This window comes from Myxocyprinus asiaticus, chromosome 24 (genome assembly GCF_019703515.2).
Source record: "Myxocyprinus asiaticus isolate MX2 ecotype Aquarium Trade chromosome 24, UBuf_Myxa_2, whole genome shotgun sequence".
NCBI classification, from domain to species: domain Eukaryota; kingdom Metazoa; phylum Chordata; class Actinopteri; order Cypriniformes; family Catostomidae; genus Myxocyprinus; species Myxocyprinus asiaticus.
Window position 1 is genome coordinate 8137628 of NC_059367.1, and position 144179 is coordinate 8281806.

The 144179-nt window shown below is 37.8% G+C and overlaps 1 protein-coding gene and 1 long non-coding RNA gene across 2 annotated transcripts in view; both read left to right on the plus strand.

Moving 5' to 3' along the window:
- Nucleotides 1–35802: 35802 nt before the first annotated feature.
- LOC127415063 (chemokine-like protein TAFA-5) lies at nucleotides 35803–101650 on the plus strand. Its single transcript, XM_051653551.1, has 6 exons — nucleotides 35803–35943; nucleotides 36838–37493; nucleotides 62394–62543; nucleotides 72263–72390; nucleotides 94418–94465; nucleotides 99410–101650. The coding sequence occupies exons 2-5, from the start codon at nucleotides 37397–37399 to the stop codon at nucleotides 94439–94441; spliced, it is 399 nt and encodes a 132-aa protein (XP_051509511.1). The 5' UTR covers nucleotides 35803–35943; nucleotides 36838–37396; the 3' UTR covers nucleotides 94442–94465; nucleotides 99410–101650.
- A 36537-nt stretch (nucleotides 101651–138187) lies between these two features.
- LOC127415065 (uncharacterized) overlaps nucleotides 138188–144179 on the plus strand; it is a 6055-nt gene continuing 63 nt past the window's right edge. The window contains exons 1-12 of the long non-coding RNA XR_007892903.1: nucleotides 138188–138228; nucleotides 138374–138592; nucleotides 138702–138846; nucleotides 139037–139796; nucleotides 139998–140030; nucleotides 140487–140531; nucleotides 140672–140692; nucleotides 140850–140997; nucleotides 141271–141345; nucleotides 143249–143348; nucleotides 143901–144006; nucleotides 144142–144179. The exon at nucleotides 144142–144179 is cut by the window's right edge and continues 63 nt beyond it. This is a non-coding gene — a long non-coding RNA (uncharacterized LOC127415065). The remainder of the gene's footprint in view (nucleotides 138229–138373; nucleotides 138593–138701; nucleotides 138847–139036; nucleotides 139797–139997; nucleotides 140031–140486; nucleotides 140532–140671; nucleotides 140693–140849; nucleotides 140998–141270; nucleotides 141346–143248; nucleotides 143349–143900; nucleotides 144007–144141) is intronic.

Sequence of the window (144179 nt, forward strand, 5' to 3'; positions counted from 1 at the left end):
TTTTTTTTTTCTAAAAATAAATGGATTTATGCTTAGAGAAAAGAATGTTTCAAAATACATTCTCTGAAAACATGTCATATCACAGTTTTCCTTTAGTAAATGTATCTTGTTTTAAGGGTGTTTCGATATTTTTACTGTGATTATATGAAAATCATTATTGCAGTGTAAAGGCAAAATCACACTCAAGTGAATTATATTACATGGTTCCTCCTTACACTTATCTCTGCAGTTTTGAAATGACCAGTGAGTGGCACTAAAAGCAAGTAAAACTTTCTCCCAAACAGATGAGTTTTTTTCAAGATTAATCCTCTATCTGACCTCACACCGATAAAGTAGAGCCGTTTCCTGCGTTTACATGACCACAGATGTTGTTGGCTTATTAAGCATAATCGGTATAAGAACGCGCATGTAATTGCGTATTGTTGTTTTAGCGCCTTTAGTGTTCATTTCTCCAGGAAACTGCTGCAATAACGAGCCACGTAAAAATCATTTTGCAAAAATGTAGATGCATAAAAACGTGTTTCTATGAGAGGTAGGAATCACAGCAACGCTGATATTCAGTACAACATCACTCCTGCCCATGTCTGATTGCTAAAACATCTAGCTGCTTTGTGCTGGGTCAGGCAGTACACTGCCTGAATTTCTCAATACCTTGAGTCCAGTACCAGCTCAATGATCTGGGGTTTGTCTGAGATCTTGATTGATGCATTCAAGTCCACATTCACAGCAGTGATCTCACAGAACTTTTGCCACATTCTCCTGAAAATGATGATTGCTTCACTTTACCACTGAGGTAGAAGCCCTTGCTGGAATACCAAATTATATCTGTATGTTTCGTAGATTGTATTCACAGCTGATTATGTCTTATCTGCTTGTTCTCTTTCTCCCTGCCTCATCTAACCTCTCCCTCTCCTCTCACTAATCTAGTTCCTCTGCACTGTTTAAAGCAGTTAGATTCGTTCTACTGTTCTTGTCTTGTCTCATTATTTAGTGAGTGTCTGTGCTGAGGAGCTCGTGCCGTAATCTTGAGAGACGGGAGGGACACTTATTTAAGTCGGCCCTCATCTTACGTCTTTCTTAGCCTACTTGGCTCGTTCAAACTGTCCATTTGAACACTTTAGCCCTAACAGAAGATAGGGGAGGGAACTTTTTGGGTAATTAACAAATAAAGTTGTCAGAGGTGATTGAGAAATCTTTTAAAAATCTAGTTTAAAACACGCTTGTCAGGTTCATAAAAAAGTACTCTGCGTCCATGTTGGTTTCATACATTTTTGAAAAACATTTCTAGCATTTTCACAAATAAATTGACTTAATGATTTTAAAAATGCCATGTGGTGTAACTGTTAAGGAAAAGGTATTAAAATACTTTCCTGGCACCTTGAGTACTTTTTTTGAAAAAAATTCAAGGTAAAACATGTTTTTTTACTTGTATCATGAATTTCTAAATCAAGAATATCAAGATGTTTTTTCAGGGTTACTCCATATGACCTGAACAAAATAAGCTATTTCAGAAAAACTTTGTAAGTAGAGAAACAATAAAAAATCTTTTGGATGTTTGTTTTTTTGTCACATAAAAATAGTACAACAAAATAGTACCTGACATGTTGGTTACACCAACTGACTTTGATTGGGTGCCACTAAAGACACCAAATTGGTGGACAGAAGGTTAAGTATTAATCATATTTTAAAACAAAATTTTTTCACTGAATAAATGAACATATAAATAATAATCAAATAAAAATAACCTAAAAGATTATTCTGCAGTACCCATGCCAATTCTTTTTTTCAAGAATTTCAGCTTTTAACGAGACTTTTATAATGATTATTTATTTATTTTACCATTGGTTACTCCACATGACATTTTTTTACTTAAAAAAAAAGCACAAATTTACAATTACATCTATGCATTTGGCAGATGTTTTATCCAAAGCAACTTACAGTGCACTTATTACAGGGACAGTCCCTGTAAGCAGCCTGGAGTAACCTGGAGTTAAGTGCCTTGCTCAAGGACACAATGGTGGTGGCTGTAGCAACCTTCTCTTTACCAGTTCTTTAGCCCACTATGCCACCACCACTTACAAATACTGTCTGTAATGAGTAACCACTGTCAAGCCACTTTTCTATTCCCACAATTGTCATGAAAAGCACCGGTAACCATAGTAACAGTGCCTAAAGTAAATATAGTGACCTCCATAACACTGGAATGTCTCATCACAATTTACATAGTTATTTTCCAGGAACCTGAATTGGCTCTTTAAAATGCCAAAAGTGAGCCTGTCTACACCTTGTGTCTTAATATATGATGAATTGCTGAAGACATTATCGCTATACGTGCACAAACATCTCTTTTAAGCAAAATTCCTTTCCTGCAACGTAAAATGAGGCATGAGACTTTTGTGAATAAGGTGCAATCTACAATTAGCCTACTTTACATATAAAGGTGGCATGTTTGCGTTGAATAATGACAATTACTTAATTTAAATAATCATTGTGCCATACGCTGATAATGCCTGGTTAAACTAGACTACAGGTGGTTAGTGAATAAGATTTTTGCGCTGAAATACGTGCTAAAGTGGTGCCTGTGTTTAGTGAATTTGCCCCTTAAGTCTTGATTCATGGAGCTCATATGCAAAACAGAGGCATCATATCAGTATGCATGAGGTTGTCACATCTTTCTGAAAAATTTATCGGAGCAAATGGAGCTACAATTCAAATAGTTCTCCCACTCTGCAATGATTTCTGCTTCTTGCCAGGTGCCCTGTTCAAACAAATGTAAATGAAAAGAAAGCAAAGGTTCCATTATGGCGTGGAAAACAGTGATGCATGCTGGGGTCCGGCAGCTAGGCTTGATGTATAGTGCCCATGCGCATCAGGGAGGATAGTGGGACGTTTTCTATGGTGAAATTTCATTGCACATTTACATTTCATCCTTCACTGTCAAAAATATCTGAAATGGAATCCTGATGGGAAAATTATTTAAATTTTAAACAAAAACTGTCACCTAGAGCATTAGATGCATTCATAAATAGTCACAGGGAAAAAAAACAATGTTTTATTAACTTACTCTTTTCCTCCATAGCTCTCTCTGTGTTTTTCTCTTTTCTTTTCTCTAGGTTTTGCACAGAATTTGGAAGTCATCCAATGATCAAAAGGCTAATTTGTTTCTAAGACTGGATTGATCATATGAAGTGGACTAAATAGACAGAAAATTGTGTATTTTAAAGTATCCCTTAAATTAACCCAAAAATGAAAATTCTGTCAAAATGTATGCACCCCCATGTCATTCTAAAACTACATGACTATTTTAATGTGGAACACAGAAATACAAATGGTCTGTATTTTCAATGCAACGGCAGTTTAAAGATACTCTCTTTAAAGCTTAAAAGGAACTAAAAGTGTCAGGAAAATAGCCCATGCGAATTGTGCATCATATTCCAAGTCTTCCGAAGGCATACAATAGGTTTTGATGAGAAACAACCCAAAATGCAAGTTAAAGTGTCTTGATGTCCATTGTGTGTTCATGACTGGATGAGAGAATGTTGTTCATAGTGGCATACGTGTTCATGCAAGAACTTTAGCTTTTTAACACTTAAAAACAATGCAAGTTCTCGTATTAACACAAGTAACAATGTGAATGACGTCAAGATTTTTGCTAAAAAATATATAATTTTAATTTATAACTTTAATTTATATTTGATATAAATTCCGGGTTGTCTTATTACCTATCGTATGCCTTCAGAAGACTTAGAGTCTCATGGACTACTTTTATGGTAGTTTTTGGTACTTTTTAAAGGGGTAGTTCACCCACAATGAAAATTCTCTCATCATTTACTCACCCTCATGCAGTCCCAGATGTGTATGACTTTCTTCTGCAGAACACAAACTAAGATTTTTAGAAGATTATTTCAGTTCTGGAGGTCCAAACAATGCAAGTGAATGGTGACCAGAACTCCAAAAGCTCCAAAAAGGAGACTAAGTTAGCATAAAATAATCCATAAGGTGGTTTAATCTTCTGAAGCGATCTAAAAAGTAACTTGTTTTTCACTGTACATCTTGTCATTGCAGTCTCTAGGCACGATCACAATTTCCAGCTCGTTTACACTTACTAGTGCTTGATGCATGCACAGAGCTCTAGATGGAGCTATAGGAAGTGTAATCGAGGTTGAAATCATGATTGTCAAGGAGACTGTTGATGTCGAGATGCACAGTGAAAAATGAGTTATATTTTAGTATGTTCTCACCCAAAACATCTGGATCACTTCAGAAGATATTGATTAAACCACTGAAGTCATATGGATTACTTTTATGCTGACTTTATCTCCTTTTCGGAGCTTTGGAGTTCTGGTCACCATTCACTTGCATTGTATGGACCTACAGAGCTGAGATATTCTTCTAAAAACCTTAGTTTGTGCGTTAAAGTGAGGCACTTCACATTGCTGTGTATTGAAAAGGCGGAATGAGATATTTATTAATAGATTGACTTTTGTGTTTTGAAGTCATACAGGTTTGGAACGACTTGAGGGTCAGTACAGAATTTTCATTTTTGGGTGATGCATGTTTTCAAACAGCTAGACAGAGCACAGCTAAATGAAACGGAATGCAGCATCTTCAAAACTGAACTTCAGCTTAACACGCATATTTAAAACACGATGGTTATGGCGTCTCCTGTTAAGCCAACCGCGATTCAGACAGTCACTAAAAAAACTGGTGCGCACTTACTAGGATTACTACGGTAACCTGAAGGAATAACAGACATTCGCGTTGTGCACATTCTTTCACTGAGTTTGGCAGCGAACCTTCGCATAATGACAAAATATGATGCATTATATTTTGATTATGCAATCTTTTGTACATTTTGCAACAATTAATTTTATAATACTCTATAATAATGAATAGACGATACACTGGAACAACAAGACGAGATGCAGCTTGCAGCAGCCAAAGACGTTTGTCAGACATGTTATTATATATACAGTTATGTGCATGTCATTGCCCCTCGAGTACTCGACGACGATTAAACGAGTAATTAGAGTACTCGAGTAGAAAAAATGACAAAAATGCCCATCCCTACTATAGACCAGAGGGACCAGGGACCAGAATATCATCGAGACTTGGCTCTTTTGACTTAGTAAGTAACCACCTAGCAACCACCCAGACACCCTAGTAACCACATAACAAAGTTCTAACAAGCACTAAGAACACTTTAGCAATTTTCAGTTGCTAATATTTAGTAAAAAGCTAAAAATGTATTACAGTTTTTAATGGAATTACAATATACACTTACTAAGCACTTTATTGGGAACACTATGGTTGTACCGTTGTAGCCCATCCGCCTCAAGGTTCGACGTGTTCTGCTCACCACAATTGTACAGAGTGGTTATCTGAGTTACCATAGCCTTTTTGTCAGCTCGAACCAGTCTGGCAATTCTCTGTTGACCTCTCTCATCAACAAGGTTTTTCTGTCCGCAGAACTGCTGCTCACTGGATGTTTTTTGTTTTTGGCACCATTCTGAGTAAATTCTAGAGACTGTTGTGTGTGAAAATCCCAGGAGATCAGCAGTTACAGAACTACTCATACCAAATCATGCCACAGTTGAAATCACTGAGATCTAATTTTTTTCCCCATTCCGATGGATGATGTGAACATTAACTGAAGCTCCTGACCCGTATCTGAATGATTTTATGCATTGCACTGCTGCCACATGATTGGCGATATTTATCACGTGAATAAATATGTGTACAGGTGTTCCTAATAAAGTGCTCAGTGAGTGTAATATATTAAATATAATATATTAAGCTTTAATATAGGAAAGTAGAGTGAATTCAACAGAGAAGCACAGGTAGTGCATGTGGTCAGATATACTGTGCAGGTGGCCCGTGTTCAAATCCCTTTCAGTTCTTCTAGCACAACAAGACTAGAAGAAAAAGCATTCAAACTATTTATTTATTTTGAAAAGGCTTAATTTAATTGCATGGTTAACTTTTAATTAGGCTCATTGAATGTTTTTATTTTTTAATTGTACTTTCAAAACAATTCCAGTCAGACACACTCTCTTGTCCAGAGGTGGGTAGAGTAGCCAAAAACATTACTCAATTAAAAGTACAATTACTTAAAAAACAATAAATAAATAATAATAATAAAAAAAAATTGCTCAAGTAGAAGTAATAATGTTAAAAATTAAGTATCCAATAAAAAGAATACTCAAGTAGTAACTAGTTACTTTCACATATAACATAATGTATCTTTACTCTCCTATATTCCAGTACATGATACACATTTAACATGCGTTACAGTATGATTAATAATAATAATAATATTAATATTATTGTAAATAATGGAAATTGTCATCATTCACCACCATGTTGTTCCAAACCCATATGACTTCTTTCTTCCATGCATCAAATTAAAGGGTTATTTGTTCACCAAAAAATTTAAATGCTCTCATTTTCTCACCCTCATGCCATCCCAAATATGTATGAATTCCTTTCTTCCGCATAACTCAAATGAAGATTTTTAGAAGAATATCTCCACTCTGTTGGTCCATACAATGCAAGTGAATGGTGACCAGAACTTTGAAGCTCCAAAAAGCACATAGAGGCAGCATAAAAGTAATTCATATGACTCCAGTGATTTTTCAGAAGCAATATGATAGGTGTGGGTGAGAAACAGATAAATATCTATAATTTTATAATATATAAAGTCCTTTTTTTACTATTAATTCTCCTACCTGCCCAGTAGGTGGTGATATGCACAAAGAATTGAATCACCAAATACACAAGAAGAAGAAGAATGTGAAAATGGAGATTTATTAGTAAAAAAGGATTTAAATTTTGATTTGTTTCTCACCCACACTTATCCCTTTTGAAGACAGATTGAACCAGTGTCATTTGAATTCCTTTAATGCTGCCTTTATGTACTTTCTGAGCTTCAGTGTTTTGGTACCCATTCACTTGCATTCTAGAATAAACTAACAGAGCTGAGATTTTCTTCTAAAAATCTTTGTGTTCAGCAGAAATAAAAAAAAAACATCTGGGATGGCATGAGGGTCAAATCAAGTTATTTTTATTTGTATAGCGCCTTTCCCAACACACATAGTTTCAAAGCAGCTTTACAGAAGATCAGGCATTAACAGAAGATAAAACTGTAATATCTATAATGTCTTAGAGTCATCATTGTGTAATTTGATAAAATACGATTGTGAATTGTGTTTAAAAATAAGTAATTAAATAATAATTGTATTTATAACCCCGGTGAGCAAGCCGAAGGCGACTATGTCAAGGAACACAAAACTCCATAAGATGTTGGTTAATGGAGAAAAATAACCTTGGGGGAAACCAGATTCTCTGTGGGGGCTAGTTCCCCTCTTGCTAACATCATGAATATAATGCCAATATTACTTATGTATAGTGCAAGTCGTGGTTTAAAATTATGAAACTAAGTAAGTGTTAAGGGTCAGTGTTTAAAAAAATTGTTTTGTATGAACTAAGATTAATGACTAATGTCTTTGAAGTCCATCCTGGATTAACTGCAGAATTCACATAGATGCAATTGTCCTTGTTAGTTGGCTGATGAAGGGTTTGTTGGCAATTAATTGATAGTCTATGTATTCCATTATAAGAGTGTAGTCCATAATGAGACCGAGGTGATGCAGGCAGAGATCAGTTAGGTGCATCGCAGTTCAACCTGGCCAGTAATTTTGGTGAGGTCTATCCTAAATCCAAGGTTCAGGCAATGGCACATGAAGTATCCCATGTCTTATGGTTGGAGTTGTCATCAGTTCATCCTCTGAAGTCCATCACAATAGACTGAAGTGATGTTTGGCTGGCTGCTATTAGTCATCATCACACAGCGACATATAGCAGTGGAGTCTGGAATGGAGCTGGATCAGTAAGGGTGAGTAAATGATGCGAGAATTTTCAATTTTGGAAAAATTATTACTATAAGGGGATGTTAGACAGAATGCTAACCTTAATCATCATTTACTTTCACTGCATGTTTTTTTCCCCCTCTATATTTTGAAAGGGAATGGTTACTGAGACTGTCAGTCCCTAACATTCTGTCTAATGTCTTTTGGGTTCTACAAAATACAGAAAGTTTCATGGGGTTGGAAATACATGAGGGTGGGGAAATTATGATATAATATTAATTAAAGGCTGAACCATTACTTTAATGATGCTTCTCAGTTTTGGACGAATCTGTCAATTAGAGGAGAAGTTTGGAAACCTTTTTCTAGTAACTATTATGGTGAAAAAGGTGAACAATATCACACAGTCCCAAGTTATAGTATATAATGTTTAAATATACACTGAAGCAAGATCATGCATTATTCATGCCTTCTGTCGTTATTTCACAGCTTTTTACATCCTGCGTGAATTTAGTTCAGTGACGGTCCAGCATTGTCAGTGTCTAAATAATTTAGATAATTAGTTCTGTACACTAAGGGTAAATTGCACCTTATCTCTGTGTTTGGAAGCGTGTTGTCCATAAGACAAAGCCGTCCGTATCTTTTAAATGCTGTGCACGTGCCAAACGCTCACAATCGCTATAGGCAGGGCAAAACATTTGCACTTAACGCATATGTTTACAAGGATTTATACAGTAGGCACTGATATGTTGCAGCGCTGATATAAAAATGCAAATTTAGAAACTGAGGTCATAAGAGCCCACAGTTACAGATTCACGCTGAAAATGAATGAGTATCACTATGACACAGACAAGCCCACATTGTCACAATCTCTAAAATTTACCTAACCGTGTTTTCTTAAGTTGGAGCTGCAGTTTTAATCTTGGAAATATATCCTTGTCTTGGTGTAAAATTAAGGCATGTGTGGAGTGAAGAAATGTTCCTTTTGCACGCTTGCTGCTGTAGTGTTGAACGCGACTCGAGTGACAGCGTGCAGCTGTGAATTTCTGCTGTCGTAAGAGTCCCATTAAAAAATCTCAATAAATTATGCATTTATTAACACTTATTAAATTAAAACCAGTAATGCATCGACAGGAACACAACCCTTTGCAACAAAGCAAAAGTAAAACATTTTCATCAGAAATTTACTTAAGAGTGAAAATTACCAACCATAAAACATACTTATAAAAGTACATTTTTTCCAAAACGTTACTCAAGTAAATTTGACGTAGCGTAAATGTAGCGCGTTACTACCCACCTCTGCTCGTCACATTGAGCCATGAAGCTCATGTGGGTGAGAAACTTGAATCCAAATAGCAATGATCCCATTTCTCCTATGTTCTCCCAATCATTTCCTATCCCCTCTCTCACTGTACATATTCATAAAAGTGGCCAAAAATGAGATTAGCTCAGTTGCACATTCAAAACAGCTCTGACAAGTGACCTAACAGAGCATGAATTAAATTCTCCCACACAATGTTCCTGTGTGGTTTCTGCTCGACCTGTAATTTCCAACTGCTTTAAGTGGCCAATCAGTACGGCATCTACTGAGCAAATCCTTGCTGTAAACAGACACGTTCGACTGGTTAAAATCCCAGAATCCATCACATAGCTAATGTCAACATAATTTAGTAGTCAATCACAGTAATTCATGTGTTTGTGCTCGGTCAGAGTCATGTGATCAGACCAGGTTCTCTCTTTATGTTACAGTACGTGGTTATCGTCAGAATCTGCACGTTGCTTGGCAACCCCACACAGTTCATTTTGTGTGCTGGTATTCGCCCTGTCAGAGGATGATAATAGTGAGATTTGATCATCCACTTTGTCTGCAGACTGCACTTTCATTTTTCTATAACTTATGCAATCTGATAGTAGTTTTTAAAGAGTGTAAAGCTTTGAATATGTGAAAAGAAAAAGAAAACTTAATTTCAATGTATCAAACGGCATGCTATTGCTGAAAAAATAAAAACCGGCCTAATCTGGTTTAAGCTGGTCTAAGCTGCGCTTGCAGCCAGGTCAATGTGGTATTCACCTGGTCTAGCTTGTCTCCCAGCTTGGCCAGCTGGCAAATGCCAAAACCCCCTCTAAAACAATCAAACAGAGACCGGCATAACAGTTTAGGCTGCAGGGAGAAGAAAAAAAAAGTGTTAACCAACCTAAAATGGTTTTCTGGTATCAGCTGGTTAAGCTGATCTATCTGGTCTACCAGACTGATCAGTTGACAAGTGCCCCAAACCCTTTTAAAACCAGCAAACAGACTGGGCTGACCAGGCTGGGAGACTAACTAAAACCAGCCAAAGGTGACCTGACCAGGCTAGGAGACTAGCAAACTAGCCAAAGGTGATCTGACAAGGCTAGGAGATCAGCTAAGACTGGCAAACCAGCCAAAGGTGTCCTAACCAGGCTAGGAGACCAGCTAAGACAGGCAAACCAGCCAAAGGTTACCTGACCTGGCTAGAAGACCAGAAAACCAGCCAAAGTTTACCTGACCAGGCTAGGAGAACAGCTAAAACCAGAAAACTAGCCAAAGGTTACCTGACCAGGCTAGGAGACTAGCTAAGACCAGGAAACCATCAAAAGGTTACTTGATCAGGCTAGGCGACCAGCTAAGATCAGAAAACCAGCTAAAGGTGACCTGACCAGGCTAGGAGACCAGCTAAGACCAGAAAACCAGCCAAAGGTTACCTGACCAGGCTAGCAGACCAGCTAAGACCAGCAAAAGTTTACCTGAACAGTCTAGGAGACAAGCTAAGACCATCAAGCCAGCCAGAGGTAACCTGGCTGACCAGGCTAGGAGACCAGCTTAGACCAGCCTAAGGTTACCTGACCAGGCTAGAAGACCAGCTACAACCAGAATACCAGTCAAAGGTTGCCTGTCCAGGCTGGGAGACCACCTAAGATCAGCAAACAAGCCAAAGGTTACCTGACCAGGCTAGCAGACCAGCTAAGACCAGCAAAAGTTTACCTGAATAGTTTAGGAGTCATGCTAAAACCAGCAAACCAGCCAAAGGTAACCTGACCAGGCTAGGAGAACAGCTTAGACCAGCAAACCAGCCAAATAAGACCTGACCAGCAAAAGGTGACCAGCAAACCAGCCAAAGTTGACCTGACCAGGCTAGGAGACCAGCTAAGACCAGCAAACCATTATTTTAATTTTTTACCAGTGTAGGCCTAATCACCTAATAAGTGCACACACCCTCTAAAAGCAGCAGACAGACAAGGCTGACCAGACTGGGAGACCAGCTAAGACCAGAAACCCAGACTGGTTTGAGATTTAGATTAGGCTGAACAGCTGACAAGTGTCCAAATCCCCTCTAAAACCAGCAAACAGACCAGGCTGACCAGGCTGGGAGACCAGCTAAGACCAGCAACCTGCTCAGACTATTTAGTCACTAATCACTCCATGCTTTGGTCTGTAACTACCAAGAACACAGCAATGCTATCACTCACACTTGTGGTGCACAACCCAATATGAATGGAAGAACTTTCCAGAACAAAGGAAGCACAAGCCCAGAGCAGAAATAAAAGAGAAGAGTGTCTCGAACACAGGCACATTATAAAAGCAAGAGTGTCTCAAACACTATATAAAGCTGAAATCTTTGCAGGTTTAAAGTTAAATGAGTGAGCGGAAAAATGTGGAAAACCCATAGATTAGGGAGAGAAAGAGAGAGAGAGAGAGAGATTGTTAAATAGTTCTCCAAAGCTCTAGCATAGCCACCAGGGAGATATTCTGTTTTATACTAGGCTGGGATGTACAATATTTGATGGGGGTTTTGATGTGTGTGGTTTGGGCTTTGGGTTGTGTGCACTTGGATTGTTTGGAAGACCATGTGTGCAGAAAGTTTAGTGCACGTGTGCACAGCGGGATAGTGCTGAATCTGATGGTGTGTGTTCGGAGCCATTTTCTCAGAGGATGCAAGAGTGGCAGTAGCTCATTTCTCTAAAGCAAGGGTTGCTTTCTAACCTTTTTTGAAAGCCGAGTCCCTATGGCTATTCAGCTCAGGTCCTCGAGGGTCACTGACTTGCAGAGTTTAGTTCCAACCCTAATCAAACACACCTGCCTTAATTCTCAAGTAATCCTAAAGACCTTTGCTGTTTCTCAATGTCCATTCTTACAATCTATTAGACTCATTAAATGTCATCATCCACCACCAAAGAAAAAGAAAATAGATATGAGGTTGATGAATCCACATCTCGCCAGAGACTTTTTAGCCCGAGACAGATTTTTGCTATAAATCTTCACTTTCACTTTCACATTCTTTTTCTTTTGTTTTTGGCGATTCACATTCTTTGTGCACATCAGCACCTACTGGGCAGAGAGGAGAATTTATAGTAAAAAAAAAAAAGAACTTAAATATTCATCTGTTTCTCACCCACACCTATCATATTGCTTCTGAAGATATTAATTTAACTACTGGAGTCATATGGATTACTTTTATGATGCCTTTTATATGCTTTTTGAACCTTCAAAGTTCTGGCCACCATTTACTTGCATTGTGTGAACCTACAGAGCTGAGATATATATACACCAATCAGCCACAACATTAAAACTACCTGCCTAATATTGAGTAGGTCCCCCTCGTGCCACCAAATCAGCGCATTCTGAGATGCTATTCTTCTCACCACAATTGTACAGAGCGGTTATCTGAGTTACCCTGGGATGCTTTTTAAACAGTATTGAAGGAGTGGAATATCAATATCACTTATTGGCTGCTTTTCTTTATTATTTGGTCCAAGTCATCAATTTCAAAAACTTTTTTGTAATGGGCACAAACCCAACAAAATGTTGGTTGAGAAATTCTGCAAATTCTGCAAATTCTAGGCAAAGGGTGAATACTCTGAAGATGCTAAAATATGACACAGTTTTGATTTATTTAGGATTTTGTTTAGTCACAACATAATTCCAATAGTTCCATATATGTTATTCCATAGTTTTGATGACTTTACTATTATTCTAAAATGTGAAAAAAAATAAATAAATAAATAAAAATAAATAAAATAAAAAAAAATATATATATATATATATATATATATATATATATATATATATATATATAATAAAGATGTTTCAAAACTTTTGACCGGTAGTGTATATAATGTTTTTTAAAGCTTGTTTGTGTTCAGCAGAAGAAAGAAAGTCATACACACCTGGGGCGGCATGATGATGAGTAAAAGGTGAGAGAATTTTCATTTTAGGATGAACTTTAAAAAAAAGTATGCAATTCAATACGGCTTCAAAATTCACATTTGAGTATAAATGTGTGTAATTTATGTTGTAGAACAAAACATCCACATATCAAGTAATGTTTACCACAGACCTTATTTTACTGATAAGTTGAAAAAACCCATTCTCTTCTGGGTTTTTGGACTACAACTGGAACAGCTCTATTGGAACATACACTATTTTGCCAAAAGTATTCGCTCACCCATCCAAATAATTGAATTCAGGTGTTCCAATCACTTCCATGGCCACAGGTGTATAAAATGAAGCACCTAGGCATGCAGATTGCTTTTACAAACATTTGTGAAAGAATGGGCCGCTCTCAGGAGCTCAGTGAATTCCAGCGTGGTACTGTGATAGGATGCCACCTGTGCAACAAGTCCAGTCATGAAATTTCCTCGTTACTAAATATTCCACAGTCAACTGTCAGTGGTATTATAACAAAGTGGAAGCAATTGGGAATGACAGCAACTCAGCCACGAAGTGGTAGACCACGTAAAATGACAGAGCGGGGTCAGCAGATGCTGAGGCGCAGAGGTCGCCAACTTTCTGCAGAGTCAATCGCTACAGACCTCCAAAGTTCATGTGGCCTTCAGATTAGCTCAAGAACAGTGCATAGAGAGCTTCATGGAATGGGTTTCCATGGCCGAGCAGCTGCATCCAAGCCATACATCACCAAGTGCAAAGCAAAGCATCGGATGCAGAGGTGTAAAGCACGCCGCCACTGGACTCTAGAGCAGTGGAGACGCGTTCTCTGGAGTGACGAATCACGCTTCTCCATCTGGCAATCCGATGGACGAGTCTGGGTTTGGCGGTTGCCAGGAGAACGGTACTTGTCTGACTGCATTGTGCCAACTGTGAAGTTTGGTGGAGGAGGGATTATGGTGTGGGGTTGTTTTTCAGGAGCTGGGCTTGGCCCCTTAGTTCCAGTGAAAGGAACTCTGAATGCTTCAGCATACTAAGAGATTTTGGACAATTCCATGCTCCCAACTTTGTGGGAACAGTTTGGGGATGGCCCCTTCCTGTCCCAACATGACTGCACACCAGTGCACAAAGCAAGGTCCATAAAGACATGGATGAGCGAGTTTGGTGTGGAAGAACTTGACTGGCCTGCACAGAGTCCTGACCTCAACCCGATAGAGCACCTTTGGGATGAATTAGAGCGAAGACTGTGAGCCAGGCCTTCTCGTCCAACATCAGTGTCTGACCTCACAAATGCACTTCTGGAAGAATGGTCAAAAATTCCCATAAACACACTCCTAAACCTTGTGGAAAGCCTTCCCAGAAGAGTTGAAGCTGTTATAGCCACAAAGGGTGGGCCGACGTCATATTAAACCCTATGGATTGAGAATGGGATGTCACTTAAGTTCATATGCATCTAAAGGCAGATGAGCGAATACTTTTGGCAATATAGTGTATATTTACATTTGACAAAAAAAAAAAAAAAAATTCCAGAGAGGAAGTCCGCCACACACAACTGTGTATGTGTGTGTTTGTGTGTAAGATTCATCATTCACAGAGAGCTGCAAGATAGCCATCTCTTATCGGGGTCATTCTAACAGAGCCAAAGCTTTACTTAAAACAGAATCTCAATGACTGCTGTTGGAAAGCAGCAATGTATCACTCTACAGGAGCCTCCCAGGGGTGGTTGTTCGAGATCTGTGAGCTTGCGACAGCACACTTGCGCTCTAACCTTCACCATAAGTGTGTCTCAGTGTACAGGTCCCAGAAAAACAGCTGGTAACAACTTTAACCTATGTTTTAAATATGAGACGTCACATTTGAATGCTAGACTGTGAAAGTGCTTCCGTGTGCATATACAGTGACAGAAAATTTCTTTGAGACCGGACTTTGTGCCTCTTGACTTTTATCATGCTTTTATCTACCCTCAGAAATCCTGTCAATCCAAAAGAAAAAAGGAATCAATATGCATTCAACTTTTATTCTGTTTTCCCAAGCCACTCACAGAATGCACGATTCCCCAAAGGCAACGTTGGTAGGAGCAAGTTTTTAAAGACAGTATTTACGGCTCACAGGGAAAACCCAATAAAAAATGGATGTTTTGCTCTGTGCTACCTGCGCTTCGGGTTGGCTGCGAGCCGGAGAATGTTCCTGCCGCTGTCAGGGTGAAGCTGCATTAGTGAAAACGACAGAGACAGCCAAGCGGATCCTCTCTCGTTCGCCCCAATGCCTGACAATCTGACAATTCTACACAAGCTCTTCACTGCATCTTTTATACCTACCGCCTGCTCTCCAGTCCGATCTAAAATTTGTTTGTTTTTTCTGCAATGGTATGGATGTACTGACAAAACAGGCCACATTTTGAAACTGAAAACACTACAGTGGTACTAGTGGTACAGCTTAAATGATAATAATTGTAGAAGACATAGCATTTGTAAATCTATGTCCATCATGCTACACCTTGAGTCATTAGAATTCTCACTCAATGGAGAGTTCAACGGAAACAAAAACAAAAATTAATGCATGAGATTATTAGACTGCATTTTGCAAGATGCAACATGCCTAGTTTTTCTACAGTGTGTATTATTCCAAATTTGACCAAACAAGGCTTTGGAAAACAGTGAAAGTTAAAAACAGGCATCCATCAACACCCATATTATATTTTTAAACTCGTTAATTAGCATTTTCATAATTTTTTTTATTACATTTTACAGTAATTAACTTGGCAGATGCTTTTATCCAAAGCAATGTTCCCTGGGAATCGAACCCATGACCTTAACATTGCTATGGACATTGCTTAGGGTTAGGGGTTTTTCAAAATCCTTAAACCCCTAAGTATTAAACTTCGACGTATAACTCATCTCGTTTGAGTTATACATGAATGATGCCTCATGTTGTGCGGCTTGTTGTGCTATTACTTTTCAAAGCAATCTCACTTACGATGCTTAGCGGACGATAAAATGGTAAAATCCCATGACTTACACTGATGGAGGGACCCAAGCCATATCTAGGGACCAGAATAAAAAACAAAATAGACTTGGTGGGTGGGCACTTTTGCCAATAAATGTTTACCTAGCAATCAACCAAAACACCTTAGCAACCCCAAAGCAATGGCCCGGCAACCTCCCACAATGCCCTATTAATGTGTCCGCAATTTTTGCACGACCAAGCACAACTTTTCTTAATCATTATTTTGTCTTGTTTTCCAGAAAACAAATATCTGCAACAGATAAATTTACTTCAAGCAATATTATTCAGAGAGTTTTCAGAGAATGTATCTTTTTTATTTTTCAAGCCACATTGACAAAGTGTTGTTTTTTGTTTTAGGCATAAACCTCAGTAAATTTTGTTAGATTTATGCTTAAAACAAGAAAAATAGAATTTGCCTTTGGATGAATAAAGATAAACTCAATTCGATATATATATTCTTTAAAAAAAATGAATTTTTCACAATTTTGTTTCTCAAGTAAATGTTTCAAACTGGTCTAATTGAATCACTTTACTCTGCCTGCAATTTTGAAAAAATTTCTAGATTTTTACGTGCTTTGATGTGTGTTTTGTGGAAGTTTCCTGGTGAAATAAGGTGCTACAACAATGACTTTTATTCGCTCTCACAAATCACAAGTAAAAAAGCAGATTATCAGTTCATAAACACTTTTCACCCTGTTCCTTACACAATGCTATCTTATTACATCTAAACACTTTTACCATAGCTTTACTTGCAATGTGATACATTTTAACATTTGCATTATATAACCAACTACATTTACAAGATTGTTCAAACACGATCAAATTCTGCAGTAGCTCAACTTTTACAGCTTTGCACTTGCGATGCAAAGGACATGTGAGCTAAAATTGTCATAGATGCACCACTAAACAATAATTTAGCAAAAAGATTGCCACAGTCATGTAATGTGTCTGAAAGATGTTTTGATATTTTTGCTGGGAAAAAAAGACTAAAATACTTATTTACAAATTTTTATTTATTTATTTATTTATTTATTTATTTATTTTTAAGCAATTCCCTGGCTATGACTATCAGTGATGCTCCTTAAAGTGGACTTTACACCAGGATTAACATTTTCTTGATCTTTTGACATTGATAGTGGTTATTGTACTATAAAAACATACTGTAAGTTTCAGAACTCAAAACTTCTTCCTCACTGCAAAAAGAGTATTTGTTGAAATCAAGCTGCAAAAACGACTCATTATCTACTTCCTCCACATTGTGGTGCCACACGGTGGTAGATATTTGCATCTGATATTTGCAACCTCCACAACAGCACATCAATGCCTAATTTACCATATCACTTCCGTAGCCCACCCAGTGGCATTAAGCAGTTAGATGGCAAGGAAAGAGCAGTTCAGTCAAAATCAGAGAGCCAATCATAACAGTGGCCGTTTATAGTCAAGTCTTAAAGGAGAAGCAGCACCAAAACTGAGCGTTTCTGACAGATTTTCAGAACGAGGGTGGAAAATGATCATGTTTTACAAATAAATTATTATTTGTTTGTTTGTTTGTTTTTTGCAAAAAACTTTACTTATAAGTGAACCTCAAGGAACATTAAAATAAAAAAGGCAAGTCATGACCCCTTTAAGAAGTGAAACTAATTGAATGAAGTCATTTAAAGTTGCACTGAAGTGCCCTCATGAGCACTGTTCGATTTGCTGCTTTGACGTATTTATACGGAAACAGGAAATGAGGGCGGGACATGTCAAACGACTCACATTTAAAAAAAAAAGCCAATAGGCATTAGTTTACAGCCACAGACACACATGCACGCGCACACACACACACACACGCACACACACACACACACCTTTCCACTGTGCTGCTCATGTCAGAGTCACTTACCGGGAGAACTTGAGAAGCAACCTCAATACCAGCCAGCTTTTCAAAATTTTTGACAACTGACTAACTGTAAACATTACTAAATAACCAGCCCACAAACGCACACAGCACATCGCGGACTTTGCTGAAGATGAGGCGGGAGCCGTTGTGTCAATACAGATGAATGAGAAACAAGCAAGTATAAAAAAAACATCCATGTCTTCATCATAATACACCAAACATAATGAATGAAGAACACTTATTCAGACTGTACACCCCAAGAAATCTCCGGCTGCAATAAAAAACATAAATAAACTCCAGCCAGTTGTCCTCGCAACACAAACACGAATTCTCCGATATCCCTCCACCTTCAAAGTGTAAAATTCAAGCCAGCGGGTACGAAACCAGGGTAGTTTGGGTGTAGGGAAGAGGGTTTGGGGAGGGGAGCGACATAAAATACACTTTATCACCTTGTTGTTTGTTGACTGCTGCGATCATTTCATGTGAATGACAGGAGGCTGGATGGGAGGGGATGAAACTCGTCTGGCTATTGGTCAACCTTATTGCCCAGCCCTCACGCCGGTACATACATCAGCAGAAGTTGTCGCGGGGGGGGGCAAGTTATTGTTTTTTTTTATTTTTATTAAAGATTAAGAGGGAAAACCATAAAAAAAATAAATACAAAAAAACATGCACCCATAATTAGATTAGAATTAAAAAAAAGAATCCAACAAGAAAATAAAAAAAAGTCAATTTTAATTCATGGTGACTTTAAGAAGTAGTGGATGCCCTGTCCATAACCCGACCAAGCTCCCCCCTCTGCTATAACCTCTTTAGTGTTTCTAACACAAGCAATGTTTATTGATTTGGAAGTTTATATACATGGTTAACAAGTCTCTTTTATAATTTATGAGGCTTTGAGATTGTCCTCGTGTCTCTTTTTGAAATGTGAGCAAAAATCTCAGTGTAATAATAGCACACAGTGCCAAACATCAGGTGATCCCTCTACAGAGCTCCTCTGTTCCTCACTGTCAGCATCATGCATCCTGATCTGTAGATGAACTGAGGATAGTATATGTGCTTTTCTCTGTACATCAGTGCATGCTTGAACTGCTTCTGTGAGCAGCATTAAACAATTTTAAGGCTGTCTGTGCATGTTAGAGACTGAGACCAAACTGTTTACTTTGGAGGGGAATCCTCAGAGACCAGTGTGTGTGTGTGTGTGTGTGTGTGTGTGTGCATGTTTAAGAGAAAGAAACATAGACAGTTTGTGTCCTGTGGGATCAGTGCAAAGACCGCACTCGAGATGTTATGATGCTCAAATAAAATCAAATTGCATTTACTATATTCCTGTTGGATGGATGGATGGATGGATGGATGGATGGAGAGAGAGAGAGAGAGCATGGTTTGCATCAAAGTGACAGGACAAACATTTCGTTTTCTTTTTCGAAAGGAGTTCAGAAACAATAAACCTTGATTTGACAGCTTACCTTTTATCACAACCCAGTTTCCCCTCCCAACCTGTGAAAAAGGATCAGATATAATATTTATATTTGTGGAAAAGCATCAGTACAGATTAAAAGACGGCCATGGTGATATTTGAACAGTATGCTTGTAAAGACGAGTACTCTGGGATTATGTAAAGATATAATAAGAAGGTAGTTATAAAGGCTCCAAGTTATCTTGGTTGACAGTTTTTCCTGCTGTATTGAGTTTAAAAAGTTATTAAGTCATATATGATTAGCCATTGTTGCATTGAGTATCTTTAAGTAGGAATCGCCTTAGAGTGTCTCTTCAGCGGTTTAACTTTATAGCTTCCCTGTTTTGTTTTTTTCCCCATCTTTCGTTTGACAGCACCCACCGTCCGTTTAGTTGGGTTCACAGAAAGTTTAAAGTTAAAAACCCATTTTAATCTGTTCAAAAGAGATAGCCAAGTTTATTCAGTGACTTAGTTAAGAGTTTGATTGTTGTGTTGGATGAATAGCTTCAGCTCTTAAGAGTTAAGAGAGCCATAAAGCTTGTGAGACGTCTGCACTTGGTGCAACTAGATTATGTTTGATTTTTAGAGCTGTTTTAAGGACCCTATTATACATATTGTATCAAATTGAGTGTGACATTCTAAACCTGGCATATTCTAGATGCATGTATTACCATAATAATGCATTTACATTGCATTTACATTACATTTTAATTTTACTCAATACATTTTAATTTGGGAGGGACAATGTAATATTTAGCTGAACTTTAGCTTTGGTTGAAATTAACTTAAAACTGATATGACAATCTTTGAAAGAAAGCAGAGTTTGTGATGAGCTTTTAATATCCTGTCTCCTGGGGTCCTAGGTAGCTCAGCAAGTAAAGACGCTGACTACCACCCCTGGAGTCGCAAGCTCGAATCCAGGGCGTGCTGAGTGACTCCAGCCAGGTCTCCTAAGCAACCAAATTGAACAAGCCATGTGATAAGATTCGTGGGTTGATGATCTCAGACATGGAGGCAACTGAGATTCGTCCTCCACCACCCGGATTGAGGCAAGTCACTATGCTACCATGAGGACTTAGAGTGCATTGGGAATTGGGCATTCCAAATTGGGGAGAAAAAGGGAGAAAAAAATATATCCTGCCTGCTGCTTGATTGCTCAGGTATTTGAACATCTCTGTGCAAAGGCTCTTTCTTTGCTGCTTTGGTCTCTTTCTTTTACAAATGATTAGAGCATGTGCAAGCAGAGTCTCAAACCCTGTGCGGCTTTATTGTACCTGAAGAAAGAATTTCGCACAGGTTGAGTTGGCCAGTTGAGTGGTTTGACCTTGACTATGTGAAGAACAAAAGCAGTTTTGCTTTTGATTTTTTTTAACACAAAAAACACTTAAACCTTATTCAAGTCCAGTCAACAACTAGAGACATCTACAAACATTAAATCAAAGTAGGCTATTTTCACTTAGCCTTAAAATATGCAGATGTTTTTGTAATTCTTTTACATAACAGATATTAGCATAAATGTTTGGTTTTTTTATTGTTACTAGTCACAATCAAAGCCATTTTTTAAGCTTAGTTTTTCCATTAATAAAGATATGTCAGTCTATGTTATTAGATGTTAGTGATACAGTTTTTGTTTAGCATGTAAAGGGACTGGGGTTCAAATCCCAACCTAATAAATAATATAATTTTTGCTTTCATGGTGATCAGTGGCTGTCAAGTTCAAATGCAATTTTGTGTTTATAGATATAAACAAAACTTTATTTGAACGTGACAGCCTTTGATCACCATACATTTTTTAAAATTATTATTATTATTATTATTATTATTAAAAGATGCACATTTTGCATTTTTATAATATCCCCTTTTGGGGAAAAAAGGCATACGAGTTTTGAGTAACATGACAGTTAGTAGATGATGACATTTATCTTTCAGTATAGGCTAAAGTAAATGTGTATGGTGGGAAACGATTGGACGAACCAAAAGTTGATATTTGAATGCGTTATTTCTGCCACAGCATTTTAGACTAGCACTTTTTTTTACACTCAACTTAATATTCAAAGATTCTAACGTTTGTTTAACTGGTATCTTTTCCCACATAAAACCACTTTTTTGCCTAACCACAAATTAGGTGGAAAAGGTTCATAGCTGTAACAAGTTTAGTTTGAACTGCTTAAATTCCCAATTCCAGGAGCTGTTGTAGAAGAACCTTCATCTGAAATCTGTTGTTCCAGCAGATTACGGAAAGCAATGCAGTCAGTGTGTTGCCTCAGGCTTTAAAACCATTACTGCAAAGTAAACAAGAGGTGCCTCCAACCAGGTTCATTGATAACAATGATTCAATTTAAAAAAAAACAAAAAAAAAACAAAGACACTAAAACCTGGTTTTGTTCTCAAGGTGGCTGTAAAATCGACAGATGTATTTATCAGACACACACTGGTGAATTGGTGATTCTAGCACATGTACATTTGCTTACGCTTGCAAAGACAAACGTAGCATTCAAAATTGAAACTTTAGAGACCTACAAATATTTGCAAATCATTATTAAATCCATAAATATTGAATTCATGAAATTATGTAATTTTTTTGCATTTACTATCAATGAGATTATTTAATGTTCAATGCCATCACATTTAAGGCAGTTTACACATTTAACTTATTTGACATTATAACGGTTTCATTCTGTTCTGCGTGATTTCTGGTGCAACTGTCAACTTGTTTCAAAGGGTTTTATCACTTTAACCAAGACTAAAATGAAACACTTTAAAATAAATACAATCTTCTGTAATTGTTTAATCATTACTCAATCAGTACATTTTTATTTTGTTTGCTGTGACTTAAAAACATGACCATAAAATACACCACATAAGCACCATAAAACAATCATAAAAGTAACTTATTCTATGAGTGCGCTAAAATCCAAGCCTTCACAATTCATGTTATAACTTTTTGTGAGAAAAAGACCCAAATGTAAGTCTTTAATCAGCGATCATTGCACCCATTCGCCATAGAGGTCGTAACAGTCAAATGATTTAAACACTGATTTAAACATTCAAAATGACGCCTCAAGAAACATTATGACACAGGTTTTACCATCAGTCAGATGCTCATTGGCGCATGTCTTGGGTTAAGGGATCTAAAATATCTATAAAATAGTAAAAATAAAAACTATAAAAATACTGTGTATTTATAATATAAAGGAATTGTAAATATTTTTACATTTCTAAAGCTGTAAATACATAAATATGTTCACATTTTATATGCTGTCAAGAAAATTAATTTTACTTGTAGTTATGTATAGACTTTTCTATAACTTTCTTTTTAGTCGATGTGATCTCAAGAGTATTCATAGGTATTATAACGTAAAGTGTGATTCTAGTACACGTACATTTACTTGTGTACGAACAGGGTTGGGGAGTAACAGAATACATGTAACGGGATCACGTATTTAAAATACAAAATATAAGTAACTGTATTCCACAACAGTTACAATTTAAATAATTGGTAATTAGAAAACAGTTACATTCAAAAGGTATTTTGATTATTGAAGAGATTACTTTGCATTTTATTGTCATTTGTTTAATTTAATATTTAGTCCTTTCAGATGGAAAACATTTATACATATAAATGATGTGATCCAAAGTGCATTTGAACAGCGGTCAAACACTTTCTTATGATGTGTTACATTCATACGAGCAGACAGAGAAGTACGTTTGAAATAAGTTTGGAGCAGAAGAAATAGAAATAAACCTTGTGTAAACTGTCAGCTTTTTTTTCCCTTTCTAGCCATTTTACATGCACATGTTACCAGGCACGATCATATTTTTTTATCAAGAAAATTTACGTAAGATCATAATTTCTTTTTTTCTAGTAAGACCTTTGATATTAGGGCAAAAATCATATTCTTGATAATAATTTTTGAATTGTTTTCCTGTAAAAATCTCTAAAAATCCTTAAAACAAGATCAATTTGATTAATCTTGTTTTAGAAACAACACTGCATAAGATATTTAGGTTTTTCAGAGAATGTATTTTTAACATGTGTATTTTGTCTTACTGTACTGGCAGAGTGTTTATAGTCAAAACAAGTGAAAAAGTCTACCAGTGCTGAAGAAGTAATCAAAAGTATTTAGAATACGTTACTGACCTTGAGTAATCTAACGGAATACGTTAATAGTTACTACTATTAACTAACAAGAAACTGTGATTAATTAGTAAGTAATAGCACACAGATGAATGCAATAGTTCACCATTAGGTAATCAATATCGTCTATTTTTTTCATACCTCCTGGAGAATTACTAAGTAACTATACTGTTTCATAATTAATGCTAAACTAGTCAAGAACTAATGCAGGACAAATGATTAGTGCTACATTAACATCTTCACTACTGCTAACTAATACACAAGATTGTTTACCTAATCAGTAGGTAATAGCAGACTTATGATTGGGGTTATCTATTAATAACTAGTAAATGTTGTTACACCTCCTATAGAGAACTATGTACTCTATCAGGGGTCATTTTAGATAAATGGCCTTCTTAATGCAAGTTCAGGAGTTTACCTCACTCCTGTATCAATTCTTTCAGCATCCCTCCACTGAAGTCATCCGGGTCACGGCACCATTGTAACTGGTCTTACTCGACCCGCTCCAAGCGTGAATTGAACTGGCATCTCCAGCATGGGAGGTAGGCGCACTAACGAGGAGGCTAAAGGCTACAGCATCTAGTGCTCCTCTTGAGGCCAGGGGAGTGAAGTTTACACACACTGCACAGCACGTACCAGCTGGCTACTGTTACACTATTCTAAAGTGAAGATCATAGTAAACCCCTAGTAATGACTCGTGTTACCACATCCTTCTGAAGGAATTACTAACCATTTGGAACAATATTCTAAAGCGAAAACGCATTATAAACCATTTAAAGTAACTGAGATGTTACTTGTCAGTTAATACTGAATATTCAAGTATTTGGTTCACAATTTATTAATTTAATCAGATGCATAAATCAGTTGCATTAACATGTAAAAACATCCAAAACATCTTTCTATGACATTAAATTTATTGAACATAAAATTCATAATAAACAATTTACTGCTTTACAATATCTTTTGTCAAACCTAAAGCAGGATATAATGTTTTAATTGTTCTCACAGTTGCAGCCAGTTGCAGCCTAATACACTGGCTACTGGAGGCCTTCCACAAGTTTAGTATGTGAAGTTATTCAAAAATACATAAAACTGCTAAATATAAAAATGACTGGAATACACCTACTCCATGATAAACATACTCTATGACTCAAAAATTTATTGTAAAAATACTTTTTCCTTTAAAAGATTTTAAAAGAGACACTTCTTATGTTACATTCATAAGTTGATCCAGTCCTGTTCTGAAGAAAACAGAGGCAAAATCATACTTCTCTGAAGATGCATTTTCAATTTGACAATGAAAATAGAATTCTTCACATTTTAGACACTGTATTTAATGTGGTGATGAGTAATTAATTAGTAGTTATTTTAATTTAGCCATAGTTAATTATTAGCTCTCAAAGAGGCAAATAAAATTCAGTAATTATTGATTAGCTAATAGTAAACTACCACAGTCATCCGTTTGTAATTACTGATTAGTTAATCATGTTTCTATATTAGTTAATACTTGTGACTTAAGTGTTAATGTAGTACTATTCATTTGTCCTGCATTAATTCCTGCATAGTTACCTGTTAATGAAGGAACAGTATTCTAAAGTGTTACCGTACATTTTTCTACACAGCCCTCAGCTCTCCTTTTAAATTATATTAAAAAAACAGTATATTTCTCAATGTTTGGACACAATATTCAGACAAAAGCTGCTCTTTGGAGCCTGAGGATGGCGTAAAATAAATATGAGGCCTGATCGCTGAGGTGTGTCAAAAATAATGGCCCTCTGATCATTTCATTACCAACACAGAAACAAGATTTTTTTCCAGTGGTCACACATAGACTAGATTAAACAGCATTTCAACTCCAAAAGCACCAGTGTGACCTTGAGAGCAGATTGTGCAGTTCTTTTTATCACTTGTGATTTCAAGAAACTATAGGGGTATAATTTGTCCATGTATGTGTTATAACCGAAGACTGAATCGTTATATTTTAATGAGCAAGTCTCTCAGTTCAGAGCACATTCTGAAGCATCTGATGAGTATATTGTTGAGTGTTTTTTTCATTTGCGAAGAGCTATTTACTACTATTAATTCAGCTGCAATTATTCACGCATAGATTATTCACTTCCAATACTTTTCCACAATAACAAGCACGAAAAGATTAATGTTTGGAAGGCTATTGTCCGCAAAGTATATTCACTAATCACTGAAAGTGTAAGAAGAAGAAAAAAAGCTATTAAACAATGCAAATCAAACCACATTCCTCAAACCAGCTCGGTTCCACTGTTGGGGCTGATAGCAGAGAAATTGCAGATAACTCCATTAGGGGGAAGAATTGAAAATACGATAAAGCGGAGAGGCTGATGTATGATGCTTCCTCTGGCTGCAGGTTCCGATAAAGAGCTCATTTCCAATGAAGGAAGCACTTGACAGAGGCAATTTTGCTGTTTTAACGAACACTTTTAACAGGCGCAAGATAAGAAGCAGAAGTGATTACCCATAATGCCATCCTCAAAACACATGCTATTACGCTATGTCATTAACAAAATCTCATCTGCGTGATAAAGTTTATACAGATTAAATTTGTTATGCTCCAGCTAAAATATCATGCTACATTACGTTTGGTTCCAAGAATGGATGCTTGTAATCTATTTTATTGTTTGTTTGTTTGTTTGTTTATTCTGAACGTATGCTGCTTTATTTCTCCATTTATTGCTTGTTTCATTAAAATATAGATTTCTATTTGTATTTTTTATTTTTTTTTAGCAGTATTTGTGGTGAAGACGAGAAGTGTTCTGAAAAAGGTATGCGTGCAAACTTACTGTGTACAAAGTTTGTCTAAAATCAACAAATAGCCAACAAGTTGCTGTATTTTATACCACAAAAGATAATTTATTACTACAGTTTAATGCAAACTGTACAATTACATACTGTGTATATTTATACTGTACTGTAAAAAGTAGTTGTTTTGATGTTGTGTATTACATTACAGTGTGTTTACAGTACTGTAGAACTAACTCCAGTTAGCATAGTTACAGTATAACTATATATTGTACAATTTGATATAGGTTAAAAAAAGAGGCTGAATATATACTTGTACTGAGGCTGAATTTAGTCAATATTACTGAATTTACTAAAACAAGAAAAAAAAAATACTGTAATTCTTTTATGCTATATAATATTTTCAAGGAACACTTTTTTGGCAGCAACAAGACACCATTGAAAATACAGCAATAATTCAGTGAAAGCCATAAAAATCATTTACATTGTAATAAATGAGAAAATAACTGTGGTTAAACCTTTTTTCATTCAATGGGAGCTTGTACGCATCTAAATGTGTTGACAAATAGATTGATGTTGCCCAATAAAAAATATTATTGATGACTATTATAGCATCCCATCATTTGTGCTATATTTTACCATATTGATTTGACCTTGGAAGCATTATTCTGTGGTTTGTCAGCACTGACAGTCAGGATATTTTGTAATTATAGATGGGATGCTGTTGCCACATTATTATCCCCCTAATGAAAGTCATAATTATGTGCAAGTCAGAGCATTAATATAATACAATATAAATGCATTATAAAGTCTAAATGTTCATTCTTATAATTGCTAACACAGATGGCCAATGCAGAACCCTTTTAATCACAACCAAATTGCATCTCATACTATATTGTGTTCAGTGTTGATGACTTGAGTTTCATGCATATTTGAACCTAGTTTGTTTCTCATACTTAAATGGGATGTACATTTAACGTAAACACACAAATGTGTAAGCCATTGTCAGAAATGTTCTTTTTTTAAGGGGCAGTATTTGCCTAGAAAGTATTTTCAGAGGCCTTTTTTTTTCTTTCTTTTATAAGAGCATTATTAATGTTTTCAAACACAGTGGGGATCCATTTATATTAAACACTTCAATTGAATCACATTTAAAAAAATAAATAGCTTTTTGGCTGAACTTGATTCAATCGTGGACAGTGGTTCCACGTATTGGAAATGAGTTTTCTTAACTTAAAATTACTATGTAATCTCAACATTAACACTTTGTGTAGAATAAACCTAGTTGAATTGGGAAAACCAACAAAATTAGACATGTCAGTGTAACTCAAATAAATATTTTTTTATTTCTTTATTATCCCTGATGTTGTTTTAACCCAAATAATTCGAGAACAACAAGCATAAATCCTAACATATCACCAGTGTTGGGGAGTAATGGAATACATAACGGGATGACGTATTTAAAATACAAAATATAAGTAACTGTATTCCACTCCAATTACAATTTATATCATTGGTAATTAGAATACAGTTACATTCAAAAAGTATTTTGATTACTGAAGAGATTACTTTGCATTTTATTGTCATTTGTTTCATTTAATATTTAGTCCTTTCAGATGGAAAACATTTATACATACAAATGATGCGATCCAAAGTGCATTTGAACAGCGGTGAAACACTTTCTTATGATGTGTTACATTCATACGAGCAGACAGAGAAGTAAGTTTGAAGTAAGTTTGGAGCAGAAGAAATAGAAATAAACCTTGTGTAAATTGTCAGCTTTACGCTAAGCTAAAATGCTATTTCTAACCATTTCATATACACGTTACCAGGCACGATCATATTTTTTTCATAATTTCTTTTTTTCTAGTAAGACCTTTGATATTAGGGCAAAAATCGTATTCTTGATAATAATTTTTTTATTGTTTTCCTGTAAAAATATCTAAAAATCCTTAAAACAAGATCAATTTGATTGATCTTGTTTTAGAAACAACACTGTATAAGATATTTAGGTTTTTCAGAGAATGTATTTTTAACATGTGTATTTTGTCTTACTGTACTGACAGAGTTTTTACAGTCAAAACAAGTGAAAAAATCTACTAGTGCTGAAGAAGTAATCCAAAGTATTTAGAATACGTTACTGACCTTGAGTAATCTAATGGAATACGTTACAAATTACATTTTACAGCATGTATTCTGTAATCTGTAGTGGAATACATTTCAAAAGTAACTCTCCAAACCCCACATATTACTCCATTACTTTCTTTTGAGTAAGTTGGATGAATTTCATTATTTCTCTCATTCTAATGGAATTTTCGAGTTCAATCAATTTATCTAAGTTTGTTTAGTCTTTTGCCATCGGCAACAAAATAAACAAGATTTTTTATATTATGTTAAAGTCTTTTAAGTTTTCATCGTATCAATTTGTATTCTTGTGTTGTATACTGTGTGTTAAGCTGAATTAACACACATTTTTGTCAAATCTACATTACTTTTTAATGTACTTTTCATTAATTGTGTCATCTTTTGTCTCAAGACTTTTTATGTTAAAAAAATTATATTTATCTTATCAATATAACAAGTCAAAACTAAAGATAAACACAACTAAGTTAAGTTGTCAATGCGATTTTTTTACATCAGAAAAATTTACTTTTTTAGGGCAACAAGTTTCCTTAAAATGTAAAAGTTAAATTATCTTGTCCAGTCTTACAGTGTATTAACTATTGAAAGTGAATGTTTGCATGCTAAATACATGCTAGTTGGAACTTGGAGGCACCTTGTGTAATAGTTGTGTACAAGTCCCTCAATTGTCATAAGTGTCAAAAGCTTGATCTCATATTTAAATATTGCCTTGGTCTTTCTTTACGGATACTGGATGGCCCAGACACAGAGACTACAAGAGTGCAAATTGAAAGAAATTCCAGATGCAGTTTATTGTGCTACTCCAATCCCAATCAATAATTACCAGAAGAAGAAAAAAAGTGGTACACAATACGGGACTTTTAATTATAAAGAAGCCCGAAATACACTCGGGACTCTTATTTTGAAATGTCTGCAATCCCAGATGTGAGGACACTGACGGCTGATTCGCTGAGAAAGTGAATCTGATTCGAACTGCTAACCTGAGCTCCTAAGTTTAAAGCCCCCAGTTCTTTTTGGGTGATTCATGAAAAAGACCCAGTTCAAAAGAGTAATTTGTTCAAGACTCTCTTGCGCTGGGTTTGTTGTTGCGTGCGGTGCAGCAAGCTCGTCAGAAACAGAACGGGTGAAAAGCAACGCTAGACACTGGTGCATGCTGGTGTGATCAGAGGAACGTACATTCTATCAAGTCTTTCTGCTCTCCTGATCTGGAATTTCTCATGCTTCTGTGTCAACCATTCTGGCTACTGAGAGAATTCACAGTGGTCATTATCACTGCTGTGTACATCCAGCCACAAGCCGACACAGACCGGGCACTCAAGGAACTGTATGGGATGATAAGCAAACAGGAAACCGCGCACCCTGAGGCCGCATTCATTGTGACAGGGGACTTTAATAAAGCCAGTTTCAAATCAGTCGCACCAAAATACCACCAACACACCAGTTTCAACACACGAGGGGACCGGGTTTTGGACCATTGCTACTCTCCCTTCCAGGATGGCTACAAATCCCTCCCCAGCCCACCTTTTGGCAAATTGGACCACTCTTCCATTCTGCTTCTGCACGCTTACAGGCAGAAACTGAAACAGGAAGCACCCACCCTCAGAACGATCCAGTGCTGGTCGGACCAATCAGACTCTACTCTACAAGACTGTTTTGATCACGCAGACTGGGAGATGTTCCGGTCCGCCTCTGACGACCACATCGAGCTTTACGCTGATAGCGTAACGTGTTTCATCAGAAAGTGCGCAGAGGACATCGTTCCGACCAAAACAATACGGATCTATCCGAACCAGAAGCCATGGATATATAGCGATGTTTGCGCGGCACTTAATGTGCAGACCTCTGCTTTTAATTCCAGGAATGTGGAGGAGCATAAACAAGCCAGTTATGCCCCCCGAAAAACTATCAGAACAGCAAAACGTCAGTACAGGAACAAGATTGAAGGACAGTTTAACGCCACCAACTAACCACTAATATCATCACGGACTTTAAATGGAATAAAAACTCCGCCATGAATACTGATGCCTCTCTCCCGGATGAGCTAAATACTTTTTATGCCTGTTTTGAAGGAAATAACACCGCCCTCATGGAGAGAGCTCTCGCGGCCGAAGCTACAGAGGTTAGTTCACTCTCCGTCTCTGTAGCGGATGTAATCCGATCCTTCCGACGGGTGAATATCCGCAAAGCCGCAGGTCCAGATGGCATTCCGGGCCGCATCATTAGAGCATGCGTGAACCAACTGGCTGGTGTTTTTACGGACATTTTCAACCTTTCCCTCTCTTTGTCTGTAGTCCCCACATGCTTCAAAACATCCACCATTGTGCCTGTTCCAAAGCAATCCAAAATCACTTGCTTAAATGACTGGCATCCTGTTGCTCTGACCCCCATCATCAGCAAATGCTTTGAGAGACTAATCAGAGATTACATCTGCTCTGTGCTGCCTCTCTCACTAGACCCATTGCCGTTTGCTTACCGCAACAACCGCTCCACCAATGATGCCATTGCATCTACACTACACACTGCTCTCTCCCACCTGGAAAAAAAAGAACACTTATGTGAGAATGCTGTTTGTAGACTACAGCTCAGCATTCAACACCATAGTGCCCTCCAAGCTTGATGAGAAACTCCAGGCTCTGGGCTTAAACAGCTCGCTGTGCAGCTGGATCCTGGACTTCCTGTCAAGCAGACGCCAGGTGGTTAGAATAGGCAGCAACATCTTCTCACTGACCCTCAACACTGGAGCCCCACAGGGCTGTGTTCTCAACCCACTCTTGTATTCTCTGTACACACATGACTGTGTGGCAACACATAGCTCCAATGCCATCATTAAGTTTGCTGATGACATGACGGTGGTAGATCTGATCACTGACAATGATGAAACAGCCTACAGAGAGGAGGTGCACACTCTGACACACTGGTGTCAGGAGCACAACCTCTCCCTCAGCGTCAGTAAGACAAAAGAGCTTGTGGTGGACTTCAGAAGAAAAGACAGAGAACACAGTCCCATCACCATCAATGGAGCACCAGTGGAAAGAGTCAGCAGCTTCAAGTTCCTGGGTGTCCACATCACTGAGGAACTCACATGGTCCATCTACACTGAAGCCATTGTGAAGAAGGCTCATCAGCGCCTCTTCTTCCTGAGACAGCTGAGGAAGTTTGGAATGAACTGCCACATCCTCACACGGTTCTACACCTGCACTGTAGAGAGCATACTGACTGGCATCTCCGCCTAGTACGGTAATAGCACCACCCACAACCGTAAAGCACTGCAAAGGTTGGTGCGAACTGCCAGACACATCATCGGAGGTGAGCTTCCCTCCCTCCAGGACATATATACCAGGCGGTGTGTGAAAAATGCTCGTAGGATCATCAGAGACTCCAGCCCCCCGAGCCATGGGCTGTTCTCACTGCTACCATCAGGCAGGCGGTATCGCAGCATCAGGACCCGCACCAGCCGACTTCATGATAGCTTCTTCCCCCAAGCAATCAGACTTTTGAACTCTTGATCTCTCACAATCAAAATACATCAGCACTGCACTTTATTACTCTTATTCTTATATCTCACACTGGACTGTCATAAATTATATTATTATTATATTAGATTCTCTCTTAACAACTTACTATCAACCGACAGCCTGAATGTCAATACAGTACAATACAACCTACTGTACATTCTATATATACTATATATACTTTTTTATTGTATAATGTGTATTCTATATTGTGTGTATTGTATACTGTACAGTGTATGTTATTATTTGTATATTGTGTTGTGTGTAATTATGTGTATATCAGACTTTAATTGTGTTGTGTTAATCTGATGTTTATTGTAAATTGGTATATGTCTCATCACTGTCATGACTGCTATGTTGCTCGAAACTGCACCCAAGAATTTCACACACTATTGCACTTGTGTTTATGGTTGTGTGACAATAAAAGTGATTTGATTTGATTTGCTCTAAAAATGTATTTAATAACTCACAAGATGATATCTGACGAAACCGTATATGAACGCACACAACCCGACTGTCGCCACTGGCGACTAGATGTCCAATTATTGTCGCAATTAATTATTTTTGGTCGCATTTATGACCATTTTAGTCGCAGTCTGGAGCCCTGACAGTTGGTCCCTTTTTTAAGGTAGTTCATCTCTTGTCTACTCTCTCAGATCAGGAAACTTTTTGCCATATAATGGAAATTAACGGTGACCTTCTCCTTTTGTGTTCCTCAGAAGAAAGAAAGTCATTTGGGTTTGGAACGACATGAGGGTGAGTAAATAATTACAGAATTTTCATTCTTAGGTGAATTAACACTTTAATAATCATGTAACTGATATCAACATGTACTATATTCATATATACACAGTAGAAAAGACTAATGTCTTCCATTATGTGTCTCTACATAATTGTTTATACAGTAATTGGAGTGTATTTATTTCCAGTTCCTACAAATTGGCAGAAAATGCCAGCCTACAGATTGTGTGTTGCAGCAGCACGGTTCCAAGATAAATAAAAATGTAAGGAAAACAGTACCATATCTCTTACGAGGAACATTATGGATGAAAAGTGACAAAGTAGATGCAAAGGCAAGGCCACAGAAGTACATTTTTATTACTATACATCAAGGTGTTGTTTATTCACACTTGCAAGAATAATGAAGTTTCATAGACAGCCGGATTCTGATATTTCTCTCAAGACGCAAAGCTGAGGATAGTAATAAGGAGAAGCAAAGTAAACCACACAAATGGTAACCATATGCTGCCTCTGCATGGTTGAAATCCTTTGGTTGAAAGCAGGATGGGTCTCCAGACATCTGCTGAAGAAACACTGGATCTGTTCAATTTTCTGTGAGCGACAGACAGACAGAGCAGACCGAGCTAAAGAATGCACTTCAACTCTTGGACCATTAAAATGAAGGATGAACAGCCCAGGGGGCTATGACTGAGGGCCTTTTTAATAGACTTTGGAGGCAAAGGTCTTCCACTGCTGTCATGCTCGCTCACCCTGAAGTATAACCTGTGTCACCTTTCTCAAATCATTAGTAAAGCTTGTTTAGTGATCATCAGTATCAGATAATTAAGTCCATGTTCACCAGTATCCTTTTCCAAGAGACCCTGATGGCCTGAGACTGTAGAGAGCATCCCTCCAACCGCAAATAAAGGTGGATGGTTCTAGGGTCTGGCTCTGAATTATTTATCTGCTTTTGTATGAGTGGGGAGTTTTTAACGATGGTCATTTAGAAGATGGAGAGGCATCAGCAGGGTGCTAAATCTGACAGCATGCTCCACAAACAGCGAATTTATTGGTCACACAGATGGCCCATGTGTACGGCCTTCAGAGCTTCAGTTCATCACACACATATATATGTATACACACACAGGTATGGGATGAGTGGATCAGACCAGGCTTTTAAGCTGTAGGCTAGATTTGATTCAGATTTATTCGCAAGATATGTCTCCTGCAAAGTTTGAAATGATTTTGAGATTATAAGATTCTAAAGGCTGCAAGTCACGTTCCAAGATTCAGATGCTCTCTGAAATATAGCTTGCCTGTCATCTGTTGTTTACTGTTCTAGAGCCGGAAGTTTTAACTAAAAGCAGATTGTAGGAGAGGGCAAAACAATGTAGAAAACTGGTCAGCATTGCATTTAAAAAAATGCTTAATGTTCTCGAGGGTCTCTGTGTAAAGGAATAGATCACCTAAATATGAAAATTCAGTAAATACTCATGTCATTCTAAACCCATATTACTTTTTTGTTCCATGGACCACAAAAGGAGAATTTTAGTAGAATGTTTGAGCTACTTTCTGAAATATGCAACAGACCTCACTGAGGTGGTACCCTTGGGTTGGGTATGTTTGTACCCTTAAAGGAATATTTCAGGTTCAATTAAAGTTAAGCTCAATCGACATCTTTTATCAACATTATGCCACAAATGCTATCCATTGAGCTTAACTTGTATTAAACCCAGAAAGTTCATTTAAAGGGATAGTTCACCCAAAAATTTTCATTCTCTCATCATTTCCTCATCCTCATGCCATCCCAGACGTGTGTGACTTTATTTTTCCTGTGAAACACAAAATGAAGATTTTTAGAAGAATATCTCAGCTCTGTAGGTCCTCGAAATCCAAGTGAATGGGTGCCAAAAATTTAAAGCTTTAAAATGCACATAAAGTCAGAATAAAAGTAATCTATAATACTCTAGTGGTAAAATCCATATCTTCAGAAATGATATGGTAAGTTTGGGTGAGAAACAGATAAATATTTATGTCAGTTTTACCATAAAACCCCCTCCCTGCCCAGTAGGTGGCGATAAGCACGAAGAATGCAAATCGGCAAAAACAAAAGAAGAATTTGAAAGTGAAAGTTAAAGTGAAAGTGGAGATTGACAGTGAAAAAGGACTTAAATATTTATCTGTTTCTTACCCACACTGATCATATCACTTCTGAAGATATGGATTTGACAAATCGAGTCTTGTGGATTACTTTTGGTACCCATTCTCTTGCATTGTGAGGACCAACAGAGCTGAAATATTCTTCTATATATATATAAATGAACCTTTTAAAGGGTATGCACAATGCCGTTAGGGTATGCTTAAATACCCAAAACAAGTTATACATTTGAACTAGAAGTGCAAAAAAGGTCCCCTTGAGGGTACCACCCCAGTGACTATCCTTGTACCTTTAAAAGGTTTCAGTGACTAGGAGCCCAATGCCATACTGTAGCCCACAAATCTCATTCATGCATATGTGTATTCAAACATGGCGCTTGAAAATGCATCATTCCAACCAATTTTAAAGATGAGATTGAATGAGATTTGAGGTCTACATCAGAGAACTACTTAAAGCACAAAGCTATTGTCTGGCTTCAGAAGTATTGGAATAAGGTGCTCAAGCTGTATGGACTACTTTTATGATGCATTTCTGCTGCCTTTTTGGAATTTGACAGTCCCTTGTCGCATGCACTCAGTGAAAAGAAATGAGCAGTGTGAACATTTTTCAAGGTATCTCCTTTTGGGTTTTTAAAACAACATGATGGTGAGTAAATAATGACAGAAATATGGGGGTAAACTATTCCTTTTATTTTATTTATCCTTTTATAACAGATAAAACATCGGAAGTCCACATTGCTGGCTAAGGGTACATTTTGGGAATATTTTGTTATACCATTAGCAGAAGGGAGAGAAAAACAATGTATATCTAATGGTGGTGGTGTGCCATGAATGTTGAAAGTTGTTAATGGATTGTACATCAGCGCAGTGCAGCACAGAATACCAAAATATAGAGAGGGAGAACTGTACCTGGTGTCATCCCCCAGGGTATGACGTGTAGATTTTTGGAAGAGAGAGAGACAGAGTGAGAGAGATGCCTGCCATTTCGATAGAGCACTGAAGAATGTGCGAAGAAGTGTTATAAAAAGAACTTGACTCCATTTGACATTCTGAAGCTGACTCATGCAGCACTCCAACATGCAGAACGCGCCGCGCATCACTTGAGGTATGTGTCCGATCATTTCCCTTTATGACGTATGCTCCTCTCCTTATGATGAAATTTGATGGAATGTAGCGTGTTCTTTAAGCCGTTATTGCGGATACGATGTTCCTGTTGCGTTCTGTTAAGTTTGAAAGATCGCATCCCTGTTAATTTTGTCTGAGAAAATGTTGTGCATTTGTTGGCCAATGTAAGTTAAATAAAAAGAAATACGACGCAGCCTAGACACTGTAACATTTTTGTATAACTGATCTTTGTTTCTTGCAGCAGGCAACTTGGCAGGTGCGCTGGATATAATGAAGCCCGCACACATAATGTGGAACAGAACATATAGTCTCTGTCTCTCCAGTGCATTATATTGTCCGTTTTTATGCATATCGCATTGGAAGATGCTTTTGGCTGATACCTGATTAATATTTATTAATAACCATATAATAAGTAATAATAAATATTATTAGGCCTAGCCTACTAATACAATTTCTTTCCATTAATTTGTGGATCTAATCTGACTCATATTAGTGACTCTGCTTGCATTTGTAAATAAAAAAATAAAAAAATATCAGCCAAAGTTATGAGCGTGATTAATGATATTTTGACAGCTGTCAATCGTGTAGCCTAGTATTCATGTTAGACTCTCAATGAACTGCAATTACTGTCACAACCCCATAATTTATGTTGCATTTCGAGATTATGCAATTCTTCTCACATTTACGCATTAAAATAAAATATTGATGTCTTCATTTTTTATTCTTATCTCTCTTAATAGTGTGTGTGTGTGTGTGTGTGTGTGTGTGTGTGTGTGTGTGTGTGTGTGTGTGTGTGTGCGTGCTGAATGCAGCCACGCATCACGGAGAATGTGCGTCAAATGCTTCTTTTTCACTGTTCTGTGTAACTCCACAGGGCAGTTTCTATATGATATGGTACCGCTGGCTTTGGAAACGTCTGAGTGACATTGAAGAACACGCATTTTTGGAGATCCCGAACCGAACCTTCCTCTCCAGCCAGTACTAGCTCATCTACAGTCAGCATCCGTACATTCTGGACCTGTTACCATTGGACTGGCACCACTGACCATTTCACCCCGGTGTGGATACTTGTACTGACCGCAGTGGTTGTGCGCGATTTCCAGTGGACCCAAATCGTTTTACTTTGCTTGGATGAGTTTTCTATGTATTTTGTTTGCTTTGCTTTTTAATAATAGTTTCGCTGTGTCATTAGCTCTTGAATTCGGTAAGAACAGTTAAATAATGACTGTTTAATGTCCACTCGTCCTTAAAAAAAAAAATCTTTTTTATGTGTTTATGGGATGCGTAAAAAGGAAAAACACTGCGCGTCCTAAATTCACGTAGGATTTTCGCGTCCCGGCCACATTCCTGTGAAAATCTATGGAGTAATGCAGCTTGATTTGAACTTGCATTGAGGAGGGTGCCTGGATTATTATCTGCGGGACGGAGTGAGGATGCAGTCGGGGATGCGGGCGCTCTGTGCTGGCGGAGGCGCGTCTCTCTGCTGCCTGCTCATGCTGTGGATGATCTACACCCACCTCCTTAAAGAAGGTAAGTGTTCAGCAGCACTATATGACTTTCACTATTGTAACCGAGCCCAAATGAAACCCATCCTTGTAATGCATAGTGCTTACCTCTAATTTTGTTCTTATAAAGTTTTCAGCTGTCAGATTTGCCATGATGCCTTGCCTTGACACCCAGGGGACAAAACCATAGTGTGCAGGATAGATAGAACTCCTTTGAGAGACCCTGGCTAGCTTGTGATATATTATTATGCAAATTCAGATCATAATATGGAGGGCAGGCTTCACAATAGCTTTAAGGGGTCCATTGTGTCATGTCGGATTGGTTATAGTGTGTAACTCGGCAGTCCCAAAGTTCTTGGCTTTTGGTTTAGAGCTTTTGTATGCATTTGTGCATTTGTACAACAGTGCCTATTAACATGCATTACACACTAGGTTTTGTTGTTTGTGCATGTGTGCACATGTGTATCAGAATCAGAATTCATGTTAACTGGCCAGTTTGCACTTAAGAATTTGACTTGGTTGTTTTCTCCAACTGGCACAGTAAACATGCCATATCAAGTAATATTCATAATCAATATTCATACACACTATAATAAATATGAAATACACAATATACCTACAGCACTAAACATTAAATTTGCAATTACAGGTGCAACGTAGTATGTACACTCACTGAGCACTTTATTAGGAACACCTGTACACCTACTTATTCATGTGATTGTGTAATTAACCAATCGTGTGGCAGCAGTGCACTGCATAAAATCATGCAGATATGGGTCAGGAGCTTAAGTTAATTTTCACATCAACCATCAGAATGGGGGAAAAAAAATTGATATCAGTAATTTGGGCCATGGTATGATTGATGGTGCCAGATGGGCTGTTTGAGTATTTCTGTAACTGCTGATCTCCTGGGATTTTCATGCACAACAGTCTAGAGTTTACTCAGAATGGTGCCAAAAACAAAAAACATCCAGTTCTGTGCATAGAAATGCCTTGTTGATGAGAGAGGTCAACGGAGCATGGTCAGACTGGTTTGAGCTGACCGAAAGGCTACGGTAACTCAGATAACCACTCTGTAGAATTTTAGTGATCAGAACACATCGAACCTTGATGCAGATGGGCTACAACAGCAGAAGACCATGTTGGGCACTTTATCAGGACCGTAGTGTTCCTAATAAAGTGCTCAGTGAGTGTAACTGTACAGAACACCTGTACAAGGGTGATATGGTGTAGGTGGAGAGTGGAACTACTGTATAGTGAGTAGAATAAAAGAGAATTCTAGCAGTATGTGCTTATATTCAACATTTCTGTGTGTTCTAGAGGTAATGAAGAGAATAGTTATGCTTTGAGTCAGAAGGGGTAAGAATCTGACTCATATTTGATCAGCTAACTGCCCTAAGAAGGCACTCAGAGGCATGTCAGCAGTGGCACAGCGTTTGTGAGCTGATGTGGAAGTTTTGCAGATGGCTGTCAGTGGGGGGTGCGGGCCTTTAAAACAGAGTACAATAAGAGATCTTTTCCATATCAACACTTCATCTTGCAGTGGCTTCTTAGCATGGCAATACTGCAGATTTACAGGCACACTGCTGCCCAAATCCCCCACGTTAACGGATACATTCAGCACACAAAATATAAGTAGGTGTGAATTGGTGTCTTGTATTTAAGGGATCAAACATCCCTTCTAGACCCTCTAGATTAATGGCATACTGTATGCTGCATTGTCAATTTTTAGGGTTTGTGGCCAGTAGCTCAGATTAAGAAGGGAAACTTACTATAATACATTTTTTTTTTTTTGTTTAAATCACAATGATCATATCAGAGTGTAGTACATGAAAAATGCAAAGCCGCAAAAGCTGATAAATCAGTGGCCAAATATCGCAGAATTATTAAAAGTATGGGTAGTTGATACAGTGTGTACAGTAGCATGTCTATGAGCTTTTTTTTTTTTGTCTTTTTTTGTATCAACATCAAGATTTTCAGTTAAAATCTATATAATTATATAAGGGAAAGTATATATTTTAGTTGCTGGTCACAATTTCTTTTAAAGGAATAGTTCACTCAAAAAAGAAAATTCTCTCATTTACTCACCCTCATGCCATCCCAGATGTGTATGACTTTCTTCTGCTGAACAAAAACTAATATTTTTAAAATTATATTTCAACTCTGTAGGTCCATACAATGCAAGTGAATGGTGACCAAAATTGTAAAGCTCCACAAAGCACATAAAGGCTGCATAAAAGTAATCCATACGACTCCAGTGGGTTAATCCATATCTTCAGAAGCGGTAATGATAAGTGTGGGTGAGAAACAGATCAATATTTAAGTCCTTTTTTACTATAAATTCTCCACCCTGCCCAGTAGGTGGCAATATGCAGGAAGCATGTGAATCACCAAAGACAAAAGAAGAAGAATGTGAAAGTAAAAGTGGGGATTGAATGTAAAAAAGGACCTAAATATTGATCTGTTTCTCACCCACACCTATTATATCGTTTCGGATTTAACCATTGGAGTCGTATGGATTACTTTAACACTGCCTTTGTGTTTTTAGAACCTTTAAAATTTTAGTACCCATTCACTTGCATTTAAAGGACCTACAGAGCTGAAATATTCTTCCAAAAATCCTTTTTTGTGTTCAGCAGAAGAAAGAAAGTCATACACATCTGGGATGGCATGATGGTTAGCAAATGATGAGAATTTTCATTTTTGGGTGAACTGTCCCTTTAATCACCATTTTTGCCATCACTGGTTCATTTTAAGTGGCCTTGCACTGACAAATGTATTTTATAAAGTACAAATATTCCTTGTAGTTTCTCAATTATTATGAGGTCATAAAAAGCTGCATGCATAATAATTATTAAAATATTAGCAAAATGCAGTTTACAAAAGTTTAAGATAAAGTATAGCATTTCTCACTGCTTACCAAAAGTATCTGATGTCAACAACTACTACTCATGGTTGGACTATTACCTCCATGATGTCTTTGTAATGTTGTTTGGGAATCTTTAGTGATTGTGTACCTGGTCATATATGCTTCTGTTTGAGATAAATGTTTAGAAAAATGTGTTTTGCTTTGTTGATCACGTTTGTGGATCTTGCTTTGCCTTTTCTGTATTTCAGTCTATAGTCGAATAAAGTTGCGGCCTTTTGTTGCTGTGATATTATAACATGGTGGCCTTTCATTTCGATAATGATACCCATGACCCTACCACTGAAGCTCTGGGTGAGCTATTGATTGATCAATGTGTGTGACTTTGTAGCTGTTCAGCTCAGAGTCATTTACAGATGAAAGCAGGTGTCTTCGAACGAGGCCTTGGCCCTTGAAGCAACACTGGCATGTGATGAAAAACACTCATCACTCTTGTGTTTTAAATTAGCCTTTTAAAATATCCAGAATACACATCTCACAAATGCACATCGTAATACTCCTTTAATTGAGGGAAGATGTAAGTGATATGGAAATGTGTGTGTGTGTGTGTGTGTGTGTGTGTGTGTGTGTGTGTGTTTGATTGAGTCCTGATTCAATTATGCCCTCCTCCCAGGCCAGGGCTGTCATCTGGAATCACAACAGAGCTATTGTAATGTCATGAGAGATAATGTAAAAAATTCCCTCTCCTTCCATAGTGGAATTCCCCGAAAAGCTCAGAGCAAAGTTTAGTCATTTGTTAAAAACTGTAAAAAGATCTCCAATTTGCTGCCTCACCGTCACATGTTCAAACTAATGCCTGTGCAATTTGATTCAGCCGCTTCACAATATGAGATGCAAACAAGCTTCTCTGCATCTGCAAATATGCAGCCTGTTGTAACAACGGGCCCGTTTCATTGACCGATGTCTTCCCTTTATCCGTCAAGTGGTGCAAACAACTGCCAAATGCAGATTTGTACATCAAAGATTCTGCTTGGTTGATGTATTTTTTGTGATGTTATAATGCATTCCTATCCCAGATCAATATGCAAAGATATGTAGTAAGCATATGTAAAAAGTAGAGGTTGACCGATATTGGATTTTGCCGATACAATAACTAGAAGAATAGAAGCCTTTATTTTGGTCACACATTATACATACATTTTTTGCATATATACAGTGAAATTTATTTGTTTTCACATATCCCAGCTAAACTGAGGTCAGAGTGCAGGGTCAGCCATGATACAGCACCCCTGGTGCAGATAGGGTCAAGGGCCCAACAGTGGCATCTTGGCGGTGCTGGGGCTTGAACCCCCGACCTTTTGGTCAGTAACCCAGAGCCTTAATCACTGAGCCGCCACTGCCCCTTAATAAGGCTGGTAATCGATTAATCGGCTGATTTTTTAAAAAACATTCCTTTGTCTTTTGTTATGGTGCCAAGCTGTGATATTATAGCATGGTGGCTTTTCATTTCAATAATGATATCCATGAACAATATGTTGCTGATAGCCTACTGATAACTAAGATGGTGAAAACGCTGATTAATCGCATGATAGTTTTTTAAAACCGATTTATTTAATGTTAAACAAACAAACAAACAAACAAAAATTCTTAAGGGCAGAATTCACTATGATTCACTAAGAATGAATTGCGTCCTCTAAAAGCGCTGCTTTTTGTTTTGTTTTGTTTTTTGCATGTGCTAAATGCGCTCGTTTAGCTCCCGATTCATTAAAAAAAATTATGCAGATCAGGCAACGGTGCAAATGTGCCCACAAAATTGCTGCTGAATGCAATTTACACGTGCAATTCTGATCCTGCGGTCCGATTCTGAGCGCAATCTAGCCGAGGATGCCGCAGAACACCGTATTTGACCCACCCTGCTGGGACTGAACAGCATCACTTTTGATCCAGGCACCTGGATCATCTCTTAAACGTGCAGAACGTGCGCTTGATGACACCGCAAATCTGGATATATGCCAGGTTATAATGCTCTTCAACATCATTTGATGAGTATTTGATTAATTACTGTGCCCTCTAAACGTGATTGCAGGTGGTTAGTGAATAAGACGCAGGTATTTGCGTAATACCATGTGCAAAAGTGGTGCAATTATTTAGTGAATCTGCCCCTTAGTTTTTCCTTAGTTTGACAAGAGACCAAATAATACAATTCTAAATACTTCACCCTGGGCCCTATGTAGACCCTTTGAAATAGCTTGACAAATGCAGTTTTCTTTCCTGTGTTGACATGTTTCCTATTGAAACAGGAAGTTTCGGCAGAACATGCTGTATAAGAACTCAAAGCATTTTTGAAAAAATAAACAATAGCCTTTAGTTTCACAACCTTGAATCATGATTTGTTACTTGCTATTGCTAGTCAGTGGCAGGTGGTATTGGGGGGCAGGTCATTTTCATTCTAGAGAGCATTTTATTGGACAGAAATTGGTATACACCCATCAGTATTTTTCACCTGTTTTCCCAAAAAAGAAAGACGGTAAATTAAATGCATATATACAGTATATACTGTATACATATATTCCTCAGTTAATATTATTGGGGAATGTAAACATCAGTAAACATAAAATCTTACCAAAATTATTAGCAATTGTGTCAACTACTATAGTTTTTTCCTTTTTGTCAGACTTTAGCAAGTTCTGACAATTAATATGATAATTTGGTTCCTGCTTCTGTGATATAGTTGTGATAGAGTGTCAGATATTGTTATATGTAGTTTTTACCCATATTTAATTAATATTATATATGATTTGATTGCTTTTAGAAAACACTGCAATTTTGCTATTCTGGGTCTTTGAAGGATGTACTAAAAGTTGATTTTAAGCAAACAGACATGGACATAACAGCACAAAACTCCAATTTTATTTTCATGGATTTGTTTCTGGAAATACAAGGAGGGTAATTTATCTGTTGATTCATGACAGGTAAAATTTATCTCCTTTTTAATTTTGACAACCACCAACACCGATTTAAGATGGTTTGATTGGTTGACGATGTTGTTCTCTGAATGCTATCCAAAAAAACCTCTATGGACAGGCATAATTCATATCAGTAAATGTTTCTATGGCTGAGAGACAGATGGAGCATGTTTGGCGCAGGAGTGTGTATTTACAGTATAGATGTGTGTGTGTGTAAGAGAGTAGTGTTATAAAAGAGCTACTGTGTGTGTTTTTTTAATAGGCCCATTACCTGCAACACATGCTTTGGTCTGGCAGGGCCTTTTGGGGGTTCGCTAACAAAGAAATGTGTGGGTCACTCTGAGTGGCTGTGAATTCTGCCCTGACAGGTCCCCCCACAAAGCACCGCCATTCGTCATGGCAACGACAGGAAATCAAAGTGCGCTTGGCTGTGGGTGTGCACTCTAGGCCACAAAACAGACAGATGGATGAGCTGTCACCACCATCAGTGCTGCAAGTTTATTTAACAATATATTTGGAAATGTCAGAGTTCCCTCTATGGATTTTATGGCGTGCCACCACCAACACCTTTCCACTTCCTGTGTGTACTTTTTTAATAAGTTCTCAAAACTAATGAGATTTATTTAATATTTATAATATCTCCTAGACGGCAATGAGATTAATTGGAGATCAAACAGAGGCTTTTTCTTAAAGAATAGTTTAGCATCAGACAAAACTTAAACATAAAGTGCTCTTTGTGGCCAAATAAACACACAGGCAAGTCAAATGAGAGTTCACATTAATATTTGTAGTCACACACAGCCGACTCTCTCTCTGCTTGTCTGCCTTTTCAGGTCTCCCTCTGCCATCACTATAACGAGAAACAGGTGTTAATGATAGTGACAAGCCTTACCGCTCTCCCTCTCCTGCTGACAAACACACGACCACGCCCCCATCCTCACATATACCCACCACCCGACTCAGGCCGGGGCGACATCCTAACATAAGTAACTAGGCACAAACCTTCGATAGTAGCCAGCCAGCCCCAGAAACTGTCTTACCTCCTTTTTGGTCTTGGGCCTCAGACAGGCCGTGATCGCTGCAGTTTTGTTAACCTAGGGCCAAACCTGTCCGTGACCCAAGTGGACCCCAGATACCGAACTTCCACCCGCCCAATTGCGCACCTCTTCGGGTTGGCTGTGAGTCCCGCCTGTCGCAGCGACCTCAGGACAGCTGTCAGATGTTGCATGTGCCACCACCAGTCATTACTATAGATAATAATATGATCCAAATACATGGCGGCATTTGCCATATGTGGTCTGAGAATTTTGTCCATGAGATGCTGAAACATGGCTGGGGCCCCCAACAAACAGAACGTAAGGGTTACGAATTGGTGTAAACCGAACAGTGTGGAAAAAGCCGTTTTTTTTCTCGGGAGATTGGTGTTAAAGGGATCTGCCAATAACCCTTAATTAAGTCCAGTGTCGAATAAAATTGAGCCGCGCCCAACCGATCGAGCAATTCGTCAATCCGAGGCATTGGGTACACGTCAAATTTGGATACTGCGTTCACTCTGCGATATTCTACACAGAACCGGACCGTCCCATCGCTCTTAGGTACCAGAACCACCGTGCTGGCCCAATCTATATTATGCCCATCTCGAGCATTGCCTCCAGTTCTTCCTGAACAACCCTTTTCTTGTGTTCAGGAAGGCGATAGGGGCCGCTACGAACCACCACCCATGGTGGTCTCGATATGGTGTTCTATGAGGTTCTGCGACCGGGGAGAGGTGAGAACACGTCCGCAAATTCCCATTGCAACTTGACCACGTCTGTGAGCTGCGATGGCGAGAGGTGATCTCCACAGAACCAGGGTGAATGAATTTGGTTTGAGAGTCACCTCCGACCCGAGCTCCTCCCTCTCCGGAACTGCTGTCACCAAAGCCACAGCGTCCATCTCCCTCCATGATTTTAGGAGGTTGAGTTGGTAAACTTGACGTGCTCCGCCCCTATCCTTTCACCTAACCTTATAATCGAGATCTCCAACTGACCTCAAAGGGCCCTTGCCACTTGGCGAGTAATTTAGAGCTTGAGGTGAGCTGTAATACAAGCACTTTATCTCCTGGTGTGAATTCCTGTAGTTGAGTGCCTGTCATACAGCCGGCTTTGACATTCCTGAGCTTGGAGCAAATTCTCCTGTGTTAATCTACCCAATGTGTGGAGTTTTGCTCTAAGATCAAAAACGTATTGAATTTCATTTTTACTGTTTGAAGGTCCCTCCTCCCAAGTTTCCCGTATGACGTCGAGCGCGCCGCGTGGCCGACACCCATACAGCAGCTCGAATGGGGAAAACCCTGTGGGGTTTAGCTTGTACCATTTAAACAATCTTGCTTAAATGTAAAGTAAAAAGAGAATTTAATGGATCAAAATATGAGAATTGATAGGATTTTGTGTGTGTGTGTGTGTGTTCTCGCTATCTGTCTGTTTCTGAGTGAAATGAAACAAGGAGGGTCAAGTGTTTGACCCTCGCACTGCAAATAATAGGGGTTTGAGCCACTTATCCCATTTCCTAGCGTCCTCGTGTACAAATTTAAGAATCATATTTTTTAAGGTTTTATTAAATCGTTCCACCAACCCATCTGTTTGTGGGTGGTAAACACTGGTGCGAATTGATTTAATACCTAATAATTCGTACAGTTTGCATAGTGTTCATGACATAAAGGTAGTTCCTAGATCAGTGAGGATTTATTTTGGAATTCCCACTCGGAAGATTATTCTGAAGAGTGCCTCCATAACACTACATGCTGAGATGTTGCGCAGGGGCACTACTTCCGGATATCGTGTTGCGTAGTCTTCTGACAGCTGGACGGCCTCTTCCAGCGACGCCGGGCAGTGGCACTGGACCCACTCGGCCATCCCCCAAGGAAGTTGAGAGATGAACTGCTCCAGTGTCACCAGATCGATAATATCCACGGTGCCGTGGGTTCCCTCAGCCAGCAGCCATCTTCGACAGACATCCCGGAGCTGTTGTGTGAAAGCAAGCGGGTGGCCGTGCTTCCCAAACTCCAGGGTCCTGAAGTGCTGGCCATTCTGCTCCGGACTACGGCCAACCCGTTGCATGATCACCTTCTTTAGGTCTCTGTAGTTGAGGAGGCTGGCGGCAGGAAATTGCTGGTCCGCTAGCTGCACATCCCAGAGGTAACAGGCGGGCCGTCCAACCAGTGGGTAGCCATCTCCACACCACGTCTGTCTTCTCAAATAAGTCAAGGTAGGCCTCGGGATCATCACCCGGCCCCATCTAGATGAGGGTAACCGTTTATTACTCTTTAGCGTCTGACAAAACTTAAACAAAAAGGGCTCTTTGTGGCTAAATAAACACACAGGCAAGTCAAATGAGAGTTCACATTAATATTCGTAGTCACACACACAGCCGACTCTCTCTCTCTGCTTCCTGTTTCTCACGACTGATGCCCTTGTCTGCCTTTTCAGGTCTCCCTCCGCCATCACTATAATGAGAGACAGGTGTTAATGATTATGACAGCCCAGGTGACGAGCCTTACCACTCTCCCTCTCCCGCAGACAGACACACACGACCACGCCTCCATCCCCACAGTGACTAATAAGTATTGGTTGCTCTTTTCAGTGCAATTACATTGAATGGGGACTGGAGTTTACAAGTTTTAAGGGTTGCAAAAACACCATCAAAGTATTTCTTAAGTGCTCCATACAACCCGTTATCTATATGGGTCATTGCAAATAATGTTGTTTGAGATGATAAAAATGAGAAATCTTTTAAAATTCTATTTTGAAATACATATATCAAATTTGTAGAGATGTCATATTTGTGTCTATGATGATTTAATACATTTTTGAAAAACATTTATTGAATTTTCTGCAAAAAAAATTAAGGACTTTAAAAATGTCAAGTGGTGGTGTCAAGTAAAATAAATTAAAAATACTTTCTTGCACCTTGAAACGGGTGTACACAACTTAATCATTAATTTAAAACATTTTTAAACATGTTTTTCAAGGTACAAGTTATGTGAGTCACAAATATCAAGAAGCTTTATTAGGGATACTCAATTTTACTTGAATAAAATTTGCCCTTTCATAAAAAATGTCAAAATATCTGATATTTTTGAAAACCTTAAACAAACACTCTGTTTTATGTTTTTTATTTATTTATTTATTTATTTTATATGGCAACCTGCATGTTGGTTACATATCATGACTACTTTTGCCAATACACTTTAAAAAAAAGTATGAAAAATATTTAGAAAATAATAGTTTCACTGTTCATTTAAAAAAAAAAAAAAAAAAAAAAAAAATATATATATATATATATAAGTTTGGAATAATGTACAGATTTTGCTCTTATGGAAAGAAATTGGTACTTTATTCACCAAAGTGGCATTCAACTGATCACGATGAAAAAAAAAAATTTACTTAAACTACTTCAAAGTGTTCTCATAAAAAATTCCTCCACATTCAGCAATGTCAGCTTTGCAGATCCTTGGCATTCTAGCTGTCGATTTGTCCAGATACTCAGGTGACATGTCACCCCATGCGTCTTGTCAGGCACTTCTCATGCACCTTACAGTCTAGCTGATCCCATAAAAGCTCAATGGGGTTAAGATCCATAACACTCTTTTCCAATTATCTGTTGTCCAATGTCTGTGTTTCTTTGCCCACTCTAACCTTTTCTTTTTGACTTTCTGTTTCAAAAGTGGCTTTTTATTTGCAGTTCTTCCCATAAGGCCTGCACCCCTGAGTCTTCTCTTTACTGTTGTACATGAAACTGGTGTTGAGCGGGTAGAATTCACTGAAGCTGTCAGCTGAGGACATGTGAGGCGTCTATTTCTCAAACTAGAGACTCTGATGTACTTATCCTCTTGATTAGTTGTACATCTGGCCTTCCACATCTCTTTCTGTCCTTGTTAGAGTCAGTTGTCCTTTGTTTATGAAGACTGTAGTGTACATCTTTGTATGAAATCTTCAGTTTTTTAGCAATTTCAAGCATTGTATAGCCTTCATTCCTCCAAACAATGATTGACTGATGAGTTTCTAGAGAAAGCTGTTTCTTTTTTGCCATTTTTGACCTAATATTGACCTTAAGACATGCCAGTCTAGTGCATACTGTGGCAACAATAAAACAAACACAAAGACAAAGTTAAGCTTCATTTAATGAACCAAATAGCTTTCAACTGAGTTTGATATAATGGCAATTGATTTTCTAGTACCAAATTAGCAATTTAGCATGATTACTCAAGGATAAGGTGTTGGAGTGATGGTGGCTGCTGGAAATGGGTCCTGTCTAGATTTGATCAAAAATGACTTTTTTTTTCAAATAGTGATGGTGCTGTTTTTTTATATCAGTAATGTCCTGACTATACTTTGTGATCAGTTGAATGCCACTTTGGTGAATTAAAGTACAAATTTCCTTCCGAAACAGCAAAATATGTACATTTTTCCAAACTTTTGGCTGCCAGTGTATATATTTATTAAATATGTTTTACAAATATAAAATATTTTTTTTATTTTATAATTTTTTTATGTATATATATATATATATATATATATATATAGATGCATACACTGATCAGCCACAACATTAAAACCACCTGCCTAATATTGTGTAGGTCCCCCTCATGCTGCCAAACCTCATGCCAGCACCAACCCATTCTCATCACAATTGTACAGAGCGGGACGGGCTGGTTTGAGTATTTCTGTAACTGCTGATCTCCTGGGATTTTCATGCACAACAGTCTCTAGAATTTACTCAGAATGGTGCCAAAAAACAAAAAACATCCTTCGAGGGTCAGTTCTGCCTTGTTGATGAGAGAGGTCAACAGAGAATGGCCAGACTGGTTCGAACTGATAAAGTCTACTATAACTCACATAACTGCACAGTACAATTGTGGTGAGAAGAATAGCATCTCAGAATGTTGTTCTGAGATGCGGGTTGGCGCTGTTTTGGCTGCACGAGGGGGACCTACACAATATTAGGCAGGTGGTTGTAATATCGTGGCTGATCGGTGTGTGTGTGTGTGTGTGTGTGTGTGTGTGTGTGTGTATATATATATATATATATATATATATATATATATATATATATATATTCTTTTTTTTTTTTTTTTTTACTATGTAAAAATCTAACCTGACTGTTACACCACTTAGTCATTTTTTACTTAAACCTCCGGAAAAAATATAAAAATGACTTTAAACTTCCAAAATGAAATTGAAAAACTGTTCATCATAATGGAGGTTGAGGTGTATTCAAGTAATTGTTTTGTGAATTTTTCTTTACATTTTTAATGTATTTTTGAATAACCTAATAGATCTGGACAAAAATAATAATAATAATATCATTGTCATTGACCCACATTCCAAGTCATGCAATAACTTTGGTCAAGAAAGAGATCAAAATTGAAGTCATTGTTGCATATTATTGTAATTGCATGGATAAGAGCAACCAGTACATCCTTTGAAATTTTACATTTAGTGTTCCACGGAAGAAAGAAAATCGTACAAGTTTGGCATGAGGATGAGTATAATCTCACATGTGTCTCCTCTAGAGTTTCAGAAGAGATCTCAACAATGTCTCAGAGTGTGGCCAGTCTGCAATCAAAAGTCAGATTTTAATATGAACTCAAACAATTAAATCTAACAATCGTCTCGTTTTTATTTCTCATAGATTTTCTTCTGATATAAACATCGGAGATAAAGTTGATACTTAAATAAAACATAACTGAGAACTCCATTAAATCCTCAGCTCTATGAAGATCAACCTCTTATCAATAAATGTATCCACTTGTTACTTCACTAAAGCACAAGGTATGAATCCAGGGTTATTTTTCCACTCTCCTTTAATGCCATTGTCATAATGTTGTGTAGGTGGCATGACAGATATGTCATTAACAAAGAGCACAAGCTCCCCAGCATGGCAGATGTTTATGATTGCCCGTGTCGTAAATTTAGCAGCGAGAATCCACTCGTGCCTCTGTAGGTAATGAAGTCGCAAAAGTGAACAAATGTTTATGAAAAACTGAAAAGCTTTTTAAGGTGAAATCAACTGTAAATGCATTTTTCTTTTTCTTTTTTTTTTTTTTTTTTTTTTTTTTTTTTTTTGCTTCTTGGGGAATATGAATTTAATTAATGTCAAACTGCAGCCTGCTCTCGCTCAGATTGCGTTGCTCTGTTCGTTGCATTCCTGTGTTCACTCTCTGTCTTAGCTGAGAGGAATTTTGGAGTGTCTGCTATATGAAGATGAATGATATGGTATTCCGCTGTATTATAGCTCAATTGCTTTCTCTCCAAAGAGAAATGCTCTTTCACTTTACTACTGTCAGATTTCAAGTGAAGAGTGCACCCTTTGTTCACAAACAGTGCTCGATAGATTACTTTTGAATTGTAATCTGGTACTGATTGCAGATTACATAACTAAAATTGTACTCAGGATTTTAAAAGTATTGAATTACATTTTAGATTAATCTAATCTGATTGCATTTGGATTACTTTTGGATTCCTTCTGACCTCATTCTTTTTTTAATTGATGTCACAAGTATTCGAGTATAGGATGAGCTTGTACCATTTAAACAATCTTGCTTAAATGTAAAGTAAAAAGTGAATTTAATGGATCAAAATATGAGAATTGATAGGATTTTGTGTGTGTGTGTGTTCTTCTCGCTATCTGTCTGTTTCTGAGTGAAATAAAACAAGGAGGGTCAAGTGTTTGATATCGATGTCAAGAAAACTTTTCTAATGTTTTAATGATATAGATTATGACACATTCTCAGCCTAAGAAACTGCTGAAAAATCACAAAAATAAATGTTTTTCTTATTTTTCTGATTTGACATTACATATCTCAGGGTGTAAATAAGGTAGCTCCGAAACAAAAACTGCTTTTGTTTTGTTCCCAATCATGCCACATAGGCTGTTCCCCCAGTCACTGCCAGTTCTCCCAGCCACGGAGGCCGTTCCCCTATCCCTGCCATTGCTCACGACCAAGGAGGTCGTTCCCCTGTCACTGCCAGTGCTCACGATCAAGGAGACCGTTCCCCAGTCTCTGCCAGTGTTCACGGCCATGGAGGCCATTCCCCTGCCGCGGCCAGTGCCCGAGCCTTTCACGGCTCCGCCCCGAGCCGCTCCCTCCTGAACCACCCAGTCCGTTTCCCCCTATCCAGTGGCCGCCGCCCAGTACTGTGCCACCTCTGCCCTGAGGCCTCCTCCCAGGCTGCCAGACCTGTTGTGCCCTGAGTCCTCCTCGCAGGCCACCAGACCCGTTGTGCCCTGAGTCCTCCTCCCAGGCCACCAGACCCTGCCTTGGTTTTGTTTAATATAAATAAATCCCCTTTTTAACTCTGTTTTTGGGTCCTGCCTCTGCATCCCGTGACAGAACTGTTAGTGCTTCCATGGTGACACATGTTTGAAAACACAGTGAGAGTTAATAATTGTCATTTCTGTTTTGTCTGAGACTGAATCTGTTGCCTAACCTGTTACAGACTAAAAGAAAGCAGAAAGAAAAATGTGTCAGTTTGCTGTCAGTTGTCCTGTGGTGCGTTTTTTACTGCACTGACTTTAAGCTTCATGTTCCCTTTGAGTTGTACCTGCATATCTTGGGTGAATGTGACATTGAAGACCTGGATCTTTTTACTTTTTGCGTGGCACGCAGCGTTGCTTCCTATGTAGAACGATGCAAATCAATTACTTATGAGGTTCCATTTAGGTCAGGATGCTGCCTTGGACAGCAGTTTCCTATGTAGGCAGTGGACAGCAAGGGAGCTCACAAGGTTTTTGAACAGAACCCTAACCCTAACCCTAACCACATTAAAGTAGATAGCACTGTACTTGTATGGCTATGGACCCTTTTTACAAACTATAGCGGGGTACACCTCTATAGTGGTGAATGGAATACCAAAGAAAAAATCTTTTTTGCGTTCCCATTAGCTCCAACAGCAAAATAAAAAAATCCACTATTACATTTCCACAACTTTCCAAAGGTGTTTTTTTTTTCTTCACATTTTAAAATAATAGTAAAGTCATTAAAACTATGGAAGAACAGAAATGAAACTATGGGAATTATGTTGTGACTAAACAAAATCCAAATAAATCAAAAAATGTGTTGTATTTTAGCATCTTCAAAGTAGTCACCCTTTGCCTAGAATTTTTATTATTATTATTATTATTTTTTTATTACATTTTAGTTTTATAATGAAATAAATTAATATGGTGGCACAATTATATTTTTGTCTACAAAACTAATTCCAAACATTTAAGCATACGCCTTCAGATCAAAAGATTTTTAAGATCATGGGAAACATTTCGGTCAAGTGTTTCAAAACTTTTGACCGGTAGTGTGTGTGTGTGTGTGTATATATATATATATATATATAATGCTAGCTTTACACTGCTATATTGATGTGGAAATGCTTCATCACAGTCAGTAAAATAGCTACCTGGGGGCCTTACCAAGATGGCCATCAAGTGAATTGACTTGCCTTAAAAGGGACTTCAGCTGAGTTTAGTGGTGTGCTCGAGCAGGGTGTATCCGAGCACGATTGGTGCTGCTCTTTGACCAAGTACGTGTAGATCCCTATCATTTGATTTTGTCTCCCTGTCTGGACTAAACAAGCAGAAAAATCTCCTGTCATATCAATTAACTTAACAACCTGTGATGGAATGGCTGTCAAGCTGTTGGCAGATCGAACCGTCTGTCTCTATCTCTTTCTTTCTCGTTCTATCCTGTTTTTCTTGGCTTATCTCAGGTCTTCCCCATTCATCTGCTGGCTGTTGAAACAATTTAAAAAACTGATAGGGGAGACCTGGGTAAATTGTTACATTTTTTAAATTTCCCTTCATAATAACTTACTAGTAGAAACAATAGTTCACCAAAAAATGAAAATTCTCCTATCATATACTCACCCTCATGGCATCCCAGATGTGAGTGACTTTCTTCTGCTGAACCCAAACGAAGCTCTGTAGGTCCTCACAATGTAAGTGAATGGTGACCAAAACTCCAAAAAGCACATAAAGGCAGTATAAAAGTAATTCATACAACATAAAAACAGATCAACATTTAAGACCTTTTTTACTATAAATTCTCCTGCCCAGTTGGTAGCGATATGCACGAAGAATGTGAATTGCCATAAACATTAGAATAAGAATGTGAAAGTGAAAGTGGGGATTGATCGTGAAAAAGGACTTAAATATTTGTCTGTTTCTCATCCACACCTATTATATCGCTTCTGAAGACATGGATTTAACCACTGGAGTCTTATGGACAGTGTTGGGTAAGTTACTCCAAAAAAGTAATTAATTACTAATTACAGCTTCTACATTGTAATTAGATTACTGTACATATTACTCTGTCTGAAATGTAATGTCATTACTAATTACTTTTCTAAAACCCATATAGAGCTGTTCAGCTTGTAGTCCAAAAACCCGAAAGAGAATTCGCCATGGGTTCCCTCAGGATTATCCTATGGAAAAAATAAGGTCTGGGGTAAACATTACTTAACGATATGTGGACATTTTGCTCTACAACATAAATTACACACAGTCATACCTCAAACGTGAATTTTGAAGCCATATTGAATTACATCCTTTTTTTTAAACACGCGGAGGCTTCAAAATGCACGTTTGAGGTATGACTGTGTGTAATTTATGTTGTAGCACAAACGTCCACGTATCATCAACTAATGTTTACCACAGACCTTATTTTACACATAAGTTCAAAACCCCCATTATAAAAACCCATAGGAAAATCCCAAGGGAACCCATGGCGAATTAGACTTCCTCGTTTGTCCTCAAATTAATGTCATGGCTGACAGCTCTATTAACTTTGACCAGATGGACAATAAAAGGATAGACATCAAATTATTCTTTTAATTCTTTCAAATAAATCCTATAACATCAAGTAAATTATTCTTGAACTGTTCTTAAACTGTTCGAAAATGGTTGATAAAATCTGTTACACAAAATCAATTACTCTCTATATAATTTCTTCTCCAAGCAAGTACATTTGTTGCAAAAGGCTGTATTTCATGTAAGCATCGTAGACAACATTCGTAACAGTATAGTAACAGTAAACCGTTTTAACATAATCACAGTGGCCCCCCAGCAAACCAGAGCAGACTGGAAAAATGTATTGGCTCAAGGGCATAGATTTGTCTTGAATATTGGGGGGGTTGCAGTGTGAAGCATCTACATGTTTCCATTGATCATGGTATAAATATTGTGGGGGGTGGGGGTTGTACTTGCTTGTTTTGATTATTGGGGTGGGTGGGGGTTAACCCCCAATTCCCCCTGAAAACTACGCCTCTGTATTGACTTACCAATTATCACGTGCTGAAACTTTATTTGTACTGAAACTTTACCATTTGGAATCATGTTTAACAGTACAACAGTCACATGAAGTCCTCTTTGACACCAAAGCTTCTAAAGAACATAGAATCTTAATATCACCTGCTTTAAAAACAAGCTATACGCAGAGCAACAAATGAAGCAGAACGCATGTGTCTTGAGGTGTATTTTTAAATATTGAAACTCATTTTAACTTGACACGGTGTCTAAAATCCGTAAGTCCTGCGCGAGACTTTAATGAAACAGTAAGACGCACCGCAGCAGTCAAAGACGTCTGTCTAGCACGTGATTACATCAGAAAATAATTAAAACAGTGCAGACATGCGCAAAAACATGTTCGGTGTGAACAGCCCCTGCAATCTCTTAAAAGTGTATATCTATTTTGCCGTGTCAAGTGCTTCAGTTGGTACTTGTGCTTCGGATCTGCATTTGTCTTCTTATCTGCATTTGTCATAAACTCGTAGTAATGGGGGTATTTCCATTTAGTAAAACAGCCACTCTTCTGACATCTTTTCACTTGAGTGAGTTCTCAACATAGTGGCGCGAGCTCACGTGCAGGCATATTGCCAATGCATTTAAATGGGCCACGTTGAATTAGAAAACAAATGTTTTCATTAGATGTTAAATTTAGATTTTTAATTCAGTAAAGTTTTATATAGAATTGTTGAAAGTATATACAGTATGTAACGCAAGTACATCATAAGTAACTGTAATTAAATTACTAAAAAATGAGGAGCAATGCCTTACTTTACTTTTTAATTTAATTACAGTAATATGTTACTTTGTAACGTGTTACACCCAACACTGCTTATGGATTACTTTTACACTGCTTTTTGGAGCTTCAAACTTTTGATACCTATTCACTTGCATTGTGAGAACCTACAGAGCTGAAATATTCTTCTAAAAATCTTTGTTTGTGTTCACCAGAAGAAAGAAACTCCAGAATTCCTGGTTAAGAACTACACAATCCATGAACCTGAGAGGAAAAAATCCACCATTCAGAGAATCGCAGCAAACAAACTGCTGCAGTAGTGATTGCCCACTTCCATGACACACTGTTAATAATGCAATCGAGTCGTTTTCCTACACCTTCAAGTATTTGTATATTTATAAATATTTTGCAATATACATTAAATACTGTATATTGATTCTATACTTATAGTAAACCATTTAAACCAATGGTTTTATATTTTTCCATATATTTTTTTATTTGATTACATCATTTACAATGCTTCATGGGATTGTGGTTCATTACCTCATTGAATATATTAAATATAGGCAGTCTTGTAGATTTTGTCTTTTTGTCTCATTTTCAAATACCTTTTTTGCTTCAATTTTGTTTCAATTTTTGCTTCAAAGTTTGTAATGTTGTGATTCAACTCGGAGCTGGTTAGTTTGGTTCATGGCTTAGAACTGTTTAATGAAGAACTTTATGACATACCTATGGAAAAAATGAATGGTGGCTTAAAATGTGGGCGGGCACTGTTGCGCTCTATTGCCTCCTACATAAAATCTTGTATAGTAGCTACCAGCGACAGTGTAATAATGTCAATAATGTTAACTTTTAACCAACACCAAAGGCATCTAAAGTTTAGATAGCAAAAGAAAAATATTGGCAATATCTAAAAAATATTTTTAATTCGGCAGACTTTTTTTTTTTATCACAAACTTAAACGATTGTATTTCGTTTTCTAAGACAGAGAGAGAGAGCACATGCTAAATAATTGTTGCCACTCTGACTTATTTGGGATTGATGAAATTTTGTGTGTTCCAATTGCCCCAGTAACCCCTGTTTGATGCCACCGATGTCCCTGTGAGTGCGAGTGTGTGTGTGTGTGTGTGTGTGTGTGTGTGTCATTTGTATGAAGCAGAATAGAACAGGGGAAGCATAGAGGCATCAGAGGGGCCTGAAGGATGGGTTAATTCTCTTATCTAAATTCTGAGCTGTAGAGGATTAATGTGGGCCGTTATGGAAAGAGGTTGTGGCTCTATTTTGGAGAAGGACTGATCAGAGAGAGAAAAAGAGCGAATGAAACAGAGAGAGGTGACCTTCAGCATTCTCCCTAGTCTTTACAATGATGATGTGTGCTGGGATTTCTCATCTCCACTCAACAAGATGTCCCCATCGCCGTCAAGGTTAAAATAATTTCAATAGACTTTGTATCTTACATGTGTGGCCTAAAATTGCCTGTAAGTTTTGCTCTTGGTGTGTGTTTCATAATGTATTTGTTCTACTAAGTGGCATGAGGAAACTTTTTTTTACATCAAGTGGGAATGCGCTGAAAATTAGTTGAAAATGCAGTTTTCATTTAACAAACTAAATGAACAATCCCCTAACTCAAAGTATTATATCTGATTTTTTGTAATTTCTGCGCCACTAAAAGAATTAAACTGAATAGCAACAAGAGCCTGATCTCAACATTTTAGAAAACCAAAATTACATGCCTTTTTACACATTTGGCTGCAGTTTCCCAGTGGAATGTCCAGCGGGGGGCACCAAAAGCTACTGTAATTATGTTGTAATAAGAAGAGGGTTTTAAGGTGAATTTTAGATGGTGGTTTTAATGAGTACAACACACTTCATTAGCCTAAAACTTTAGCCTAAACATAACCAATAGTGCCTTAAAAGATAAGGGAGAGGTGACCAAAACATCCATACCCTAAACTAACACCTAATCCTAACCGATAGTGTTCTTGGCGCAAATGCAACATAAAAAGCAAATTTTCTGAAGCAACCATGTCATTTAGTGTCGCATCTATGATATTTTCGTCTCACGTGTCAGCTTTCATGCTTTATTGGGCTTGAACCTTGGTCCTCAAAAGTCCAAAGTTAAACACTCTATCAGGTGAGCTACCGCGGCAGTTAATCACACTTTATTAAGTGTGTAAATGTAGATGTGTCTGGCATAGAAGCTTTAAAATGAATTGTTTTTTAATTGATGTGTTAGAGTAAAAGTGCTGTACTGCCGTTGTACTCGTAATTTGTGTGAAAGTGAATAAAACGCACAGTTGTTGTAGTGCCTCTAGTTTTAATTGTATTTTTGGGGTGAAATGTAGAACGCGGCACAAAACTAAGTTTGCAAAAATATCGTTACTGTAATGTTTATTCTATGAGACTAGGTTGAAAAACAAATACTTGTTTTCAAACAGGTTTCCTGAAAACTCCAGACTGATCACACTGTGAATTCTGTTACAGTAGTTCAAAACTTTTTCTGCAGAAATCACTCTGTTCTTACTGAAATTTGAACCACTACCCCCAGTGGCCGAAGCTGGAATTGTTGTTGAACGTTTGGGCACGTGTGAGCTCCAGTTTCCGGGTGAAATGTCCACAGAGTGGTGCCAAATGCAAGTTGTTTTTATATGTAAATGATGTAATACATTCAACAGGAATGCATATTATATTAACTCTACTCCCAAAGCCAATCCCCAACCCTAAACCTAACAATCAATGGAGTAAAAGTGTAATTTGAGAGCAAAAATGCAACCTCCAAATCATGCTCGCCATTGTTTATGTGAATGTGATTACTTCCTGGTTTCTAAGGTTGGTCATGCAATGTGCTGTCAGTACCGCCACAGAAAAATGTAAACACATATTTCAATTGATGCAAAGGTGTCTGACAGGGGAAGACTTTGTCAGTAATTCAGCAGAGTTGGGTCGATTTCAGGGGACATTTGGAAGCTACATGACATAAGAACACCTTAGAAAATGCTTATTAACACCATGGCAACCACCTTTGCCTTCACGTTCCTAGCTTCATGGCGTCGATTTTTGCACAGGCAAGAACCACAGACATTTTTTTGTGAGAATCTAGTTATATTAACAATTTTCAGTGTATAAAATATAATTATTTTCATTGTCGAAATGGGGCTGGCTGCCAGTCTATTGCATGGTGTATTCAATTCTTTTGTTTTCTTCTTGAAAGGCAGGTGTGTGTCACAGCTCGGCCTGACCTTAACCTATTGTTTTGAAACCGTAATTGTTCAGGCTGTTGGACTGCGAAACTGTTTGGTCGTCCTGTAGGGAGGCCGTGCGCATGAGAGCTGTGTGTTAGATGGCACGTCTGTCTTAATAAGCCCTGACTGTTGACCAAGCAGCTCTGGTCATCATCTCCACACTGCTGTCTTTGCATTTCAATGGGTCAAGTGCTAACGCAATGGGAGAGGGGTTGCTGTTTTGTTTGTGTGTGTTGAGGGGTAAAATATGATGAATAGCAATAAGCTATTAAGCCCTGCAATCAGTAGCCGCTTAAAGCTAGAATCAAGATTTGGCAGCCAATATTGTGCATGAATGGAGAGTGATTTGTACTTTGTAGATTTCTTTTCGATTCTATGCTGGACTGTTTTTCCATCTTGCATTGATTAAGGTTGTTCCGATATAGTGTCACCGCATTTTGGAGACAGTAGTTTGCAGTTTTGTTTTTGTTTGTTTTGTTTTTTTACAATGAGGGCTGATTGGCTCTTTGTTTGTTCTGATCACAGTCAAGGAACCCTGCTGAAAAGAAGCTTTAGCTGGCTTGCTATTCTTAGCTGGTCTCCAAGCCGGGTCAGGCTCATCTATTGATTGATTTTAGAAGGGTTTTGGGTGCTTTTACAAAGCTACTTTTAAACGGCTGTCAATGGAGAAAGATGCTTTTTGCCTCCAGAATGGTGTTATTTCTAGGGCTGGTTAAAAAAAATCAATTTTCCGATTAATCACGATTTTCATTTGAGCGATCCCAATATTGATACTTTAAATCCCAAGATCGATCGAACATCAAAGTTTACGTCCGTTTTGGTTGTGCTGATTATTATTTCTGTTAAAGCTGAAGTATGTAGCTTTTTCATTGTTTAAATCTATCCCAGCTTAATGTGCGAGACAACTATACTGTAAGTTTGCCATTCATAGGTTAATTTTCTCAAAAACTGTTTTTTAGACCCTATCTGACTATCTGACAGTTTGAACAACAGCAGACGGGGTTTTGATGTTTTGAAAACATTGTTTATTTTTGCAATTATGTTCAGAGACGCTAGTGTCGCAAAATTACATACTTTGGCTTTAAAAAACTAGCAATGAAATGGCATGCAGTAGTTTGGGCTCTGTTGTTATTTTATTTTATTTATTCATTAATATTCTCATAATGTACCAAGTCTTATGTAAGCAAATTGGACATAAAAACTGAAATATAACTACATGAATCAAAATAGAATCAAACCAAAATTGGAATCAAATCGAAATGAGAGCTTATGAATTGGAATCAAATCAAATCAGGAAACCTGTATCAACATCCAGCCCTATTAGTAAGCGGCAAGGAGACTGCAGATGTCAAGGTTTATAGTGAATAAGGACTTAAATTTTGGTCTGTTTCTCACCCAAAACCGATTGTATCCCTTCAGAAGACATGGTTTTAACCACTTGTGTCATATAGATTACTTTTATGCTGCCTTTTTGTAGTTTTGGACCCCATTGACTTGAAAATAGTGGAAATGTCTGTGGATTGTTGGTGGTCCATTGGTGTGACCTTGACCCCTTGAGCTCAACACTAGCCTGTTTTTCATCTTGCATTGATTAAAGCTGTTCTGATGCACTGTCATCACATTTTGAAGATAATAGTTAGTAGTTTTGTTTTTTCCACCCTTTTTGTGTCAGTGAGATCTGATTGGTTCTCTGTTTATTCTGATCAGAGTGAATTATGGTGCCCTTGAGATGAGCTTACCCTGAAAGGGAATCTTAAAGCAGGAGTCATGGTGATTCATCACTGTTCCAGAGTTCTATTACAGATATAAAAATCCTCTTTCATCACATCTCTTTTAGCCTTTCAACGGTATCACACAAGATTAATAAATATTGTAAATCTGATTTTATTGCCATTTTAAACAGCCAACTTTACTTAAGATGTACCCAGTCACTTTTTTTATCAAACACAATGAAGGTGCAAAGACAAAAGTGGAAAAAGAAAGAGACTTTCCTCTTTGAATTGAATTATGATTATGTATGAGTGAGCTAATGTCTAGCTGGAAACTTCCTCTCGATTTCCAATGAATTTTTTTTTTTCTACAAAGCTTGTTGGCCATTGTGGTCACTTGAATGGTTGTAAAGTTGTAAGCTTTGCCAGCACACTAAAAGTGTCAGAAATACTAAGCCAAGCATTTATGCCTGTCAGTAAAAGCGGTCTTTGAAGGGAAGTGGTCTTGGTTGAAGACTGAGAGAGATTGTGCTTTTATGAAAGGCTAGAACAAAAATGAACACCTCTGGAGAAAAGCAAAAGGCTACCATTTATAAAGAGTGACACCTTAAAAAAGTGAAATACCTGCTTTCTACCATCTATCTTGTTCTTTTTTTTTTTTCATTTTTTTTTTTTTTTTCATGACATTTCCTCTGAAATGAGAACATTAGCTTTAACTCGGCCTGATGCAAGATTGCTAAAGATGGAGAAACCTCTATAATGCACTGCCTTTTCTGGTTCATTCCAGATGGTTCAACGTAGGATTGGTTATTTGGACATGTGTGGGGAGATCCTGTATTCATTTTGTGCAATTTCAGAGTAGACAATGAGACAATGAGATTTTGTGCTATTTTTGAGAGCTATTTGACTGGATGTCCTTCTTAAAGGAACAGTTCACCTAAAAATTAAATGATGGTTTTGCATCCATTTTTCATAGTTTATTTTTAGTTTTTTTTTTTTTTGTAAACATGCACTAGACAGACTTCTTTGACCATTGTGTGGTGTCTTGCGCAGGGGTGAGCATTTTTTAGTCGCCACATCAACTTAAAAAGAACTAACTTTTAAAAAAATGTCTCGCTTTTTTTCCCTTTTTTTTTTTAATGAAAGGACTTTTTTGTATGGGCAGCCTTACTCACCTTCACATACTGTACTAGTATGACGTTATTTTTTTCTGTATAAAACAATTATTTTCAAAGAATCTTTATACAGCTCTTTTCTGTATAACAACAATAACAGTTCAGTTACCACATCTATCAAGCTTCAAAAAGGATGAAAAAACACCAAATGACTCATTCATATTCCAAGTCATCTGAAGCCACTCAATAACTTTGTGTGATGAATAGACCAACATTTAAATAGTTATTTACTGAAAATCTTTCCCTCTGCCAAAGTTTTCATATGAAATGTGAAATCAGGTTTGTCTTTATGACATTTGGTTATAAGACATGCAATGTTTTGAAATCACTGTGTTATTTAGTAATATACCACAAATATTTGATTTTTCTCACTCAAAGTTATCAAATGGCTTTAGAAGACTTGGAATGGAACGTACGAGTCGTATGGACTACTTTTGTGGTTTTTCTTTTGTTCTTTTTGGGGCTTGACCGACGTGGTCACTATGAACTGACGTTGTGGAACTGATGGAAATGAGCTACGTAATGATTCGTACAAAATTATTCTTTTGTGTTCCATGAAAAAACCATACAGGTTTGGAACGACACAAGAGTGAATAAATAATGGCATAATTAAAAAAAATTCTGTGTAAATTGTTCCTTAACATACATACATATATATATATATATATATATATATATATATATATATATATATATATATATATATGTAGCTCGATGGAAGTCATTCATGTTTTTATTTCCCTCCCTGTTTGTGTTTTCTTTGACTCTTGATCTGATACATAACAATGCACTTAAGGACAGATTAATTTTTAGGGATATTAAAACTTCATAAGCTTATATAACAAGATTTGACTGCTCATATCCTTATTTTAAATGTCAGGACTTGCCTCTAAAGTGTGTGTGTGTCCTCCACAGGTCAGTTGGCAGTCGGCACATGTGAGATTGTGATGTTGAATAGAGACAGCAGTCAACCCAAGCGCACTATCGCCAGGCAGACAGCCCGCTGTGCCTGCCGGAGAGGACAGATCGCTGGCACCACACGGGCCCGACCAGCGTGCGTGGATGGTGAGAAATACAGCCCACACAAAAATATTCTTACATTGTGTACATGCACACAGATACTGTATATGGCAGACCAGAGCTAGTTGTGACATTGGGAAGATGTAAAAAGGACTGTTTCTAAGAATCAGAATAAGAATCAGAATGAGCATTAATGCCAAGTATGCTTACACATACAAGGAATTTGTCTTGGTGACAGAAGCTTCCAGTGCACAAACAATACAATAACAAGACAGAGATAAAGCAAAAATCGAATAAAAATAAAAAGCGAATAGAAAATATAAGTATATAGAAATACACAATAAGACAAAAAATATACACTGGCAGCCAAAAGTTTGGAATGTACAGATTTTGCTCTTATGGACAGAAATTGGTACTTTTATTCACCAAAGTGGCATTCAACTGATCACAATGTATAGTCAGGACATTAATAATGTGAAAAATTACTATTACAATTTGAAAAAAAAATTCAGAAATTCTTAAACTACTTCAAAGAGTTCTCATCAAAAAATCCTCCACATTCAGCATTGACAGCTTTGCAGATCCTTGGCATTCTAGCTGTCAGTTTGTCCAGATACTCAGGTGACATTTCACCCCACACTTCCTGTAGCACTTGCCATAGATGTGGCTGTCTTGTCGGGCACTTCTCACACACCTTACAGTCTAGCTGATCCCACAAAAGCTCAATGGGGTTAAGATCCATAACACTCTTTTCCAATTATCTGTTGTCCAATATCTGTGTTTCTTTGCCCACTCTAACCTTTTCTTTTTGTTTTTCTGTTTCAAAAGTGGCTTTTTATTTGCAATTCTTCCCATAAGGCCTGCACCCCTGAGTCTTCTCTTTACTGTTGTACATGAAACTGGTGTTGAGCGGGTAGAATTCAATGAAGCTGTCAGCTGAGGACACGTGAGGCGTCTATTTCTCAAACTAGAGACTCTGATGTACTTATCCTCTTGTTTAGTTGTACATCTGGCCTTCCACATCTCTTTCTGTCCTTGTTAGAGCCAATTGTCCTTTGTCTTTGAAGACTGTAGTGTACACCTTTGTATGAAATCTTCAGTTTTTTGGCAATTTCAAGCATTGTATAGCCTTCATTCCTCCAAACAATGATTGACCGCTGAGTTTCTAGAGACATTTTTGACCTAATATTGACCTGAATACATGCCAGTCTATTGCATACTGTGGCAACTCAAAAACAAACACAAAGACAATATTAAGCTTCATTTAACGAACCAAATAGCTTTTAGCTGTGTTTGATATAATGGCAAGTGATTTTCTAGTACCACATTAGCAATTTAGCAATTTAATAAAGAATTAAATAAAATAAATAATTTAGCATGATTACTCAAGGATAAGGTGTTGGATTGATGGCTGCTAGAAATGGGGCCTGTCTAGATTTGATAAAAAATGACTTACTTCATCAAAACAGAATTGAAGACTTTTAGGATTTCATTTCAGGCCTCCTCCTCTAAACAATGTAAGTGAATGTACTCCATTTTTTGATGGTCCAAAATGCATATTTAGTGTGCATCAAAATAATCCACACGACTCCAGTTGACAAATAAAGTTCTTCTGAACCCAAAAGATTGATTATTTTGAGAAACAAAACAATACTTATATATTTTTTAACTATAAATGTTCACTTATGTATATTTCTGTGACATGCACTCATGAGAGGGATGACGTAAGCTCGCTGGTAAAATAACGCGTCACGTGGAGGAGGCAGGAAGCGCTTCATTGTTTACAATAGAAACTTGCACAGAGCACAGACCAAGCAACGTTCACAAACCAAAACAGTCCAAAACAATTTCAAAACAATATAAAATAAAAAAAATAATAATTTCCAAATAATAATAATAAAAAAAAACAATGTAAACAATGATGCACTTCCTGACTCCTCCACGTGATTTATAAAATGGAATTTTTTTTATTTTTTTTTATTTATTTATTTTTTGTAGCAAAGACTTTAAGGCATGTGTCTAGTCATAAAATAGACTTATAAAATAAAACTACATTGAGAAATATTCACCAGAGTAAAGAGTGTGACAACTGGCCTTGGTCTCCCTGATTCGTTCACAGCATGAAACAATGTCACAGCATGTAGTTCTACTTCATTGTTGAATTTTCATTGCATTGTTTTTGTTTTTTTTCTACTGTCAAAATCTTGTAACACACACACTAACACAATAGTCAGACTTGATACATGTAAAGAAATGTTCCTGTCTGCAATGTGTAGTGCGCCAAGTCAAGGACAATTTCATGAAAAGGCAAAAAAAGAAATGTAATCTTATACTGTGACTGTCGCTGTGCTTTAAAAGGAATATTTCAGCCTGTCTACTTTGCCAAGCTCTGGATATGGTGGAGTATTTCATGGAGTTGGAAGCTTTCAGTCCTCTCTTTGGTATAAACCTGAATATGATTGTAGTTGTTGTTTTCTAGAAAATAAACACTGTTCTCCCGACAGCTGGGATCAGGTAGTTAGTTTCTTCAGTGTGATGGTGTTTTTGGTAATGATAGATCTTGATCTCTTTAACAATATATTAGCAGCACTTTGTAACGGCAAGACCAGAGTAATTAACCAAGAGAGTACTATAATTACAGCTGTGGGAAATTGATTTTTATTGGCTTTCTCTGCTGTCTTCATGCTCCATTAGTAGTGGATCCATTAAAGGACCTGTTGCTCGCACACACACATTCATGCACACATTCGGATTCACTGTAGATTTACAGACTACCCAATGACAGTGTTAAGAGACCATTACAGTTTCAAAGTATGTAGAAATTATATTAAAGATCCATCCATTCATCTGTCTACTCTAGAGCTCAACAGATCTGAAGGACAACTATAAGTAAGCTTTTGTAGGTCAATTTCCCCTGAAAGTGTAAACCTTGTGGTTCTGTGGCACATCAAAACATTGCTCTGTTTATTTAAGCATACCAACCAGCCCGACACAGCAACATTGACTCAATCAATGACGTGGGCTTAGGGCAGGACTATCTGTTTATTCGATTTCATTTTCCTGTATTATCACTAAGGTTTCACTATGAATGTCATGGTTTAAATATGGTTAGTGTAGTAAAACCATAGTAAATTTATTGCGTGGGAACGCAAAACTTATTGTGATGGAACACAAAATATTGCGAGGGAATGCAAGCAAACTGTTGCAAGGGAACACAAACCTTTTTGCGAGGAAACACGAAACTTATTACGAGGGAATGCAAACCTTTGCGAGGGAACGCAACATTTTTTGCGAAGGAACGCAAAACTTATTGCAAGGGAACACAAACTATTGTGAGTGAGCACAAACTATTGAGAGGGATTGCAAAATTATTGTGATTGAATGCAAGCAAACTATTGCGAGGGGAATGCGAAACTTATTTCGAGGGAACACAAACTATTGCGAGGGAATGCGAAACTTATTTTGAGGGAACGCAAAACTTATTGCGAGGGAACACAAACTATTGCGAGGGAAACACAAAACTTATTGCTAAGGGACTCCGTACCATGTGGCTTGTTAGCTACCCCTACAAAAATATAATGTTTTTAAAAATGTCTGGCAAATATTGCCACCACTTTGCCATAAACAAAACGTAAGTTTCCTGCATAAAAGTTTTTGCTACGATTGCTACCTACCAAACTATAAGTAATGGGATGTTGTATTGTTAGAGCGAAAGACAGTAGTTGTGTTATCTGATAAGATTTTTTTGTTTTTTTAAAGACACAAAAACCCAGAATGCTTCATGTATATCCTCGTCATTACAAAAATCTTGTACCTTTTTCTTATCTTCAATTACTTAAGCTTAAAATTCTTTATTTAAGAATTTTCTGGAATGCTTATTGTGAAAATGAAGAAGAAATATAAATTTCAGGAACCCAGGCTGCTAAGAGTGGTCACTGTTGAGCTCTGTTCCATTAAATGCCTTTAGAACGTCTGTAGGTGAGTCTGTATGGCAGATGGCTCCTGGGGGCAGGTGGTCGAGGGCCTCGGGGGGAGTGTGAGGGCAGGCGGGGCTGGGTCCCTGGAGGCCCCTCTCCCTCTACCAAAACATCTGTGTCAAAGTTTACGATGTAGGTGTGCTGTGCTGGGCAGAGCTAGCTTAGGTGTTGAATGCACACACAGAGATGAATTGAGTCATGATGCAGAACAGAGGTACCATGGGAGACTGTGTGTGTGTGGGGGGGGATTCATCCTTTTTGAAGCTGGACTTGTTTTCTCTGCAGAAATGTACTGGTCAGTGGGTGGTAACCATATATTTCATATCCATGGGAAACAAGAAATAGGAAATTTGCTGTTTGTGAGCTGCTTCGTGTTTATATTGATTTTATATATTGATGTTCTGTACAAGTACTATAATTTGTATTAGTTCATAGTCAATTCTATTGCAATTACGGTATGAATTCTAGATCAAAGTCTGTACTAGTGCTAGTGTGAGTAAAGTCACTTCTGTTGCTATTATGAGTACTTGTTCAAAGTCAGATTTAGTGTTAGAATGAGTACTAGTTCAAGGTCTGTTCTTTTGCCAGTGTGAGGACTACTTTAATGTCAGATCTGATTTAGTCTTTTTGAATTTTTCCCTGCAAAAACGTAATGGTCAGTGGGTGATAATTTTCTTTATATCCATGGGAAATAGAATATTGAATCTTGAGTTTGTGTGCTGCTTTGTGTTTATATTGATGTTTTCTGCTGCACTGATCATGTGTTTTGTGTATGTGTTTTGGGGAGATTTTGCATAGGCCTGCCCCATATGCAGTGACCCTGAAAGAGAAGTATTCTTGTTCTCTCTCTGTTTGCAAGCAGTTAATGATCAGTGAGTCTGGAGCAGAGGCACACGGCTCCCCAGGTGGCCACGTGTTCACTGGCTGCCTCTGCAACAGAGAGCCAAGCTCAGGAGTCTCATCAGGCTTCACATGAAACAAATAGGGTACGAAAATATCTGCTAAACTCTGCGTGTGCTGTAATCTGCCATGCTCTGCTCCCTGTGTGGCCTAGTTAGAGCACTTCACCATGCCGTATGAGCCGGGTGTATATTTGCATCTCACTTACATTAATGATAATTAAGGGTGTATTCTTATTTTACATGATATGCTTGCTTTTAGATGAGGGGTTTAAGGCCTGTTGTGGATCAGTACCTTTTCAGTTTTGTTTATATTCACTATTTTCATTTTAGGACAAGATAAAAAGGAAAGCACTCTTCTAGGAAATTGTCAAGAACATCTGGTTCAAACGCCAGAGATTCTGTATGTGTGAAATCAGTACTGGTTGAAAGTCAGTACTGGTACTTTTGTGAGTTGTAGTTCAAAGTCAGTACTAGTGCTAGTTTGAGAACTAGTTCTAGACCGAGCTAGTGCTCACTTGAGTACAAATACAGTCAAATACAAATATGAGTAAATTCCAAGTCAAAGTCAGATTTAGTGCTAGACTGAGTACTAATTTATAGTCAGCACTAGTTTGAGTACTAGTTAAAATCTATATTAGTAGCAGTATGCATAGTAATTCAGATTCAGTGCAAATGCTAATATGAATACTAGTTAAAAGTCAATGCTAATACTAGTGTGAGGTCTGGTACAAAGTCAGATTAGTGCTAGAATAAGTACTAGTTCAAAGTCAGTACTGGTATGAGAACTAGTTAAAAGTCTATTAGTATGTGTGATAATTTAAAAAAAAAATCTGTACTAGCGCTAGCTAATTCAGATTTAGTGCTATAATGAGTACTAGTTTAAGTCAGTATTAGTACTAGTTAAAAGTCTGTATTAGTAGCAGTGTGTGTAGTAATTCAGAGTCAGTGCTAGTGCTTATTTGAGTACTACTTCAAAGTTAATATTTAATACTAATACTAGTCTGAGTATTAGTATTAGTACTAGTTAAAAGTGTGTGGTGGGTTGTGCATGGATGCCGCGGAGAATAGTGTGAGCCTCCACACGCGTTAGGTCTCCGTGGTAACGCACTCAACAAGCCTTGTGATAAGATGCGCGGATTGACTGTCTCAGACGTGGAGGCAACTGAGATTCATCCTCTGCCACCCGGATTGAGGCGAGTCACTACGCCACCACGAGGACTTAGAGTGCATTGGGAATTGGGCATGCCAGATTGGAAAGAAAAGGGGAGAAAAAATAAATAAATGATAGTGCTAGAATGAGTACTAAAGTCAGTACCAATATTAGTATGAGTACTAGTTAAGTCTATATTAGTACAGTACCAGTATGTGTAGTAATTCAAAGTCAGTGCTAGTTTGAGGACTAATTCAAAGGCCGTACTAATACAAATATGAGTTGTTCAAAGTCAGTTCTATTGCTATTGTGAGTACTACAAAGTCAGCACTAGTATTCTACAGCAAGTGCTAAAGTCAATACTAGTGAGTAGTAGTTCATTCAGTAGTGCTACAGTGACTTATAGTTCAAAGTCAAAGCTAGTGCTAGTGTGAGTACCAAAGTCAGTACCAGTATTTATATGAGTTCTAGTTCAAGCCAGTTAGTTCTAATGCTACCACTAGTTCCAAGTCAGTAATAGTGCTAATATGAGTTCTTGTTCCAAGTCAGTATGAGTATGAGTACAGGTTTAAACCTGTTCTATTTCTAGTATGAGTACTAGTTCAAAATGTTATTTGTCACATGCATCTGGTACAGTCGCAGCAAATTTAGACAGAGAGAATGGCAGTCTCAGTCTCCATTCACTTTCATTGTATGGAAAAAAGCAATGAAAAAAAAAATGCAATGAAAGTGAATGCTCACTGTCATTCTGCCTAATATATCCTTTTGTCTCACATGGGAGTTGAACATTCTACCCTTACTCTTCTGGTGTTCCTTATTATATTGAACACAGTTTCTCATGTAGCCACTGAATATGTTTCTAAGAGTTAAAGCCGAGCTGAAGAAGATAAGTCCCTGCTAGAGTTTCACTGATTTTCTTCCTGTGTTCGTCCAACAAATATTTCTCTCAAAACGTATGCGCTTTGAGTTCATAATGCTGCTCCATACACACCTCAGAACCTTACAACTCAAGTGTGAAATCACAACCGTTACCTCAATAAAATTCAACTTCAGCATGAGGTATCACAGCTCAGACACCCTGACCGACTGTGCTCTAAATACCTCTCTGAAGCATTCTAGCTTCATATAAGCCCATTGATCTTCTTTAGCGCTCTTTGTTTTCTTTCTTCATGGCCCAGTTTTATTTGTGCTTTTGAATACTGTCCCTCGGAGGGAGGCTTGTTTATGTGATGTGGGCTGTATTTGATTGTTTTCAGCCCCCTGTGGACAGGACAACTTGGAGGAGATCTGTTGCACTGGCTTGGCCCTTCACAGCTTTTTCTCCCAATCGCTTTAAAGGCGTAATCCTTCATTTAAGCAGGGGCACTTACTTTGATAAATTCAACAGATGGAGCTTTGATAACGTTATCACACTTGATATTCAAAAGAACTGTCATGGATAGAAAGACCTGCTCTGTTTCAAATCAAGAGAATTATTGTTAACAATATTTTAAATGTCTTGTGACAAAAAACAAAAAAAAATTACATATAATTTTGTATGTAGAAAACTGTATTGTCTAGTACAGAGGTGCCCAAAGGTTTTCCTATGAGGGGCCAAAAATCAAACTTGATTGAGGGCAGTGGGCCAAAAGTAAATGTTGCATATATCAAACTGTATTATTTTAAAATTAAATATTAATACTGCAAAACACACAGAACTCTAAAATTAAAATCATCAAGTGTCCTATACTTGCACAATGCACATAAATGTTTTTAATATCATTTTTATGTATGTTGTGTCTCTTTCTCAGTAAGACATCAAGGAAATAAAGACTTGCAAGAATAGATCATTAATGAAATGTATTACAGTATTTTGTGAATGATTGGATATCCAAACCATGGAAATGCCTTCTATGATCACCTATGCTGCAGAGGAACATTTGATTAATTGCTCTTCAGGAGACTTGTTAACTTGGTCTTGTGCTTCAGAGAGTAACTTGTGTTCAGTTGTTTCTCCTAAAATTGATTCAGAGAAATACAAATTGACAAGAAAAAAAAAAGTGTAATTTGTTGTCTCTCAGTAGGAGTATGGACTATAGATCTATATGTTAATGTGGATAGTATAGCTCAAATAATTTGGTTTTGGAAAAATTTGATGAGCAATGTTTGTTTATGTTGAAATCTCTGACTTTTGTTTGCAGACTTTGCTATCTTGGGAAATCTGAGCAAAATGGAAGACATTGTTGAGATCTCTTCTGGATCTCTAGTGTAGGCACATGAGATTAACTGGGTCTTTTTATCAGGAGGAAAATCTGAGAAAAAGTAGACCTCAGCAAAAGTCTCTCCATTGCTCTAGAATTATGTCTAGAAGAAATCAGTTGAGATATTAAAGGGATAGTTCACCCAAAAAGAAAAATCTGTCATTATTTACCCTAATGGTGACTTGGCGAATGTCAGTCAGCAGCCATATCACCCTACAGCTCTCGCCTGTTTGCCCACTAAAGCTAAACAGGGTTGAGTTTGGCCAGTACAACTAAGGTTGCTGCTGGAAGTGGTATTAGGGAGGCCAGCAGGGGGTGCTCACCCTGTGGTCTGTGTGGGTACTAATGCCCCAGTATATTGATGGGGACACTATACTGTAAAAAACAAAAAAATCACCATCTTTCAGATGAAACGTTAAACCATTAAAAATCCCAGGGCACTTCTCGTAAAGAGTAGAGGTATAACGTCCTGGCCAAATTCCCCACATTGGCCCATATCTATCATGGCCTCCTAATAATCCCTATCCCTGAATATGCTACATCACTCTATTCTCCTCTCCACCAATAACTAGTGTGTGGTGGGCGTTCTGGCGCACTATGGCTGCCATAGCATCATCCAGGTGGATGCTGCACACTGGTGGTGGTTGAGGAGATTCCCCCTATACTATGTAATGTGCTTTGAATGCCTAGAAAAGCGCTATATAAATGTAAGGAATTATTATTATGGTGTCAAAACCTGCACCGTAGTTGCCATATATGATTTGGGTGCTATAAACTGGAGTTTAGAGTAACTAACAACTTAAATTTCAGTCTGTTTAACAGACAAAGTGGTTGTATGATTTTAGAAGACTTGTAATATTGTCAGCCTGATCTCATGAAATTTTCATGACAATGGCAACATTTTTGCGAACCAAAATTATGTGCTTCACTACACGTTTGGCTGCAGTTTCCCAGTGTAATGTCCAGCGGGGGGCACCAAAAGTGAGTGAAATGATATTGTAGTCAGACATGGTATTTTAAGGTGAATATTAGATGGATGTTTTGATGAGTAAAACATTGTGGTTAACAACTGGTGGGCCGTGGACAGCAGGGAAAAAATAAATAATTTAAATGGAAATAATAAATAGCAACTAACCATATAAATCATTCAATTCACTTCTATTGTAAGTGCCTCACTGTAACCCAGATTTGTGCTTTTTTTAAAGAATAAGGAGGGGCAAGTCTAAATACATTTTTGTAGTAATCAACATTATGCCATAAATGCTGTTGATTGAACTCAACTTGTACTGAACCCGGAATAATGAAGGTAGTTGTTTACATTTGTTCTACTGTATGTTGAGTTACCACTTGATGAATCTGAGTCCTAATGCGAAAACAAAATAACCACTTATTTAACACCGTTTTGTCATTTTGCTCAATTTAAGGCAATGTTGCATAAAAAAACTGTGTGTGTGTGTGTGTGTGTGTGTGTGTGTGTGTGTGTGTGTGTGTGTAGCCCATATAGTGAAAAGCAAGCAGTGGTGTGAGATGACTCCGTGTTCAGAGGGCGAGATTTGCGGCCTGCTCTTAAATCGCTCTGGATGGACCTGCACCAAAGGCGGCGAGCGCATTAAAACCGTCACGGTAAGTCCACTTTGTAAATATCTGTAACATTTCATTCATTCACTTGGTTGTAGCTGCCACATAACCTTATATGATTCTCACCACGTGTCTTAGCTCATCATAATATTGGGTAACACTTTATAATGACTTTTATTTTAAAAAATCATGTCTTTAACTAATGACCTGTAATGCATTAAATAATGTGCTTTCAAATATATTGAAACACCATTAAACATCTTAAATTTTCAAATATATATTCATATTTGAATGTACATCAGCTATGGATCCCTCAACCATCATAAAATGTTTGTCCATTACATATTAATGAAAGTTATTATGTAATGGATTAGGTACAGTTCCCAATCACTAGCGATAAATAAACCCTGACATGGTGATCATGATCGCAATGCAAAATTTAGTGTTTCGTATCACCCTGAAGGCATGATTATGACAAGCTGATTGTACATTAGCCTACTTATTACATGGCTTCTTACCAAATAAATAAATAAATGAACATGAAAAATGTATTTAAATTGAAATTATTTTATTATGTAAAATGGAAGAGAGTGCAAAGTTATACGAGAGACATGAAACTCACTCATGTATGTAGGAAATCAGTTGCCTGGGACAACAATGAATTATGTATTTTTGCAGTCATTATACACAAATATCAGTATACCAGAGAGTAGTGTAAAAAATCGGCTTCATAACATTGTTCATTACATGCATTGAGGCAGTACCAAAGAGAAATGTCCACTGTGTGGCGCTAAAAGCGAGTTGGCGCTAAAAATGTTGTCCCAAACAGATTTTTAAGGTTAATATTCTATCAAGTTTTAAATGAACAAAATCAACCTCCCCTACCCTAAACCTTAAACCTAAACCTAACCTGTAGTGTCATAAAAAGCAAATGTGAAATGAAAACTCAATTGCTGGATTGCCCAGTCTTTTACATAGCGAGTCCAACTCTCTTATCAGTTGAGCTACTGCGCAATTTTATCGCACTTGAAGTTGGCTATGAAATGCAAACATTAAAATGTATTACTTTACAAGTTAAGCGCTATAGTAGAAGTGTTTTGATGTCATAAGATAGCATTGTGCGAGGAACAGAACGAAATGTGTTTAGTGAATAAAAGTTGTTATAGAGCGGCGCCTCTAGTGTTCATTTCACCAGGGAACTGCCGCGATATATACAGTACAACATGCCACATCAAAATAATTTAGCAACGGTATAGTAACATGATTCTATGAGACCATATTGCCTCGTTCTTGTGCGAGTAGCCATACAGGAAATGGATTCAGCTCTGTGATGTGATTCGTCATCTGTAATATGTTGCATTCATCACAGGCATAAGTGCTGAGCTCAGGCTTTATTTGGGCCGTGCTGATCCTGCAGGCTTATGGCACATAATGTCTTGAGGCATTCTGTGTTTTTTTAGGTGCTTTGCACAAAATGACAACAAGCAATTATGCTGAATTAGAGTGTGTCTTTGGGACAAAAAGGGATATAGCAGAGCTGCATATTAAGCGAGTGCAGTCTTGCTTTCATTTGAGTGGATTGTGCCGTTCATTAGCTGAATTCATTCATGTGTTTCTGAGGATGTGTTTTTTGCCATACAATGACAGTGTAAAGTGGCCACATCTGATCCAAGCTCCAAAAACACCAAAAAAAAAAAACCTTTAAAAATAGAGCATGAGTTATATATGGTATATGTGTATATGTTTTTTTCGAGCTTGGCATTCGTAGCAACTATTAACTCTCTCTCGTTATCTTCCCCACCATCATTTTTCTGTGTCTGTCTGCTCGCTAGAGCTTGTGCATTGTTTTTTGTGTCTAAGTGACTGTGTAGGCATGTGTGGTTATGTCTAATCTCTGTGTGTGTGAGCCTGCAGCTGAGTGCCTTGCAGCCACGGGCAGCTGCCGCAGATTTCATGCCCCTGTTTCCAGCACCATATAATCCAGTCTGACAGTAGAGAGGATTTTGTATGCGAGTTGTTTACTTATATTAGTGTGTTGTGTATTAGCTGTAAATGTGTGTGTGTGTGTGTGTGTGTGTGTATACAATGTACATTTGCATGTACAAATATGTTTGTGTGTATGATTATATGCACATATTTGTGTTCACTTGATCTTTTTAATCAGTATTTCTGTAATTTTTGAGTAATAATATCTAAAATCATTGTAGAAAAATTGTGCAAGATACAGTATTAAGACATGTAATACTGTATTAAGACATATCAATGCACCTGCAATAAAGAAGGTTGTACTTCCATGCAACAAAGTGGTTTTGTAGTGGTTGACTGAAATGGGCTTTTCACTGGTTGATGACGATATCTAGAGAATAGGGTGACCGATATAATGTTGACGTATTCATAATACCATTTAATGATGGCAAATGGCTGCAATTAAATGAACACTGGATTGACTCAAAATCCACTGACAAGGCTGATGGTAGATTTTGGAACCGACACAAGAGAAACAACTAAATCAGTTAATCAGCCAAGTGGGCACAATTATTGTATGACAAACTTAAAATGGCAAAATATCGACAGATTTATTGGCCTGACTGATATGTAAGGGATAATGTATAGTCATCTGGTCATTATCCCTAAATAAACCTTGACAGTCTGATTAGGGCCAATCAACACCCAATCCAAAGCAAAGGGGTCTTGTATTACCCTGAAGTATTTAATTTTGTGATAAAGACCGGCTGACATTATCCCTTACATATCAGCGAATTATGATTGACCAATCGGTATCAAGTATTCCAGAGAGCCATTTAATTAATCGGTTTATCGCTATTCTGTTGGCAGTAAACAATACAGTTTGGTAAATGGTAAAGCAACTACATTTGCATTGGCATTAATTGAAATTTTTTTATACTAGTCAAGCATATTTAAATAAATCTAATTTAAACCATTTGTATAATCCTTATTTTTGCCAGGAATATTTTTGAGTGTATGTGTGTATATATGTCACAAGTTGCAGCATTAGTGCAGTTGTGCAAGTGTTGTAATTTGCAGCAATATTAGATTGTATGTACGTTAGATTTCGATTGCGTAAAGATGGCTGAATAGCAGATGCATCATGGGGCGGCGAAACCACGGCAACAGACGGTTTGAAAGCACAGACTGCTGTGTGTTGTAGGCTTGAATCCAGAAAGTGTCTGCAAGTGAACAGTGTTCATTTCTTTACATGTACAGTCTTTCTGCTGTTGCATCCACACACACACACATTTGCATGCCTCCGCACCTGTAAGTTTTCTATATCCAGCGCCCCCCCCCCCCCCCCCCAGGGTGCAAAGGGATTCAGGCAGAGCCAGGTTCTGACCCGTTAATGGAGTTAGCATATGCAGCACGCTGAATCCCTGCCAGGCATTAATACAGATCACTCACGAGGGCCCCCAAACACGCCGGCCATTTGTCTTCACTAGTGAACTGCTGAAAGGTTCAAATTTGCCATCGTCTCGAGAGCCCGCTGCTTTGGCACTTCATGTACTGTAGAGATATTCACAGAGACTGATATGACAGGTAAACAAAGACGACAAGGGTGCGGATTGCTCCTGTTTTCTATTTTGATATTGAGTGGGTGGGCAGCATGTGAACTCCTTTCGAGATGATGGCTGAGCGTACAGTCCAGCTGCAAACCTCTGAGTCATGCTGTCATGTCGTTTACGGTCCATGTAAGATGGCATGGAAATCATGAGGATTTTATCCATTCTGGTTCTGATTCTGAAGACAGACAGACAGACAGTTAGATAGATAGATTAGATTTTTTTTAGCTGTACATAAAGTAATACAGTCAACAGGAATGCATATTTTATTAACTCCACCCCTAACCCCAACCCAAAAGCTAACTGTCAGGGGAGTAAAGATGTAATTTTAGAGCGAAAATGCAACATCCAGATCATGCTAATCATTGTTGACGTAAATGTGATTAGGGTCTGGTTCCCATGGGACCAAAACCCGTTTCTCAGAGGTTGATCACACAATACACTATCAGTGGCACTAGAGGGAAATGTGTTCATGCATGAATTGATGAAAAAATGTCTGATGATGGATGTCGTTTGTCAGCAATTCAGCAGAGAGGGGTTGATTTCAGGGTACGTGAACTTTCGGAAGCAGCATTTTGATTTCCCGTGTGCTTATGGAATATGGATTCCTAAACCCTCTGTAAAAACATCATGCTGTGCCTATGGAATACTCCATTTTCTTAGCAAAATTTTCTTAGCAAATATTTGTAATGATTTAAATAAAATGTTCCTTTTTTTATTTTTAGTCTCTCTTTCAGTTTCCTTCCTGTGCTGATACAATTTCTCTACCACTCACATTCTCATTCTGCATTGCTTCCTTTATGTTCCAGTTCATTTTGCTTCTCTTCATTTTGTCTGTGCTCGCCCCCTCTATTCTTTTTTCTCTATTTTTGACAATGTGTCTTTCTCGATCCCCCTACCCCCACCCCTCTGTTTCTTGGTAATGGCATTGCTCTGTCAGTGCACAGTTATCATTAACAAGAGAAAGGAAGAAAGGATGAAGAAGGTTACATATCGAGAGGGGAAATAGTGATTGAGCAGTGCAGAAGAATGAGCTGGTTGTTTTCAGCCAGCCGTTTTATAGAAGGAAGGGGCAGGCTCAGCCCTGATCAGACAGTATGAAAGCAAACACAGTGGCTCATAATGAATTTGACTTGACAAAGCCAACATGCTGTGATTGTAAAAACGTGGGTAAAGAAATTATTTTTTAGTTTTTTTTCCCCTCAAAAAATCTCTGATCCAAGACCTGTGTTTTCTGACTCTAACTCCTCCTGGAGCTTTCAAGTTATGTCCAACAAACTCGGCCCAGACATTCAGACTGTTCTGACTCAGTATAGGTATAGGGCTGCACAATTAATTGAAAAAAATAAACGAGAATACAATTACAGTTGCCACGATTAACTAATTGTGAAAAGTGTCAATTGCAGCATTCAATTCGGGTCTTCTCCCATTTCATTGAAATGTTCTATTTTCAACATATTTTTGATCCATTGTGTGCATGAATACATTGGAAATCTGTCTGTCTGTCTGTCTATCTATCTATCTATCTATCTAACTGTCTGTCTGTCTGTCTGTCTGTCTCATCCACGCGGCACTTGCTTTTCGATCACGTCCACCTACATTTGCTCATGTCTGCACTGTTAGATGCCACTAAATAGCTGACACACTGGAGAATTGGCAATCCTTTGAGAGTCTGTACCCTTCTCAACCTCTCTCCTCTTCGTTTTATTGAATACATTTATGGAGCCAAGCGTGTTGCGCAGCAGGTCGCCTGATTTGATTCTGCTTTTCTTCATCCGTGGGGAGGGGAGGGTATCCAAATTCAGCTCCCCGAGTTGTCAAAGGGGCCTGTGTGACACCGCAGTGCGTGCCTTTATTCATAATTGAGAGAAAAAGCATTAGTCGAGTGTCAGCATGGGGTGTTTTTGAAATTGAAGTGGCAAGGTGTTAGTAAGAAAGAAAACACTGTTATTCTCAGTGGACTGGTGGCAGGAAATCTATCTGTGCTTTTATTTATAGTTGAATATGCTGTAGTTTTATAAATCCAGGAAAGGGTCGAGTTTTGTTTTGTTATTCTAATCTATCTGCCCATTTATCTATCTATCCGTCCGTCTGTCAATCCGTCCTATATATCCATCCACCCCTCCGTCCGTCCATCCATCCACCCATCCATCCACCCATCCATCCATCCACTTCAAACTTCCATCCATCCATAAATTCATCCATCCATCTGGCTTTTTAAACTTTCAAACAAGGCTTTGTCAAGCCAACATAAACAAGTTTGTCTTTTCTTTTTCTAGTTTAACTATATACACAGATCTAGTTATTGCATTAGTGTACAGATCATTATTGTTATGCTTTTTGTCCTTGCAATAAAAGTTTTTTTTTTTTCTTTGTGCCTGCTCAGGTGTGCATAATCACTAAACAATTAACTGAAAGCTCACATGTATAATGCTTTATAAACAAATCTCAAATGGCTGTACCTGAAAAATTTACACCGACAAAGAGTTTTACAAACCAAATTGCAGCGAGACTAGTGCCTCTTTTTCTGAAGAGCAGCTGTCATTATGTTTCTAGCTGCTAGTGCAGCATTACATACTTAAGGTGATGTAACTATGCAATTTTTGTGTTCAAACCCATTTTGTTGACTCTAACGTATCTAGCTTTGTAAGATTTGCAGCCTGAGTTTATGGCTGTGTTTATGTGGTGCCCTAAATCTTGGCATTGTTACATTATACAGAGATTTACGCTCTTGTCACATTAGTCATTTAAATCAATATTTGAGGAAAACAGCCATTCGTCATTGATATTAAACATGGGTTTGATTGAAAAGCCCACAGCACATCCATGCAAGTTTCATTATGTATTTGGTGCTCAAGAGATCGTTACGAGTAATTGCCTTATCAAAGCTGGCTGTAATCAATATCAAAATGTTTCCGTTTATATCCGAGCCCAGAGAATGAGCTCAGCACAATACTAGCAATAACATCTAAATGTGCCATTTCTGTTTGTTTAGCAGGTCGACAGCTACAGATTGCCTTGTTAAAGTTTAAGCAATTTAAAATCACTGTCAGATTTCCCATCCCATGTAAAACAGCCTTAATATGGCAAGCGGCTTCATATGGCTTTACTTGCCTTCATCAAAAAAGGTAGAAATACTGGGTGAACATTAAATCATCTAATTAATATTTATGAGCCATGGTTTAAAAATCATTATATACATTAAAGTATATAATGTGACCCCACATTTTTCAGACCACTCCTACATCCCTGCTTTTTTCTCATTTTAACTTTCTCCTGCTCTCCCATTTTCCCTATTAAAACATTTCCTTTATATTTTTGGCCCACTCTTATTCCCGTTAGAAGCCCAAATCAGTGAGCCGCCCCATCACTTAGACCACATTTAGGTAATTTTTTAATCTGAAAGATTGGCTTTGCGTTTCTTTAAACTACCATTTTTGCATCCCGCATGCAGGGCTTTGCATTTCCCTAGAGGAATATTTCGGAGATGTTTGCTGTGGGTCTATCAGACCATGATCAGAAGATGTCTCATATTGTTCCTCTTTTTTGAGGCTCCTGCTTCCACTTTTTGAAGACTTATTAGCATACAGAGACTAGAGTGTACATACTTCTACAGGATAACCAACAGAATGAAAAATTCATTTGATACATCTTCCAAGGAAGATCTGTCAGAAGTGCTTTCAATAATGGATTTGTAGTGATTGAAACATATATTTCAATGAAATTCTAATGCCAAGAGATGAGTATGTGCAGCTGGGATAAAGATACAATATCTTTTAATGGCCTTCTATAGCTGTTCATTTATTATGCTATTAATGTATTAATTAATTTATTCACCTTTACTTCATTAAAGTCTCTTTGTCATGGGAGCCCTGCAGTGTGCATAGAGAAAAGAACAAAAGCACTGAATAAAAAAATACAGAAAAGGCATGTTGAAAAACTCTTTCCATCCATTGTGACCTGGTCTCCCAGCACTACCTTGAAAAGAGCAAATCGCAGCAGGGAATCTATTTTCTTTTTAAAATGTATTTGAAATTCTTTGATGATAAAGCCTGAAAAATATCTCAAAGGCTTTGTTCACACTGCATACAAATCCAGATTTGTTTTTAAATCAGATCTTTAGGACTGACTATCTTCACAGCCATTTTCCAAGTTATGAAAACTGATCCGTTTTTTAAGACAGTGTAGTCAATATGCAAAATTGGTTGCTATAGTAACAATGCCAGGTGATTTTCTCTAACAATTCAATTTAACATCCTGAGACCCGAGCATGTTTGATGTGTGCATTTTCCATTTACCTTTTTTATTTGTAACTAGTAGCACCTAATAAACATGCCAGTTTTCCTAAAAATTTATGTCCACTTATGTGGGCAGCCGGAATAAATTGTGAAATTTTAAATAATACCAAGCTATAGAAAGTCAGATTTTTTAAATAAAATTTTTTATGTTTCCAGGAATGTTGGTTAGTCAGACATTACAGAAATTACAGCAGATTTTCTGAAAAGCTACTTTGGAACAAACTCATGACTTTCTTTTCTACATGGAAGGCAAAATGAAAAAACTTAAGTGTTATGATCAGACTGAAATTTGATCAAGGATTTGATTTGGGTATAAGTAATGACTTTCGGTCTGTTCATAACACAAAGTGATCGTATGGCTTCAGAAGACTTGGAACATTGTCACATCGACTTATTTTACTGTGGTTTCTTTCTTTTTTTTTTTTCTTTATAGAGCTTGGAATCGCTGTTCACTTTTATTACATGACAAATGTGAGAATAATAATAAAAAAAAAAAATCTATTTGTTTTCCACAGAGACTCATTCAAGTTTGGAACGACATTAGGGTGAGATATTTTGGGTGAACAGTTCCACCAAAATACACCTGATAGGCTACATAAAAAAAAATTATGTTTGCAGACTGTCTGAAATATTCGCTGACTGTTCGTGTTTAGCCTTCATTTTCAAAGGCTACTTCATTAATAAATGCTATATTGCCCATCAGATTCATCCCTGCAGTTTGCCAGTGATTTATAATTGTCTTAATTGCTCCACTCACAGCCACTGGTGGAGATTAATCAATCCACAGGGCATGTACAATCGCTTTTAATTCGTAGACGCACCTGCTGTTACTGTGGAAATAGAGACTAATGCGAGTGTGTTAATGCACATCTCCCGCAGAAAGTCCAGGAGTGTTGGTTATTCAGACGTTACAAAAATTACAGCTGATTTTCTGAAAAGCTACTTTGGAACAATGTGTATTGGGAAAAGCACAAATAAAAAACTATACAAATACAAATTACTTGACTTGATTTGACCTTTGTTACAATTATTTTTTTCTACTTTGGCAACAAAATCTCAATGTAATCTCTTTGCACTGTCAAACAAACAAGTGATAGTCAGTGCTGAAGCATTTTACCAATCAGAAGTTAGCATAATTAATTCTGATACAAGTAATGGCCAGCATCGTCCAATCACTGCCATCCATGTTAAAATAAAATTATGCATTATAAATTCTGAATCTAAGTACTGATTACTGATTATCATCTGCAGCCTGAAACTGAACTTTTGATGGGAAATTTGGATTGAATGCACTTGGCTTCATAGGAAAGATATAGGATAATCCCTTGCTCCCTATTTAGTGAATGACTTAACCTCCAGTGTGCTGTCTGTCTGCAGTGGTCTCAGGACAGTTAGAAAAGCACCTTATTTTCATCCTAACACCATATAAAGCCTCTGAAAGCAATTTTTTGTGAAAATGCACAGTAAATATAGGATTTCTAATGAAAACCTTGTGCTATTTTACACTTTAGTGTACATTGTGTTTAGCAGTGTGGCGTTTTGCGATAAATCACTCAAATTTTAAAAATGGCAGATCGGATGAAAGTAGAGACTCCCATCTTTTGACTCAAACAGGTTTCAATGTAAAAACTGTATTAGGTTTCTTACCAGATGTAGTTTTGTTGGCATTTCTCCCAAAGACAAACTCCACCGTGATCGGCACCATGTTGTTTTGTCACATGACTCTTTGAAGTTTTAACTCTTTACTGACAGACCAGAGTCTTCTGAACTGAGATCAGTCAGTTTAAATGAATTTAAATTATGCGTTGCGTATATTGAAGCCAAAGTACAACATGTACGCATGTGTACACAGGGTCGCACGAGGTAAAAAAATAAAAATAAACATTTGCTGACTGTCTGAAATATTCGCTGACTGTTCGTGTTTAGCCATAATTTTCAAAGGCTATTTCATTAATAAATGTTATATTGCCTATCAGATTCATCCCTGCAGTTATAATTGTCTTAATTGCCCCTCTCAAAGCCACTGGTGGAGATTAATCAATCCACAGGGCATGTACAATCGTTTTTAATTCGTAGACGCACCTGCTGTTACTGTGGAAATAGAGACTAACGCGAGTGTGTTAATGCACGTTTCCCGCAGTTACAAGATCACTAATCTCTGACTAAACGGCATGAGGCTGAACGGCCGCAATCTTCCTAATGCCTTCATCAATGTTTCTTCAGAGTTATTTTGTGGCTAGTACGTAGTAGACTCAGGAAACAACCAGAGCTCAGGGCAAAAATGACAGCAAAAGTGACAAAAATGCCCCATATATTAAAAACCTTTTAATTTTTTAAATCATCTTGCTTCTCAAGCTTATCTTGTTTTAAGGATGTTTAGACAATTTTAATTGGATAAGAAGACAAAAATACTGAGTAAGAAAATATATTTTTTTTTTCCCCAGTGTTGGTTGATTTAGTGATGGATTTATTGCCTCTGCAGACACTGTAGTGACCTGTAGCTGTTAGATATCTGTATTTACTTTGCCAGAGACGAGTGTTGTTAAATGTATAGCTAATATCAGAATCAGAATCAGCTTTATTGCCAAGTATGCTTATATATCCAAGGAATTTGTCTTGGTGACTGAAGCTTTCAGTGCACAAGCAATACAACAACAAGATAGAGAAAAAAATAAAAAGTGAATAGAAAATAAAGTATATATAGAAATACACAATAGGACAATATAATATATATATATATATATATATATATATACACGTATGTACAATATACAAATATAAATCTGTTATATACAGAAGCATGGGAATGTAATGGCAGAAGAGGGTATGGTATGTTGGATAAATATGGTATGTTGGTATGTTGCATAATATGACATGGTTTTTGACAGATTGTGGAAGAAAACATTCCCAACAACTTTAAAACTTAGGGTTAGGTGATTACATTAAAATCTACCATGATGGTAGACAGTTGAAAGCTGTATTACCTAACATCCAGAGCAGACAATTATTTGAAATTTGAGTGTTTATTTTAGGGTGATTATTGTGTCTTGAAATCTTATGCACTATGTTAAAGTTTATTTTGTATTTGATGTTGATTTGACTTTGTAGGTAACATCAGTAATTGTTCAGAATGAGAATTTATTTCAATTAAATTTAATGGTCGTGTTTTTACATAATTTTATGAAGAAAATATCCCCTCATTAAGGTAAAAGGGTCATTATCAAAATACGGTGACAAACATGTCCCTTGACTTTTCAGACTTGAAAATGATTTTAAAAATTCAAGAAACGCCATTTAAAAGGCTATTATTACATAGTTTATTACATTTTTCAATTGCCTGGAAAAACATTTGTCCCCTTCATCTGTTATGCCACTTCTATGACATTTACAGTTATTTTGAAAATACAAAAAGTTGCGGAAAAGAACTTAGAAGGTCAAAGTTCAGAGGAAGAGTAGGCATCTCAAATGTGTGAATTTTATGATTTATTGATTTTAGTCTGATCAGTGGTGGACTTTGTTAAAATACTTTATTCTATCCCTGCGTAATGTGCAGCAACTATAAGTAAGCTATTTGTAGGGTTTTTTTCACTGAAAAGAGTAAACACTGTGTCTCTGTGGTGCTTTAAAAATATTGGCCTGTTTGAACTTCCTGACCAGCCTGACACAGCAACATTGGCTCAACCAATGGTGTGAGTTTGGGGCAAGACTATGTGTTTGGTTATCCAACGGCAGACTGGGAGAACAATAATAATTTTGCAATTCAATTTGGTGATGCTAGTGCCGCAGAAATTAACCACTTTAGTTTTAATTTCTGTCAGTGTGGCATAGGGTTTTGTCAGTATTCTTGGGGGATGGTGTGGTGGGGCAGCTTGTAAAAGATATAACACAGCTACATTTACTCTTTCAGAGTGTAAATATTGTTGTTGATGTTAATTATATTGTCTCCATTACGCATTTTTACCTCCTGCGACGCTAACACCTGGAGCAGTAGCATCATTTGTGCTAATGATCGCTAATCCGCTCAATTAGCAAAGCACTCATTTGTAATCTGTGTCTCTCTGCAAGCAGGCAAGTTTACCTACTCTTCTTCTCTCAGACTATGCCCTCCGACATTCACACTAAAGTCACAGAACACATTCCCCTGTGGTAACATACAAACAGAGGAGCTATTTCAGCCGATTGTTTGCAGACCCAAGCATTGGCTTTTTCTTTCGACACATCTCTCTCATTCTGTCTCTCTCTCTCTTTCTTGTTCCATTTTTCGGTCTCCCGCATCCCTTTCCCTCCTTTCCTACCTCAGGAGACCGCATTCACCTTTTTAGCCCATTAATTAGCATGAACAGTTAATAGTGCTTCATGCAAATGCTGCCTCAGCAGTTTTTCAGAGTTGGTGTCACCAAATCAATATCGAGTCGGGCATAAAGCACTTGAGAAATTTTGCTGCAAGAGCAAGGCCTTTGCAGTCTGCCTCTCTCACGAAAAAGATTTTTATTCCATTAGAAGTGAGCCATCACAGTGACAATACCTGGGCTACTTTCCATTTGCATTGATTTTATTCATGTAAATTAGGGCTGATGTGTGTAATTTTTCCCATGTTAAAATGCTTTCTCGTATCCCAGCTTAATATGCAGAGACAATTATAAGTAAATCATCCGTAAATTGATTTTAAAGGCAATTAATCCACCGTCACACAGCAATTTTCCAGTAAAAATGTCTTAAAACATTACTTGAGAAGCAGAATTGCATATTAAGATATAAGATGTACAACAAATCTAACATTTGTTTAGGTTAATGCTTAAAGGAATATTCCGGGTTGTTTAATACAAGTTAAGGTCAGTCAACAGCATTTGTGGCATAATATTGATTACCATGAAAATGTATTTTTTACCTGTCCCTCCTTTTCTTTAAAAATGGGTTATAGTGACACACTTACAATGGAAGTGAATGGGGCCAATTCGTAAATGTTAAAAGACTCACTGTTTCAAAAGAATAGCCAAGATTTAAACAATATCTCCAATTTTACAACTTCCCTGCCATGACAGCATAACACTGGAAACCTTAAAACAACTGTAAAATGGTATGTTGTGGTAATCAACATTATGCCACAAATGCTGTCGATTAAGCTTAACTTGTACTGACCCCAGAATATTCCTTTAAAACTATTTGTCAAGAGGTAAAAAAAATAAAAAAAATAAACTTGTTTTCCCTTCGAAATAAGTTTTTTTAACTCTTTTTTTTTTTTTTTTTTTTTTTTCCTAGTTTTAAGCATATACATCACTTGATTTGCCTGAAAACAAGACTTAATATCCTATATTTTGATTCTGAAGTAAATGTCTCGTTTTAAGGATGTTTTGATATTTTTACTGGACAAACATGATCAAATATTGAGTAAGAAAGTCATTTTTGCCCTACAATGAAATACATTTTGGTAACACTTTACAATAAGGTTGTATTCATTAACATTAGTTAACTACAATAGTTAACATGAACGTCCTGGTTACTTTCGTAACCTCCGTTCCTTGATGGAGGGAACGAGACATTGTGTCGATGTAGTGACACTAGGGGTCACTCTTGGGTGCCCGAAATACCTCTGATCTTGAAAAAAGGCCAATGAGAATTGGCGAGTGGAATTTGCATGCCACTCCCCCGGACATACGGGTATAAAAGGAGCTGGTATGCAACCACTCATTCAGGTTTTGTGCTGAGGAGCCGAGACCAGGTCCCGGCTATTTCAGCGGGTAGTTCAGAATTGTGGCAAGAGGGACACAACATCTCGTTCCCTCCATCAGGGAACGGAGGTTACGAAAGTAACCAGAACATTCCCTATCTGTTACTCACTCGACATTGTGTCGATGTAGTGACACTAGGGGTCCCTATACAAAATGCCACTACTAGCTGAACTGTGTTACGTGAAGTGGTGGTGTGTGACAGGCAGACTGCTGTGTGCCTCGTAGCCAACACACCAGGCCATCACGTAACCTCCCCCAACGCTCTTTATATAGTCCTTCAGGAACAAGTCGACTGCTCAACAAATAGGGACAGGCTGGCCCAGCCGAGGCCTCTTTTCCTTCTCTTTTCTCCCCAAAAAGAGTGGAATTTTTTAACTGGCTGGGAGCCCTAAGTGTCTACGTCAGGGGGGTGTCACTCCCAAGGGGAAGACACTGCGGCAACCACACCCCGCCAAAAAAGGGGGGGGAATTTCAAGTGGAAATACATCACATGGTCTTACCGAGTCTTGTCGGAAGTATGTCATGTGGATAGTCGTATGATAGGTCCTACCCAAGGGGAGAGGAGTTTCTACAAGCATGGCGACCAGAGCAGAGGGCCCTCTGCTCAAGGAAGACGTAGTTTACCAAGAGGGAAACAATTTTATGGAAGATATAACACATGGGGTTACCTATGGGGAACCACCGCATGCAGAGCACCTACCTCAATACAGGGCCTTACCAGCGCACTTACTGAGACGGCAGCGAGTTTCTCCACAAACTCGACTGCCACAGGGCTAAGGAGGAAAGTCATCCAGGGATCACAGTCTGTGAACACTACTGGGAGTCAAGAGCGCACATCTCCCCCTCGAGGGAGGGGAAAGGCGCTATGCGCAAGCGGTACACCCGGCCAGCTGTCCCGGAACTTACCTGCTTGTGCCTGCCACTACATGGGACGAAACCGACTCAACCCGGAGATTGTAGAACCTCGCAAAGATGTTGGGTGTTGCCCAGCCTGCTGCTCTGCAGATGTCTGACAAAGAGCGCCACTGGCCAGGGCCCAGGAGGCTGCCACACTCCTGGTAGAGTGGGCTTGTAACCCCACAGGGGGTGGCATGTCCTGAGCTTGATATGCCATAGCGATGGCGTCAGTGACCCAATGGGAAATCCTCTGTTTGGAGACAGCGCTTCCTTTCCGCTGTCTGCTGAAGCAGACAAAGTGCTGCTCAGAGCTTCTAAAGCTCTGCGTGTGATCCAAATAGATGCATAAAGCTCACACCGGACACAGCAACGCCAAGGATGGGACTGCCTCCTCCTGGGGCAGCGCTTGCAGGTTCACCACCTGATCCCTAAAAGGGGTCGTGGGAACGTTGGGCACATAGCCCAGTCGGGGTCTCAGGATCACGTGAGAGTAACCCGGACTGAACTCCAGGCAGGATTCGCTGATAGAGAACGTTTGCAGGTCCTCTACCCTCTTGATGGAAGTGAGCGCAGTCAGAAGGGCAGTCTTGAAAGAGAGTGCCTTAAGCTCAGCTGACTCCAAGGGAGCTCCCCGTAGACCCTGAAGGACTACAGAGAGGTCCCACGGGGGAACGAGGTGCGGTCTAGAGGGGTTCAACCTCCTAGCACCTCTCAGGAACCTGATGATCAAGTTGTGCTTCCCCAAGTACTTACAATCTACTGCATCGTGATGAGCCGAAATAGCGGCTACGTACACCTTCAAGGTGGAGGGGGACAGCCGCCCCTCCAACCTCTCCTGCAAGAAGGAAAGCACCGATCCGACTGCGCATCTCTGGGGGTCTTCCCGTCGGGAAGAACACCACTTAGCGAACAGACGCCACTTCAAGGCATACAGGCGCCTCGTAGAGGGAGCCCTAGCCTGAGTGATCGTGTCTATCGCTGCGGGCGGTAGGCCACTTAAGTCCTCCGCGTCCTGTCCAAGGGCCAGACGTGGAGATTCCAGAGGTCTGGTCGCGGGCGCCAGATGGTGCCCCGTCCCTGAGAAAGAAGGTCCTTCCTTAGGGGAACTCGCCAGGGGGGGCTGTTGTGAGGAGCATGAGATCCAAGAACCATGTCTGGGTGGGCCAGTAGGGTGCTACTAGGATGACCTGCTCCCCGTCCTCCCTGACCTTGCACAGGGTCTGTGCAAGTAGGCTCACTGGGGGAAACGCATACTTGCATAGTCCAGGGGGCCAGCTGTGTGCCAACGCGTCTATACTGAGAGGTGCCTCGGGCAGGGCGTACCAAAGCGGGCAGTGGGAGGATTCCCGGGAAGCAAACAGGTCTACCTGTGCTTGACCGAAGCGACTCCAAATCAGCTGGACCACCTGAGGGTGGAGTCTCCACTCTCCCCTGAGGGAAACCTGACGTGACAGCATGTCCGCTGCAGTGTTGAGGTCGCACGGGATGTGAGTGGCTCGTAGCGACTTGAGGCGCTGCTGACTCCAGAGGAGGAGACGGCGGGCGAGTTGTGACATGCGATTGGAGCATAGACCGCCTTGGCGGTTGATGTAAGCTACCATCGCTGTGTTGTCCATCCGGACCAATACGTGCTTGCCCTGGATCAACGGCCAAAACCTCCGCAAGGCGGAGGCAGACCACCAACACACCAACAACTCTAGGCAGTTGATGTGCCAACACCAACGCGGGCCAGTCCAAGAACCAGCGGCTGTGTGCCCGTTGCATACGGCGCCCCAGCCCATCTTGGAGGCGTCTGTTGTAACCAGGACGTGTCTGGAGTCCTGCTCTAAGGGAACCCCTGCCCGTAGAAATGCCAGGTTGGTCCAAGGGCTGAAGAGACGGCGACAGATCGGCGTGATGGCCACGCGATGTGTCCCGTGGCGCCATGCCCATCTCGGGACTTGAGTCTGAAGCCAGTGCTGAAGCGGTCTCATATGCATCAACCCGAGTGGTGTGGCCGTCGCTGAGGATGCCATATGCCCCAGGAGCCTCTGAAAAAGTTTCAGTGGATCCGCTGTCCTCCGTCTGAACGCCTTCAGACAGTTCAGCACCGACTGAGCGCGTTTGTTCGTGAGACGTGCTGTCATCGAGACCAAGTCCAACTCCAGACCGAGAAAAGAGATACTCTGAACCGGGGAGAGCTTGTCGGCTGAAGTGTTGGCTGAGGTGTCGAAGCACGAGGTCCCTGTGTGCGCATAGCAACGAGAGAGAGAGCTAAGATCAGCCAGTCGTCGAGATAGTTGAGAATGTGGATGCCCACTTCCCTTAACGGGGCAAGGGCTGCCTCCGCAACCTTCGTGAAGATGCGAGGGTACAAGGACAGGCCGAAGGGGAGGACCTTGTACTGGTATGCCTGGCCCTCGAAGGAAAACCGCAGGAAGGGTCTGTGTTGAGGTAGGACCGAAACGTGGAAGTACTTGTCCTTCAGGTCTACCGCCGCGAACCAATCTAGATGTCGGACGCTCGCTAGAATGCGTTTTTGCATCAGCATCTTGAACGGGAGTCTGTGCAAGGCCCGGTTCAATACTCGCAGGTCCAAGATTGGTCGCAACCCACCGCCTTTCTTTGGTATGATGAAATAAGGGCTGTAGAAACCTTTCCTCATCTCGGCTGGAGGGACAGGCTCTATCGCGCCCTTGCTCAGGAGGGTTGCAATCTCTGCACGCAAGGTAGCGGCATTCTCGCCTTTTACTGAGCTGAAGCAGATGCCACTGAACCTGGGCGGGCACCTGGCGAACTGAAGATCCCAGGAACCAATCGTCGAGCCGCGAGGGTTCAGGGGAGAGTGGAGGGTTCCACTCTAGCCCGACGTTCGCGGCCGCCCGGGAAAGCATGTCCGTTATTTCCGCGTCGGCCTTAGACTGGGTGACTGTTCCCGAAGGAGGAAGCCCAGCCGAAGCCTCAGCGTCAGACAGGACGAGCCCACTCTCCGATGCTGCGTTCGATAACTCATCATCTTCCAGGGCACCAAACGAGTTGTTGAACCCGCCCTGAGACGAGCCGGCGATCTCGTCTGAGCACGCGATCGGGGCAAGCGAGTGTGCTGGAGAATGGGAGGTCCGTGGGGGGGATACCCGGCGGAGGTGGTCCCATTGAGGTCCCCAAATCGCCCCCAGTGCTCCCAAGAGTGACCCCTAGTGTCACTACATCGACACAACGTCGAGTGAGTTACAGATAGGGAACTAAAAATACCTTTACAGCACTTATTAATGGCACTTGGTTAAATATAATTTCAACATTTACTAATACATTTTTAAACTTAAAAAGTTGTATATGTTAACATTAGTTCAGTGGTTCTCAATTTATTTTGGTCACGCCCCCCTTTAAAACAGGAAAAACTTTAGTGTTTCAAGTTTTTTATTGAAAAAAAAGTGCTTTCAAAAGATTAACTCATGACAAAAGTTTTATTAAACTTTTACTAAATAATGTTATTTTAATTTTCACTGTTCTGATGAATAATGAAAAGCTCACTGAAAAAAAAAAAAACGTTTTGTCTCTATTCTTTAATTCTAAAACATCCGAAAACAAAATAAATAAAAAGTGATACTGCTGCAGGAGCAATGATAAGTAAGGGATAATGTACAGTCAGCTGGTTGTTATCGTACAATAAACCCCAACAGGGTGATCAGGACCCAGACCCGAAGTGGAGGGGTCTTGTATCACCCTGAAGGGGTTTATTTTGTGATAACAACCGGCTGACTGTAGATTATCCCTCTTAGTACACGGCTACTAACCAAATAAAGAAACACATGGACATATAATATTGATTTGTGTTGAAATTATGTCATTTGAGGAGATAGAAGTCACTGAACAGCTGAAATCAACCTCCGGTTTACATCGGAATTCTGTTGGTGTTTATCTTGTGAAAATGACCGTCTGACTCCTCAATATTCAGCCTATTACAAGATTTTTTGCCAAATACACAAATAAATGGACACGAAACATTGATTTGCGCTGAAATTGTGTAATTATGTGAGAAGAAATCGCTGAGCAGCTAAAATCAAATGGACATGAAATATTGATTTGAGTTGAAATTATTTTATTAGCTTATTTGTAGAGATTGCACAGTGATCCGAGAAGCAGGAGAGATGGCTCGCAGTTCCCGGATGAGCGGTCTGATACGTAGATGTGCGGTGGTTACAGAGCAACAACAAACTGCTAGATGGTGCCATTGACCAATCAGAATCGAGTATTCCAGAGCTCCGTATAATAATATATAATAGCTCACCCAAAAATTACAATTTCTGCCATTGTTTACTCACCCTAGTAGTTTTTATCATCCGTTAAAAACAAGATTGAGGAATGGGAGGATTGTGATTGTGAAAGTCAAGCTCTAAAAGCACAATAAAAGTCATCCATACCACTTATGCACCATACTGTATTCACATTTTTATAATGCCACCTCTTCACCTACTGAATGTGTCGCGCATGCGAGAACGTCTTTGTTTACATACGCTCACTGCAGTGAGCGCTCCTGATGCCACATAAATGCCTAGAGACATTTGAGAACCACTGCATTAGTTAATGCATAATGAACCAACATGAACTAAAAATGAACAATTATATGATTATAAATTAATATTAACAAAGAAAAATAAATGCTGTAAAAATATATTGTTCATTGATAGTTCATAATACTTAATGCATTTACTAATGTTAAAAAATAGAACCTTTTTGTATAGTGTTACCAAAATATTTAACGATTCCCTAAATTTGTCTCAGACGTTAAAATGGTGGTAAAAAACAAACAGTGTGCACTCGACATAGATACCACTCTCAGAATTGTCCTCACATCTCAAAGAGTAAGAAGAATGTTTCTCAGAGCTTAAAGAAGGAAAAAATTCTAATCAAAAAGCTTGTACTTGCTTGCAGAATTCTGTTGTTTGCTTTTGCTAGTTTTTTATTTTTGGTTGTTGTTGTTTTCATTCAACAATGCAGCATGGGTGCTTAGCATATAGATGACATGTTTGAGGAGAGGTGCGACAGATCAGACGCGCTGCGTGAAATGTTTCATAGATAATGCCAGGTTTCCAGGGCGGAGAGACATACGGGCGGGCACACGTTGGAATACCAGCGCTACCCATAAAATCTTTGGGCACAGTCAAGAGCATTGTAAATGACGCTGTGATGAGCCAATCAGCATGGGTGCCAACGAGTAGCTTAGAGTGACTTCTGCATGCCAATGACTAAAGCGAGCTGGAGTACCACGAGCTTGCCAACAAGGGACTCAAAGACTTGAGGGGTTAAGAGGTTTTTATAAACATTGAATGAGAAAGGGGAAAGTTGGAAGTTTCTTCAACTTGATCTGAGAGTGAAGACTTCAAAAAAGCCCTGTGAAGTGCTGAATACAGGGCCGGTTAATTTGTCACAATTTGGGAGTATAACCAGACAGGAAAGAGCTTGTACTGTTTTAGCAGTTAACAGGACTGACAGCATTGCAAATGGGGAGTCGCTAACTAAAAGTAGCACAGCTTCTAACTTAACTCAATTTTTTTAGAAGCTTGACAGTAGCTGCTGTTCCGTAGTTGTTTTAAAAACTTCAGCTTTTCAAGTAACTAGATACTTCTTGCAACATGTAGCATAAAAAAGATGCTACATTTTTGTTTTTTTATGTCACATTGCAGAGACGTGCACAGGGAGGTGGCTACAGTGGCCCGAGCCACTGCCCTTTTTGCCCACAAAGGACTGCGGTGCCCCTCTGTGTGAAAAATAAATGTACATTTATTCATTTATCAAATGCTTTTAAAGCGACTTACATATTAAAATGTTTTATATTTGATTGTTTTGTGATGTTTTTGTCTATGTAAAATTTCACTGTTTATTTTGTATAGTTTTGCAACAGCTGTTTGTTAATCGGGTCTCCAGACGTTTCTCTGTATGTACTTATGTAAATTAACATGTTTAAATAATGCCACAACACATTTATGTTTCAGTTATAATTACCTTTATTTTCTATAAAGAAGCTGTGAAACATTTATATGAGGGATGTCAATCACACGGTCTGTGTAAAGTTAAATTTAGGCTGCAGCATGGTTAGAGGAGAAAATGGAAAGTAAAACCATTGCGTACATTAATGTTTTTGTTGAGATATATTCATATTATTTTATGTTTAGCTAAACATTACAGACAAACTCTTTAATTTGTTGTGTTGCATGTTATAGCATCATGCATCTTAAAGCGGTAGGATGTTACGTGTGGTGGCCCTCTTGCCTATACGGGGGGGTCACTGCCCCTCAAAATGTCTGTGTACGTCCCTGTCACATTGTATTGTGCAAATTTACAACTGTGTGAGCAAAGATAGTCCTCGAATGTGTTCTACAAAAATGTCCTATTTCCTTAATGTAATGTTGGTAGGTTTTATAAATGATTCATTTTAGAAAATTGGTTAGTTTTGAAGGTTTGATTTAGCAAATCGACAGTTAATTTTTAACTAAATGGCTCAACACACAAAAATAAAATAAAAAAAAATCTGTTAAATTTATGGTTATTTTGTTTATGGTTATGGTGTATGTTGCAGTTCACTACCGTATATATCATAAAATGATAGTACTGATATGATATTTGTATACCAACCTACAGAAACTACACTTTTAATGACTTTATACACTTTGTATGACTTTCTTCTGCAGAACACAAATAAATATTTTTAGAAGAATATTTCAGCTCTGTAGGTCCTATCAGTGCAAGTGAATGGTGACCAGAACTTTGAAGCACCAAAAATCACATAAAGGCAGCAAAAAAGTAATCCATACAACTCCAATGGTTTAATATGTCTTCTGAAGCGATACAATCACTTTGGGTGAGAAACATATCAATATTTTAATATTTTTTACTATAAAACTCCACTTTCACTTTCTGAATGTGAAAGTGAAAGTGGAGATTTATAGTAAAAAAGGACTTTTGTATTGATCTGTTTCTCATCCACACCTGTTAAATTTCTTATGAAGACATAGATTTCACCACTTAAGTCATAAGGATTACTTTTATGCTGCCTTTGTGATTTTTGGAGCTTGAAAAGTCTGGTCACTATTCACTTGCATTGTATGGACCTACAGAGTTGAGATATTCTTCTAAAAATCATTGTTTGTGTTCTGCGGAAGAAAAACTCGTAATTACTTAAAGTTATTGGTAGCTTCAGATAAAGGAGCTTCAACTCTGCAGTGACGTATAAAGCAATATTTCAGATTTTTTTTGTTAAGAACATTCTGGAAGCTCTAGTTTAATCATTCAGTTACTGATGTGAAGCTCAACTGGTAGAACATGGTGCTAGCAATACCAAGGTCATAGGTTTAAATTACAGTGTAGCCTCCACACTACTCTCAGAATGTATTCCATGAATGCTTAATGCCAGCTTGGATTAACATTGCACTTGTGTATATGGCTGTGTGACAATAAATGTGATTTGGTTTGATTAAAGCATCTGCCAAATGAATAAACTTAATGTGATTTTGTAGAATTATATGACATTGATGCATCAATTCATATATATATATATTTAAATGTCTTACAAATATTTCTTTTGTCTTTGTTGTAGCCTCTGCCCAAAGAGCCATCTTAAAGGACTTCAGACTGCCGTGAGGAGGTAAGTGGTGCTCCAATAGAATTATCTCTATCTTGCTCTGTTTGTTTTTCTGTAGTAAATCATCATCATGGCTTCTCTAAATCAAATGTGCAATGACATCGACTCGCCGGCTAGCATATCCACAGCAGAACAGCGACGTGACCGCTCTGCTATCGCAGCATAAGCTTTAAGGCAACCTGGCAGATAGTAACAGAGGTGGAATAAGAGAGAGCAGAAATCGAGTGGAAATCTTATCATTTATCCAACCAATTGTGCCCCGGCAGCGCTGATGAAGTTGTGTTAAGAGTGACTCACCTGATCAGTGGAAGGGCTAAAACGGGATTAGAGGGCAGTTGGGGGCAGCGGGTTTTCTGGGGATCGTGAGATGATGATGGTTTGGGACATGAGTAGAATCCCAAAAGCCAGTGTGCTCTGCAAGTCAGATCTGCCTCAATAGATCCCAACCGTAGGGCTCTGGGAATAAAAATCCCATTTATTTTCTCCATAGAGAAATAGATTTTTAACAAAAACATATAAACCTTTCAAGACAAACCTGCCATATGATGGTGTATGCTTCTGTAGAATTACAACTTAAAAAAAATTCCAGCTTATTTTCCAGTGAAGAACTACACTACCTGTACTCCTGCACAAAGTTCCACCAATCAGAGAAGACACTGATTATGATTACATGGACACCAGAAAGTGGCTTATTGCAAACATAAGCCATTTATTGCAAGAAAGCAGTGTTCCGGTTTACATGCACTGTATAAGTGGCACACTCTTTACTCCATTATACATGCAGCTTGGTCAGTAAGCTTCTTTCTCCACAGCTACATAATTTCCCCGCAACGCTTGTGTAAATAATAAACATGGTATCCTAGGAAAACTTCACTATTTTATTCTCTATTGCTTCGTTTTATTTCCAGATATTCCAGAGTTGGACTGTTTGTTTCCTTACCTTTCAATCGCGACCTGCAGCGGAATTGTGCTTCAATAGTGGGGTTTCTCTCGTACATAAAACTACATAAAAATTTACTTAAGCGCATACTCGCGAACATGCGGGACAGTCAATATTTTACATTGGTGTGTACAAATGGGTACAGTTTATAATGTTTGTGCCTTTTCCACTATACTCCCAGAAATGTTGAATACTTTCCATTGTTTTTATTGTTATTGGTCTCCATCCTATGAAGTTTGTTATCCAGTACACATGTGCACCCTTCAAACACCCATCAGAATGCCGCTTATTTAAACCTGGATGTGTTAAACCACTTTCTCTTAAACCCTTGAATGGCATAAGGAAATTGGCGTTCTTGTTAACATGACCTTTCAGAACACCGTTTTCTGCAAAAACCCTGGAATAAACCATTTTCTTAAGTGCATGTAAACGTGAGTACTGTTAGCATGGAAACAAAAGAGCTCAGCCGCCACTGTCACATACACACTAATACGTTTTTGTTCGAAAACACATTGATTTGGCTAGTTTATGTCTCTGCCAAAAGAGCAACACTGGAAGTACATTTCCTTCCACCTTTAACTAAGACTTTCAAAAACAATCTTGTACCACATACATTGGAAAACGATGATGTTAGGACACTTAAAACGGATTAGTGTGAACATGGCCTCAAACTACCTTGAGCTCAAACGACAGCATTTGTGACATAATATTGATTACCTCAAAAATGTATTTTCACTTGCACCTCCTTTTCAAAAATATGGGTTCCAGTGAGGCACTTACAATAGAGGTTTGTAAACGTTAAAATACTCTCTTTTTCAAAAGCATAGCCACAAGATATAATAAAAAATATGCATGTTAACACGATTTTAGTGTGATAAAATCGCTTACTAACATTTTCTGTGTAGTTATATCCAGTTTTACAACTTCGTTGCCATGAAGATGTAATGTCAACAAACCCAAACCCCTAAAAAAACTGTAAAAAATTATGATTTAAACAACTTGACTGCTCAAATAATACATTAGTTTTAACAGAAGAATTAATGTAAGTGCTTTTATAAAATTATAAGCTTCACATTTCTGCCTTTAAACCCTCCAAAAATTGGCCCCATTCACGTCCATTGTACATAAGTGCCTCACTGTAACCTCGATATTTGCTTTTTATTTTTTTATTTTTTTTAAGAAAAGAAGGGAAAAGTCGAAATTATTTTTGCACAATAACATTATGCCACAAATGCTGTCGATTGAGCTTAACTTGTATTGAACCCAGAATATTCCTTTAAGTACACAGTCTTGTACCCTTGTCTTTTTTTCCTTTTTTATTTTTTACTTAAAACAAAGTTTGTAACATTGTGGTTCATCTAAGAACTGTTTGGTTTGGTTCGGTTCATGGTATAAAACTCTTTTTTTATAATCTCTTTGGGAAAATGAATGTGAGAACCTATGCTGAAAAATGGGCGATCACAGTTGCGCTGTATAGTCGCTTGGTTTGTTGCAGATGGTGTAATGGTTGCATAGAATGAGATTTGGTTATATTTAACAAGATATATTCACATGCCAGCTGTTGTTTGTCTTTTCATCTTGCTTCGAGCGGTTCCCGATGAGCCTACATGGCTTGGGAAAGACTGTAGCTCGTAGTGCAGGAGGGATAATGCAAGGACAGTAATTAGCTTAAATTTATGCTAATCCTTGAGGCAATTAGCACCTGTCAGTTATGGGTTTTTAGAACAGTAGCTTTCTAGTCTTTTCATTACATGGCAGAATATAATGCTGAATATTGTTATAATGACAGCATTTTTATTGTTTTCCTTTATTAAAAGTGTCCATTGGGAAACAAATTTCTGTGCCTCTAAAGTGTTATTCAAACAGTCAAAGCTATATACTGTATATTTGAGTTAAACACACCTTTATTTTTGCACTGGAAAAGCACTTTATTAAAAAGCTAGTCATAAGGGAACATTTTTTTATAGAAAGGCACCATAATAAAAAGGGGCCAGAGTGTGCACTTAAGGAACATTTTAGATGGGAAGTTAATGTGTAAGAATCCTAGGGAGAATTTTAGGGCTTGGTTTGTAGAATCCACAGTGGTACGAGGAAATGGAGTTTCTGTATTGTGATTTGCTAAAGTTATTGTCAATGTTATCTACATACTTTCAAGAGAAAGTCACACGAATCAGCCAATTACAGATTGCATGTCATTCATGGGAGATGTGCTGGAATATAAATGTGTATTCTGAATTTGATAACTACATTGACATCCATTAAATATTGAGTTGGGGTGCGTGGGGAATGTTAGATTTAAAAATCCCATTAACAAGTTATTTATGAATTTTGGTTTGAACAGATATACATTTTTTATACTCTAACTCCAGGGTTTTCAACCAGGAGTTTGTGAATGTACAGTACTGTACGTGCTCCATGGAGGAGATATATGGGTGTTTATTCAACTTTGGGCACTTTTAGCACTGTGAACTTCTAGAAAGTAAAGTATTTTTCAAAAAAATGTTCACACCCTCCCTAGTTTTATTTAATTTGTCTAACATCAAGCAGTATATGCACCACAGGAGATCTGTGAGATTTGTCCCACCACAGTGGCATTTCCAGCACATCTCAAATTCATGCAAATTTTGTGTTTCATAGAGTGGTGGAAATGACATTTTTAACATTTTTAAAATAAAATGGCAGACTCCTTTGTCTTGATAAGGCTAATTTCATAGCTAACCTTTTATGTATCCTAAATACACACAATTAAATAATATTTTCACACATTTTTCATAATGAAGCAAAATTAGAGGTTGATCATAAATGATGCTCACAATTGATCTTTACTTTGATTTTTTTCATTTTCTTTAAACATCACTTGTGTCATATTTAATTTCAAGCATGTTCTTCTCTGACACTTTAGGTTAGGATGATTCTAAGGGCCCTGGGCAGACAGGGGGGCCCGCAAAACCTGTCGCATGATTTTGTGATAAATGACCACTTTGCACTGGTTAGCTAAAATAAAGACTGCTCTTACTTGATAATAAAAGATGATCTAGTGTGTGGGATCCCCCTTAAGACGTTTAGTGGTTTATCCCAAAAGCACTTTTTGAACACTAAATGTGCTTCCCAATTGTACAGCGTGGCGCGACTCGCACGCATCCTTGAGCTGGATGCGTCATAATCCAGGCTTGTCTGGATTCTGTGACGCAGACCACAAAAACGGAATTAAACTGATAATTTTCTATCTTAAAGCACTATGGAGAATGTCAAACATCTCATAAAGCCAGACAGATCTGACATTTTAAACTGCACTAATGACAAAAAGACGAGAAAACTTAATGTGTGCCATTACTGTAGTAACAGCAACTGTAGTAACAGGTATGATTTGACAGAAATTGTATAGATTCAAATGAAAACTATAAAAGGGTAAGGAGAAGTCTACTTAGTTTTATTATATCAAAGGAAGTTTTAGTTATAGATTTTAAATGTTAAGGCTACTGTTTTTTCCATAACAAAATGCTATAGTTTGTTTTATAGAAACCATAGTTGCATTGACCTACTCAATGATGAGCAATGATGAGGTCAAACCTGTGGTAATTTTTTCAAATGAAAAAATAATTACATCATTTATAATTACATATTCAACTTTAACAGTTTGAATTAACACTCAAAAGAACAATGGGACAGCATTTTTTTTTTCTTTAAAAAACAACACATTGCCACAACATGTACATGTCGACATAAAAAAGGCCTGTATGCACCGAAGTATAATTTCACTAAGAAAAAACAGTTTATCCTCCACCATTTACCGTTTTCAAAAGCATGTGTCTTTCAAAGCACTGGCTCTTCAGAGTGCTATCATATAAATATCATCACTCACTAAATCAACACAAACAAAAGACGCACAAGATCAACGAACATGAAAAGACGAGGCAAGAAAGGGTAATGCATGCAGTTTTTTCCTTTGATCATGGCACAAAATGCATTTCGCTAATGTCTTTTTCTTTGTGTGTGTGTGCATGCAGGTTTGCTGACATTCACAGGAGCAACGACACCAAACAGGAATTATCCATCAGTCCCGCACATTTGTGTCCATCCTCTCATCTCGGAGCTAAAGATATCAGCCACCCCACTCATCGCCCTCAAAACAGGAAATAGAAACCGTGTGCCATGGTTACAGTCACTCAAGCATCCCTACTGTTACATACAGGTCATTGAGTCCCAGTGGTTGCCATCACTTCTCGTAAACACAGCAGGAGACGTCTTGCGAACATTTCTTTGCGAAACCTTGACATTGTTCATCTCCGCTGTTTAGGTTTTGAGATCTTTTTAAAGCTTACAGTAGCCAGAAGAACATTTTTGCTTGCTTTCCAGTTAAGCCAACGGAGAAGACTGCTAATGTACCTTTCAAATAAAGATTATATGTTCATTACGGAGAGCAGAGAGGTTGTTGTGTAAAAACAACTAGATGGACATGTACGGGTGTTATTCACAGCCGCCATCTGTCTCTTCAGATCAAAGATGTCTCAGTGAAAGGCCAAGGATGTGTAAAGACCTTTAAATATACAGAAAATAAAATTGAAATGGTTGAATTGCGGACAAATTCATTCAGTACACTGAGAAAGTGGGACAAAGCAGCAGATGACTAATATATACTGTAGATTTGAACTCTTGTGTCATGCTTTGGCCAAATGGATTCTGTGCTGTTAGCTCTGTCTGAGAATGGCAATGCATTGATGGTGTCAACTCTTATCATGGGTGATTTAAAGGCGAACAATGTTTGGATGTCATCTGTTCCTTCTTTTCTGGGGCATCTGTCTCACTCTGCTTTAAATGTATGTCTCTAATGGATATAACATTTCTATTGATACTTTATTTTGACTGTAAATTGACACTGCAATGGAGTATTTACCTAGATAGGAAATAAAGGGTGTGTCCATGTAAATCGTACACAACGCTTTGGGAAGTTTCTCCATGAGTCATGCTAATTTGTTACTTAGCGACAACATGAAGTTAACTTTTAAAAAACATTTTTATAATCTTTTCTTTGAAAGAAAGAAAGAAAGAAAGAAAGGCCTGTTTGAGCAGTCCATCAATGTAAGCCAATTGGATTTTTGATCGCCCGTGATGGGAAAACTTTAAGTTCGATCAGTTAGAAAAGACAAAGCAAAATTAGAACAGTCTGAAGGTCTGTACCAAATTTGGTGAATGTTGCTTGAAAGCTGTAGGAGAAGTTACATTTAATAATTCTGGTTTTTGTTTAGGGGTTTTGGAAAAAGCCTAAAGGCACTGTCACATTTACCTTCGCACTGCAAAATTCCACAGGCGAAATACAGTAATTTCAATGGGAACCTGCGCGATCGTGAATTTTGCGCGGTGGACTTCCGATGCCGAAGAATTTCCCCATGCAGATTTTGCATGAAGTTCAAGTTTGCTGAAGTTTGACAGGCAAATTCACTGCATTGACCAATAGGATCATACACAGCTACACTGAATATTTATAATGGAAAAGGATTTCATTTTAGCAGAGAGTTTCTTTTTAACATCACCCTCACAGAGTATAAAGTGCTGATTTAAAAATAGGCTGCTTGACAATTAGTTTTTTGTTGGTTTCACATGCGCTCAACATCCGCCCACGCCTTTTTCGCCAATGGAATTTCGCCGTGCAAAGGCAAATGTGACCACGCCTTGAAAATCCAAAAGTGTAGACCAGAATGTTTGGCTTTTTCAAGCAAACATAATAACCATTTTTAAACAGGTTTCTCAAACATGTCTGCTATTGGAAGGAATGAACAGATAGCCGCCCCAACTGGTCACCCCAGTGTTGTTATGTTTGTTTGGTCATGATGCTCAAACAAACTGAGAAATGTTTTGATAGCACCACAGAGCCACAAAATGTACACTCTTTCTTGGAAATCAACCTACGAATGGCTTACTTATAGATGACTCTGCATTTAAGCTGGGATAGGATAGGTATATTAACAGTGAAAAAATTACACCCTTCACCTTTAATTCATCTCTCCTTGTAGCCAGTGAAAAAGATCAAACCATAAAGGGTTAAACGATGGCTGTAACTTCATGTAGAATAAAGATAACCACAGTACAGGAAGATGAAAGAGGGGTAGAATATGGTCACTTTCTGTGAACAGTAGTAATTCATCTGTCTCAAGGGCTGTGCCTGGTTCCCTGAGTTGTGAATTTTAATGGTGTTTTTATGGTTCCTAATAAAGTCTGTGATGCTTCTGGCACATATGCAGAGCACGACATCCCTCGCTTCCAATTACTGTGAAACTCAAGGAGATTCAGTGTTCATTCGTTATTGCATATAGTTACTCAGAAATAACAGGACTATCTCTCTCGATCTCTCTTGCTCTCATGCACTCGCTCTCTCTTTATGCCTTTATTCATAATGTGCTCTTATTAAAGGCCTGATGTTGTTTTGACAGCATTATTCTTTAAATTTCAGATAACATTTCTATGTGATGCTACAAGACCCCACAGATTCTGCTCACAGCCTTTACTGTCTCTATGATTTATTATTTATCAATTGAAACAACCACATTAATGGCCTCAAAGATGGCAATTTTTATTTTACTTTGACATCAGCATCTATTCCTATGATTCCTAGGTGACGTTTATGTACATATTTACTCTGCATAAACAGCACTTGCGGTTATGGGATCAATAAAGCCATAACATCAAATCATGAGCGCAGAACGGTCCTATAAGGTTGCGTTATTACAGCAATATCTCTTCCTTTGGCCCCCACTCTATCAAGCTCCAGTACAACCGTATGATCTATCTGTCAGTGCTAGCCATAGAGGAAACCATCACTTGTCACATTCTTTTGATTTAAGCCATTGGATGGAAACGGTGCATGTAATTCTCATGTATATTTTACAAGGACTCATGCTTTTTTTGCAAGATGCTGATGTTAGGGATTTTATTGCATTGGGTTCGAATTGTTTTTGCCAGTATGTTATAAACGTGACTGTTTGGCACAGAAGTAAACACAGCGTTTAATATATGTGGATGTTTTGTTCTACAACATAAATTATTTATTTTTTTTTTTTTTAAGTATGTTGCTTCAAATTAAAATGTATGTAGGGATGCAGGCAGGGGTCAGGAAAGTGTCTTTTGCTGTTGGGCTATATACAGTAGCAATTGGGCAACTATCAAGTCATTTTTCTTTTTTGTATATATATATATATATATATATATATATATATATATATATATATATACTGTATATAATATCAATTGGGTTAAACAGCAAGTACAATAAAACCACCCTGGCATCCATTCAGGTAACCTTGCTTTTGAACAGGTTATGTCAGGTAGATCATATGTTTGTATTTTATGTCATAAATATTATGCAATAATATTTAATGTCATAAAAAATTATGCATTTTATCAGTTACAATATTTTATAGCCAAAAAATGGTTTGATATTTTGTTGTTTCATACATTTTTTCTTCTTAAATGTTTAATTTTTGCTGGATTATGTTGAATAGCTTACCACCTATCCTGAGAAATAGTCACTGGAGTAAAACGTGTGACAACTAGCCCTGGTGTCCCCTACGAAATTCCAAAAGATCTTCTGGGCGCCCGCCGGAAAACTAAGGGTCGCTTATTTTGGGCTTGTTTTCCAGCCCAAATTGCTTGTTCCTTTTTAAAAATCTGGCAACACTGGAAGCAATATAAAAATGGCTTATTTATAGTAGTCTCTGCATGTTAATCTGGCATACTGTATGAGGAAGTATAATAACAAGGCTTACTAATGAGTTTAATTTTTTTTTAACTTTTAAACCATTTTCTTTCTCTTTTCACTTCAATGAAACATAATGGCACTCCCCAAAATATATAAAAAAAATTATTCTTATGGGGGTTCCTGTCAATCATATACAGGGTCCAGGACACCACATGCCCCCTCAATTCGAACACTAGGAATTTGAGACGCGTAGTTGCTTACTCTCGCAATGCTTGGGCCTCTCTGTTAGCTATCCACCCAGTGGCATCTGTCATTAAGTCTATATAATACAAGCGTAATTGGGGTTTATGCCCGGATTAAGAGATCGTTACACTTAATTACAACAAATCGTGGTGCTTTAAGATGTCTGGGCCAGCGGATATAAAACAGCCAATAGTGTTAGACCGAGTGGAGCATGCAGGGGCATAATTACCACACGCTTTGTCATCTTTAAGATCCTGATATCAAAATGGCATTGACTGGCTTTTGTAGATGCAAACACATTTCCTGAGCATTCAAATGTGCTGCCATCATGCACTGTGTATTAGCCAGCCTCGAAGTTTCTAGCGACAAAAAATGCATCTGTTCACACTGAACACGAAAATGCTGTACAACATAATGCAATCAGCAAATCAGAACATATCTGGTGTTTAATATACTGTAATTAGAAGCAGGATTTTGGACCAATGACATTTCATGTTGGATGGGGCTACCCAGTGCAATGCTGCAGAAATAGAAACCAACTAAGCAATCAACTAAAAAAAGACCAGTGTTCCCCAACCTTTTTCCTGTAAGTACCCCCACAGCACCATCAGTAAGGATCAAGTCCCCCTTCATCGACACAAAGTCACAAATATGTGTGTTAAATATCATTTAACAATATCATTAATGTAATATCCCTGATGTACAAAATTAAAAGATAAAGTTGCCATTGAGCTGTGAAACTTGCAATTAGAACAGACTAATGCTGTTAATTATACAGGGGACCTTCTAACTTGGTACATTTCAAAATATTAATTTTACCAATTTATTAGTTTTTCACCATTTTGGCAGACTATATATATATACAGTATATACAATAAACTCACTGAGCACTTTATTAGGAACACCTGTACACCTACTTATTCATGTGATTATCTAATCAGTCAATCATGTGGAAGCAGTGCAACACATAAAATCGTGTAGATATGGGTCATGAGCTCCAGTTAATGTTCACATCAACCATCAGAAAGGGAAAAAAATATGATCTCAGTGATTTTGACCGTGACATGATTGTTGGTGCCAGACGGGCTGGTATGAGTATTTCTGTAACTGCCGGTCTCCTGGGATTTTCACGCACAGCAGTCTCTAGAGTTGTGCCAAAAACAAAAAACATCCAGTGAGCGGCAGTTCTGCAGACGGAAACACCGTAGAGAGGTCAACGGAGAATGGCCAGATTGGTTCGAACAGACAGATTGGCTAAGGTAACTCAGATAACCACTCCATACAATTGTAATGAGCAGAATAGCATCTCAGAATGCACAACACGTCGAACCTTGAGGCGGATGGGCTACAACAGCAGAAGACCACATTGGGCACTTTATTAGGAGTGTTACTAATAAAGTGCTCAATGAGTGTATACATACAATATATATATACAGTATGTGTGTGTGTGTATATATATATATATATATATATATATATATATATATATATATATATATATATATATATATATATATATATATATCAGGGTTTCCTTTAGCCGGTAATTACCGATTTTTGACCATTGAAATATAGTAATGTCCGACAAATTCGAACATTGTCGGACACAATGTCTGGTAAACATATTAATACGAAGCATCAGCAACCCCTTTATTTGATGCTACAAGTGCCTTGTATCCCGCACACTGGCAAAAGCAGCCGTTATTCCTGTCTCACGTGCCCGCAGTGAGAATCTTCCCACTTTACAATTAGGCTACATTAAAACAGCCTTGGATTGCCGTCTTTTGGAGAAGGACACCAGGCTTATGTGAAGTCAAGTTGTATTGAAACACTGGACACATTTAACATCACTTTGGCAGCAAAACGCTTTTTATGCCATGAAAAATCTGAGGAAAATTAGCCATAAAAATCAAGAGCCAAGTAAATTTGCCAAGGTGAGAAATTAAATGACATAACCTAATGATTTATTTTAATATTTCTTTGCTAATGAAAAGATGTGGCAAATTGCAGTTTAGTTTATTTATTTGCCCCCTTTGCCCCCTTTTGAACGCTTTTTATTTAGACACTAATTTCATGACAGCTGTAAAAAAATATTTTTGAATGGAAAAGCATGCGGCAATAATGTACAAATGTTTATCTTTCATTTGACTTGATTGTGTCACTATTATATTGCATTATTATGCTTAGTCCATCGCAGCGCAAAATAAACACCGAAATACGATGGCCGGATTTTTTCCAAATTGGGACACATTGGCCGTCACCAAAATTTCTTGGCGGAAACTCTGGTATATACAGTATATATATATATATATAAACAGGCCTGCATGTTTTTTGTTTACATGCATAATTTGTTCTATTTACAAGCATTTACATCATGTAGAACAGGTGCTAAAACGGAACTGTCTCTTTAAGAATACCGGCAGTTCAGTGTATTGTTTTGGTTGAGCGCATAATGCTTCATTACTGGACTTACATATTTAATTGTTGTTGTTTCTGAACAACAACTGATTGTAAAGAACAGAAAGGTTATTAAAAGAGACATTATCAATGAAAAATGATTGCATTGAAACTTTACTTTGGACACAGAATAAATGGAACACGTCAAGTTTTTACTTTCAGCATGCAGTGAAAGTATCTTTGTGCTTATCTGTGAATATTAAAAGATTGATCTTGGGATTTTAAGAATCAATATCGAGATTGTTCAAATTATGATCACCATTAATTGGGAAATCTATATTTTTACCCAGCCATAATCCCTTATGCATTTTGTAGGTTAAACAAATTGTAGCTCTGATACTGTTATTTTAAGAATACTGTATCAGCGGCCGCATGTTGAGGATTGGGTACTGCGTATACCATGCAACACACTACTCTGGGGTCCAAAAAAAAAAATAATAATCCAAACTAGACTTCAAAACTAGGTGTTTTAATAGTACTGCATTAATATCAGACACCTTCGACTGTGAATTCCATTACTTACCACCGACTGTGCTGCATGTTTTTGCACCTGTGGTGGTCTGCTTCGCATTGCTCTCAACAGTGAAGACATAATGGCAGCTCGAGATATTGGTAAAAATCTGACTGAGTGCAGAATGGGGTGCCTTTACCGTGAAACAAAAATGACCTGGGTTATATCATTTGTTGATGGGGTCTGCAAGAATGACCACCAGAAACATGTTAGTCTCATACTCAAACTGGTAAACTCTAATCTGATTGGCTGACTTTACACAACTTTTGCGAGTAAGGGTACATAGGGTTTTTATTATTTCGTCTGGAGCTTTTTAGGATGAAATAATCACTGGATTTGCCAGAGTTTGCCAGGTTAGTAAGATCAAATCTTTGAAGGATGCATTTTGTGTTTGCTGATGTCTGTGAAATAATCAGTACTTATTATGATTAAACAAACTGATCACATTTACAGCTACTGTATTTTTCCATTGTTTAGTTCAACCATTCACATAGACTGCCACACCATCATTTGAATTAATTTTATCCATGCAGTCTATTAGTGTGGTATAATCTGTTTCAGATAAACCCTTCCCCCAAACAACACGTAAAAATAAAACAAACATGCTTTTTTCCTTGTCAGACAGTCTCTGCCGATTCTTGGCTAGAATAAGCTGTAATGTTGACTAGACTTAATGCCAATAGTCAAACATTACAGAGTTTTGCATAACAAAAGTTTTCCACCCTCAGAGAGGGCTGCACTTCTTGACCGGGCCTTGAAGGGTTTTCCTGACTCTCTCCCTAAACCTGTTTATCGAAAATGAGCAACCCCGTCCCTAAAGTGTTTATTCTAAAGGTGATAGCTGACCGCTGAAAGAACTCGCAGGCCGATGGGTAATGTTAGTGTCAGAAATCTGTTGCTTACACACCTCACCTTGTGCGCTCACTCATAATTAACAGCACATCAAAAACAAGGTCATTTTACATATTTAGATTTGCTCTCTCTGAATGATGAGATGGTTCTATGACTCAAAGATAAGTGTAGTGTAAAGTAATACTTTGGCATACCTGCATTAAAGTCAATATATGGCATTTACAACCCATTTTACTTTCATAATGTCATGTATTTCAGAGTGCAATAGAATATTCAATGAGACAACAGTGTGGGGCAGCCGAGCAGAACTTTTCCGTGCGTTTCATTCATCAAGAATTGATTGGAGCATGAAAAGTGGCCGTTGCATTTTAGAATGGTGTCAAATCTGAAGGCGAGTTTGCAGTCAATTGTGGAAGCCTTCTCCCCTCCGCTGGGACCCACTGTTGAGGAGGCTGTATAACTGGGATGCAAGTCTGAAGTTCAAGTTCTCCTTCAAGGGCATCCCAATGGTAATGCTTTGTTTTCATATCTATCGTTATTTTCTGTCATTGTCGTAACCTTTATTACATTAAAGTTAAAGGTGCGGTGTGAGATTTTAGCCATTCTAGAATTTCCACATGCTGAGTCGTTGGATTAGCTACGCCCCCTCTATCCAAAACCCAGCACTCCAAATTATACCAAATTAGCTTTATTGAGACCAAAATCTAGCAAAAACAGTTGTCAAAAACAACAGCAGCAAAATAGCGCCCTCAATTGACAACTTTGATGAACAACATGGCATAAAAATGGCATTAAGCCTCAGTAATTTGCTGCAACTTCAATACTTTGAGAACGTGCAAAATTATTGACAGGCAGAAAGCGTCAGAGACCGTGGCCCACAGACACAATTTTGCTTATTTTTACACAGTCTAGTGCTGTCACAGAGTCAGGTGAGATATCTCACAACACTTATTTCAAAATTTTGCACACCTTTCCATGAAAAATGGCTTACAGCACCTTTAACCACCATTAAGTTACTATGTTCACCATTAGCAAGTTGGAAAGGCGACATTTTCTAAAACAGTTGCCTAAAAAGTGCTGTTTGGCTATTGGTTAAAGGAATGTTCCAGGTTCAATACAAGTTAAGCTTAATCGTCGGCATTTGTGGTATAATGTTGATTACCACAAAACTTCATTTAGACTCATCCCACCATTTCTTTTAAAAGAGAGAGAGAGAGAGAGAGAAATCGAGGTTTCAGTAAGGCACTTACAATGGAAGTGAATGAGGCCAATTTTTAGAGGGTTTAAAGTCAGAAATGCAAAGTGTCTACTTTTATAAAAGCTATTACATTAAATGTTCTGTTAAAACTCATGTATTATTTATGCTGTAAAGTTGTTTAAATCAGTGTTTTTGCAGGATTACGGAGTTTATGCAATTTGTAAAATTGGATACGACTTTATACAGAAAAGGTTAGTGAGCATTTTTATTACAATAAAATCATGTTAAATGCTAAATGACTAAATGTAAATGACATTTTAACATGCAAATTGGGTGCATCTCAAACATGAATCAGTATATCATGAACACGAATTCAGGCACTGCCAAGGGTGTTCATCCACTGAACATTGGAACACTTATGACTCAATCACCAGCGACACGATAACAAGCTGATATTAAGCAGCACCATTGCTGTATAAATGACACTGTCATGCATTTTCGTTGTAGATATTCAAACGTACAGTGTTATTATGAAAGATAAATGACATAAAGAAATACAAAAATAAAGGAGTGTGTTTTTAACCCTCTTCTAACAAGACTAATATTTAAAAGATTGTTTGACTTTCATGGTCATTATAGATGATCTCTTTTAAAGAGAAAATAGGGCTTTGACTTAAGTTTTACACTTGTGCTCTTCTTCTAAGGACTTGAAAGACTTCAGAAGACATGTCAACATTTTTGTTAAGGGAACAAAGTGAGCAACGATGCTCCCTGGTTCTTATGGTGCATTCTGGGAATTTTTAGGGAGCAAACGTTTCAGTGCACTGGAATGATTTTGCGATTCAGACAGCCCTAAAAATTGCAGACTCCCTGATCAGCTCCCTGACTACTGAACTAGGGAGCTTATTGAGACGCACCCATTGATATGTCTTGTGTCTATATTTTTGAAAACAATATTATTTATTAACATTATGCCACAAATGCTGTTGATTGGATTTACTTAATATTACTTTAATATTATTTTCCCCACATGCATGGCCTAGGTGAAGTCAGCCAAAAGGAAAGTTGTTTCAGATTCAATTTCAAAAAATGTTTGGAATTAAGTGCACTGATGAATCGTGCACAATAAGACCAGGAATATTTATTGTAAGTAGGGTCCATTTTGAATTTATGTTGGCTTTAAACACCCCTCTCACCAACCTCATCAAATGGAGGCAGTGAAATCAAAATGAAAGAATGAGAAGCAGGGTTTTTTTGGGGTTTTTTTCCATAATTTTACACTTCCAAAACAGTCAACACACCTATTGGCATCCTAACTTCACTTTAGTGCAATAACAGGGGAAATAGTAGCCTCGGGAAATTTCTCAAAATGCATTTTCCTGGAAATATTGACGCTGTGTTTAATATTATTTGTCTTCTCCGAGGCACTTGGCCATCATTGTGCTGGTATGCCAAATTGGATTGACTGTTTTTCTCTTTTTCTCCCCTGTTTTGATGTCAATCCTAAAGCAGCCACAGAGACCGAGATAAAGAGGAACTTCTCTTCTGATGATTTGTCACAAAAGCAGTTTTCAACAGTTTTTGCCTTTGTCAGGGTAAACTAAATAAGTGAAAGATTAAGCAGGAAATGTGTCTGAATAGATTATATATATATATATATATATATATATATATATATATATATATATATATATCATATAAATATTGGGGTGGCTGTACTTGCTTGTTTTGATTATAGAGGTGGTTACCTCCTCCCCATCCCCCATGGAAACTATGCCCCTTTATACAGTATATATATATATATATATATATATATATATATATATTTTATATATATATATATAATGTTTCCATGGGGGATGGGGAGGAGGTAACCACTGTGTACAGTATATATACACACACACACTGGTGGCCAAAAGTTTGGAATAATGTATAATAATTTTGCTCTTATGGAAAGAAATTGGTACTTTTATTCACCAAAGTGGCATTCAACTGATCACAATGTATAGTCAGGACATTAATAACATGAAAAATTACTATTACAATTTGAAAAAAATATTCAGAACTTCTTAAACTACTTCAAAGAGTTCTCATCAAAAAATCCTCCAATGTGCAGCAATGACAGCTTTGCAGATCTTTGGCATTCTAGCTGTCAGTTTGTCCAGATACTCAGGTGACATTTCACCCCACACTTCCTGTAGCGCTGTCTTGTCGGGCACTTCTCACACACCTTACAGTCTAGCCGATCCTACAAAAGCTCAACGGGGTTAAGATCCATAACACTCTTTTCCAATTATCCATCTGTGTTTCTTTGCCCACTCTAACCTTTTCTTTTTGATTTTCTGTTTCAAAAGTGGTTTTTCTTTGTAATTCTTCCCATAAGGCCTGCACCCCTGAGTCTTCTCTTTACTGTTGTACATGAAACTGGTGTTGAGCAGGTAAAATTCAATGAAGCTGTCAGCTGAGGACATGTGAGGCATCTATTTCTCAAACTAGAGACTCTGATGTACTTATCCTCTTTTTTAGTTGTCCTTTGTCTTTGAAGACTGTAGTGTACACCTTTGTATGAAATCTTCAGTTATTTGGCAATTTCAAGCATTGTAAGCCTCAAACCAATGATTGACTGATGAGTTTCTAGAGAAAGCTGTTTCTTTTTTGCCATTTTTGACCTAATATTGACCTTAAGACATGCCAGTCTATTGCATACTGTGGCAACTCAAAAACAAACACAAAGACAATGTTAAGCTTCATTTAACAAACCAAAAAGCTTTCAACTGTGTTTGATATAATGGCAAGTGATTTTCTTGTACCAAATTAGCAATTTAGCATGATTACTCAAGGATAAGGTGTTGGAATGATGGCTGCTGGAAATTGGGCCTGTCTAGATTTGATCAAAAATTATTTTTAAATGAATGAAATAGTGATGGTGATGTTTTTTTACATTAGTAATGTCCTGACTATACTTTGTGATCAGTTGAATGCCACTTTGATGAATTAAAGTACCAATTTCCTTCCGAAACAGCAAAATCTGTACATTATTCCAAACTTTTGGCAGCCAGTGTGTGTGTGTATATATATATATATATATATATATATATATATATATTCACTTTCGTTCAAAAGTTTAGGGTCACTTATTCTTTCTTTATTTGATTTTTTTCACATTTTAGAATAATAGTAAAGTCATCACAACTATGGAATAATAGAAATGGAAATATGGGAATTATGTTGTGACTAAAAAAATCCAAAATAAATCAAAACTATGTTATATTTTAGCATCTTCAAACTTTGCCTAGATTTTGCAGAAATGTACTCTTGGAATTTTCTCAGGTATCACCCTGGGATGCTTTTACACAGTATTGAAGGAGTTCCCATCTATATGCTGGTCACTTAGTGGCTGCTTTTCTTAATTATTCGGTCCAAGTCATCCATTTCAAAACCTTTTTTTTTTTTTTTTTAAGTAAAATTTTAGTTTCGTAATTAAATAAATTAATATGTTGGCACAATTATATTTTTGTCTACAAAAATAATTTCAAACATTTAAGCATACGCCTTCAGATCAAAAGGTTTTTAAGATCATGAGAAACATTTCAGGCAAGTGACCCCAAAATTTTGAACGGTAGTGTGTGTGTATATATATATATATATATATATATATATATATATAAACCCCACAGACATCACCGAAATGAAATCTTTAATTCATAAATACATACTGTACTTCTTCATTGGTATTCTAGGGAGACCGTCAGTTTCAGATAGGATCAAAGTGTAAAAATGCATCTCAAAACAGCTTCGAATGAGAGTGGATATGGAACAAGACATCTGATTAAAATCAGGGAGGCATAAACAAGACAGCAAAGGAAAAAAGCAGCCTTTGCAGAAAAGCAGGCAAGTTGCATCTATTCATTATGGTGTGCTGTATGAAATATCTGTGCTTTTGTATGCAGTGGTTCAGACAGTTGGCTGGAGGACACATACATGCACACACATATACACGCATAAACAGTTTACATCTATCATCACATGCGAATCTAACACTTCACATCCCACTGCAGCACTCAGAGCCCAAGAAATGGACATGAAGTAAATTATGGACCAAATAAGTAATGGTTTATGTACTTGTGCATCCTCCCAGCTTGTTTCATAAGGTCATGGTCACCTGATTAGATTCTATAAGTAAACTGAAATATATTTCTGCTCCAGGACCTGAATGGACATGATTTTTGCCATGGAAACAAAATAATAAAAACACACTCAGCCAACAGAATGCACCGAATTTGTGAGAAAAACAACCACAACAACAACAGCCAAAACAACATGTTTGCTCCATAGTTCAAAGAATAGGTAGTTCAGTAATACTTTACAATAAGGTTCCATTCGTTAACATTAGTTAATGTATTAGGTATTATGAAGTAATAATGAACAATATATTTATTACATAATTTAGTAATCTTTGTTAATGGGGGCCTGGGTAGCTCAGCGAGTACTGACGCTGACTACCACCTCTTGAGTCGCGAGTTCAAATCCAGGGTGTGCTGAGTGACTCCAGCCAGGTCTCCTAAGCAACCAAATTGGCCCGGTTGCTAGGGAGGGTAGAGTCACATGGGGTAACCTCCTCGTGGTCACGATTAAGTGGTTCTCGCTCTCAATGGGGTGCGTGGTAAGTTGTGCGGAGAGTAGCATGAGGCTCCGCATGCAGTGTCTCCACGGTGTCATGCACAACGAGCCACGTGATAAGATGTGCAGATTGACAGTCTCAACTGAGAGGCAACTGAGACTTGTCCTCCGCCACCTGGATTGAGGTGAGTTACCGTGCCACCACGAGGACCTACTAAGTAGTGGGAATTGGGCATTCCAAATTGGGAGAAAAGGGGATAAAAATTTTAAAATGAATCTTTGTTAATGTTAGTTAATAAAAATAGGACTGTTCATTGTTAGTTGATGTTAGTTAACAGGTCATTAACTAATATTAAATAATACAACTTTTCATTTTAAAACTGTATTAGTATATGTTGGAGTTAATATTAACTAAGATTAATAAATGCTTAATAAATATTGTTCATTGCTAGTTCATGTTAACTAATGTTGTTAACTAATGTTAACAAATGGAACCTTATTGTAAAGTGTTACCGGTGGTTCCAGGCCCTGTCTTTCATCTCAGGCCTCTTAAAAATCTGTGATTATGTGATCTCTTTCCATGTTTACTGAAAATTGCAGCAAGCTATCTGAGGTTATTTCTCAAACTCATTCCTCCTTTTCTTCAAAAAAAGCAAATATCTGGGTTCCTGTGAGGCATTTACAATGGAAGTGAATGTGGGCCAATCTGTAAACATTACAATACTCACTGTTTCAAAAGTATAGCCGCAAGACGTGAACAATAAGCATGTTAACATGATTTTAGTATGTTAAAATTGCTTACTAACCTTTTCTGTGTAAAGTTATATCCAATTTTCAACTTTGTTGCTATGACGAGTTGACAACGTAATGCCATAAACCCTAAAACCTTAAAATGGCTGTAAAAACGGAGATATAAACAACTTTACAACTTAAATAACACACAAGTTTTAACAGAGGACTTAATGTAAGTGCTTTTATAAAATTATAAGCTTCACATTTCTGCCTTTAAACCCTCCAAAAAATGGCCCATTCACTTCCATTGTAAATGCCAATTTTTGCTGCTTCTTCTTCTTCTTTTTTGTTCTTTTTTTTAATAAAAAGTGGGAAGTGTTGAAAATCATTTTTTGTGGTAATAATTAGTCCACAAATGCTGCTGAGTGAGCTTAAACTGTATTAAACCTGAAATCTAGCCAATAGCTATATTTCAGGTTCAGATTCATCTTTCAGTTTACATTCAAGTTGAGATCCATGATTTGTTGGTCATTTTGTAGTTTGTATTAGGGGAGGAAAATTCTCATTCTAGAGAATATCTGATTGGACAAAAGCATGTAGAGCAAGATGAGTCATCAATATTTTAAGTCTGTTTTCCCGGAAGATAAAACTTGTATTTTAAATGCGTATATCTTTTAAGATTAATTTTGTCAACTTTCAGGAGCACACATTGATATAAATGACCTCAAAGCTAACATACATGGACTAAAAACCACAAAACTCCAATTTTGATTTCATGGGGTCTTTGAAACAAATGGTAAAACAGCAACGGGTGAAATCGGAGAATCGCCTGTTTTCTTCCCAAATTTGAACCTCCTTGGTTTGTTTAGCCTTTACCATGGAGTAAAAATAAATAAATAAATAAATAATAATAATAATCTAATATCTCAGAGTCATACAGAAGGTGTTGTCTGGATCACTAGCTGTTAATCATACTGAAACAGTGTAAACTCATATGGGGGAGGGCAGCAGATGCGGTTCAGTGGTGCACAGCAAATTTCTCCCTCAGCCATAATGCCACTCCCTGTACTGTGCTTATTTACTCAAGATAGGCACAGGTGGGCACGCATTAGCAGTTATAATAGCTTTAGAAACCTGCAATTGGCAAAAATGAGACCAATTTATACTCCTTTTCAAAGGCAATTGTCTGTAAATGCAGCCAAACCCTCTTTTGCGTCAAGCTGTTACTATAAAAGTGTGTGTGTGTGTGTGTGTGTGTGTGTGTGTGTGGATTGTCATGTTTGCTGACAGGCTATTAGCAGTTTGAGGCTAGTCTATATTGTTTAAACCTCTTAGCCTTGGAGATCAATATGGTATAATTGACTGTGTGTATGTCTATCTAGTTGACATCTCGCCATTACACCACTGCAGTAAGGGGAATTGTCACAGCTGTGTTTTGCAGGGTGGGGATTTTGAGTTTGGGCCACTTGAGGCAGCAAAATGTCAGCAAAATGTCAGAAACTCATTTAGAAAGTGGTGTTGCTACAGAGATAAATCTCATCTTAATTATATGAGGGGAGGGAAAAGGCCTTATGTTTGAGGACATTGATAAAGATGGAAAGGTTCTGTGCAATTTGAGAGTTGGTGGCGCACCTAGCGTAACTCTTAAAGGAGTTCAAATAAAAAATATATATATATAATTTTTTTATTATTATTATTATTTATTTTTTTTTATTTTGTTTTTCCTGACGTCCACTCATAATGTTACTTTAAAGGTTTGGGCACCAAAAAAATCATTTTACATGACCATTTTTCACTCTATCTATGACTCGTAATTAAACATGACATTAGGATGACTAAACACCCTCTTTGCATGTAAAATTTGTATTAATGCTTACTTACCGGTTGTGGGTTTGCTGTCGGGTCCAGTATAGTTTGTAACTGCCCCATCCTTTAATAACAGCTTTTTTTTTGCAAAGCCTGCATTACATTGGGACAGATTCACAGAACAATCCACAATGAAATGTGTCACACAAACATTAAAGATCAGACTGAAATGATCAGGGATCATCTTAAAGATACACTTCAATGTAATTTACTAATGCCGGGATTCTTCAGAAGCATATGCAGAGCTGTAGGTGCTACATACAGCCAGGAACAATGCAATGTTTGGCGAACATTTTACTATTACCAGTAGTTTTACGTGTTTCAGAATAATAGTATCTATCCTACTTATTTAATACCTCACTGTGAATTTTTACATTGGTTATGTGTTGATTAATTAATCTATCTTATTTCAGAAAGTTTTGGAAGTTCAAAATAAATAGTTTTTTTATTTTTTGGGACTCAAGAGGGCTTTTCGAGTATGTCTTCATAGTACATCAAACTTTTTTATTTCAAAGATCAAAGGAAATTCAATTTCTCATGATATGTTCCCTTTAAACCCTAAAAAATATACTAGAGACGAGCATGACTCATGAATCCAACGCTGGATTAGAAACGGCACTTCCATGGCAACAGCACTTCAGAGATCTTCTGCCGAGCAGCTGTGCTCTGCCTGTTCCATCAAGATGATTATACCTGTATACCACTGTTGTTTATCTATGAATTATCTATTTTTCCAGCTCATTTCTTTCATTTGTTTAATTGCTCAGATCAAAGTGATTCTTGCATATGCCCTGATTTTTATTTAAAGAAGAGCAATTATTATAAGTAGGACACAACAATAAGGATGGACCAACAGCTGGAAGTCAGCAGTGTGAGAGAATTTCGACCCAGTTGATGGAAATGTGACTTGCCCTTTCATGCCAATGTTGCGTTGTCATGATGATTATGTTCGCTGATCAGGCTCATGTGATTCTATGGCTTGCAAACTTAAACAGTGATTTTCTGTGTACTGAAAAATTTTGTTGCGAATACTGCTTTAAATTTATCTCCATAGTCATGTTATCTAGCTGGCCTATCGATGAGGTTTTGTCGAAGTTGTGAATGATTTGTGACAGTCTTGGACAGTGTTGGGTGTAATCTGATTACAAAGTAATTAGTTACTGTAATCTAATTGCTCTTTAGTCAAAAAGTATTGTGAGACATTACATTTTAAATTCTAAAAAATCACATCCTGATCTCATTAACATTACATGACCATGGCCACATTTTTGCAAAGCGAAATTACGTGCCTTATTACACGTTTGGCTGCAGTTTCCCAGAGAAATGCCCAGTGGGGGGCTCCAAAAACAAGTGAAAGGAGAGGTTTTTAAAAGGTTAGTTCACACAAAAACCATTTACTTACCCTCATGCAATCCCTTTTTTTCTTCAGCAGAACACAAACGAAGATTCTTTGAAGAATTTCTCAGCTCTGTAGATCCTCACGATGCAAGTGGGTGGTGAACAGCACTTTAAAGCTCCAAAAAGCACAGACAATTGTAGTAAAAGTAATCCAAATGACTCCAGTGGTTCAAGTAATGTCTTCTAAAGCAAAATGATTGCTTTGGTTGAAAAAAAGATACATTTTCTTTTTCACTATAATTGTTGACTTCCGGTCGCTCTCCGATGCACGTCCACGAGGGGACTCAGGTGACGCCGCCTCTCGCGTGATGCAAGTGCATTAGCATTTTAGTGAAAAGGACTTAAATTTTGATCTGTTTCTCACCTAAAGCGATCGTTCTGCTTTAGAATACATTAATTTAACCACTGGAGTCGTATGGATTACTTTCACTATGATTGTCTGTGCTTTTTGGAGCTTTAAAGTGCTGATCACCACCTACTTGCACTGTATGGTGACCTATAGAGCTGAAATATTCTTCTGAAAACCTTTGTGTTCTGCTGAAGTAAGAAAGTCATACACATCTGTGATGGCATGAGGGTGAGTAAATGATAAGAGAAATTTGGGTGAACTATCCCTTTAATCAGGGCTTTCGATTTAATGCATTAATTCAATGTGATTAATTATATAAACCATAACGCAAAAAAAATATGCAATTAATCATGTCTCCGGACCATAATAAGGAATATTCCTACCAACGAAGCAATTCAAGCTTGAAGTACCACCTGTTTTCTCAAGGGAGCAGTTAGCGAAACTCCGACTCAATAGGCAGGCAACACGCAGCTTATACAGAGAAGAAACCATACTTACCCACAGCAGACAGCACAAGATAAGAACATGTTCTTACGCTCAAACACAAGTAAATGGAGCACAAATCCGAACGCAGGGATCTCAAGATGTATTTTTCTAAGTTTAGGTAACTACAAATAACTTGACACAGCACCTAAAAATGGTATGTTTATGACACAATGCAACCAAAGTGAGACACTCCAAAAGCATCCGTCTTATACATGTGTACATTGAGGCATCCTTAGAAAAACCCTTATAATAAGTCTACCTCGGACAAATTCACAAATTCAGTTGCAAAATGGATTGCTGTAAACTGTAGGTTAATAATAGGCTTATGTTCAATAATATGGAAATAATCATTATACTGCAGTCTAAAGCCACTATTTGTCTTATCAATGCTTTACTCGTCTGGCACAATAATGTATTGCAGTTTAATTATCTGAATTATTATTGTTTTGTCATATACAGTTGTGCTAAAAAGTTTGCATACCCTGGCAGAAATTGTGAAATTTTGGCATTGATTTTGAAAATATGACTGATCATTCAAAAAAACTGTCTTTTATTTAAGGATAGAGATCATATGAAGCCATTTATTATCACATAGTTGTTTGGCTCCTTTTTAAATCATAATGATAACAGAAATCCATAGTTATTATTATTGCCTATACTTAATAAATTAATTATAGTTTGTTTTTTTAACATTGTTCCAAAGCTGTTTAATAGTCTTTCTTCCAGGAGCACAAGCTGCTTTTTTTCCATGCAATGAAAATGAACAAAATTCTTATTGTTTAACCCTGTATTTGGTCGAAAGAAACCACAAGGAACATCAACTGTAGATTCAACAAAGAAATGCTCAGGAGTCTTTTTACTTGTATTCTAACCCGCAGGTTTGGGGAGTAACGAAATACATGTAACGAGAATACGTATTTAAAATACAAAATATAAGTAACTATTCCACTACAGTTACAATTTAAATAATTGGTAATTAGAATACAGTTACATTCAAAAAGTATTTTGATTACTGAAGAGATTACTTTGCATTTTATTGTCATTTGTTTCATTTAATTATTTTATGAGCATTAACCAGCATAATTATTTAATTATTCATATAAATGATGTGATCCAAAGTGCATTTGAACAGCGGTGAAACACTTTCTTATAATGTGTTACATTCATACGAGCAGACAGAGAAGTAAGAAAGAAGTAAGTTTGGAAACCTTGTGTAAATTGTCAGCTTTATGCTAAGCTAAAATGCTATTTCTAGCCATTACATTACATGCACATGTTACCAGGCACGATCATATTTTTTATCAAGAAAATTCACATTGAATCATAATTTCTTTTTTTCTAGTAAGACCTTTGATATTAGGGCAAAAATCATATTCTTGATAATAATTTTTGTATTGTTTTCCTGTAAAAACATCAAAAAATCCTTAAAACAAGATCAGTTTGATTAATCTTGTTTTAGAAACAACACTGCATAAGATATTTAGGTTTTTCAGAAAATGTATTTTTAACATGTGTATTTTGTCTTACTGTACTGGCAGAGTTTGTATAGTCAAAACAAGTGAAAAAGTCTACCAGTGCTGAAGAAGTAATCCAAAGTACAGTTGCAATCGAAATTATTCAACCTCCCCCCCCCCCCCCCCCCAACCAGCAATACATTCTGGGGATGTGAATTAAAACACGTCAACTAAAACCTCAGTAAACAGTCAAAGTAAGTTTTTAATACACATTTGAGTGATTCTGAGAACAGAGTTCAGTTTACCCAAATTATTAAATAAAAAATAACTAATTCTCCACAAATGTCATGTCAAAAATATTCAACCCCCAAAGTCAATCATTTGTGAAGCATCCTTTATCCTTAATAACAGCAAATAAATGTTTCAGGTAAGTGTTCTCAGGCTTTGGACACCTCTCTATTCGAATGTTTACACATTTCTCATGAGCAAAAGCTTCCAGCTCATTGACATTCTTTGGTTTCTGTGCTACCACTGCTTCCTTGAAATCCCAACAAAGGTTTGCAATGGGATTTTAATGATGGACTGAAAGGGCCATTTAAGGACATTACACGACCTATCCCTGAACCAGATTTTGAACAACTTGGATGTATCCTTGGAGTTATTGTCTTGCTGGAAAGCCCAGTGGTCACCGAGCTTCAATTTACACACTGAAGGCATCACATTTTTCATACCAAAATGGCCTGATACCTGAAAGAATTCATGGTGTCAGTCACATAGTCAGGATAGCCATTTCCTGCAGCTGCAAAACACCCCCATAACAGGACTGACCCAACTCCATGCTTGACTGTGGGGATGGTGTCGTTCTTGTCATCACCTTGTCATCTTACTCCAGATGTACTGCTGACCCATGGGTCTAAACCTCATGTTCAGTTTAGTGTCATACATCTATAAAACCTTCTTCCAGGACTTCACAGGTCTTTCCTAATTACTTCTTGAATATTCAAGTCAATATTTCCCTTGGTGAAGTTTTGCTTTCTTCCACACCCCAAGAAGGTTGCTGTTGTATCATACTTAAAAAATTTATGAATGGTGCTGCCAACTGTCTATTGGAAATTGAAGTGCCTTGGAAATGTACTTTTAGCCATGACCTTTCTTGTGTAATGAAATAATCTCCTCTATTAGCTTTTGAGACAGCTTATCTATAATTGCATTTTTTGCATACAAATACATTTTTGCTTACAACGCTAAACTTAAATTTTAAAACTTAAATAAGTGCCATTGCAGATTGATGACTTAATTTTGTTTTAAAACAATTACTTGTGTAGCCTTACATATTTAAGAAACAGCTACATGCAACAGGGGTTGAATAATTATGACATGGCTGTATTTTTAAAAAATCCTGCTATCTAGAAATATTAGGTTATATATTCACACTATGACTTTGAATGTGTCACTTAGCTGATATAGATGTAAAGTGTAGACTACAGCTCAGCATTCAACACCATAGTGCCCTCCGAGCTTGATGAGAATCTCTGGGCTCTGGGCTTAAACAGCTCGCTGTGCAGCTGGATCCTGGACTTCCTGTCAAGCAGACGCCGAGTGGTTAGAATAGGCAGCAACATCTCCTCATCACTGACCCTCAACACTGGAGCCCCACAGGGCTGTGTTCTCAGCCCACTCTTGTATTCCTTGTACACACATGACTGTGTGGCAACACATAGCTCCAATGCCATCATTAAGTTTGCTGATGACATGACGGTGGTAGGTCTGATCACTGACAATGTTGAAACAGCCTACAGAGAGGAGGTGCACACTCTGACACACTGGTGTCAGGAGCACAACCTCTCCCTCAACGTCAGTAAGACAAAGGAGCTTGTGGTGGACTTCAGAAGAAAAGACAGAGAACACAGTCCCATCACCATCAATGGAGCACCAGTGGAGAGAGTCAGCAGCTTCAAGTTCCTGGATGTCCACATCACTGAGGAACTCACATGGTCCATCCACACTGACATCAGCGCCTCTTCTTCCTGAGATGGCTGAGGAAGTTTGGAATGAACCGCCACATCCTCACACGGTTCTACACCAGCACTGTAGAGAGCATCCTGACTGGCTGCATCTCCGCCTGGTACGTCAATAGCATCGCCCACAACCGCAAAGCACTGCAAAGGGTGGTGCGAACTGCCAGACACATCATCGGAAGTGAGCTTCCCTCCCTCCAGGACATATATACCAGGCGGTGTGTAAAAAAAAGCTCATAGGATCATCAGAGACTCCAGCCACCCGAGCCATGGGCTACTCTCACTGCTACCATCAGGCAGGCGGTATCGCAGCATCAGGACCCGCACCAGCCGACTTCATGATAGTTTCTTCCCCCAAGCAATCAGACTTTTGAACTCTTGATCTCCCACGATCAAATACATCAGCACTGCACTTTATTACTCTTACTCTTATATCTCACACCAGACTGTCATAAATTATATTATTATCATATTATATTCTCTCTTAACAATTTACTATCAACCGACAGCCTGAATGTCAATACAGTACAATACAACCTACGGTGGGGCGGGGGTTGAATAATTTCGATTGCAACTGTATTTAGAATACATTACTGACCTTGAGTAATCTAATGGAATACGTTACAAATTATATTTTACAGCATGTATTCTGTAATCTGTAGTGGAATACATTTCAAAAGTAACCCTCCCAACCCTGAACCCCGTGAGCCACCAACTTGTTCACTCTAACTTACACACACAAACATACGTTCTCTTTTTCACATGCTAATAGGTACCACCCCTTAAGGGCTTGGGATTCCTCGAGTCCTGTATACACCAAGTGTAACGTTTGCTCGAGTGAACAGACGCATTCACAGCTCACTGCAGCGAGAAGACAAAGACGCAATTTCCATCTCGCTGTCCTCAAACAAACCCTCTGCATGCAGCACTCACAACCAAGAGATGCAGCCACTAGCCTGCATTTAATTAGCTGCAAATAGTCATGCCTTTATCACTTGAGAGAAAGGAAAATTTTTGAGATGGCTTGCTGCAGGCACAGGGTTTCCTGAGTAAATCGTCTATGTTTGTGCTGTTCTTAACCCTTCATCTGCTATGTGCACTGTGCTTTTGTTGGCGACTTATGCACACAGCGAAAGCAACAAAATGTCACCGAGCATTTAGAAACAGGTCATTGTGTATGAAAAGGGAACAGATCTCATATGACAAACACAAATAGACATCTGATCACTTCAGATGCATAATCAGTGACGGATCAGGAGCTTCAGTTAGTGTTCACATCAACCATCAGAATGGGGAAAAATTAGATTTCAGTGATTTCGACCGTGGCATGATTGTTGGTGCCAGACGGACTGGTTTGAGTATTTCTGTAACTGCTGATCTACTGAGATTTTCACGCACACAGTCTCAAGAGTTTAAACAAAAAACATCCAGACAGCGGCAGATCTGCAGATGGAAACGCCTTGTTGATGAGAGAGGTCAACAGAGAATGGCCAGACTGGTTGAGATGACAAAAAGGTTACAGTAACTCTGATAACCACTCTGTATAATTGTAGTGAGCAGAATAGCATCTCAGAATACACAATATGTCGTACCTTGAGGCGAATGGGCTACAACAGCAGAAGACCATGTCGGGCACTTTATTAGCACCATAATGTTCCTAATAAAGTGCTCAGTGATGTATGTAGCATTGGGAAGTCCATCATTTTAGTGCATCGGTTCGTTCAGAAAATTGTAGTGAACCAGTTCAAATAAATGATTCACCGATTAATTTAGCCTGCGTAAAGACTTTGTAGAAGTCACTGCACCTTCTTGTTTGAAGTGAAATATTTAGGTATTGCAGCTGTTTTTTTAGTCAGTAAAATGAACTAGTGTGTTTTATTATTATTTAGTATGTTTAATTTAGACTACATCCACATTAATCCAGAAAAATGTCTGAAACATTTTTCTCTACGTTTGGCCTACTGTCCACACTGAGTCTGCGCTTTTGTCCAGCAAAACTGAGATTTTTGAAAACGTTCTCTCAAGTGGATACATTTTAAAAAGCCGTTATTTGTGTTGTAATGTGGAATTGGAAAACAGATATTTGAAAACAATGACGTATTTGTTGTCATGTGGCACAAACATGTGATCCATTCAACCCAAAACAATAAAGATGGCGGCCCATGTTGTAGTGGCATTGTCGTGTCTGCTATCCTCTTTGATTACGTTTTTAAAGATAAATGCTGCTTTGTACAACCTTCACATTGCATTCCTTCAAATGCAATGGGAAGTTTACTCAAAATTGCTGTCCGGTGGTGGAACACGAAGACAACTGCATTTCAGGGCCATGCTTCTTACGTTTTTTTCTTGTTGGTTTTTTTCGCATGCGCAGTAAGGGAATTTAAGCGTTTTCTGACGTTTTAGTGTGGACGAACAACTTTTGGAAAATATTTGAAAACGGCAGTGTAGACAAAAGCGTTTCGAAACGAAAATAAAATTTTTTACTTAATCTGGATTAATGTTGACATATGTCGTCCCCGTCATCCGCTTGGAGGAGCCCATCACTGCTCACACCTTAAGTGGCACTCCAGTGATGGTGGTGACCCATGCCACTAGTCCATTGACTCTTCAGAAACCACTCAGAACTCATCACCTTCATTCTTCTTGACTCTCCTATTGTATTGGGACACCCCTGGCTAGAAATTCATAATCCCCATATAGACTGGTCTTCCAATTCTGTTTTGGCCTGAAGCCTGTATTGTTTGTCTAATTGTCTCTCTTCTGCTGTCTCCCCTGTTGAGTCTTGTTCTGCATCACAGGTGGATCTGTCTGGGGTGCCGGTGGTGTATCATGACTTGGGGGCAGTGTTCAATCGGTCCCACGCTGGTTTCCTGCCTCCTCATCGCCCGTATGACTGCGCCATCAATTTGTTACCGGGCACTTCTCCTCCACGGGGCCGTCTCTTTTCACTCTTGGTTCCTGAGAGGGAGGTCATGGAAATGTACATAAATTAGTCTCTGGCGGCCGGCCTCATCTGTTATTCCTCTTCTCTGGCATGGGCGGGGTTCTTCTTTTTGGAGAAGAAGGATGGATCACTTAGACTCTGCATAGATTATCGGGGGCTGAATGACATCATGGTAAAGAATTGCTATACTTGCCCTAGATGTCCTCAGCTTTCGAACTCTTGCAGGGGGTGACTATCTTTACAAAGTTGGACCTACGCAGCACTTATCACCTTGTCCAGATTAGAGAGGGGGATGAGTGGAAGACAGACTTTAACATACCTGGGGGCCATTTTGAATACTTAGTCATGCCTTTCGGCTTGGCTAACGCCCCAGCTGTCTTCCAGGGGTTTGTTAATGATGTGTTCCGTGACATGTTCGATTGGGTGGTGTTTGTCTATCTTGATGATATTCTGATCTTCTTCAAGAATATACAGGATCATGTCCGACATGTCAGAAGGGTGCTCCAATGGCTGCTAGAGAACTGGCTATTTGTTAAGGCGGAGAAGTGCATTCTTCACGCGCAGTCGGTTCATCACTTCATCCGAGGGAATTCACATGGACCCTAGTAAGGACAAAGCTGTCTCGGATTGGCCAACCCCAGATTCCTGCAAGGCCTTGTCATATTCCCCTCTGCCTATTTATACCTCCTAGTGAGTCATGTTCGTTGCTTGATCATAGTTTGTGTTTGAGTGTCAGCTCGCTCACTTACTCTCTAGCCTCGGTCCGTGTGCTGTTTTCTGTGATGTTTGCTGTCTCTCTGTCTGTTAGTACGGCTCCAGTCGGTTGGTTGTTTCCACTGCTTTGGAATTCCCTCTGCCTGTGCCTCAGCCAGCCACTCCACCAGCCTGTTCCCATCACCGGGGTTGTTCCATTGCTTCTCTCTCTTGCCCAGACCTCTCTTCAGCCATCACTGCCCTCACTGCATTCCCTCTCGGACTAACCTCCACTGTCTTCAGTTTTTGTGTTTCTGCTTGTCAATAAAGCATTGTAAACTGCTCCTCTGCATCTTGGGTCCTTCCAAGAGCTCTGGTGACAGATGTAGTCTTTAGGTTTGCTAGAAGCCAGTATATTTAGTCAAATCACAAAATAAAATGTGACCTGTGTTGTTAGGACAGTTCATGTAAATGAACCAGTTAAAATAAATTATGCATGAATTCACTTATATGTAGTGTTGGGAAGTCCAAATCATTTTAGTGAATCAGTTTGTTCAGACGGTTGTAATCAACCAGTTTAAATAAACAATTCACAATTCACTTAGCCTGCAAAGAGACTTTGGTAGAATAGGTACATCTGTAGGTATGCGCAGCTATTTTGGACAGCTGTTTAGTTGTATTTAGTATAAATTAATTAATATTCAGTATTCAGTTTAGTATGTTTTATTTAATAGTTTATGTATTTATTTGTCAAAATTTGCCAACTTATTTGTTTAATATCACCATAACTGAGATTATTGAGACATTGTTTTTGTGCCAAATAAATTGTGTAGGATTTATAGCCAATTTTTTGTAGACTTAAATAATATGGTTTGATTTGAGTTATATTATTACAAACATTTTCTTTCTTTAATATTAGTCCTTTTAATGTAGTCTTTAGGTCTGCTAGGAGCCAGTATAGTTTGTCAAATCACAAAATAAAATGTAAAGTTTATTTATTTATTTATTTGTGGGGTGGGGCGGTCTGATCTCGCCTAGGGGACCATGTGAATCAGGACCGCCATTGTGCATATTTTTGGGGTCAAAATCAGTCATAATTTACTTTTTCATGACTATTTTTAAATCTTTCTGCCTCTGACTCTAAGCTGTATCCTGGCATATAGATCAAGTCAATATGAATTTTTTTGTTTGTTTGTTTGTTTGCTTGCTTGCTTTTTACCCATTTTATTGTCCATTAGTAAAAATACTTAAGTCTGATTGCTTAGAAAAGAAATAGCACACCACCCCTCATGATTTGAGGTAGTTTTAACTTGTGAATAGTTTACTTACAGAGGTGATTCTCTCTATATTTCCCACTGGGAAAGGAGAAAGTATTTTAACTTTGTAAAAATTATACACATCAGCTTTAAATTTGTCTTATTATCTTATTACGTTGTATAGGCTACTTTATATGCGAAGTCTCTCAGCTAATCAAGATTGCTATTTATAAAATGTCTCCAGAGAGTAAATTATTTGCAGATATTGTGGCTAAACAGCTAAACTCTTTTTGATCGTATCATTTTAAACCAATATGATCTCTGAGCCCCCATGCTTACATAAACAACAAACAGTGACGGAACTTGGATTCTGAGATCAAGTAATCATGCATACATGGAGGTATGGATCCTATTTGGGCATGGTCCCATCTTCTCATTAATCTCAATATAATACACTTGTGCCAATGCCTAATCAATGCCCGCAGGGTTCGAAGAGTCCTCAAATTGACAGCTTTAACATTGAGAGATGTTGGAAGATGCAACCCAACAGCTTGCATGAATTATAAGCAGTGAGCTCGGTCACAGCGCTGCTGTTATTCAGGTCTCTTGGCAAATGTTGTGAAATGTGCCTTGAAGAGAGAGCCAGACCCAATATGGTGCCCCCTGTCCCCAGAGGCAGGCCATGTCCAGATGGCTCTCTCTCTCTTTCTCGCTTTCTCTCGCTATAGCTCTGCTTTGTCCCTCTCTCACTCGCTCTCTAAAGTTGCAAAAGAGCCAAGCAACAGAACCGTATGTGCACTAACCGAATCTACCCCTTATGCCCTCATTACACCTCTTGAGGAAGTTAATAAACAGAAATATAATGTAATCTACAAGCAATACACTTTATGCATTTGTCAGCCGTAGATGCAAAGGATGTCATTTTGTGTAGAGCAATTTGTTGTTGTAGCCGTTTTATGACATTAAGATATATGATAATTTTTGTTCATAATGTTAAACATTATTTTTATTATTATATAAACATTTGTGTATTATAGTTGATAATTTACATTATGTTCTAAAAAATCATTTATACAGTATCAATCAGCATGCAATTAGAAGGAATCTTTTCACCATATATGGCAGGAAGTGGCCGGCAAATTGGAATTTTGTTCTAATAATTGTTGGCACGTTTTGGAACTTAATTTTTTGGAAAGCAATAGCTCACACAAAATGAAACTGACAAATCAGACTGATCTGAATGTGAATTCGGCAACAGTACACGGCAAAAAAAAAAGCAAAATTTTCTTAACAAGTATTTTTGTCTTGTTTTCCAGTAAAAATATCCAAACATTCTTAAAACAAGATACTTTTACTTGACAAGCAAAAAGGCATAAGATATTTTGTCTTGTTTTCAATAGAAATCCAACTAAATTTAGTGAGGTTTATGCTTTATTTGCCAATGGGGTAAGGAAAATAAACTTACTGTAATTCAAAGGGGAAACATGTTTATTTTTCTTACCCCATTGGCAGATTTTTTATTATTTATTTTTTCTTGATTTAAACATAAATGTTTACAATGACTAAATGTCAGATTTCTCTGCTTGTCAAGTAAATAATGTTTTTGTTTTGTTTTGTTTTTTGAGAATATTTAGATATTTTTAGTGGAACACAAGAAAAAAAAATACTAATTAAGAAAATGATTTCTTGCAGTCTAGGTTGAAAATGTTGCTGCTAAAATCGTTCTGTATTTCCAAAAATTCGAATCACTGCCCCCAGTGGCCGAAGCTGGAAGTGTATTTGAATGTATGGACACGTGTGAGCTCTAGTTTCCAGGTGAAATGTCCACACAGTGTTTTTTGTTGTTGTTGTTGTTGTGTTTTAATACAGTCAACAGAAATGCTTATTTCACCCTAACTCAAACCCCAACCCAGTAGTGTCTTGGGCACCTACAGGATTTAATCTGACGGTACGTAGAGAAATCTGCCTAATAAACCTTATATCTAGTGGGGTGCAGGGGCATGCTCCCCCTTGAGAAATCTTTTGCAAAAAAAAAACAACAACAACAACACCAAAGTGTTCAATTCTGGTGACTTTGAGAGAAGCATTTTTTTCTTTCTTAAGTATGAGTAGCGTTCATGTAACTATTGGTTAAAGCATTTCTTCCAGTAACCGTTCAGAACAGATGCGTTCTCGTGCTAAAAAAGCAAAATGCACCACAATGAAAAGAGCAGAATGCAGGTATCACGAGACGTGTTTTTAGCAGTTGAAGAAGTTCTTTTAAACTTGACAAGGCTTCTAAAAATGCAGCGGTCCTTTGAGAGATACTAAAAACACAGTGAAACGTGACACAGTTGTCAAAAGGCATCCATCTAGTGAATGTTTACATGGAAAAAGATTGAAAAACAGTGCGAACATATTCAGTTTGAACAGTCCAGGGCAGAGACTCGGGAACGAACTCCGTGGTCGTGAACATGGGCAGAGACTTGGAAATGACCTCCGCGGTCATGTACATGGGAAGGGACTTGGGAACGGAAACTTTTCTTCTCTTCCTCCTCCTCTGGATGGCCGAAGTTGGCAACGCTGGCTCTTGGACTGGCGAGGCTGGCAACGCTGACTCTGGGACGGACGAGGTTGGCAACGCTGGCTCTGGGATGGACGAGGTTGGCAACTCGTTGACCGTGGCAGGCGTGGGCGCAGACAATTTCTGAGGTAGGGTCTTCATGGACCTACGCACCGACATCAGTGGCAGATCATACAACTTGGAGACAGGGGCCATGGAAGGCTTCGAGACAGGGGCCGTGGAAGGCAAGGGAGCCAAAGACACAGGTTTTGGCCCGGGGTTCCTGCCATAATCCACTGTATAAAGGGAACCGTATAGTTCCAGAGCCTTCTCCACATATTCGCCGAGCGTCCAGTGAGGATCAGCCGGAGGCATCAGTTCCCTCAGTGCACTATTCAGACCGGCCCAGAAGAAAACCACATTTGCCAGCTCTAAAAACTCACAGATGTGATCCTCCACTGGACAGTCCCCTTGTTGAAGGAGCAGAATTCTGACGGCCGCTAGATTCATTTTTTTGGTCAGTCTTTCTGTAACACGGCAGACGAAGATGGAGGATCTAAGTGCAGTTTTTAATGGAAACAAAAGATGAACAAAGTAACTCAGAATAAAAATGAAAACAAAACAAAGGGAACCCGGTACACAACATGACAATACATGTGAAGACTGACAGGAAACAGGGAAAACAAGGGCTTAAATACACAGGGGCAAACAAGGGAATGAAGAACACCTGCAGGAACAATCAGGGGAAAACCAATCATAAAATGAAACTACAAAGGACTACAAACTAACAGGAAACAGGAACATGGGAACTAAACAAGAATTTCAACATAAAAGTCAATGCAAAAAACAGGGAATATGTGACACCGATGCTGTTTTACTTTGTGAGAAACCGCTCCAGATGATTCAGTGAGAGAGCACTCTGAATGAATTGTACTGAATCACGAATCGATTCAGACAGTTTTGTAAGCCGTTTGGCCAATTCACTGAAAAGAATTGACTCAAAAGAATTATTAATTCTCAAATTGGTCATCGCTAGTTCTTTTATACAGCCAACAGAAATACGGGACACTTCATGATTGATGAAATATTCTGAGAGTAAATACTTCTCAGGTCAAGTCGGGGCGCTCATGGTACGCACAGTGCATACGGCCGTACAGCTGCAGGCACCACTGAGTAGTGTAATCTAGAGCTGCAACTAACGATTATTTTGATAATCGACTAATCTAACGATTATTAGAATGATTATTCGACTATTCGGCGAATATTGCAACGATTAATCATTAGCTCTTAACCAACTATTCAGCTTGTGCCCTGAATTAAAAGGTTGTATTAAACGTGCTTGCTAACAATACAGAGGACAAAATCATCTTTTAAAAATACCTCTAAATGGCATTCATTGAATTAAGGGGAAAAATACTTTTTATTAAGTTTAATTCAGCAAAAACAAATCACTGCAAAAAATCCTTTTGTTATCAATTGTTTTTGTCTTGTTTTCCATATAAAATTGTTTAAAAATCCTTAAAACAAGATACATTTACTTGAGAAGCAACATATAATATATTGCATATTGCTTAGATGACTTTCTTTAAGAGAAGTGTATTTTGTATATACGTGTATTTTTTCACTTTGTTATACTTCTGCAAGTGCAGTAAAGATCAAATATACTTATATTCAAGATCTGTTCTCTAAAAGCAAGTCTAAATATCTCATATGCTGCTTCTCAGGTGAATGTATCTTTTTTCAAAGGATTTTTAGATATTTTAAAGTATTTGTATTTTTAATATTATATATTCAACATTCTCAGATAAAAAAAAATTATTGTGCAGTATAGCTTCTAAAGTAAATGTACGTTGTTTTAAATTAGTTTTAGATATTATTTTTGTAAAACAAGCCAAAACAAAAACAAATCAAAAACATATTTTGTTGCAGTGTATAATGGGGCAAAGACTCTCTCATCTTTTGGTTCACTTCAATCCATCTTTAACTCACTAAAAAACAAACTCGCTTATTAATAAAGCTGCGTATTGCCAATTTTCTTCACGATAAGAAATGCACAGTAACACATATATTATGATTCAATAAGTCATGAGTCATCACGTTATAATCTAGCTGCAGCAAGCATGAGCGTCCCCGTGACAGAGTGTGCATGAGCAAGGTGCAGTTTCAATCTTTCCCCCTTAGATTGGGACACTTTGCGCAACTCATAGAAGAGGTGCTGACCACACAGAGAAATGACAGTTTTGGAGTTTGTAGTTATTTACATGACCTGCTTCCTTATTATTTGAACTATAAAGCTATAACACATTAAATATAACTGCATTAAAGATGTAATGCTGGGGTGTTTCCTTTAATGATGCTCGACACGCAAGTTTCGCTTCAGCAGAGTGGCAGCTCCAGCTCCCCTTATTTCACAACGAGAGTGCGTCTGTATTTACTTAGTGTATTATTCCCGCATACTTTGCGGTCTGCATCACCTGAAGCTGGTTGGAAAGTTTAGAGTGCATCTGTGAGCTGTTTTCTTCCTCTCCTCAGTCAGGCATGAGCTGCAGTGCTGCTCTCACGCAGCATCATTAGAGTTTCATATGATCTCATGTTATGTTAAATGAGATCAAACGACTATTCGACAACGAAAATTTTATGACAGCTTCGACTAATCGTTTCGGCCCTAGTGTAGTCTAGCACATTTGCAAGCATACGTCGTATGCCCACCTATTTTTCTAAGGATTTTGCATTTAGCTAAATAAAATTTGTAATATGTATCAAAGTCCGCCAAAACAAAACATTTTTGACCCGTACCTTTCAAACTACTGAGCAGATGCTGCCTCACCATTAAGCGAACTGTGGATTTTTTATTTGAAAAAATATACAGAGATTCTCCCTTGATAATTTCACAGTATGCCCACCTCTGCCGTCCCCACCACATCACAGCCCTAAACCCTAAACTTAACAGTTAGTGGACTAAAAATGTCATTTTGGAGCAAAATAAAATGCCTCTGAATCATGCTCACCATTGTTTTTGTGACATGATTACTTCCTGGTTCCCACGGGACCAGAACCCATGTTTCGGTGGTTTATCATGCATTAGCCCAAGAGGGAAATGTGATCATGCTTGAATTGTTGCAAAAATGTCTTGTCACTAATTTGGCTGAATTTGGTTGATTTTAAGGGTACATTAGCTTTCGAAAACAACATGTTGATTTCCTGTGTGATCATGTTACAAAATAACCACCCCCTGCCCACCACACTCGTGCGACACTATGAACTGTTTTTGTGTGGAAAGAACTGTGTAAAGATTCTTAAAACATTTCTTCTAACCAGAGGTGGGTAGTAACGCGCTACATTTACTCCGTTACATAAAAAATTACTTTTAGAGTAGGTTTAAAAGTGGGTACTTTTTACTCTTACTCAAGTAAATTTCTAATTAAATTTTTTTACTTTTACTTCTTTACAATGGGCGGCGTTCCTGTCGTTACATTACTGGGTTTAATTTTAATTAATGCGTAATTTATTGAGAGATTATTGAATGGGACTTTTATGAGAGCGGAAGTTCACACAGCTGCACCTGCTGCTGTCACAGACTGTCATTCAAGTCATCACTGCTGCAGCATCAAACTCTTCAAAGCGAAACACTTTCTTCGCTCCGCACAGTGAAAAAAAATAATAGTTTCGTCATGCAATGCCTTCATTTAACACCAAGACAAGCGGCTATTTCAAGATTAAAATCACAGCTTCACCTTAAGGCAGCACGCTGAGGTAAGTTTTGGCTCTGATGCTAACACGGGCTTTTCTGTGTGAATGCGATGGTCATTTTCAGGGTGATTCTGTAACTGGGCTCTTATGACCAGTTTTTAAGTGTACATTTTTAAATCAGTGCAGCAATATATCAGTGCGCTTTGTCCCTCATCCCGCATGTCATGAGCAGTATTTACGCATTTACCCCGCGCACTCGCGGGGGTACTGGAAACTATTGGAGCTACTTCAGGCGGATTAACTATAAATCTTTGTAAACATCCAAGTTAAGTGTAAATAAATTCCTTAGCTCTGCTGTTCACGTGATTGACAACTGGAGCTTGAACATACAGCATTTCTGCACGTGCACAGCGAGGTGCGTGAGGCACGCGCATGTGGGATGTGCGGGCGTGAGGCGATCATATGGCTCAGAGAGTGGCTGTATCCGAAATTGTTCACTCACTATTTCCTATATAGTGAATGGCAGTTAGTGCACTATATCTCAGCACTGAATGAACGAAATGAGTGAGTGAATTCGGACGCTGACGTATACACAAAGAGTCGGATCTCTGGGGCTGTCACAGAAACAACATCACAGACAAACTTTTAAAATACTTGGGCCTTACTTGTTATTCTTATTAAATAATATATTAATACAACAAATCTTCATTTTGTTTGTCATTTTTAATATATACTGTGTGTTAATATAAAGAGTAAGCACATTTGATCAAATAAAGAGTAAATGTTAAAATGTAATTGTATGTTTTGCCTCTCTGTATGTTATTATGTTATTTTAATCAAGTAATGATTTGTCAAAAAGTAATTTAATACATTCAGCATGAAAGAAAACATTGCAGGAGTGAAGGAAGCAGTTAACTCCCAGCTCGTTCGTCTTCCCCGTGGTGGATTGTGGGCAATTAACCATCGTCGAGTGTACATCAAATGTACACTCGAAATTAGAGTGCATTGTGGGTAATAATGAGTGAACAAAAGTAAGGAACGAGTGGCTCACTCAGAATTCAGACAATCCTACAAAATGGCAGACACTCGAAATAGTGCACTATATAGTGGATAGGGGGCGTGTGCCAGCGGGGGCGTGGTCGAGCGTCTGTCCGGAGAGAGAGAGAAAGTGGTAAGGGCACTTACACCTGAGCTAGATTATGTCTAACACCTGAAAGCGGCATATAAATGGCCACGCCACCAGCAGAGAGGCAGAGAGAGTCTGGCACAAGGGAGCCTACAGTGCTCGTGGAAGCTGATGTGTTTATGTTTGTGAAGCTAATGTGTTTACGTTTGTGAAGTTAATGAGTTTGAGTGCCTACGTGCCTCTGAGACTGTTGAGTTCGTGAAGCTGTAAAGCATTGAAGTGGCTGATTAAATGCCTTACCTGAGTCTGGAAAAAATCCTTCCCTTCTGTTTGTGGAGTCCTTCACACTGGTGCCGCAACCCGGGTTTGAAGTTGGAGGAAGTATGCCCCATGGAGTCCTTGCAGTTGGCAGAGATCCTCCAGTCCCTCGCCGGCCTACACCAGTCCCACCAACAATCCCTGCTTGAGCTTCGCCAAGACCGAGATCGCCGGTTCTTCAAGATTCTACGAGCTCAAGCAGAGGACAAGCATGCGATCCGAAGCCTCCTCAGCCAGGAGAGAGCCCCGACCATGCCCCCACTGCCACAGGCCGGTTTCAGACACAGCGAGTGTTCCAAGACCGGGGTTGGTGCCCTACGCACTAGGCTGTGTACTCTGCATTTAGAAAGCAGCTGTATTGCTGTATAAAACTAATGATCTAAATTCTTTCGACACTGAAAACTGTAACTACACTGAAATAAGAATCCACGCAGGACTTTAAAAGCTATGAAATAGTGAAAGAAGGCATTAATAAAGTGTGATCTTGCTTTGGTTTATATTTCAGCATTATATATAATGCCCCTGTGGGACATTTTCACGTTTTCACTATAATAATTACTAGAAATGTTCCCAAACCTCTCTCACTGACAAATTCATCCAGATCTGACAAGAGCCCTTAAAGGGATAGTTCACCCGAAAATTTAAATTCTCATTATTTACTCACCCTCATGCCACCCCTGATGTGTATGACTTTCTTTCATCTGCTGAATTCAAATTAAGATTTTTAGAAGAATTTCTCAGCTCTTTAGGTCCATACAATGCAAGTGAATGGGTGGCAACATTTTAAAGCTAAACAAAATCACATAAGTCAGCATAAAAGTAATCCATAAGACTCCAGTGGTTAAATCAATATCTTCAGAAGTGATGTGATATGTGTGGATGAGAAACAGAGAAACAGATCACCTTCACATTCTTCTTCTTGTGTTTTTGGTGATTCAAATTCTCTGCATATCGCCCCTGCTGTCTAGCAAAAAATGCTGCCTTTATGTGCTTTTTGGAGCATAAAAATTTTGGCCAACAGAGCTAAAATATTCTTCTAAAAATCTTAATTTGTGTTCTGCAGAAGAAAGGAAGTCATGCACATTTGGGATGGCATGAGGGTGAGTAAATGATGAGAGAATGTTCATTTTTGGGTAAACTACCCCTTTAAAGTGATAGCTCAGCCATAATTTAATATTCTGTCATCATCTCCCTACCCTCATGTTGTTCCAAACCAGTGTGACCAGTGGAACACAAAATATGTTAGACAGAATGTTAGGGACTGACAGTCTCGCTCAACATTCACTTTCAAAATATCGAGAAAAAATAAATCACAGAAAGTAAATAGTGACTCAGGCAAACATTCTGTCTAATATCTACTTTGTGTTGCATGGAAGAAAGAAAGTAATACGGGTTTGGAACAACTTGATGGTGAATGATGACAGAATTTACATTAATAATAATTCTGTAATACATGTTAAATGTGTTTTATGTAATGGAATATAGGGGAGTCTATTATGTCATTTGTGAAAGTAACGAGTTACTCACTACTTGAGTACTCTTTTAATTGGATACTTTTTTACCCTTACTCAAGTAATTATTTATGTTAGTACTTTTACTTCTACTAGAGTAATTTTCTTTTTAAATAAAATGTACTTTTACTTGAGTACAGTTTTGGGCTACTCTACCCACCTCTGCTTCTAACCCCCCAAAAAAACCAGCAAACAGGTTCGGAGTGGCATGAGAGTGATTAAATAATTTCAGAATTACATTTTTGGGTGAACTATTACTTAAATTGGAATTGAAAAATATGTTTAATGTGTATGTTTTGCTCAGATCGATAAAAATGTTTATATGAAAAATGGTGGAAGTGCAGAATAGCCACTGAACCTGCATTCCACAGGCTGTATATACTGTTATACTGTAGATACAAAGTGAAATTGGCCTTCCTTCAAAAGATTCCACAATGCCTCACAGGGTTCTCTTAATTGAGATGAAATCAAATGTGACCAATAAGATGAAGAGCAAAGCAGAGCTCAAAGCAATTAGCACCTGTCTTTCACTCTCATAAAGTGAGAATTTTTCTGATGTCTGCCACCATGACATCAATCCAAACTTGTATGGAGGATTAAATGAGCTGAATCATATCTTCAACAGATGTGACTCTCTTCTGCACCTGTTATGCCTCTTGTGTCTGATGAAGGTAGCCAGACTCTATAAGAATCTGCTTCCAGTGTTAAAGGGCTTCCCTGCACCTCTGAGGACACATCTGACATCAGGTTGGTCCGTTGAAAACCCAGGTTTTGCTCCAACCTGGTGAAGTCTGGCACCACTATCAGTGCTGTTCACTGATTTCTGTTAAGAACAAGCTCAAGGCTATGCAAGTAGATGTCATCATAATATCTTTCGACGATTAGCGAAGATCCAGAATTGTGTGTTGGAGATGGTGGTGAGTTCATGTGTTTACTGTACCTATCCAAGGTGATCTCATTCTTATTCATGCGTACAGTGAACACACACGTTTTCGTACATTTGGTTAGACAATGAAACATACAATATCAACAAATTGACACTTTTTAAAACCATTTTACATACACTACAGTTCAAAAGTTTGGAAACACCATGATATTTTTATGCTTTTGAAAGAAAAGTATAATTTTATTTACCAAAAATGCTTTAACCTCCTGAGACCCGAGCGTCACTTCTGTGTGCATTTTCCATTCCCCTTTTTGATTTGTAATTAGTAGCCTCTAAGAAACATGCAAAAAAATAAAAAATAAAAAAAATTAAACCAAATAGTTTTCTTAAAAATGTATGTCCACATATGTGGACAGTGGGACCAAGTTGTGAAATTTTAAATAAGTCAGAATTTTGTTATCAAACTCTTTATTATGTTTACAGGAGTGTTGGTTATTCATGTTTTTGAGACGTTACAGACATTAGATCAGAGATTAGCATAAATAATTCTTATACAAAGTAATGGCCAGCAACATCCAATCACTGCCAACCATGTTGAAATAAAACGTTGCATGAAAAATTCTGAATCTGTGTACATATGGTAAAAAAATATCTTTTTTCTAGCCAAAATATATTTTAAATATATGCCAAATATATGTTGTAACTGTGAAGCTCAATAAAATATATTTTTGAAATCGAAAATATATTTAATTTCAACCTTCATTTCACAAAATATATTTCAAAATGTATTTCAGGGTCAAGAAAATACATTTCCAACCTTACAGAATGTGGATGGAGATCAAAAGTATCCATTATTTAAAATCAAAAAAATAAAATAAAATTAAAATAAAAAAAAAAAAAGTGTGTTAGAAGAATTACATTCTAAAATAGTTTACCGTAGAGTAACAGGAATATATCTTATGTACAACATCAAAAAATAGTTGGCTACAAATAAAAACAAGAGCCAAAGGTTTAGCAAGAATAAGATAACAGATCAAGTTTATTTATTTGCTTGTCACATTACAGAATACCTCACTACTAATGTAGTGTACAGTTGACTTTGACATTAACTGTCAGGGATACAGTAGGACATTTAATGATAACAAGGCAGTAATTGTACTGTATGATATGATGTTTTGAAAAGAAACCAGAACAACAACGATGCACTAAATTGCAATGTACACTTTAAGTTTTTGACATTAATTCATTAAGGGATACAATATAACACTTTAATGGTAACACACAAAGTATTAAAATCATTGCTATAATTTTCTGTTTAAAATAAACAGAGCAACAACAATGCACAATATATAATACTGCTAATGTACCATACACTTGACTTTTTGCCATTAAATATTCAATTAAGTTTGTGGTTTTTTTTAACCTATTGATGAAATTAAGATGACAAAATAAAGGACAACATTGAGGATTATTCGTAAAACACAAACGGTAAACATTTGTAATAAAGATAGAATGTTATTTATTGTGAAATATATGCTTACCAAGCAGTTTTCCAGGGACTTCAAAAAATGCATCGTCTTGTTGCAGGATCCGTACTTTAATTGCCGCACGCAACACAGTCTGCGCATGCGCATTGTCTTAGTGATGTTAAAGACATAATTAGATTTTAAAAATAAAAACTAAAATATTTAAAGAATCCTAAAAATAAATAAATGTAAGTGCAAAGTACATTTTTTAAAAAATAAAAATAAATTTTAAATAACCGTTGCCTGAGGCGCGAATTCCGACCGTGACCGCACGCTGGTAGACACAAGCTGATTATGTTCGCGTTAATTAAGTGGGTGGAGGATGAAAAATTCTCAATTGTGCCCACTGAACATATTAGAAAATTTGATGAGGATGAATACTCAGCAGGTATGGAGGAAAATTACGTTTACTTGGTGGAGTGGCCGGCCTATGAGGCCTCCATCATCAAGATAGCAGGTGCCTATTTTTATTATCCTATTTCCAATATAATACTATTATATTATCCTCTATTATTCTGTATAATAATAGATTTATATTGTAGATTTATAACAAGACGTCAGTAAAATATTCTTTTTTTTTTTGTTTGTTTTTTTTTTTTTAGTTAACATCAGGACCGTATGTAGTTGTGACGTACTACAAACATTAGCATTTTTCTTAGCATTATTCTACCTCCTCAGAAAGGGAAAGAACTTTACAAATAAAACTTAAGGAAATTGAAGAACAGCTACCCGAGTCAGACACTCTGAAGAGAAAGAGTAAACCTTCAATGAAACTCCTAGAGGCCGCAGAGATGAGAGAGGAACCAGCAGCTAAGAAAAAGGTTAGTGTTGGTCAGAACCGTGTGTGTGTCTGTTTATATATATATATATATATATATATATATATAACATATAATTGTACTTGTTTACAGTCAGTGATGTATGTTTAAGGTACACCTCACAGACCTACCAAATGATCTAAAGGTGTGGAATGAAAGAAAAATGGAACATCTACAGCGTGTGATAAATCAGCTGAGAGAAAAGAACATGAATCTAAATAAAGAGAATGAGAGGCTGAAAAATGAAATACTTGAAAGTAAGTACTGTACTAATTAAAAAACAAAACAAATATATATATATATATATATATATATATATATATATAATGTATGTATGTATGTGTGTGTGCGCTTACACTAACCACAGTTTGGTCTTTCTACTGTTTGTTTTTTTTTTTTTTTTTTTTTTTTTTTTTAATTTATTCACATTTAATTTTACTTTCACAGAAATCCCATCTCTCCTTCTGGCTAGAGCACTTACTCCAGGAGGTTAGAATTGTTTACATAATATAAAGCACAGTTACTAATGACAATGTTCCACATTTCCTTGCCTTTTTAAACTTAAGACCTTTAGAGTTTTTTGGTTGCTCAGTAGTAATATTTCTGCCTATTTATTTCAACCCATGAAATCAAATGCAGATGTTCCTGAAGTAAGATTTAAATCTAATTTATTAATTTGTTTGTCATTATCATTATTATTGTTGTTGTTGTTTTTGGTACAGTTTACAGTAGCTGTTGCAGATGTTCATGATGTACATTTTACATGTTGTTCATATCTATGAACATATGATATAGATAAAAAACAAATAAACTTGTGCATTGTACTTAGGGCCACGATCACGAACGGATGGGGGGGAGGGGCTTATACTAACTTGCACTGGGTCGTCCCTGATTGTTCTTGTACATTGCATCTGAACAAGGAATAGTCTGCTATGTAAATATTTTTCTGATGTACAGTATTAAGTGACTTGTTTCTAATATATGAATTTCTCTCGTACAGATGTCCAAGACTCCGCTGCTTTTTATGTAATGTCTGTGCCACATGCTATTATGTCACATACTAAGCATAACTATTAAAATAATGACTGTTTTCTTGAGATCATTAGATAAACTTATTTGTAACAACAATTGTCCAGTACTATTGCTAACATATATCCATTTACTGTATTAATTTTAGCTTTTGGAATCAAATGCAGATTTCCTTGATGTAAGTTATGCATTTTATCTATTGTTTTTATTTTATGTTTTTACATTAAAATATACTTGTACAATCAGAAACTTTATTCATAGCATCCTAGTGATTTGAACATGACTGTGGTAGATAAAGAATAGTTCACCTAAAATTGATATTTCTCATCATTTACTCACCCTTGTGATGTCTCAAGTTTGTATGACTTTTTTTCTTCAGCATAACAGCAAGATATTTTCTGATGGAGATATGGTGAGTATATGCATATAGACATACAGTCCTAGTGCTTAACACATGCACAGAGCACTAGGTGGAACCAGGAAGTTATTTAATTAATCATGATCATGAATTTGATTGCTGATGTCAAGATTTATAGTAGAGGTATATTTTGGTGGAACGTTTTGGTCTGTTCTCACCCAAAATCAAGAAGACATTTGCTTCAGAAGACATTTATTAAACTACTGGAGTCTTATGGCTTACAATTAAGCTTTTTATGTCTTTTTCAGAACATGAAACTCTGTACCTATTCACTTGCATTGTATGGGTGTATTCAATTCATACCTCCATCAAAATATAAGTCACATGACTTACAAGCAGTAATGTTTAGATGGTTGTGCAACGTTGTGATATTCTGATACTTCTACAAAGATTTTATGATGCTCAGTGTTATGTGTATTGTTTTTAATCTATCAATATTCTGCTTCACAGGTGCCGAAGGCTCCATCCAAGGCTTTTCTGTCTGGTTCTGCCAAAGTAAGTATTTTGTTTTCATTTATGAAAAAATACATGGTGCACTTACATTAGTGTCATTGCTTTGTTAATTCTTAATAAAGTGTGTCTGTCTGTAATAACATTGTTGACTTTATTTATTTTTTTATTTTTACTTTTTTTAGTGTTCCAGTGATGCTAATTATGTAAGTAAATTTTGCTGAGGATTTAGGTCTGTACATACAGATTTGTTACGCATTTCTGTGATGGGTGAAATGGCTGAATAAAAACTTAAAAGAGTTTTAAAGAATTTATTTGAAAATAATGTATATTGTAACTCTTTTTATGTGATCACAACCACAGGTTTAGTTAGCACATGGCACAGGCATAAAACTTCTAAAGCATCAATGGACTTCTGCCCTGCAGACCCAAACAGCCACTTCAATGATGCGTGTTCTTTTAATCGCCGCCTTCCCACTGGAGGTTCTTCTGATCCACAGCAATCTGAAAGGTAAACAGTTTCGAAGGCCAGGTCAAATTCTTAGATATTAATCTGAGTAGTTTAAAAAAGGCTAATTCTACCTCTCCTTCATTATTTTCTTTACTGTCCAAAACATACCCATAAACATATCTTTCAAATCCAGCATACCTATAGTTATTTTTCTTCAGTTCTTCTGTTAAGGTGAACAAAAATATTTGGAAATCTAAAACTAGTTTGAAGACAATGGTGCATGCCCTCTGTACCCTATTCAAATGTTCATGTATCGTGTATTGTCTTTTGTAGGAGGAATGAGTAAAACTGACTGTGGTGCCGAGAGAAGGAGTGCCCTTGATAAGGACACCATGGCAGCCATATATGGTAAGTCAAGACTTGCGGTGCGTCCGAAATCACATACTGTTTCAGTAGGTACTACATTTGTATTTGAATTTACTTCACAACCGTTAAAAAAGTATGTTCTATATGAATGAAATTCGGACTTACCTACTATTTTTCAAATACTATGAATTCAGACATACTACCATGTTGGCATACTGTATAGTAGAGAAGTATTTGATTTCGTATGCAGAGTTGGTGAAAGGAAAATTTACTAGAAAAATTCATTTAAAGGGTTAGTTCAGCCAAAAATGAAAAAATTGTCATAATTTACTCACCCTAGTGTTGTTCCAAACCCGTAAGTTTTTGTTCATCTTCGGAACACAAATGAAGATTTTTTTTTTTTTTTATGAAATCTGAGAGCTTTCTGTCCCTCCATTGACAGCTACGCAACTACCACTTTGACGTTTCAAAAAGTTCATAAAGAGATCGTAAAACTAATCCGTATGAATTGAGCGGTTTAGTCCAAATTTTCTGAAGAGCCTTGATTGCTTTGTATGATGAACAGATTGAATTTAGGCTTGATCAGCGAATATAAACAGAAGCTCAACCAAACCTGCTTGACGCACGAGAATGAGCCTCATTGGTTCTCGCTGAAGCTCAAAGTGCTGCGTAACACGAGAATGAACCTCATTGGTTCTCGCTGAAGCTCAAAGTGCTGCGTAACACGAGAATGAACCTCATTGGTTCTCGCTGAAGCTCAAAGTGCTGCGTAACACGAGAATGAACCTCATTGGTTCTCGCTGAAGCTCAAAGTGCTGCGTAACACGAAAATGAGCCTTATTGGTTCTCGCTGAAGCTCAAAGTGCTGCGTAACACGGGAATGAACCTCATTGGTTCTCGCTGAAGCTCAAAGTGCTGCGTAACACGAGAATGAGCCTTATTGGTTCTCGCTGAAGCTCAAAGTGCTGCGTAACACGGGAATGAACCTCATTGGTTCTCGCTGAAGCTCAAAGTGCTGCGTAACACGAGAATGAACCTCATTGATTCTTGCGGAAGCTCAAACGTGCTGCGTAACACGAGAATGAACCTCATTGGTTCTCACGGAAGCTCAAAGTGCTGCGTAACACGGGAATGAACCTCATTGGTTCTCGCACGTCAAGCAGTCATGCTTGAGCTCCTGTTTACCACAGCTGATGTTTGAGTTGATGAATGGTTATATGTGAATAAAAGCCTAAATTCAATCTGTTCATCCTATAAAGTGATCGAGTCTCTTCAGAAAATTTGGACTAAACCACTCAATTCATATGGATTAGTTTTACACTGCAAAAAATACTTTTCTTAGTATTTTTGTTTTGTTTCCAGTCCAAATATCTAAAAATTCTTAAATCAAGATGCATTTACTAGACAAGTACATTGACATAAGATATTGTCTTGTTTTCCGAAAAAAAAAGTTTTTTCTTAAAACAAACAAAATTATCTGCCAATGGGGTAAGAAAAATAATCTTGTTTCCATTTGATTTTTTGTCTTACCCATTTGCAGATATTTTAGCTTTTTTAAGCAAAAACTCACTTAATTTGGAAAAAAATATTATTATTTTTTTCAGAAAACAAGACATAATATCTTATGCCATATTACTTATCTAGTAAATGCATCTTGATTTAAGAATTTTTAGATATTTGGACTGGAAACAAGACAAAAAATCATTTTTTGCAGTGTACAATCTCTTTATGAACTTTTTGAAGCATCAAATTGGTAGTTGCGTGGACTGTCAATGGAGGGACAGAAATCTCTCAAATTTCATAAAATTATCTTAATTTGTGTTTTGAAGATGAACGGAAGTTTTATGGGTTTGGAACAACATGAGGACGAGTAATTAATGACAGAATTTTCATTTTTGGATGAACTATCCCTTTAAAATATAGCTGTGATTTTTGTCTCTTACAGTGGCAGTGAAGAAGAGGTTTCCCAATGTGTCCAGAGGAGCTTTGGGGATTGCAGTGAATTCTAAGATGGGGGAACTGAGACTGCTTTTTTGAAATTTAAAGTATGTTCCTTGCTTGATTTTTATTCAAATGTGTTACATACATGTTCACATTTTAGACATCAAATGTTACGTGTGTGTATTTTCTTGTATTGAAATATATGAAATATATTTTTTTTAATGCTTTTAAAATATATTTATATTTGTAAAATATATTTTCAAAAATGGCCAAAAAAATTTATTTGTAGAAAATGTATTTATGTAAATGTATTTTGACATATTTTAGCAAATATATTTTTTGGCCATTTTTTGTACATTTTGAAATATATTTGAAAATATATTTTTTTACTGTATGGAATGAATACTCAAGTGTTTGTTCCTACATTTTATTCATTTAATCAAACAGATTAAACAAGCATTCACGGGTGGGCGGGGTTTCTGGCACTTAATTATGAATCATTGAATTGTGAATCATTGAAATAATTGAAAATAATTGCATAGGCTACAAACCTTTAGCATGATAATGCTTTTAATTGCTGGTGCTCACGGTTGCTACATGTTTTAAAAGTCTTATATCTTAACATAAAATTAAATAATAAAATTATGTGTCTAAAGGACGTGTGCTGATCTCCACAAGATTTCAACAGAAAACGGAGAGAAACCCGGCGTGCAGCATGAGGCCGATTCCACATGTGTACTTCCGCCCTAGACAGCTCACTCTGTAAATACGTACAGTTTTTATCAAATTAATTTGACACGTGTCCTCCTTTGCCTATGTTCGGTATGAACATAACACAAAGTATGTTAATGTTTACTGCGTGTCGGCGGAGCAAAATCACACTCGCTCTTCTTTCAGTTTCAGCACGAGCAGTGAATATGGTGAACCCTGATTGG

Coding starts and splice junctions, on each gene's coding strand:
- LOC127415063 (XM_051653551.1), top strand. CDS start 37,397: ATGCAGTCGGGGATGCGGGCGCTCTGTGCTGGCGGAGGCGCGTCTCTC. Junction 37,494..62,393: donor CACCCACCTCCTTAAAGAAG/GTAAGTGTTCAG, acceptor TGTCCTCCACAG/GTCAGTTGGCAGTCGGCACA. Junction 62,544..72,262: donor CCGACCAGCGTGCGTGGATG/GTGAGAAATACA, acceptor GTGTGTGTGTAG/CCCATATAGTGAAAAGCAAG.